The following is a 144,179-nucleotide window of genomic DNA, read 5'->3' as shown; positions in this document are numbered from 1 at the left end:
GCTGGGAATCAAGGGAGTACAGATGGAAGTCTAAAAATCCTGCTGTGGTTGTATACCTCAGGATCCCTGGGAACAGATTTTTAATTATCGAATATATTTATTAATAACAATTTTCTTGTGCCTAACTTAAACATCGCTGATAAAAGCCACAATTGTTGAAAAACCTTTAGAAAAAATATGTTGTTTTACATTGATACTCAAGTACCTTCAACAAAACTGCTTTTTGAAAAGCCATCCTGCATGACTGATTTCTGAAATTAACATTTGAAATCAATTCTTCACTGATTATAAATGCATTTAAAGGTATTGTTTATCAAAATGATGATGGATAACTCTATTGTAGCACCTTATTGGGAGCACTGCCTTTATCAAAAGTGATAAATGCTTGACAGCAAATTCACTTTGACATTCTGAGTACCCACCAAACAGCCCTGAGGTAAATGCTTTTAAAAATGCAATGATTTTAATAGTTAATGAATAGATTTTTCTATAAATTGTTAACAATGCCATTTAGAGACTGCAGTATGTCCTTTTGAGTTGTCTTTCAATGTAGAGTTACTCACTTTGGACAGCCTATTGGCTTGGAAGTGGCTTGCAGACAATATGACCCCTCAGGACACTGGAGGCAATCTTCAATTCTGCTGTTTCCTAGTCTTGTGCTGTATGTACCAGGAGGACATGGGAACTGGAAGCTCAGCTGTGTGCCTTTCACAGGGATATAAGTATAAATTTGGTGTTAGTTCAATCATAAATATCCCCATTAATATTTTCTAAGCACTCTCACAGAATCATAGAATCCCTACAGTGCAGATAGAGACCATTCATCCCATCGAGTCTGCATCAAGTCTTTGAAGAGCATCTCCCTCATACCCAGCCCCCTACCCTATCCTGGTAACCTTGCATTTACCATGACTAGCCTTCACATCCTTGACCCTATGGGTAATTTAGCATGGCCAATCTACCTAACCTGCTCATTTTTGGACTGTGGGAGGAAACTGGAGCAGCCAGTGCAAGCCCACATAGACATGAGGAGAATGTGTAAACTCCATACAGACAGTCGCTCAAGGCTAGAATCAAATCCAGGTCCCTAGTGCTTTGAGGTAGCAATGCTAATAATTGTGCTGTAGATCTCACAAAGATACACAATTGTTTTATAGCTGCCTGATTGTAGATTGCTATAAATTGACTTGCCCAAATATGAACTATTTACATATGACCTTGAATTCCTTAACCATGGAGGAGCATCTAAAATCAAGCTGAAGTGTGTTTATATCCATACCCACACCTGTAATGTCCTAGTGGGAGTTGGGGAAGCCATCAGCTCTGGAAAGAGCAAATGCTTTTTTTTTCATTTTACTGGCTCCAAGGATAACCTGTATGATCCAATGGTTACCCAAGGCATGATCAGGTCTTTAAAGTCAGTGATCAAGCTTTAGTCCTTTCCACTTTTCATGGCTTAACTCCATTTTCGGCAGGTGGTATTAGCTAAGCAAATGTAGGAACATGCGTTTTTCAACCAATATTCTGGACTGGGCTAAGGAAAGGTCTGCCTTTCCAACGTTCAATGCAAATTGGTGTGACTTTCCAGACAAGTGGTATTCTGTTAAGAACATTGAATGATATCGAAAGTTAAAATATCCAAGGATAATATTGAACATCTGCAACTAAAGGATGCCAGACACAATTAAAACGTTTATATTAAAGTGATTGTAGGTCTCTATATTGCAGTAGCAGCAGCAGCAGGATTTAGCTGTCAGAGAGCTCTGTGTAAATATTTCTATTGACTGTTGCATTGTAAATTCTAGGCTTACCGTTATTGATTTGTTGTTCACTTGCACTTCATTAATATTTTGTTCTCTCTTTGGGTACCTTGTACCCTAGTCTTTATGAGGATGATTTTCCCCTAAGTATCAGAGACTTTGTTTTTATTTATACTATTGTACATTCTACAGTCTAAGTACACCTCTCTCTAGCATACAGACTATTCAATTTCTCTTCCCAAACTCATGCTCACACTCACGCTTTTTCCACTACTGTACCCATTTTTCACCCAAGCTCAAGCTCTACTATTCTCACTATTGTGTGCAACAGCTTTCCTCACTTGCTCTCACCCATCCCAGTCCCACATGTGTGTTCCCTTTAATATTATTTACTGCTACACGGATCACTGAGGTCACCAATGCATTGGCATGCTGATTGGTATCTGTGCAACCACAGCGCAACTTCAAGTAAATGATGCCTACATACCCTCTGCACTACCTAGTGATTTGCTCAGGACACATCTCCATTCGCACCAAAACACACAGCTTATACCTACTAAATATCTACCCATGAAGAAAGGAGCTCACAACAGGCAGAGTAAAGTGGGTTGTGGGCTGCCTGACATTTGACTCCCCATCCCTTTAAAAGAGAAAGTTGACTTGCACCATCCTGTGGGACCAAATTACTATGTTTAAGTCCCTGGACTGGTATCAGAGTCTGCCTTGTTTTATTGTGCAGGGACCCATTGACTGTAGGCTAATTTCCTTGTCTTAACCAAATATAAAGAGCTTCCTGGCTTTGTTGTCTCCACTAAACAGCGAGAGAATGCAGTAGTGCACTGAGTATGGTTTCTCTGGCTGAGGGATGGGGTGCAAAAAGAGAAGGCATTCGGGTTTGCTCAAAGTGACTGAGTGTTAAGAGGCAAGCAAACAGCTTGGAGATGCAACCTGGTTCCCCGTGAGCTTGGTTCATGTCCCTTCATGTAAATTGTCCATTCTGAAGCATTGCAGTGATAGTTGCTGGTACAATCCAGGATGCAGCATTAAAGTACAGAAACATATCTTAATTGGATCAGAGATAAGCCATGATGGTTCTTAGAGACTGGCATATGCCAGATATCAGTATCTATGGATGGGGATGTAGATGGCTGTTGCCCATGCTCTGAGTTCCTGGTGCCTGGTATCCAGCAAGGAGGTTCTTTTGAAGTGTTTGATAAAACATGGCTGATCCTGGGTCCTTGTGCAGTGTTTGATTGCTTTTGCCTATGGATGGAATTAGTGACTCAAGTGACTGACTCCTGACTGATAGTGAGAACTTTCTACAGAATCTAGACATGTTGCTCCGAGCTATGATTACTTTTGAAAATTCTATAAAATGGTGTAAGTTTTAAGTTATGTGAATAAACTGAATTTGAACTAATTGTACAATACTTTGAGGTAAATAAGGCATGCAGGACTTATGGCCGAAATGTCGATTCTCCTGCTCTTTGGATGCTACCTGACCTGCTGCGCTTTTCCAGCAACACATTTTTCAGCTCACGCAATAACTTCAGCCAACCCTAATTGAGAGAAAGGAAGATTTGACCAATTGATTACATTTCCCCAGTTAGTACAAATATCTTTTCAACAATAATTGTGGAGATTAAAGTCAAACCAGCCAAAACAATTTTTGCAGAACATGGATTCAACAGCATTTAAATCCTCCAGCTGTACTTCACAGTTAGATTCCCTATCACCTCAAGTTCCCAGGGCATGTTTAACTATCATGACCAAGCCTGAACTTGTATCTTTCAATATGTATTGCTTCTCACTGTAAAGTTCAGAGGTCAAAGTTTCTTTCATTCACCTGGTGTAATCTTACAACATCCAGTGGACAGGTTCTGATATGCTAAAGAATGACTAACAAATGCCCCCTTACCTATTGGACAGTAAAATCCAGATTTGCATGTTCCTGTGGGGCTAGTAGCTCCTGTCATACAGTACATTCCTCCGGGGCAGGGGAAACACTCATCCGGAGATGTAAGATTAGTTTGGTTACTCCAAGAACCTGCTGGGCATTTATACTGTGTGGGATACTCTGTCCCAGCAGGGCAGTAATGACCCGGCGAGCATGGAAGTGGACGTCTGTAGCTTCTGCCAGTGCCTGAAGAGGAAATACATTCAATTATGTAAAGATATGAAGGACGTAAAGAGAGAAAGCTTGTAGTAATGTTTGGGTAAATTTATTCAGCCCATCGTAACAAATAAATATCACCACTTGCCCTCCTTGGTGTCAGCAATGGGTCAATAGCAAGCCTTACAAGTCATGAGTCAGAAATGATGAGTTCAGTTCCCTCTCCAGATACTTCATCACATAGTCAAAGCTGACTTTCCGGTGTAGTGCTATGGGGATGTTCCCGCTTAGCTGAGCATTAAACCAGGGCTATCAGGCAGGTAGAGGAGATCCCATTGCACTGATTTGAAGAAGGAGAAAGTGGAGATCTACAGATGGTGGAGATCAGAGTCTACAGTGTGATGCTGGAAAAGCACAGCAGGTGAAGCAGCATCCGAGGGGCAGGAAAATCGAATTTCGGGCATAAACCCTTCATCAGGAATGAAGGGCTTATGTCCAAAATGTCGATTCTCTTGCTCCTCGGATGCAGGCTGACCTGCTGTGCTTTTCCAACACCACACTCTCGACACTGATTTGAAGAAGCTCATTTTTAGTGGCCTGGCCAATATTTATCCCTTAATAAATATGAAAGAAACAAGTTATTTGATGATTCACACTTTGCTGTTAATTGGAACTTGCTGTGCACCAACTGTCTGCTGTGATTCTAACATTAAAACTGTGGCTACACATAAAATTGCATAGAAAACACTTTTGGCATCCAGAGTCATTAAAGATATGAGGTAAATAACAGTTTATTTTTTTCTTGAAGCTACATTGCCTTTCGCTAGTCACCTTCGCTCTCACATTCCCAAAGCAAAAGGACTTCTCCCACATTTCCAGCTGCACTGCCCTTTCAAGCTCTCTAGAAAATGTGAGTTGAAGTTGATTGTAGCTTGAAAATCTTAATGCCTTCTTTTCTCGGCAGTAGCACTGTACTGGATGGAGAAATTGGCAATGTACAGGATTGAAGTTCCTCCTTCATCCTCAAGTGTGTTAAGATACACTGTAACTCTGACATTCCCACACTCCACTCAGTCAGTAAGTTCTCCCAGCCCTCTCAGTGTAATAGCAGCTTGACTGATGGCTTGGTGAATGCCCTTATGTCATACTCTTCATAGTTACTACAAATTATCTCTCACCTTTTAGACAGGCCCTTCGTGGTGGGCAGATTTCACAGTATGCTTTGTCTGAGAGCTTTGGGAAATTACTGAAGGTTCCCGGTGGACAAGCATTCTTGGGATCCTGGGGATTTGAAGAACCAACTGGACAAACAAACCTGTTATTTTTCAAAAGCAGTACTTTAAACTGAAAGTAGTTTTTTCATTATAATCTTTAAACAAATTGATGGATGTTTGTTGTGCTATATATAAACTTGAACTTGATTGCATGTTTCCCCCACTTTCTCTTCAACATTTTCCTTTAGTTTCATTGAGCTTTGTAGGGTAGGATTCAGAAACAGAGTGTTGGATATGATTGGCGGTGCAGGAACTGAAAAGAGACTTTACGATGGGCTGTTATGAGAGTGGAGTGGAGTTATGCTGAATCATTTGGGTCAGATGAGAGTTACAATGGCAGGAAATCCGTCTCTCCCAAATAAGGACAAAACATTCACGATTGGTCACATGGACAGATAATTCCAATTAAGGTATACACTTCAAACAGAGAGTCCTCTATAAAATCAGCTGGGAAATCTCTGATTTCAGCAGTAACTTTGGAGACTAACACAAGCAAAGAAATATCTTACGTTAAGAGGCGTGGTGAAGTTACCAAGAACAGTTTCAGCCTGGCCAGCTGCCAACTCCTAGGTAATAATGTCTGGGTTTGGTTATAAAACCCAGGGCCCATAAAGTATTATGGTTGATTTATCTCTTGTAGTTAAAGGTATGTATCATTCAATTACGTACTTAATAAATTAATTGAGTTTTATAGAGCTCTAAATGTCTCCTCATTATCTTCATCTGTGTATATAGTGTTGTCTCTCAGAGATGGGGATAAAGAGCATGTGTCCTTTACTGTGAACATCACTGACCAATCAAAACCTGACTGTTTTTATCCTTGATAAGGAGGTGATTCTGACTGTGATCAAAACACTGTCAGAATCTACCTGGCCCCACTGAGGGGACTTTACCAGCCAATCTAGATGGAAAGTGGGATGTGAGGGTGGTGAGTTGCACTCTGCGTCTTTTGTCATATGATTTATGATGATTTTGAAGTGCTTGGATTCAAACAGACTGGTCAAGGAGAAGGCAAGATTAAATACTATCTTCACAATTAGACTTATTCAGAAATCTGTTTATTGGTTATTAATGCGAAATACTCTTATGTATGCTAATCTGAGATATACCAGGCTGTAATCTTACTGACACATTATTTGAGAGATGATCCTTTACATGGGCTTCTCTCTAGCTGTCTCATACAGAATGCTGCTAACTCCATCCACACTGTGCTATTTATGCCCAATGGGGAGCAGTTCTGTGACATCAGATCGCTTCAAGGTCCTAGCGGCCTGACATACATTATGAATAGTCATTTATGTTTTCTTTTTTCTCCTCTATGACCATCTCAAAACCAGCACGCACAACTGAACACAAGAATAAATGACTTATAACTTGAATATTTAGGCAATAACTTTTTTTTTTACCAGTAAAAGTATTGGGCCCTGAAGAACTGTGAAACAGGACTAAAGAAACAAGAACACGAGAATTAGTTCACACCTGCTCTCCGATATAAAAGAACTATGGCTGATTGGATTTTAGCCTCGACTTTACTTTTCTTACTTCCCACACCATGTGGCTCCCTTATCAATCGAAAGTACATCTAACCCAGCCTTGAATATGTTCAGTTACCCAATCTCCATTATTCTCTGGGCAAAAGGATTCCACAGACTAATGTCACTTTATATTGATCGTTGAATCACAGCATTATGCAACACGCTGTGTTTAAATTTTACCTTCCAAGAGTAAAATGGATTAAAAATCTTACAGACCCATCCATACATTCGACATCTGGTCTTTTCAGGGCTAATTGAGTGCAGGCATATCCAGCGATACAAGGCAGACAATCAGTCACATCAGCCTGGCCAGGATTTGGGTTGTACGTCCCCCTTTGGCAGGGAGTTGGGTTATTACTTCCTGAAGGACAATAGTGGCCAACTGGACACATGGTGCACATTTGAATTCCTAGGAAAGGCAGAAATGTAGGTTATAGATCAGTTAATATGTGCAATTAATAATGAATAAAGTCCTTGCACAAAATACATGTCTCTCACATTAATTAGCTCCAACTTGTATTTGTGAAAACAGTAATTGATGGAATCATTTGGTAATTGAAACCCAAGGGTAAAGGTAAAGTTGTCATTGTCCCAAGGGACCATAGGGTAGCTTTCTCATTAGCGAGAGAGACAACTGTGGGGAGTTATACCTAAGGACCGCCATGTATCATGAGAAGCTGGACATTTATGATAGCCTCAGCCAATGCAGGAATTAAACAGATATTGTTGGTATCACTCCACATCGCAAACCAACTGTCCAGCCAACTGAGCTAACCGACACCTGCAACCTGAGGGGCAACACTTCATCAGCCTCTCATTTTAAACTGAAAACATATCCATATAATAAAATCATATGATATGTGAATCTGTTCCTGACCCTTAAATGTCTTTGCTCAGATACACACTACACGCAGTGTCATAGGTTTGATCTGGAAGCCTGAGAATGCTACCCCATTTCAGAGTTTACTTGGAATGAGAATGTTGGTTAATATGGTTCACCATAGAAAGGTTATAGCATACAAAGAGACCATTCAGCCCATCTGTCTGCCTTGACTGAATAATGATGTGGAGATGACAGTGTTGGACTGGGGTGGACAAAATTAAAAATCACACTAGACCAGGTTGTAGTCCAACAGATTTATTTGGAAGTACAAGTTTCAGAGCACTGCTCCTTTATCAGATAACTAGTGGAGCAGGATCATAGCACATGGAATTTATAGCAAACGATCATAGTGTCATACAACTGATGCAATATATTGAACAAATATAGATTGCTGTTAAGTCTTTCATCTTTTAGAATGGTTTGCAGGTTTCAATTCATTAATATGTAAATCCCTGAACTTCTTTCAAGTCACATTCGAGGTAACTTAAGGTTTTATCACAAAAGGTGACATCTCAGCTCAGACAATGCATTAAAGGTGTGAGTTTAGAGTCTGTCTGTATTCTAATCTTGAGTCAGCTGGTTCTATTTCCAAAATAAGAATTCATAAAATGCCACATGGATTGACTGCCTACAGAAGTGGGCTTTTTGAACAAAATAGAATGGCCCAGTGAAGGAACAATGATTCCAAGTCTAAGTCAGATGATGTATATGTTTCCCTTGTCCTTCTGGATGGTACTGGCTGTGGATTTGGAAGGTGCTAACTTAGGAAATTTTTACAGTTCCTCTTGTAGATAATAGACATTGTTGTTACTGAACATCCGTATTCAAGGGAATAAATGTTTGTGAATGTGTTGCCAGTAAGTCAGGCTACTTTATCCTAGATGATGTCAAGCCTCTTGAATGCTGTTGGAACTGCACTCATCTAAGAAAGTCAGGCGTATTCCTGATTTGTGCCTTGTAGATGGTGGACGTGTTCAGGGAGTCAGGAGATGAATGACTTGCTAGAGAATCCCGAGCCACTAACCTGGTTTGAAAGCCATGATGTTTGTATGGCTAGTCCAATTCAGTTTCTGGTTATTGGTAATTGGAGGAGAAAGTGAGGTCTGCAGATGCTGGAGATCAGAGCTGAAAATGTGTTGCTGGAAAAGTGCAGCAGGTCAGGCAGCATCCAAGGAACAGGAAATTCGACATTTTGAGCGGCTTATGCCCGAAATGTCGAATTTCCTGTTCCTTGGATGCTGCCTGACCTGCTGCGCTTTTCCAGCAACACATTTTCAACGATTGGTAATTGTAATCAGGCTGTTGACTGTGAGGATTCAGTGATAGTGACACTGGAGATCTACCCAGAAGCACTTGTAACTCAGTGGGTGCAAATCTGGGTCAACATTTCTGAATATGCTTTATCTCTTTTGGAAATATCAAGACCTGGTTTTAGTTTCTGTTGAAGTTGATGCTTCAAGTAATTGCTAAATTAATCTCAGCTTAATGTTTTAATATTTCAATCCTCTATCTTGTGGGCATTTAAAAAAATTCTTCCTCTCACCAACATCCAATTCCTAATTAACTAGTGTGTGGTCACATTTTTAGCACTGGCTGCATCCTAGTTGATTCCAAATGCCACAAAGCATTATGTTTGGCACCAGTTTGGTTACAGGAATTGATATATTTAGTCATAAATCTCCTCTGGGCTGAATTCCAGATTTTATTAGCATTTACTCCATCAGCCTTCCCTTCTAGGTATTGGTGTTACTCACTAAAGTTGAAAGTTTGGCTCATGAGTGCTGCATCCACATGCTGGTGGGCCATGTCCTGGCGCCAAACCTCCTTAGAATTTCTCTGAAGCATTAACTGGGCTGTGAGGAACTCAGTTTCCTTGTGTCCCCATAAGAAGACATTGCTCAGGATTTGCTGACAGAGTAGCTGTGTGTACACAGGGAGCGATTAACATATTTGGTTCTGTTTTCATGTTGCTACTAATCAGTGGTGTGCCCTGAAAATGATGTGCAAGCTAACATATTAAAAGCACTAGTCTAACTCAATTTGAATATATTGAATTTCCCAGTCTTCACCTCTCATTCTCTTCACCTACACACTAAAAACATCACCCTGACCTGTTGGACATTTCTGTCTTTAGAAATTTCTTTCCAGTACTTCAGCGATATTTTTGCATCCCTAATTCCTTGCTGACTATTTAGTATTTACTGAAAGATGCAAGATGTTTGGAACACAGAGTGTCAGCTGTGGTTCAATCGCTACCATTATCATTCCCTGTTACAAGGTCTGGGTTCAAATTCCTCTCCAGGACTTGAATGCAGAAATGAAATCTGACATTGAAGAAGATCTGCACGGTTTGACGTGCTCTCATTCACAAGTGGTGTTAAACCAAGGTGCTATCTGCCTGATTGATGAATGGTAATGAAGCCTTGCTACAACTCGCTAGTGAGTTGGTGAGATCAGATTCAGAGCACCATGTACAGTTTTGGTGATGGTATTAAGGGGGGATATATTCACATTGAAATCTGTTCAGGGAAGGTATACAGGCTGATTCCTGGGATTAGGGGGTTGTTGTTTAATGAGGAACAGTTGAAGAGATTGGGTATTTCTCATTGTAGTTTTCAGAGAGAGGTGATCCTACTGAAATGCAATACATTCTGAGGAAATTTCATAGGCTAGATGCTGAGAAGGTAGGGAGTGGCAGTAGGGGAGGGGTGAGGGTGTGGATGTTTAGAACCAGGGAGCAAGATTTTAATTAATAAGGAGCCTCTCACTAAGACTGGAGATTAGGATTTCTTTCCTTTCTCAGAGCGTCATTAGATTTTGGAATTCTGTTCTACAGAGATCCATAGAGTCTGGGAAATTCAATATATTCAACCTGAGTTAGAGCAATGTTTGATCTCACAGGGAGTCAAAGGATATGAAAGTCAGGCAAGAAAGTATAACTAAACTCACAATCAGGACAGTCATGGTCAATTGAATGGTGGATTGGCTTCGCCTACTCCTATTTCTTACAATCTTATGACATAGATATCTTGTAGCAATACTTTGAAGAGCTCAGAGTTATTCCTGGTATTGCAGTCAATACTTATCACTCAATCAAAATGATAATGGCATCTGGTAATATAAACTTTAAAAAATTGAACAGGAGAAGACCATTTGGGTCTTTGAGGGTTTCCAACTTTTATTATGATCATGGCTGATCATCCAATTAAATAGCCTGTTCCTGCCTTTTCCCCACTGCTATATTTAACTTATTCTTGAAAATATTCAATGTTTTGGCCTGGACTGCTTTCAGTGGCAGTGAATTCTACAGACTAACCACTCTGTCATCACTGTCAGTCCCAAAATGGTTTACCCTTATCCTAAGATGATGACCCCTGGTCCTAGACTCCCCCACCCCCAGGAGCATCCTCCTGCATCTACCCTTTCTACGAGTGTTATGGCTTTATAGGGCTCTATGACATTCCCTCTTCTTCTGAATTCCAACAAACATAATCCTAACCGATTCAAACTCTCTTCATATGTCATTATCACATTACTATTGATGGGAGGGCAACTTCGTTGCCCTATTTCTTCCATTACAACAGTGACTATACTGTTTCAAAGAAAAGTACTTTGTTGGCTTTGGTGTGCTTTGAGGTATCTGTTACCTTGCATTCTTATTTTAGCTCTTGCACATGTAGGGGGAACCAAGTTACATTTGTACATGCCAATTGTTAAGATTTTGCTGCAAAGGTTAGGAACTGATGTACATCATGAACCAGAATTTATGTGAGAAGCACCACCAATTTTCAGATTACCACTAATATATCCTATTTTAACAATTTGATTTGAAACATTATTTTCTCTTGAAAATGTTCAAATTCTGGATATCTTTGGATGATGCTTATTAAGATGCTGATGGTGAAGGAGAAGGAGTACTTTACCTGATGCTCCTTGATGTTGTGTCACCATGCCCCTTGGACAGTCCAATTCTTTTGTTGTTCCTGCTGGACAATACTTTCCTTTGCTACATAACCTTCCACCATCTGCTGTGCCTGTAGAATTCAACATTATACCACTGAGCCTTCTCATAAACAGTTGTAATGAATTTATTTTTCACCCAAAATGAATGTCTTCCTGGGTAGTAAACAAAAAGTCACATTTATTTGAAAGCATTTGAACTCCAGTTAATAGCTGTTAATGATTATATTACAATAGCTATCAAAACATCTGATTATACATTTAAATGCGGCTAAACACAATTTGTTTGAGTATTTGGCTGTAGAACTTTGTGCCAGTTACAGTCTCTTTGAAAGCTGATGGAACAGTGAATGAAGTGTTTTTGAAGCCTTTTTAAGACAGTAAAATGTCCCAAAGTTCTTCACAACAATGGTCTCAAATATTGAGTCACATAAGGTGAATTATGGCCGATGCCTGAGACAGAAGTTTTACGAAAAGGCCTTAAAGAGGAAGAGAGAAATAGAGAAATGTGGGAAGGATATTCCAGAACTGAAAGTCAAGGTAGCTGAAGGCACAGCTATTAATAGCACCATGATGTAATGTGGGCATTAGAGTTGGAGGAACACTGAAGTTGCAGAATGAGCGAAAATGCATTGGTTGCCTTTACCCCCCCAATTCAATAATCAGAATCACTGTAGTCAATGGAATTGAACATCAACCAGACCATGTAACAGGCAATCCAACCAATAATGTTCTTTCTGTGATAATGCCCAGGCTGAATCCCTACCCCCCTTGTTGAGCAGTGTAGAATTTTTACTCGATACTTTGTTATGCTTTATCTGAAGTAAGAACATTTGCTGATGTGTGCAAAAAACAGAAAAATAAAAAAAATTCTGTCCTTCCCACTGTCTTTCATTAATTTGAAGAATTCAACAACTGCACTGAAAATATATGTTATAAATAGAAGTAGAATCTCATAGTTTCAAGAAGATCTCTGCCAATACAGAATAATAGACTGGGCTTTGAAACTTAAGACATAATTTTAACTTTGGCAGGAATGGGGTGTAGATTGGAAGTACGGAGCAAACACTGTGCCCAACCCAGATTGTAATGCCTATAAGGGATTATAATTAAAACATTTGTCCAAAGCAAGTGCCAATTATGCTGAATGAACCAGTGTCAAATTTGGTCAGAGGGGTTCCCAACACACACACATACACAATGATTAGGGCTAGGAAATGTCTAAGTCTGTGATGAGGAAACTGTGGTCAGTGGAAGCTACTCTTGACCTACAAGTAATCTTTAAAAATGATATTTTAAACTACCTACCTGGGATTGCCAGCTTCAAACCATCAGGACTCAATCCTTGATTTTTAATTAAGGCTCTGTTTTTTTATGGAGCTGCCCAGTGCACCTGACGATGGATAATTTAGTTGGTGCTGGAAGGTGTGTGATTGGATGCAGGAGGGTGATGGGTGGGGTTGGGGTTGGGGGTGCGCAAAACTTTGAAAGACATTCTAAATACATTGCTAACCACCCTGCCAATGTCCCCGCGCCAGCACCGCACACCCCTCCCCCCCCCACCTTTACCTTTTCTGGCGAGTGACTTTAAATTTTCCCTTTATTTCCACCATCAAGCTTTTCTCTTACCCTCAGCACAGATTCGACCCTCGGAGCACTGTTTGCAACCTTGTTGGGATTTCAGACCTGCCTCATCACTTGATGTTCCATGAGGACAAGGATTACTGTGAGCTTGGGAAGTTCCTTCCTTACAGTAATAACCACTTGGACAGAGGAGATCTGCACTTGGGTATCCAGCAGTACCTCCTGGACAATAAAAACCTGCAAAAAAGGACAAACAGTGATTTGTAAGCAAACAGCTATTTTGCATGAATTCATTTGTATAGCACGCCAATAAAAGCTCCGGATATTGGAAATCTAGAATAAAAACAGAACATGCTGGAGAAACTCAGCAGGTGTTCAGTATCTCAAGAGAGAGGGAAACAGAGTTTAGGCTTTCAGACTGATTTGAATCTTCTTCAGAACTGGGTCTGAAGAATAGTCATGTCAGGCTCAAATGTTAACATTGTTTCTGTCTTTCCATATATGCTGCCAATCTTGCTGAGTTTCTCTGGCAATCTCTGTTTTCTGGGTCATACAAATGTTTTTGAAGTATTTTTCAGTTTTGAAGGCTGTGCTTCATAATTTTTTCAGAAAATAAACCTTTGGCAAATGGCATATTTTTACACTTTAATTGCATCACACACTATTCTCCCTCAGTCCAAAGATATGAACGTTAGGTGTATTGACCATGCTAAATTGCCTATAGCATTCAGGGATATGTAGCCCTAGGTGCATTAGTCAAGCAAAATGTAGAGTAATAAGGTTGGGGAAGGGATCTGGGTAGGATACTCTTCAGAGGGTCAGCGTGGACTTGTTGGGCTGAATGGCCTGTTTCCATACTGTAGGGATTCTGTGATATTCTCCCGTGGCAACTGACTCTGAGTTATCTCTAACTAGCAACTGTCTCACAAGAACAGCTGTCGTCACTGTTTTACTTCACTATTGAGTTACTTAGGATTGAATTTTCCAAGCTCCTGAATGATGTAGACAAAAACAAGTCAGGTCGAAAAATATAGCAAAAGAGGAAAAAGAACACCGCTACAATGTATTCACCAAAAACGGATACCCCCGCAATTTCACCAACAGATGCCTAAGGGAAAGGCAACGGAATGAGGACATGCCACAGCCCAAAGGACTAGCCACGTTACCATACATCAGGAACATTTCTGAAATGACAGCCAGACTATTATGACCACTAGGACTCATAACAGCACACAAACCAGCAGCCACTCTCAGACAACAACTCACCAGGACAAAGGATCCAATACCCAGCATGAGCAAAACCAACATAGTGTACAAAATCCCATGCAAGGACTGCACAAAACGTTACATAGGACAAATAGGAAGACAGCTAACGATCCTTATCCATGAACACCAATTAGCCATGAAATGACACAACCAGCTATCCTTAGTAGCCACACACACAGATGACAAGCGACATGAGTTCAACTGGGACAACACTACTATTATAGGACAAGCCAAACAGAGAACAGCCAGGGAATTCCTAGAGGCATGGCACTCATGCACAGATTCTGTCAACAAACACCTCGACCTGGACGCAATATACCGACCACTGCAGCGGAGAGCTGGAACTGACAACCGGAAGTAGCAGAGTTAAACCACTATAAGTGCCGGAGGAAACAACACAGAAGCACTTCACAGGAGGCTCCCAAGCACTGAGGATGTCACCTAGACAGGGGATGAAACGTCTGCAACACAAATTCCCAGCTCAGCGAACAGAACCACAACAATATGGCAATATCAGAAAACCAAGATTCATGATGCCAAGAAAGAAAGGTCTAATGTTCCATCCGGGGCTTGAATGACTAGATGGGAGTCTTCTGAATGAATAGTGAGAAGTTAATTTGCATGCATTGATATTTCATTATTAGCTATTCACTCATAATTTAAATTTACATCTGCATAGAGAAAAACTAGATTGGGATAATTCCCCATCTGAAAGTGAGAGCCGGTCACTGATGACTCCAGTTTGCCACTTTCTTCTGTGAGCTTCCAACTTTCTGCAAACCCAAATACTTCAGGACGCGTTCCATGGGTAGTCACTGATCAGACACCACCACTCAATCCACAGAGATTGGTATTGGCCATGCACCAGCCTCACCAGAACATCTCTGAGTCACTTAGAGTCAAAACCTCCACTTCACTTGTACCTTACAGCCAGAAATGGTGAGTACTTCCACTGCTGGCCAGTGCAAGATTGCTGGAGATCTGTGCCATAGAGGCATGGTACATACATATTGAGGTGAAGTACATACATAATGATTTGAGCAGCAGATAATTGTGTGAAATAACCTGCTAGAGATAAATCCATTTGTAAACTTCCTGAAATTGATACTCAATTGGATTTTGGTAATATTTCATCACTAGTTCCTCATCCACTAAGCTTTCCATTTTGTTTCTGCACAATCATGCAATTAATTGCACTACATGGCTGCTTGGAGTCATAGAGATGTGCAGCACGGACAGCACGGAAACATACCCTTCAGTCCAACTCGTCCATGCCGGCTAGATATCCAAAGTAAATTGAGTCTCATTTGTCAGCATTTGACCCATATCGCTCTAAACTCATCCTATTCATATGCCCATCATATACAATTGCAGTATTGTAATTGTACAAGCCTCCATCACTTGCTCCGGCAGCTCATTCCATACATGCACCACCCTCTGCATGAAAAGGTTGCTCCTTACGTTCCCCTCTCACCTTAAACCTATTCCCCCTAGTTTTGGATTCCCCCATACCAGGGAAAAGATCTTGTCTATTTACCTCATCCATGCCCCTTATGATTATACAAACCTCTATAAGTTCACCCCTTAGTCTCTGATGCTCCAGGGATAATAGTCCCAGTCTATTCAGCCACTCCCTACAGCTCAAACCCTCCAACTCTGGCAACATCCTTGTAAATCTTTTCTCAACCTTTTCAAGTTTCACAATATCCTTCCTACAGCAAGGAGACCAGAATTGCATGTAGTATTCCAATAGTGGCCTAATCAATGTACTTCAACCTAGTCATGAAAATTCCCATCTTTGGGAATTGCAGACACAATATCATACTGCATTTATTGTAAAATTTCCAACTGTTGCAAGGTTTGTAGCTCAGGTTGAGATTTAGGGTGTAGGTTCGCTCGCTGAGCTGTAGGTTTGATATCCAGACATTTCATTACCTGGCTAGGTAACATCATCAGTGGCGACCTCCAAGTGAAGCAAAGCTGTTGTCTCCTGCTTTCTATTTATATGTTTGTCCTGGATGGGGTTCCTGGGGTTTGTGGTGATGTCATTTCCTGTTCGTTTTCTGAGAGGTTGATAGATGGCATCTAGATCTATGTGCTTGTTTATGGCGTTGTGGTTGGAGTGTCAGGCCTCTAGGAATTCTCTGGAACGCCTTATTTTCACTATGGACATCCAGTCCCTGTACACCTCCATCCCCCATCACGAAGGACTCAAAGCCCTCCGCTTCTTCCTTTCCCGCCGCACTAACCAGTACCCTTCCACTGACACCCTCCTTCGACTGACTGAACTGGTCCTCACCCTGAATAACTTCTCTTTTCAATCCTCCCACTTCCTCCAAACTAAAGGAGTTGCCATGGGCACCCGCATGGGCCCCAGCTATGCCTGCCTCTTCGTAGGATATGTGGAACAGTCCATCTTCCGCAACTACACTGGCACCACCCCCCACCTTTTCCTCCGCTACATCGATGACTGTATCGGCGCTGCCTCGTGCTCCCACGAGGAGGTTGAACAGTTCATCAACTTTACTAACACCTTCCATCCCGACCTGAAATTCACCTGGACTGTCTCAGACTCCTCCCTCCCCTTCCTAGACCTTTCCATTTCTATCTCGGGCGACCGACTCAACACAGACATCTATTATAAACCGACTGACTCCCACAGCTACCTGGACTACACCTCCTCCCACCCTGCCCCCTGTAAAAACGCCATCCCATATTCCCAATTCCTTCGTCTCCGCCGCATCTGCTCCCAGGAGGACCAATTCCAACACCGCACAACCCAGATGGCCTCCTTCTTCAAGGACCGCAGATTCCCCCCAGACGTGATCGACGATGCCCTCCACCGCATCTCCTCCATTTCCCGCTCCTCCGCCCTTGAGCCCCGCTCCTCCAACCGCCACCAAGACAGAACCCCACTGGTTCTCACCTACCACCCCACCAACCTGCGCATACAACGTATTATCCGCCGCCATTTCCGCCACCTCCAAACGGACCCCACCACCAAGGATATATTTCCCTCCCCTCCCCTATCAGCGTTCCGCAAGGACCACTCCCTTCGTGACTCCCTCGTCAGATCCACACCCCCCACCAACCCAACCTCCACCCCCGGCACCTTCCCCTGCAACCGCAGGAAATGTAAAACTTGCGCCCACACCTCCACACTCACTTCCCTCCAAGGCCCCAAGGGATCCTTCCATATCCGCCACAAGTTCACCTGTACCTCCACACACATCATCTATTGCATCCGCTGCACCCGATGTGGCCTCCTCTATATTGGTGAGACAGGCCGCTTACTTGCGGAACGCTTCAGAGAACACCTCTGGGCCGCCCGAACCAACCAACCCAATCACCCCGTGGCTCAACACTTTAACTCCCCCTCCCACTCCACCGAGGACATGCAGGTCCTTGGACTCCTCCACCGGCAGAACACAACTACACGACGGCTGGAGGAGGAGCGCCTCATCTTCCGCCTGGGAACCCTCCAACCACAAGGTATGAATTCAGATTTCTCCAGCTTCCTCATTTCCCCTCCCCCCACCTTGTCTCAGTCGGTTCCCTCAACTCAGCACCGCCCTCCTAACCTGCAATCCTCTTTCTGACCTCTCCGCCCCCACCCCACTCCGGCCTATCACCCTCACCTTGACCTCCTTCCACCTATCCCACCTCCATCGCCCCTCCCCCTAGTCCCTCCTCCCTACCTTTTATCTCAGCCGGCTTGGCTCTCTCTCTCTTATTCCTGATGAAGGGCTTATGCTCGAAACGTCGAATTCTCTATTCCTGAGATGCTGCCTAACCTGCTGTGCTTTGACCAGCAACACATTTGCAGCAGAGAATTTCTAGAGGCCTGGCACTCCAACCACAATGCCATAAACAAGCACATAGATCTAGATGCCATCTATCAACCCCTCAGAAAACGAACAGGAAATGACATCACCACAAACCCCAGGAACCCCATCCAGGAGAAAGATTTAAATAGAAAGCAGGAGACAACAGCTTTGTTTCACTTGGAGGTCGCCACTGATGTTACCTAGCCAGGTAATGAAACGTCTGGATATCAAACTTACAGCTCAGTGAGCAAACCTACACCCTATTTCCAAGTGTTTCTACAATTATGAAATGACATTCAACATCCTATGTGTTATGTGTCACCTTTACAACTACTCTTCATTTCCAATACTCTGGGAGTGGTGTGAGACACTAAACTGACTCAAAATGATAATCTCTAGCAATCATGTCTCACAAACTTGACTGAGGTTTTTAAAGAAGTAACAAAGAGGATTGATGAAGGCAGAGCGGTAGAAGGGATCTATATGGACTTCAGTAAGGCATTCGACAAGTTTCCCTGTGGGAGACTGGTAAGCAAAGTTAGATCTCATGGAATACCGGGAGAACTAGCCATTTGGATACAGAATTGGCTCAAAGGTAGAAGCCAGAGGGTGGTGGTGGAGGGTTGTTTTCAGACTGGAAGCCTGTGACCAATGGAGTGCCACAAAGATCAGTGCTGGGTCCACTACTTTTCATTATTTATATAAATGATTTAGATGTAAGCTTAAGACATATAGTTAATAAGTTTGCAGATGACACCAAAATTGGAGGTGTAGTGAGCAGCGAAGAAGGTTACTTCGGATTACAATGGGATCTTCATCAGATGAGCCAATGGGCTGAGGTGTGGCAGATGGAGTTTAATTTAAATAAATGCAAAGTGCTGCATTTTAGAAAAGCAAATCAGAACAGTATTTATACACTTAATGGTAAGATCCTAGAGAGTGTTGCTGAACAAAGAGACATTGGAGTGCAGGTTCATAGCTCCTTGAAAGTGGAATTGCAGGTGGATAGGATAGTGAAGAAGGTATTTGGTATGCTTTCCTTTATTGGTCAGATTACTGAATACAGGAGTTGGGAGGTCGTGTTGTGGCTGTACAGGACATTGGTTAGGCCACTTCTGAAATATTGTGTGGAATATTCTGGTCTCCTTCCTATCAAAAGGATGTTGTGAAACTTGAAAGGGTTCAGAAAAGATTTACAAGGATGTTGCCATGGTTGCAGGTTATAAGCTATAGAGAGATGTTGAATAGGCTAGGGCTGTTTTCTCTGGAGCGTCGAAGGCTGATGGATGACCTTACAGAGATTTATAAAATCATAAGGGGAATGGATAGGATAAATAGACAAAGTAGTTTCCCTGGAGTGGAGGAGTCCAGAACTAAGGGACATAGGTTTAGGGTGAGATGGGAAAGAGGAGAGGAATCAAGTGATCAGAGATGATACTTAGATTACTATTCAACTTTTGACTTCGCAACATTGTAGAATATGCTCCTCTTACCAATATTGTAGAAAATTCCATACTTCGTCCTGCATGCAATAAATAAATTTAAACAGGCTCCTCAAAACTAAGTTAACATAAACACTTGCTAAATAAGTACATTTATTTATTGGACTATACAGAAAATTAATAATGTAATAATTGTGAATGAGAACAATTAAAATTAACATTATAATAGATGAAAGTTTTTTTTAACGTTTTCATCAGTTTAATTAATCACATTAATCCTCATATTGGAATTGAACCATCACTGGAGAGATACACAAAAAGTATTAAACTCAGATTTCATGTACCTGCCGGACAGATAGAACACTCAGATGCCTGCTTTAATCCCCTGTGAGCCCCATAGGTACCAGGGCGACATTGTTTTGGAGTGATGCCATCATCACAATAGTAGCCTAGAGGGAAATAATAGCAATTTAATAATGTTCAACTTTTGGAAAAGTGTTATTCATTTGTTTTTTCAATTTCCCTCTACTCCCCATGATCAAACAAGGTCAAAAATCACATTACACCAGGTTATAGTCCAACACGTTTATTTGAAATTACAATCTTTCAAAGCCTCACTCCTTCACGCACTAACATCTGAAGGAGGAGCAAGGCTCCGAAAGCTCATGTTTTCAAATTAACCTGTTGATCTATAACCTGGCATTGTGTGATTTGTGACTTTGTCCAACCCAGTCTGATACCGGCATCTCTGCATCGCGATCAAACAAGTTTATTCAAACAATTCTTTGGCAGACTTGCGGTTTTTACAGTTTTCTAATTCTGGGCTTTGTGTGTAAGGTGACAAATTCCATCACATCCCACTGGTCCTACAAGTTATAACTTACCCTTCTACAAAACAGAAGCAGTCTAACAAAATTGCTTGGAGTTGTTGAACAAAACATAAATCTTGTTCAACCTTAACCAAAGCCATTGGATTTTTCCTGCTGTTGTCTATTACAACAATGTTTAAATTGCACATTTACACCAGTGTTTCCTTCTGGCTAGGATCCTTCCCATTGTTGAGCAAGATGCCATTAAGAAAGGGTGGAAGGGCTTGGAGTATACAATCAAAACTTTGATTTTCCAAATTGGTTTTGTTTATATTCCCTTATATCTCATTATTGCCTGTTCATTTCCAACAGTATGTTTGGAGCCAAAAGCTCATGATGTTGGAAAAGAGATTAAGAAAGAAGGAAAAGACTGAGAGAAGTCTGTCAGCTGCTATTCAACACAGTAACTCAATAATATCATTTAACATTTGTGCAATTTTGCCTCCTTGACCAAATCTAGTGTTTGAACATTTGACTTGTGCTGTGTAAATATGAATAACTATATAGCTCAATGTGTAGTTCCTAGCTGTATATTTAAAAAATGCAATATGAGGTCAAACAATCATCTTAAACTTAGATGTAGTTTATAAGCAAACACAAAAGATGTCGAGGAAAAAACATTTCAACTTTATCATGAAATTTAGCAGATTCAAACTATCTGCTTCAGCACCTAATGACTTAGCTTCCTTTTAGAACAATCTTTAGATTACTGAATGTCACAGCAAACTTATCACTGTTTGGCCCAAACTCCATTAAAGCTGAATGTATTCACACTGTCAAAGTTGGAAATAAAATGGAGTACTTTACAGAATTCCGAAACATCAAAATCAATGCAATAATCAATTAAAACTGAAAGAACTGTGGATGCTGTACATCAAAAGCAAGAACAGAAATTGCTGGAAAAGCTCAGCAGGTTTGGCAGCATCTCTGGAGAGAAATCAGAGATAACATTTGGGGTCCAGTAACATGAGGAAGACTTCTGAAGAAGGGCCACTGGACCCATGACATTAACTCTGATTGTTCTCCACAGATGCTGCCAGACCTGTTGAGTTTTTCCAGCAATTTCTGTTTTTGTAACAATCAATTAATTGGAAAGAAAGCATTTCGTCACCTAAAGTGGTATTATTTTTCACTATTATCTAAATCTCTGATTTGAAAGTGGTACCTGCTATGGAGATGACAGGGTTAATAAATTCCCATTCTGTACATCATGAGTGGAACCTGACCTTGCATTAACAACACAATTCACACTTGGACATTGTTCCCATAGGGAAAACAGGTAGATCAAATCCAGGAAACACTGGTTTTATTTGAATTCATTTATGTTTTCGTGTTGTCTGCTAGATAGTACGTGCAGATGGGGAAGGAGTGTCAATGGATGCAGGAGGAAAAACCTAAGGTTTTTCTGTATGTTCATATAATCAGTGTTAGTCATGTTACCCATAGAAAACCTACTAGAAAATAATGCTGTGCAACAAAAAATAGGAGTAATGCTTGCAACTGATTTGTTATATTTAAAGGAATAGTTGTAAAATTGGGTGGCACGTTGGCTCAGTGGTTAGCACTGCTGCCTCACAGCATCAGGGATCCTAGTTTGATCCCTGCCTCGGGTGACTGTCCGTTTGGAGTTTGCACATTCTTCCTGTTTCTATGTGGGTTTCCTCCGGATGCTCCAGTTTCCTCCCACAATCCAAAGAGGTACAGGTCAGGTGAACTGGGCCATGCTAAAATGCCCATAGTGTTAGGTGCATTAGGGTAAATATAGGGTAGGGGGATGGGTTATCCGCCAGAGAGTTGGTGTGGACTTGTTGGGCCAAAGGGCCTGTTTCCATGCAGTAGGAAATCTAATCTAAAAAGCTTTATATCACAGAAAGCAATTTACTCCTGTGACAGATTCTCATGAATAAGAAACTAGTCAGGAAATAAAATAACTCTCAGCTTCTTACATCTCTTCCACAGTATGCTTAATCCCTTTTGAGCTTTCACATTCAATCCAGGGTTTGTCCGAAGAAAAGTGACCAATCTTAGTCAAAGAAGATGAAAGGTCTGACCAGCAAACATACAGTTAAATATTGTTTTTAATTTTTTGTCCAGTGGGCAAAAACAAGTGGGAAAAGATGTTGCCTTAAACCAAGGGACTGTAGTAGATGATACTACAGTTTGCATAAAAAGCAAGTTACTGGAGCCCCTTGTGTGTTGTATTAACAATGCTGTTTTATTAAAGCTGTGAGGGAGGATGCTAGACACTTGTCCTGTGGATGTGTGCTTAGGGTAATCTTGCTCAATGACAGACTTTTGATTGCTTTTTCATCCAAGTGTGTGTTCAGGAGTGCTTGACATAGTAATAGTTTCTGGAATGGCTCCTATGCAAGTGTCTAAAGCTTTGTATTTGGGTAATACAGCAAGCGTGTGCAGGCCACGTTAGAAAAAGTTCCTAAAAAAATCTCTCTCGCTCTTCCTCCTGTGACTGTCGAGGTAAAGTAAAACTCTGAGCAGCTAACTGTACTGTCTGCAAATTCCCTTCTTAAAAAGAAAAGGTGGATAAAACCATCTTCAAAGACATCAGAAGGGGAACGTTTCAACCAATAACTGAAACTTTAAGGAACAGCATGTCTGCAACCTCAAGTCCTCAAATAATCAAAAAGAATCGAAAGGGAATTAAAGAAAAGCTTAACGTCAATACCTGATATCCAGACTAATGTCAGAAATGTGCTTCGATGAATTTATTGTTTCTCCACCAGACATAACATTTTGGGTCATCTTGTCTTTTTGTGCATTTGTTCATAATGCACATGGGAATTTAAGGAAAGGAATAGAGTTTAGCTTAGAATTGTTCAACCCAGTAATTCAACTTGTCTACTTTGCATCATTGATTAAGAACTGTCTTATTGCAATAAATATTTAAACACATTCTTGATAAAAACCTGAATTAGAGAGTTAGGTAAAATTAGGAAATTCAGTGATTTAATCAAATGTTCACATTTGTGATGACTGTGGGAATGGTGGGGCACCACTCCAGTGAGTCATGACAATGATGGGTAATGTTTTGTTTTCCTTAATTCTCTACTGTGGTATGTCTGTAATAGTTTTGAAGATGGTGAAACTAGGCAATTATTAAGTTGTGGTCAGGGTAAGCTTTGCTTACAGCTATCTTAGAAATGTTGGGCTCCTGGTAAATTCTTAAATATAATTTTAAGTAGATTTGGTGTGCCAATACTGTTTTCGGAGATATGAAATGTGAGTGCTGATAGTACAACTTGAGAAGTCAAGTTGTTTGCAATGCAGTTGTGAAATGACTTTGTTTTTCCATGCAATATAACCATGGACACTCTGTAGATTTCCATTATTAAAGTTTAAATTCCAAGTTTACACACCAAAAATATCTTATTTTGCAACTCATGGACGACATCATTGCTCCAAATGTTTGATTATTCCTGGCATATATCATTAGAGTTCTGCTTGTTAATTTATTTGCAGAGTTCCTCTGTCCAACAAGATGCTTTAAATAAACCTTACCTAATGGGCATTGCTGGTTCCCAGGTGTAGAACTGTTGCTAGCTTCCGGACAGATATATCCAGGTGCACACGAAAAGCAAGATGATGATCCATGATGGCTGTAAGAGCCAGCTGGACAAGGCTCTGGGGGTTGGTTCGCCCAGGGGCAGTAAAACCCAGCAGGACAAAGTTTACAAGAAACCTCTCCCCCTGCATAACAATTACACAGTCCAAAATCAAATATCACAAACATTTTATAATTTCTGTTCAACACAGAAACAACAGCTGTTGCCTTTAATGATACTTGATTATTTTGCATATATTGTTTATATACTAACTGCAGTTAGGACGATACATGCATCATGTTACTGATTACTTTCAGCTTACCTAAGCTTTGAACTTCACAATGAACTTATTCTCTCATCACTCAAGATACAAAAGACAAATTATAGTCAGCAGAAGGACCTTGATGCTAATGTGAATCAATGATTTGAGGGCAATCAAATATTGCTATTCTTCAATTTGCAGAATTAACTTTAGAGTACAAAGGGTTAATTGTACTTATCAATATCTGGCCTTTTGCTTTATAGAGTCACAGAGATATTCAGCACGGAAACAGACCCTTTGGTTCAATTCGTCCATGCTGACTAGATATACCAACTCAATCATGTCCCACCAGCTAGCACTCGCCCCATATCCCTTCAAACCTTTCCTGTTCATATACCCATCCAGATGCCTTTTAAATGTTGCAGCCTCCACCACTTCTGCTGGCAGCTCATCCCATGCATGTACCACCCCCTGCATGAAAAGGTTGCCCTTAGGTCTTTCATATATCTTTTCCCTCTCACCCTAAACCTATGCCCTTTAGTTCTGGACTCCCCTACATCAGAGAAAATACTTTGTCTATTTATCGTATCCATGCCCTTCATGATTTTATAAACCTCTAAAAGGTCAGCCCTCAGCCTCTGACATGCCAGGAAAAACAGCCCCAGCCTATTCAACCTCTCCAAATCCTTCAACCCTGGCAACATCATTGTGAATTTTGTCTGAACCCTTTCAAGTTTTACAACATCCTTCCTATAGGAAGGAGACCAGAATTGCACACAATATTCCAAAAGTGACCTAACCATTGTCCTGCACGCTGCAACATGACCTCTAACTCCTGTACTCATTACTCTGACCAATAAAGTAAAGCATACCAAATCCTTCTTCACTATCCTATCTACCTGTGATTCTACTTTCAAGGAGCTTTGAGCCTGTACTCCAAGGTCTCTTTGTTCAACAACACTCCCCAGGATCTTACCATTAAGTGTATAAGTACTGCTCTGATTTACTTTTCCAAAATGCAGCATCTCATATTTATCTAGGCAATCAGTTGCAGTTACATGAACTTACCCAGACTGTAATAGCCAGGTAGGCAGTTTTCACCAGTCATGTTGGTAAATGCACACTGCTGACCAGCTGGGCATTGAACACATTGCTTGAATAAAAACAGAAGAAGGTATGTATACTTCAATCTGATCAGGACACAGTAAGTCAGAAATAATTTAAATAACAAGTTGAAGTTAATGACTTTTAAACAAGTTATTGGAACTCATTATGTCTTGTACCTACAACTATAGATATATTATGTTGCCTTATTCGAACAGTGGAGGGTGATGTTAGATGCCATGTCTCTTTAGAGGTGTGTTCAGAGCAGCTTTGCTCAGTGACAGACTTTTGATTGCCTTTTCATTCAGGACCAATTATATGTGTTCAGTGCATTGGTACCACTGCAATGATGCACAAAATGTTGGACCACTACAAATCTGCAGCACAAAATGCCGAAATGTTGATTTCAAATCCAAGCTGCTTTGTTTTTCAGTGATACTGCACGGCAATGTAACGGGAAGAGTTAGGTCCCTCCAAATGCAAGAGAACAAAAGATTCGACCATGACATCTCCCCATTCTCACACAACATGCCCACTTAATGGCAATCTGGCTAGGGTCATGTTCTTTCCTCAACCAGCAAGTGTCTGGTTTTCAGTGTGTGGACAACTGAACAAAAAAACCAAGAGAATTAGAAGATAAATTTGAGGCTTTCTCAAAAGGACAATATATACTTTAAAGAAAGAAGGTACATGAAGAAAACAAAATTTAACGAAAGGATAGTCTTTCATGTTAAATATTACATTGTAACCTCCATATAATCCTAAACTGTTACCACAACTTTAAAAGACAGCAGAAAACATGTGAATAAATGGCAGCCTTGTTAATGACAACATTTACTGAGATAGTGATTCATTCCTCATGCAGGAAAATTACTTACCTAAGCATTCATTCAGAAAAGCGTTAATGTTACTGTTTTATATTTTTTAGCCAGCGTTGCAGTAGATTCACTATTGCAATATTGAATAAAATCATATTAAAGATAAAGAATGCCTTCTGGATATATTCAAAATCTAATTCCCTTTTCAGTGTGGAAAACTATTTTTCAACATGTACACAAGGGTAGTGCAGTTTTCATGATTCTACTCCTTGTGATAATATTAGCAGAAATCTAGTTTAGTATTGCACATAACCAGGTTTCTATTCACCTCAGGAGTTTTGTGCTATGTGATTGACAACAATCCAGCATTGAAAAGTAAAAGTAGCCTTGGTGTGCACACTCTATAATAGCAACTCAGCAAAAAATATATTTGAACAAACATCCCCTGATATTTTATTGAATAAAACACTTCATTTGCAATAATAAGCCATTCAGTCTACAAGCTGCACTGAGTTAACTAATCTCAGACACTGTAGTTATCGGGAAGCCATAATTACTCTTTGGGTTCTTCTCCTCACTGCTAAACCATAGTTTACTGTCATGTGTGGATGTTGGCTAAGGCCATGACTATACTTGACTGTGTTGTCCTACAAAATCAAGTAACGTTCTGTCATTTTCTGTCCATGTTTCACAGTAAATGCTCGGATGGAACACCTGAGGATTGCTAACAGTTATGGCAAAAAAGAGAATGTCTTTGGAATATGAAAAATTGGAACAAAAGGCCAGTGTGAATTTTGAAGAGATGAGTTGTCATGCCAATTAGAATGCAGTCAGAAATACTGGGTAATGTCAAAATTACTTTGCTCATTTGGTTAATTTTTCACTTCTTTCCTACCTAATTGTCCAAATGTTTAGGCACAATACCCATATACCAATCTAACTTGTTACAAACAAAACTCTCAGTTTTTGTTTTGGATCTTTTTAATGCATTCACAAAGGACATAACAAACATTTCTGAGAGTATAACAAAGGCAGGAGAATCATCTCAGCCAAACATGTCAATGCCTCTTCAGACTCACTGTATATCCAGCATTGGCAAAGGTTCCTGGCAGGCAGGCAATTTGAAGAGCCTCAAAGCGTGAAGGACAAGCATAGCCAGGCTGACATTGTGTGCATGTCACAGCTCCACCTGAACTGTAAAATCCCATTGAGCAAGGCTTCACAATGGACTCTGTGATTGAGGGGCACTCATATCCAGGTGGGCACACTGTACATTCCTAATCAGACAAAGCATCAGATCATTGATATACATGACAACAATTCTCATATTTCACATTCTGTTGTCTTTATATGTTATGTTACATTTAAGAAATTTAATTTAAGTCAGATCCATACAGATACAGAATCATTTATCCTTGCCTATTATGTCCCAACTTGTCATCTTCTTTGACTGAGTTAGACATGCTGACATTGGATCAGTAAAAATAATTTAAAATAAAGAATGACGAGACAATTATGCATGAAAGTATTTCATTGATAAGAAAATGCTGAGCTACATTTGGCCAAGCATGAGTTACATTGAGTTTTTTGGATGATTTCTTGCTACGAGATTTCTCATTGTATCTCACCAAACTCATTAACCACTTATTTCACCTCATTGGCACCTCATAATCTGATCCCATCTCCATTTTATCAGGCAGAACACCCTTAAATACAAGAACCTGTTCATTGCTAATGTAAAAATGGTTTATTGGAAAAAATATTAACCTGTTGAAGAGTAATCTTTGTTCAATAATTTATAGCTGTGTATTGTTAAAAGATCATTTCATTTCCAAATGTTACTTCATCAGTAATTAATCTGATCCAGTAGTTTCACACATAGGTGGCATATTGTTATCTACTTTTGGAGGTAATCAGAAAGGTGATGGTCATTCATTAAACCTTTGGCTTCAGTTAGGGCCTAGTGATTAAATTGGGCATTCTTTCCATAAAGACAGATGGATAAAATACAGATTTATTTCCACAAAGAATGCGGTCCAGCTAAAGAGTCACAGTTTGGATAGAAAAAAAAACTAGTAGCATACCAAAACTGTTCCAAATAACCATCGTACTATAGATACTTGCCAATTAATTAAACTCTTGAAACAAACTACGATTAAATTCCAAAGTACCGCACAAAGGAAGCATTCTTTAAAACTTTCTTTTCTGCTGTATTTCAAAACTTGGTGTCATGGAAACCCCAAAGGAGTATAATGGAGCTCTGACAAATTTGAGTGGAGCAAGACATTAGTGCAATGTCTGTACAATGGGGTAATATGATGCAGACTAGCAGCCACATTTTTCCTGCGTTGACCTTTCACTTCCTGGCCAATGTTGAGAGCTCTGTACGCTGAGAAGGGCATTATGAGAGGGTAAAATTGGAGTCAATTTAATGTGTTCACATTACGGATCAGCAAGCCACAAATTGGAACAATGTTAGTTAAAGTTTGTGAACAGGCTACTAATAATCTTTGTCACCAGAGCATGTCCATTGTTATAATTTGCAGCTTGCTGATCAATAACACAAACACACATTAAATTGACCTCCAATTTTAACCTCCTGCAGCTTGTGAGGCCCTTCTCAATAGTCCGTGTTTTGGTGGACTGACATTACAGGAGCTATTCACTGAAATATTTCAGTAGAGAAAATGTTTTATGACAAAAAAAGTTGTTATTAAATGTTGCCTTACAGCTTGCTGTCCCACAGAGTAACTCCCAGGCTGGCAAGGAATGGTGTTATTGGTGTTGGTAGTAGGACAGGCCTTTCCAGCAGGACACAATGTGCAAGCCTTTTGAAGTCCAGTGGAGAAGGTGCCCTGGAATGAAAAACAGAACAAAGAGCTTTTATTATTACATGTTGTTTGTTAGGGCTTTGCTCAGTGACAATCTAGATGGAGACTCACTGGGACAGAACTAGGAATAAGCACAGTCCAGGGAATTCCAACTTTAGATTCTGTAATCTTTTATTGGGTCACTCTATCATTCTAAGATGTATTGGTTACATTATAGCCTCCTGATAGCTTCAATGCAGGTAAGGAGCAATCCTCACCAAAACCTCAGCTACCTTCTTACTGTTGACCACTATCTCTTGGTTACATAAAATATCCTTCAAACTCATATTGTTGACTTCATCTGAACCTTGGGTTACCCTGCTCTGAAATGGCTGTTCTCCATTTCCAATGATGAACCCAAATGAATACCTTGCCAACTCTGAATACTTTACTGACACTTTCCCCAGCTGGTAGCAGGATGCCAACGTGGGAGACAAATGCCCACCATCTCACCACACCTTTGCCATCCTGAACAGGCTTGCTTGAGTTTCTAACTTCTAATCTTTATCAATCAAGAGAAACCTTATGAAAAGGTCACAGTTTTCTCAGGTTCCCTGTAAGGGAGCAGCACCCTAGATGGTTAATGTCATCAGGCATACCTTAGGACATTGGGTATTTTGGCTTCCATCTTTCTGAGGACATTGCCACCCAGCAGGGCAAGCTCTACAAGTTGCAAATCCAGTGTAGGCATAGTGTCCAGGGAGACATGCAATCTTGATGTCCAGTTTGGTGTCTGGGCAGTAATATCCAGCGGGACATACTGTACAGTAAGACTGACCTCCCACAGAGTATGAACCTGTAATTAAAAATCTAATGATAGAAGCGAGTTCAGAGACAGAAACAAATATTCCTTTGATCCTTATATTGCCTTGCATTCGATAGCACTGATCACTCCCATAAACATCCCCTTGTCTGAGGATCAGATATATGCCTATACTGTTCAATGTCTAATAAATTGATAGCATTACTGAGAACATCACAATGTAATCCCTGTTAATGTCAACTTTAATGAATATCATTCACATTTGCCTTATGCACTGATTTGGGACAGCAAACTGATCATACTTCAGTGCGGTAAATACAGATCAACTGCACCCTATCTTCAAGTCTTCTATTTTGAAATAAGGTTTCTGTTGAAATAACTAATTGCTGAGAATTATAACAGAAATGAAATGTTACACCATTATTTCCCACTGTCTAACAATATACTTGAAATTTTATTATTTTTATCTAAACGTACCCGTTAGCATCAAGGCATAAAAGCAAAAATGCTTTGCATAAATACCTGGCAAGCACTGAACATCTTCGGCTTTTGTGGTATTGGAACAGGCGTAGCCAGGCCGACACATTGTACAATTCTGTTGTCCACTGGTAGAGTAGGAACCAACAATACAGGGCACAGGAATTGACTAAGATTTTAAAAGAAAAGAATGACATATTTATTTCATCTGTTCACTTAAACAGGCAATATCAAATTACAGTGAAAGTGTTTTTGTTTCCTCTAATTCATTTTTGAAAAAAAATGTTTGATGTGGACAGTGTTTAGGGGGCACATTTCTGTATTTTCTTGTTTGGAGGAGGAAGTAGGGCCTTGCAACATTAACCGAAGGACTGTTATTTTATTTAATAGAGTGGAAGCTGATAGCATTGACTGACCATGAGGTTGGAGGGAGAGTAGAGCACTCTGTTGAAATAGCAGTTAGAGATTCTGTTGTGTTGATATTAAATTCAACAGGAGCACCGAAGAAAAGTACCAGCATGAGCTGGACACATTGTAGGACTAGGCACACTTTCATCATTGTTTCAACTCACGATTATTAATAGGTCACATTACCTTGTAGTTTCATCTTCTGAAAATTATGTAATTGGATGTGAGCATAAGAGTTACAGTTAGTAAATTTGCAGATGACACCAAAATTGGAGTTGGAGTGGACAGCAAAGAAGGTTACCTCAGATTACTATGGGATCTTGATCAGATGGGCCAATGGGCTGAGGAGTGGCAGATGGAGTTTAATTTCGATAAATGTGAGGTGCTGCATTTTGGGAAAACAAATCTTAGCAGGACTTATACACTTAATGGTAAGGTCCTAGGGAGTGTTGCTGAACAAAGAGACCTTGGAGCGCAGATTCATAGCTTTTTGAAAGTGGAGTCGCAGGTCGATAGGATAGTGAAGAAGGCGTTCAGTATGCTTTCTTTTGTTGGTCAGAGTATTGAGTACAGAAGTTGGGAGGTCATGTTACAGCTGTACAGGACTTGGTTAGGTCACTTTTGGAATATTGCATCAATTCTGGTCTCCTTCCTATTGGAAGGTTGTATTGAAACTTGAAAGGATTTACAAGGATGTTGCCAGGAATGGAGGATTTGAGCTATAGGGAGAGGTTGAACAGGTTGGGGCTGTTTTTCCTGGAGCATTGGAGGCTGAGGGGTGATCTTTTAGAGGTTTATAAAATCATGAGGGTCATGGATAGGATAAATGGACAGAATTTCTTCCCTGGGTCCAGAAATAGAGGGCATAGGTTTAGGGTAAGAGAGAAAAATATATAAATGAGACCTAAGAGGCAACTTTTTCACACAGAGAGTGGTGCGTGTATGGAATGAGCTGCCAGAGGAAGTGGTGGATGCTAGTGAGATTGCAACACTTAAAAGACATCTGGATGGGTATATAAATAGGAAGAATTTGGAGGGATGTTGAGCGGGTGCTGCCTGGTGGGACTAGATTGGGTTGGGATATCTGGTCGGCATGGACAGGTTGGACTGATGGGTCTGTGTCCATGTTATACATCTCTGTGACTCTATAATTCTATGTAATTGGAGACTTCCATTAAGAAAAATAGCAACATAATCTAAAATCATTTTGGGCAACAAAATAATAGTTAATCAAAAGTGAAAATGAGGATATTTAATCTTGTCTTCATAAAATACGAATCATTTCCATTTCTAAGTTAATTAAAAAGTCGGCCAAAAAATGTCATTTCACTCCATTAGCAATATCTCTGCTTCCTTCAAGTTCAAAGACAAGCTTAATCTTAAATTTAGTATTGAGAAAATAACAATGATGGAGTGGTGAAAATTATACTTCTTACTAGTTTGAGGAAATAAATTCAAGGGATTTGGATATGACTTGCTGGGCCAGTATCTATTAACCATCCTTCATTATCCTGGAGATGATGGCAATGAGCTGCCATCTTGAACCACAATATTCCTTGGGGTGTAAGGGCAGCTCTTGTGCTGTTAGGGAGGGAGTTCCAGGATATTAACAGAGTTACAGTGAAGGATCAGTGATATTGTTACAAATTAGGATGGTGTGTGGCTTGAAAGAAAACTTGCAGGTGGTATCTTTATTCAATATAGAGTGAGGAGGAATTTCCAATCACAGAGGTGGGGAAACTCAGCCGACAAGAATTTTTTTTTGAAACTGCTTGATTTATGGATCTTGCAGGGTGAACCGAAACGTAATTGATGGTTTTCGTTCAGTTGACTATGCTGCACAAGGTGAGTGAATGGATGATCATGTGAGCGGGTTGGATTGGTAGCAAGACGAAATTAAAACAAAAGGCTTTCACAGATCCATAGTAAAGATGTTGGGATGTGGGGAATTATATTCACTTGGATATAGTTGAAGCTATTTGTCATTTACAGTCAACAAACAGCAATGTGTATTGAATTAGTGCTAAGAGTTTCCTGATAGTCTCTCGGTGCTGCACACATTGAGCAGCTGAGGCCTGTGTCAGAATGTTGAACAAAGAGGCACTTCATAAATGTTCAGCAATTTTTGTGTGCCATGAAAATATATTGACAAATTGGTCTAGAGTACTTAGAGATGAGATGCTATGATAATGTAATATCTACTAAAATATTCAGACAACAAAATTGAAACCAGCCTTATGACTTATACTTTCAATATGTTTATAAAATTATAATTATTGGAACTATATAGCTAGCTGTTGGCATTTTATTTTGTTGTGTGTGTTGTGTGGGATAAATAAATCTAAATGCTGTCTAATTTGGAATTACTTTAGGTGGAAAAGTGACAAAAACAAGTACTGAATGATGATTTACTTACTGATGCATATGGGCAGGCACTTCCAGCAGGGCACAGGCTACACAAGGTGGATCCTTCCAAGCTGTATGTACCAATTGGACATTTTTTTGGTAAAATTCTAAAACAAAATACACACAAGCAGGAAAATTATCCCACTTTCCCTTGAAATACTTCAGAGAATGTTGTATTCCTCATAAATTTGAATAATCTATGCAATGCATTGGGATTTTTCTGTTTTCCATACTGAAGCTTAAACTTTCCACTCTTGGTGCACCATGATTCAGAAAATCTCAATGAGTGATAGGTGGTTCTTGGAACAATTGGCAACATCAACCAAATTAACAAAACATCGTGACCTCCTGGCATAAAGATTGCCAACTATTGGGAACTTAGAGGGTGGAAACTCAATGGGCTCATCTTTTTGAATTACCTAAAAGAAAGGGCTGAGCAAAATGGCATAAAGGCAAATGAGAAAACAGAGTTGCAAATGTAAATATTTTGCACAGCAGCGCTCATGCGGATGCATGGCTCTCTTAATTGTGGATAGCAGTTTTATGTTGGTCCTGTTCTGAATGTACTTGACCATCAATGAGATAGTAATGAGACCAATTAGGATTATGGTTTCCCATCATCTCACTGCCTCCTTCGAATAGGATTATGTGTTTTCGAATCGTTGCAACTACCTGCTGTTAGAAATGAGAGCAGAAAAACAGTTGGGAATGAAATTGGGGATTAATATTTATATATTAATTGAGTATTTACTTGTGTTCAGGTATTGGGCTTTAAATTGACATTCATTTGTACCCCAATTAACTGAAGCTGCTGCGGCCCCCTGCACCTAATCTTTGGCTAACTGGTGACAAGGACTCAGGTAAACCAGAGGACCTCCTTGTTGGACTGCTCATGGGCCCAGCCATTAACATGTCCAGGCAGTAGGCAATTCAGTTTGGTCTGACTGTCCACCTGGAAAAAGTGAGGACTGCTGATGCTGTAGATCAGAGCTGAAAATGTGTTGCTGGAAAAGCGCAGCAGGTCAGGCAGCATCCACGGAGCAGGAGAGTTGACGTTTCGGGCATGAGCACTACTTCAGGAATGAGGAAAGTGTGTCCAGCAGGCTAAGATAACAGGTAGGGAGGAGGGACTTGGGGGAGGGGCATTGGAAATGCGATAAGTGGAAGGTGATCAGGGTGAGGGTGATAGGCCGGAGTGGGGGTGGGCGCGGAGAGGTCAGGAAGAAGATTGCAGGTTAGGAAGGCGGTGCTGAGTTTGAGGGATTTGACTGAGACAAGGTGGGGGGGGAGGGGAAATGAGGAAACTGGAGAAATCTGAGTTCATCCCTTATGGTTGGAGGGTTCCTAGGCGGATGATGAGGCACTCTTCCTCCAGCCGTCATGTTGCTATGGTCTGGCGATGGAGGAGTCCAAGGATGTCCTTGGTGGAGTGGGAGGGGGAGTTGAAATGTTGAGCCATGGGGTGGTTAGGTTGGTTGGTCCGGTACTCTGGCACCAACCCCCACCTTTTCCTCCGCTACATCGATGACTGTATCTGCGCTGCCTCGTGATGAGGCATTCTTCCTCTAGCCGTCGTGTTGCTATGGTCTGGCGATGGAGGAGTCCAAGGACCTGCATGTCCTTGGTGGTGTGGGAGGGGGAGTTGAAGTGTTGAGCCACGGGGTGGTTGGGTTGGTTGGTCCGGGTGTCCCAGAGGTGTTCCCTGAAACGTTCCGCAAGTAGGCGGCCTGTCTCCCCAATATAGAGGAGGCCACATTGGGTGCAGCGGATGCAGTAAACGATGTGTGTGGAGGTGCAGGTGAATTTGTGGTGGATATGGAAGGATCCCTTGGGGCCTTGGAGGGAAGTAAGGGGAGAGGTGTGGGCGCAAATTTTGCATTTCTTGCGGTTGCAGGGGAAGGTGCCAGGAGTGGAGGTTGGGTTGGTGGGGGTGTGGACCTGATGAGGGAGTCACAGAGGGGGTGGTCTTTTCAGAACGCTGATAGGGTGAGGAGGTGAGGAAAATAAATCTCTGGTGGTGGGCTCCATTTGGAGTGGGGGGAAATAACGATGGATGATACGATGTATATGGCGGTTGGTGGGATGGTAGGTGAGGACCAGTGGGGTTCTGTCCTGGTGGCGATTGGAGGGGCAGGACTCAAGGGCAGAGGAGATGTGGTGGAGGGCATCGTTGATCACGCCTGTGGGGAAATTGCGATCTTTGAAGAAGGAGATCATCTGGGTTGTATGGTATTGGAACTGATCCTTCTTGGAGCAGATGCGGCGGAGACGAAGGAATTGGGAATATGGGATGGCGTTTTTACAGGGGGCAGGGTGGGAGGAGGTGTAGTCTAGGTAGCTGTGGGTGTTGGTTGGTTTATAGTAAATGTCCGTGTTGGTTCGGTTGCCTGAGATAGAAATGGAAAGGTCTAGGAAGGGGAGGGAAGAGTCTGAGATGGTCCATGTAAATTTGAGGTCAGGATGGAAGGTGTTGGTAAAGTGGATGAACCATTCAACCTCCTCGTGGGAGCACGAGGCAGCGCAGATACAGTCATCGATGTACCTATGAACATAGGGCATGGTTGGGAATATGGGATTGCGTTATCATGAATATTACAGAAACCTGGTTCAGGGCTGTTCAGGACTGGCAGCTTAATGCTCTGGGGTATAGATGCTATCGTGTGGATAGAAAGGGAGGCAAGAGAAGAGGAGGAGTGTCATTTTTCGTTGGAGACCGCTTAAGTTGTGTTTCCGAAGGATATTCCTGGGAGATTGTCCAGTGAGGTTATTTGAGTGGAACTGAGAAATAAGAAAAGGAAGATCACCTTGTTGGAATTGTATTACAGTTCTCCCAGTAGTCAGCAGGTAATTGAGAAGCAAATATATAAGGAAATGTCAGATATCTTTAAGAATAATAGGGTTGTAATGGTATGGGACTTTAGCTGTTAAAAAATTGCCTGGAATGGTCATTGCTTTGAGGGCTTGGATGGGGAGGAATTTGTTAAGTATGTACAAGATAGCTTCTTTATTCAATATGTGGATGTATCCACTAGAGAAGTACCCATGGTAGACCCTCTATTGGGAAATAATGCAGTGTCAGTGGAAGAGCACTTTGGGGCAAGTGATCATCATTCTATTAGTTTTAAAATATTTATGGAAAGGGATCGAACTAATCAAAATGTTAAAGCTTTAAGGAGTAAGGCCAATTTTGAAGGTATGAGGTAGGAACTTTCAAAGGTTGATTGAGGGGGTGCTACTCACAGATAAAGCAATGATTGAGAAGTGGGATGTCTTTAAAAATGAGATAACGAGATCTCGGAAAAAGTATGTTCGTGTTAGTGTAAAGGGCAAGGCTGTTAAATATAGGAAATGCTGGATGATTAGAGAAATTGAGGCTATGGTCAAGAAAAAAAAGGAAGCATATGTTATGCATAGATGGCTGAATGAATCCTGAGAGGAGTTTCAGGGCAATAGAAGTATACTTAAGAGGGAAATCAGCAAAGCAAAAAGGAGACATGAGATAACTTTGAAAATAGAGTTAGGGAGAATTTAAAGTCTGGTTGAAGATTTGTAGCTCGGGTATCCGTTGTTGTGGTTCTGTTCGCCGAGCTGGAAGTTTTTGCTGCAAACGTTTCGTTCCCTGGCTAGGGAACATCATCAGTGCTATTGGAGCCTCCTGTGAAGCGCTGCTTTGATGGTTCTTCCGGTATTTATAGTGGTTTGTTCTTGCCGCTTCCGGGTGTCAGTTTCAGCTGTAGTAGTTTGTATGTGGGGTCCAGGTCGATGTGTCTGTTGATGGATGTTCTTGCCGCTTCCGGGTGTCAGTTTCAGCTGTAGTGGTTTGTATATGGGGTCCAGGTCCATGTGTCTGTTAATGGAGTTTGTGGATGAATGCCATGCCTCTAGGAATTCCCTGGCTGTTCTCTGTCTGGCTTGTCCTATGATGGTAGTGTTTTCCCAGTCAACTCCCATTCCTAGACGTGTTAGTAGAGAGAACACCCAACGGAGAATTCACCACAAGGGTACACAGGAAACCAACACACACAGACCAAGTCCTAAACTATGAAAGTAACCACCCCAACACACACAAACGAAGCTGCATCAGGACACTATTCAAAAGAGCCACAACACACTGCAGTACACCAGAACTGCGAAAAGAGGAAGAGGAACACCTATACAAGGTATTCGCCAAAAACGGATACCCACGCAACTTTATCACCAGATGCCTAAGAGATAGACCACGGAATGAGGACATGCCACAACCAAAAGGACTAGCCACACTACCATACGTCAGGAGTGTCTCAGAACTGACAGCCAGACTACTGCGACCCTTAGGACTCATAACAGCACACAAGCCAACTTCCACACTCAGACAACAACTCACTAGAACAAAGGACCCAATAGCCAGCACAAGCCAAACTAACGTAGTTTACAAAATACCATGCAAGGACTGCACAAAACACTATATAGGACAAACAGGAAGACAGCTAACAATCCGCATCCATGAACATCAGCTAGCCACAAAACGACACGACCAGCTATCCCTAGTAGCCATACACTCAGACAACCAGGAACATGAATTTGACTGGGAAAACACTACCATCATAGGACAAGCCAGACAGAGAATAGCCAGAGAATTCCTAGAGGCATGGCATTCATCCACAAACTCCATTAACAGACACATGGACCTGGACCCCATATACAAACCACTACAGCTGAAACTGACACCCGGAAGCGGCAAGAACATCCATCAACAGACACATCGACCTGGACCCCACATACAAACTACTACAGCTGAAACTGACACCCGGAAGCGGCAAGAACAAACCACTATAAATACCGGAAGAAACATCAAAGCAGCGCTTCACAGGAGGCTCCAATAGCACTGATGATGTTCCCGAGCCAGGGAACAAAACGTTTGCAGCAAAAACTTCCAGCTCGGCGAACAGAACCACAACAGAGTTAGGGAGAATCCAAAGAGATTCTAAAAGCACTGTAAGGGGAAAGGAGTACAACAACAAGAGATGGGTGAGATACTAAATTAATATTTTGTGTCAGTACTTACTATAGAGAAGGATATGGAACCTACAGTACTTGGGGGAATAACAGTGATGAAAATGTGTTGCTGGTTAAAGCGCAGCAGGTCAGGCAGCATCCAAGGAACAGGAAATTCGACGTTTCGGGCATAAGCCCTTCATCAGGATGAAGGGCTTATGCCCGAAACGTTGAATTTCCTGTTCCTTGGATGCTGCCTGACTTGTTGTGCTTTAACCAGCAACACATTTTCAGCTCTGATCTCCATCATCTGCAGACCTCACTTTTTCCTCGAAGGGAATAATAGTGATGTCTTGAAGACAGTCCATTACAGAACAGCAGGTGCTGGAGGTCTTAAAACATGTAAAAATTAATAAATTCCCTGAATTTGATCAGATGTTTCCCAAACTTTGTGGAAGGCTCTGGAAGAGATTGTTGGTTCCCTTGCCGACAAACCTGTACATCGACAGCCAGAGGACCAATGCCAGAAGACTGGACATACACTAATGTGGTGCCACTATTTAAGTAAGGCTGTAAAGAAAAGGCAGGAAACTCTAGACCAGTGAGCCTTACGTCAGTTGTGGGTAAATTGTTGGAAGGAATTCTGAGGGACAGGATTCACATGCTTTTGGAAAGGCAAGGACCGATTAGGGGTACTCAACATGGCTTTGTGTGTGGATAATGTCTCAGTAACTTGATTGACATTTTGAAGAGGTGACAATGAAGATTGAAGATGGCAGAGCAATAGACATTGTGTACCTGGACTTCAGCAAAGTGGTTGACAAGGTTCCACATGGTGGAATGGTTAGTAAGGTTACATCACGTGGGATCTAGTGGGAGCTAGCCAGCTGGATCAAGATTGGCTTGAGGGTAGGACACATTGGTGGTAGAAGGTGCTTTTCGGACTAGAGGCTTCTGACCAATGGTGTGCCACAAGGATTGCGTCCACTACTTTTTGTCATTTGTATAAATGATTTGGCTGTGAATATAAGAGGTATTGTTCATACATTTACAAGTGACACCAAAATAGGTGATGTTGCAGACAGTGAAAAGGATTATCTCATAGTACTACGGGATCTTGATCAGATGGACGAATGGGTCGAGGAGTGGCAGATGGAGTTTAATTTAGATAATGTGAGGAATTGCATTCTGGTAAGAAAAACTAGGCAGGACTGACAGAGCTAATGATAGGGCATAGAATATACAATATAAAACAGGGAACATTACAGCACAATATAGGGTCTTTGGCCCTCGATATTTTGCTGACCATTTATCTTACTCTAAGTTTAAACTAATCTACATACCTTAAATTTTACTATCATCCATGTGCCTATCCAAGAGTCACTTTAATGTCCTTAATGTGTATCTGACTCTACTACTACTGCTGGCATTGCATTTCATGCACTCACCACTTTTGTGTAAAGAACCTACCTCTAGCATTTTCCTGCAACCTTCCTCCAATCACCTTAAAATTATGCCCCCTTGTGATCGCCATTTCTGCCTTGGGGAAAAAGACTCAGGCTATCCACTCTATCTATGCCTCTCATCATCTTGTACACCTCTATCAAGTCACCTCCCATCCTTCTTTGCTCCAATGAGAAAAACCCTAGCTCCCTCAACCTTATTTCATAAGACATCTCTTCCAGTCCAGGCAGCATCCTGGTAAATATCCCTTGCACTCTCTCTAAAGCTTCTACATCCTTCCTATAATGAGCCGACCAGAACTGAACATAATACTCCAAGTGTGGTCTAACCAGGGCTCTATAGAGCTGCAGCATGACCTTGCAGCTCTTTAACTCAATCCCCTGCTAATGAAAGCCAACACACCATGCGCCTTCTTAATAATCCTATCAACTTGGATGGCAACTTTTAGGGATCTATGGACATAGAACCCAAGATCCCTCTGTTGCTACACATTGCCAAGAATCCTGCATTTAATCCTGTATTCTGTATTGAAATTCAACCTCCCAAAATGAATCATTTCACACTTTTCCAGGTTGAACTCCATCTACGACTTATCAGCATAGTTCTGCATCATATCAATGTCCCGTTGCAACCTGCAACTGCCTTCCACACTATTCACCACTCCACCAACCTTTGTGTCATCAGCAAACTTACCAACCACCCTTCTGCTTCCTCATTCAAGTCATTTATAAAAATCACAAAGAGCAGAGGTCCCAGAACAGATCCCTGCAGAACTCCACTGGTCACTGAATAGGCTGAATACTTTCCATCTACTATCACCCTGTCTTCTCTGAGTCAATCAATTCTGTATCCAGGCAGCCAAATTTCCCTGTATCCCATGCCTCCCTAATTTCTGAATGAGCCTACCATGGAGAACCTTATCAAATGCTTTGCTAAAATCCATGTACACCACATCGACTGTTCTACATTCATCAATGTGTTTTGTCACATCCTCAAAGAATTCAATGAGGTTTGTGAGGCATGACATTGGATACATTGAAAAATATCAGAGCTTTTTATCCTTATACTGACCAAACTTTAAAAGATAAGATACTGCATATTGCTTTAAAAATGTTTTTCAGTCATTATCAAATGCAAAAAAAAATTAAGCACATCTGGAGTTGACACAGTGTTGTACGTATTAAATAGGAAACGGTTGTGTTAATGAGAAAAGAAGTGAAATAATTTCCATTTGGCTCTCTCTAGAGATTGTCAGATATGAAGTTCTAAAGTTTATCTCAACCTGCTGCCCAGTCACAAGTTAGAAAAAAATATTTCTTTGCCTTCCTATCTGAAGTTCCCTGAAACAGTGAGAAATACTGAAATACTTACTGTGGGCTTTCACAGGCAAATCCTGCAGGGCATGGAGTACATTCAGTCATCCCCTCTTTCCCAAATGTTGTTTGGCCTGGTGGACATGAAGCTGGGGATTGGTGTCTGTATTTGCAGGCATACCCAGGTGGACACTTCAAACAAACCTGTTGGCCTTCCAAACTATAGGACCCAAGGGAGCAGATGATTGGAGAATCATTAGAAGTGGAACATTCCATCCCGGCTGGACAACTCTTGAACTTTTGTTCAACCTCCAAATAAATAAAGCAGTTCATTAAGTTGATTAGCCATGTACAGCTATCCTGAATTACAGATTCATTTACTTTGTCTTGTGCTGGTGGAAAATTCCTCGACATTTATCAACATTAAATCTAAATGCAAGAAAATGAAGCTTTAAATGTTATTTGTCCAGATGGTGGAATCTCATTAATCTTCCCGCAGTCTAATTAGTTGTTTGAAAATTGACAAATACCACAAAATCATTACACATAAGATGTCCACTTTCAGAAGTGACATCATTTTTCTCATATAAGTTTATTTTAAGGTTAACTCAAATAACTAGATATGAAACACAGCAGTGTATATCTACTACTGTTTCCTTGTATTTCTAGATATATTACACATATTATATAAATCTACTATCAACTATTATATATCAGAAAATTTGCAGGAAGATATTTTGGCAAAAGACCAATCGCAGTATAGACATCAGATTGAAAGAGAGTCAAAAGAGTGCAAAAATGATTGTGATGGATGACTAACAGGTTTTCATGTTGGCTAGTTGAATACTACAATCATGACTTCACAATCTTTCATTTTTTGACTTGCACAGTATACAGTTGCCAATAGAAATATCTGTAATCTCATGTTATGTTCATGTCCTGGTCTACACGTTACCTCTTAATGCAATAAATCATTATGGCATAAATTCTTTCACACCTAACACAAAAATCAATATTTTTGAGAGTGGGGTCTGCTTATAATGTTTGCTATAGATGGTTTACTTTTTTAATAAAGCATTTGTAGTAGTGTACAAAGGTGAATACTACTAATGATGCACATTTATCTGACTTGTATTAAATGGCGAATAATTATAGACAATTGCATTATTATGCAACAATAGTTGCAGCTTGGACACATGGTGCTAACTGATTAAGCAGTAAGATACTTTATGTTACTTCTAATCACATATCAATGCAGCAAAGTGAATAGATGTGACCATGGGGTGAACTCTATCAGAAATAAGTGGTGTCAATTTTACCAGATTTCAGAGAGAGTATCTTTCCTCAAGTCCTAGCAAGATTGCTCACACTATTCTTCAAAACTTGTGCCATTACTAATGCCCCTCTTCCTGCTTTCCCTCTGACCAGAAGTGGAAGTACTCATGATTGCCAGGAAAATCCTGGAGATCCTGCCACCATGTTTAAAGCCCAGCTGGGCATTTGGTTAAGCACAGAGTTGTTTTTCACAATGCAGTCATTGGAGTGGTACCAAAATAACATGCCTCTCAGTGCAAATACATGACATGGCTGACATTTCATTGCAAACATAAGTGCATATTCATGAATGTATTGTTATTTAAAAAAAAACAGCTACAATGGTTTACATCAACACATCTTACAACCCTGTGTTAGGAACAATTACAACATTTACAAGGCATCTGGATGGGTATATGAATAGCAAGGGTCTGGAGTGATATGGGCCAAATGCTGGCAAATGAGAGTAGGTTAATTTAGGATATCTGGTTGGCATGAACGAGTTAGTCCAAAGTGTCTGTTTACGTGCTGTACATTCTTATCACTCTAAATGTTACTCCCCAATGTAGCCTCTTTGTTTTTTCAATGTGGGATTGTTTAGCAGCAAGTCTCAATTATAACATTAGATTTGTCAAGTCTGCCTGGCTCAAGTCAAGTTAGCTGTCAAATTTTGGAGCCAAGGGATACTTACAAAGTCTAAGACAGTACTTACCTTCTCATCTAGATTGGAAGCTACTGGTGAAAATGGTTCTGGCTGTTTTGCAGGATCTGGACATAAGTGATGTGATGGACATTTCCTGCACTCTGACCAGCCAATGTCAGAATAGGTGCCTAAGGTAATAAAAGTTTCAATTAATTTCCACCTTGCAGATCTAATCTGCCAATGTTCTGAAATTACCAATTGCTTGTTTTACAAAATCTGCCTAGTTTACTTGGAGCTAGTTTCTAATGGATCTTTACTGATTTCATTCAGTTCAACTGGCATCAGATCCCTCTTAAATGCAAGAGGTACCTATCTGTAGCTAGAAATTAACCCTGTCAGTACCAGCAGCTGCTAATGTCCAATCGGTTCTGTACAACATTTTAAAATACAGGTTAAAATTGCAATAATCCATTCTGTATGGCTATTTAATGTATGGATTATTAACCTTTAATCAACTAAATTAGAATCCTTGGACTTTAATTTAAGAGAAAACAATTAAAATTGAGCTGGGACACTGTAAGATGGCTGTAAAAGTCACCTGACCAGGAAGCAGCCAAGCTCAAAGGAATGCTGAAATAACATGAAGAGACATCTTTTGTTATATACAAACTTTAAGCTGGCCATTGCCTTGAAACTGACTACCATATCATGAAAAGTCTGCTTGAGGATAATCACCAGGAAATTGAAGTTATTCATCTGGAATGTACACTTTATAATGAGACCTTGACAAATATCTCTGGGGATGAGAATTGACAACAAGTGTTGCTGCAACAAAGAGTATCCTCCAAAATGTGTAATGCAATGTTTGATACACTATCTGTATCAAAGGATAACTGGGAAATTCTGTCAACGGACCATTGAGCCTCCTTCTTAAAAATGGATTGTCCTCAATGAGGGGCAGCAGCCAGTATTCACACATAGAAAACATCTTTCTGTGAAAATCCATGATTATAAGCTTTTGTTTTACTACAGAAAGAACTTCATCAAGAATGTTCATTATTCTTCAGATTCTAAAACAGTTCATATCCAAACACAGCAAGACATGGACAATGTTCAAGTTTGGGCTTACAGATGGTAAGTGATATTCACGCCACTCAAGTATAAGGCAATGACCACCTCCCACAAATGAGATTAGAATTATTGCCCAAAAAATACTGAATCCTGCATCATCAATATCCTTAGTGTTACCTTTGACTAGAAACTGAACTGAACTAATCAAATGAATACTGTGTGTATAAGAGCAGGTCAGATGCTCAGACTCCTGCAGTGAATAAATCACCTCCTGACTCCTCAAAGCCTGACAATCATCTACAAGGCACAGGTCAGGGTATACACCCCATTTGCCTGGATAAATGCAGCTCCAAAAACACTCAGGAAGTTTGACACTATCCAACAATTCCAAACTCGTAGCCACGATCATCTAGAAGGACAAGAGCAGTGAGAACACCTGCAAGTTTCCCACTTGTCATTGATCATCTGAATTGGAAATATATTGCTATTCCTTCAGTGTTACTGAGCCAAAGTCTTGACACTCCCTTTCTAATGGCATTATGGGTCTGCAGATTTGTCTTGTACCTTTACAAGAACAGCTAGGGACTGGAAATGATTATTGGCCTAACCAACAACTGTGTGTGTGTGTGTGTGTGTGTGTGTGTCTGTCTCCAATGTTGAGATAGTTGTTAATAATGCTGTTTTTTTTTACTGAGTGAGTTTACAATAAAACCAAGCCCTTCATTTTAGTTCATTCAGGACATTTGACTGCCTTGATCATTTACAAGACTATGAAGAAGCAAGTATATATTGGCTGAGATTTTCCACTTTAATGTTAAAATACAATGGCAGGTATTTTAGATGGTGTCAATTCTGCCGTGGCCTATAGCCTTACAGTGGCTATACATGCTTCAGCTTATTTCATATACAAAGGTGTTTATTAAATGGCCAATTGTATGCTGATGGTGGATGAAGTTCTCACCCTTGCCTGCACCTTCTTGGCTGAATATCTGACCGAAAGACCATCCATACATCCCTTTAGTCCATGCCAGTTGAATAGCCCAGTGTTGTTGCTCCCACAAGCTCCTCCATGCTTCCTGGAGACGTCTGGAAGAAGCTGAAAGGTATTTCACATATTCCTCACTGAACACCTTATTCCAGGTCATCCGAGATGGAATGGTGATCGTCTTCCCCATGGATGAGCAAAAGAATCCCCTCCACCCACCCCACAATCCTGGGTGACCTGTGCTGAGGTCACATGGAATATGTTTTCCTCAAGCAGGATTCCATGCAGCAGGATACAGTGGAGGGAAAGACTAAATAATCTCCTGTGCTCCACGAGGATAAATGTCATTATCTTCTCACAGGAGACATCACTCAATTGAACTCTGCCACTTTTCAGCCATTTCAAATAGACACACTGAATAGCCTTTTTTTTCTTCTGCACAGCCTCTGAGGATATCTGGAACTAGAAGTCAGCGCTATTATCTGTGTCAGAGTGGTAGAACACATGCCTGGCTGAGAGGGAACATTGATAATGATGTACCATCACTTGCATGATGTTCACTGGAAGTCTTATATCCACCTTATACTTCCAATGTATTAGCATCTCCAAGAGACTGGGCTTCTTACTCACTCACTGGGTAGGGGTCACTATCTGGCCAGGCTAAGCACAATCATCTAACACTCATATATACATTCCACTTGTACTCAACTGTTTTGTCTCATTCCAGGACAGAATTTGCTCAGTCCTCCACATTTGTAACCAATGTTGTAACAATTACGATTCCTAGAACGCTCATTACCTGAAGCACAAGGCTGGCAGGAACCCTGAAGACTGTAAGTCCCAGCTGGACAGCTCGTTGGTCGTTTTCCCTCTCGACATTCCTGTCCGGGGGGACAAACCCGGCAGGTTTCCCACCCGACGTCACTATACAGCCCCAAGGGACATCCCTGTGAACCAATCAAAACAATAGCTCATCATTATTATAACACCACTTCGAATGGCCAGTTTGGCAGCAACATACTTCAACATGAATTTAGTGATATCCCTATCAAAAAGGTTTTGAGAAGGAAAAATCCAGTAAAGAATTCTGGGTGGTCAGGGTAATCACAAGACTGGGGCAAGGCAGTGAGGTAATGGTAATGTCACTGAATTAGCAACCCAGAACACCAGGCCAATGGGACATGAATTTGAACCCCACCATGGCAGAAGGTTATAATGAGAAAACAATGAAAATCAAGAAGGAAGGAGCGAAGAAAGGAAGGAATAGATAGTTAGATAGATAAATAAATACATAAATGAATGAATAAATAAATAACTTTTCCCTGGGTGGGGGAGTCCAAAACTAGAGGGCATATGTTTAAGGTGAGAGGGGAAAGATTTAAAAGAGACCTAAAGGGTAACTTTTTCATGCAGAGTGTGTTGTGTATCTGGAATGAGCTACTAGAGGATGTGGTGGAGGTTGGTACAATTACAACATTTAAAGGGCATTTGAATGGGTATATGAATGAGAGAGGTTTCGAGGGAATGGTTGAATACCTGATTTAAAGACCACCCATATACCTCGCTATTCCATGCCAGTTGAATAGCCCCGTGTTGTTGCTCCCACAAGCTCCTCCAAACCACTTGGAGACATCCGTAAGAAGCCATAAGGTGTTTCACATATTCTTTATTGAATGCTCTGTTCCAGGTCATCTGAGATGGAATGAGAGTTGTCTTCCCTTGGATGGGCAAAATAACCCCTTCCTTCAACACAGGATGATCTCTGTTGATGTTGTATCACAGAATCCCTACCGTGCAGAAACAAGTCATTTGGCCCAACAAGTACGGTGGCACAGTGGTTAGCACTGCTGCCCCACAGCACCAGAGACCCGGGTTCAATTCCCACCTCAGGCGACTGACTGTGTGGAGTTTGCACATTCTCCCCGTGTCTGCGTGGGTTTCCTCCGGGTGCTCCGGTTTCCTCCCACAGTCCAAAAATGTGCAAGTTAGGTGAATTGGCCATGCTAAATTGCCTGTAGTGTTAGGCGAAGGGGTAAATGTAGGGAAATGGGTGTGGGTGGATTCCGCTTCGGCGGGTCGGTGTGGACTTGTTGGGCCAAAGGGCTTATTTCCACACTGTAAGTAATCTAATCTAAAGTCCACACTGACTCTCCAAAGATTAATCCACCCAGACCCATTCCCTTGCCCTATTACTCTATATCTCACATGACTAATGCATCTGACCTACATATCCCTGAACACTATGGGCAATTTAGCATGACCAATTCACCTAACCTGCACATTTTTAAACTGTGGGAAGGAAAATGGAGCAGACACGAGGAGAATGTGCAAACTTCACACAGACAGTCCCAAGGTTGGAAATGAAACCGGGTCCCTGGCATTGTGAGGCAGCAGCCGTGCTGCCCAATACATATGTTTCTGTACTGTACATCTCTGTGACTCTATGACTCTATAACCGGCTTAAAGGCAGTTACTTAATCATTGTTGATTGTTATAAATAAAACATTTTGTTCACTATTGCCCTTTAGGGAAGGAAATTTGCTGTCCTTACCTGGTTTGACCTACATATGACTCCAGAATCACAACAACATGTTGACTCTTAACTGCCCTCTGGCAAATGGGGATGGGCAATAAGTGCTGGTCTAGCCAGTGATGATCACATCCCATGAATGAATATTTTAAAATGTACACAGATTTAAAATAAGCAAATGAAACTCATGCTCTCAAACAACTCTTAAGTTCTCACACTAAATCCCATCGGGAGATGATGAGTGACCATCCAACCATCTCCCTACTGGCCTTTTCTCACTGCCTTGTACCAGATCAGGACAGCTCTGACAGACTTTCTAACTTTACAGTTTCAAGGACTAAGTGATGGAGCGAATAGAAATAAAAAGTAATAATTAGAGTCAAATGCACAATCAAAAATATATAATTCAGGCTTACTTTCACTCATCATTGTTAAACATTTTAGTTAACCTTATCATGAGATGTTAACTCTTAATATGTATAACTTGGAGGTGGCAGTGTTGGACTGGGCTGTACAAAGTTAAAAATCACACAATACCCAGGGTTACAATCCAACAGGTTTATTTGGAAGCACTAGCTATCGGAGCACTGCTCCTTCAACAACCACCTAGTGAGGGAGCAGCACTCCGAACGCTCATGCTTCTAAGTAAACCTGTTGCACTACAACCTGGTGTTGTGTGATTTTTAATTTAATATATGTATTTTGTTGGTCAACATCACAACATTAGCAAAGGAAAGGGCAGAAAGATGAGAATGATGGAAGAAATAAACAATGTTACTCACTATCTTGCTTTCATTATTTGGTAATTAACTTACCAAACATCTGTCTTCACCTGCAGGACTGTAAAATCCTTCTGCACAGAGCTCTGGAAAGCTATTTCTTTCCAGGCAGCTAAACCCTGGAGGACAGACTTTGCAATTGGCCTTCCCATAAAGTTCCTGATAGCTGCCAGGTGGACAAGCTTGAGGTCCAGTCAGTGGAGATGGACATTGAAAACCAGAGGGGCATGGGAGGCAGTTTGTACCATTAGTAGTGGACCCAACCTGCAAACAGAATCATATTGGTTCAAAAAGCTTTAACATCTAGAGACTCTAACAATGAGGTCCACATTTGTTCGTTTCTCGCTTTATTGAAGGGTGCAAAGGTGAAATGCAATACCCATGGTTTCAGTCTGGAACCCTATGAATCATGTGAAAATGTGCTACACAGAGTCTTCATCAATTCCTATTGGGTTGAATGCTTCAACCTGAATTAGATTGCCAAACATGCTGGCCATATATAATCTATGTAAAACCATATCATGTAACATGGAACAACCACACTCCTGCAGTTGCAGTGTATCTCTAATGTACAGTCTGGCCATTGTTGAAACATTTGACCACATTTTCAAAGATATGCTGAAACAGTTTGAATTTATTTCTGATTTTAAACAGAAGTGGCCCCACTCTCTGTAGAGGAGAGTCAACCTCTGCCAGCCTGGGAAGCACAGTTTTTATTTATTTTTTTCCCTTCTCTCTTTTTTAAAAAATCTTTTTCTTTATTAACCCCCACACTACCGCCTAACTGCAGTAGTGTTTATTTTTCCCCAGCACCCGTGGTGTGTGTGTGCAGGTGTGAGACACAGTGAGAGACACAAAGTGCATGAATCTTTAGTCAATTTCCACCACCAGGAATATAGGAAAAACACCCGGTGGCCAGTGACAAGGGCAATGCTGTGTGATCAAACAGTGAAGGGGAGGGCAGGGACTAAATCAAAATAGAGTTGGAGGGGGAAATAATGCAGTCCACTCCCTGCGGCGCCCACCTCTCCCTGAAAAGCACAGTTTTTATGCTGTGAACTCATTAATTGACTCAGAGCAAGACTCCACCTGGGAGAATGCAGGGCTGCTCACTAGCCCCAACATCACCATCAGGATATGTGGCTAATGCTGGTACTATAGGCTGTCCCCATATTATAGAGCCCTGGAATTGGACAAAAGAGTGAGTGGAGGATTTCACTTGGGTCCATCCACTATATCCCAAACAAAGGTGTGGGAGATAAAGGTATCTGCTTTTATGCCCCTTTACACTTACTCACTCCCAGTGGGGCATGAAGTTCTAGGTCATTATTCCAATCCTGCAAAGGGAACAAAGGACCTTGTTATTTGCCCTTTTATTATTCAGCATTATATTTTCAACTGAAAATTGCCAGATTGATGAACACCTATTTTAGAAGTGTCAATGAATAAGATTTTATAGACTTGAATTTAATTGGCAACCATCGTTTAGAATTGGGGTAATGGGATGGCAGTGGACAGGCTTAGTCTGCCTCATGGATGTTAAATCTGGGCTATTTGAATTTTTGAGACATGTACAAATTCTAATCTTATATGTGAACAGTAACAAGGCTCATTGAACATAACTGTATGCAGAGAATGGTCAGAGAGGACAACTTATTGACATATTTCCTTTTGTACATGTTCAGTTATTAAATCCAGAATAAAGACACAATATCTTTTATTCAATGCCCAGTCTCCAAGTCCTGATTAAACTGAGCAAGAATGCATGTAGACTGAAGACTGGCAAAAGGAATTTGCATAACATACCCATTTCCAGAACCCCCAAAACCTTCTTGCGTGTGTATTTATCAGAGAGAACAGGGAAGCAATGGAGTATTCATTCTGCTTTTCCTGGCAGAGGGGGAAACCATTTAAAATTGTATTTGTCTGTGATTCTTCTGACTCTGGATCCTTCATTCAAGCATTTCAGCACCAACCATGAAAAATCAGTCTGCTTGATCTGTACTCCATCAGTCAACTGACAATTACCTCTTTCCACCACTGGTCCACCATGGCAGAAGTGTGTACCACACACTGCCTGCACTGCAGTGCTGAACTGAGCTTCCTTTGACAGTGCCTGCTATGCTCACTACTCTATCACACAGAAAAAAAAAGATAGAATGGGAGCACCACTGCCTATAAGTTCCCTCCAAGAACCACCCATCCTGACGCGGAACCACATTGCTGTTCATTGAGTGTCATAAGGTCAAAAACCTATAACTCTCTAAGGAGCAGCATTGACAGTGTAGATAAACCAGATGGATTGCAGCAGTTTGAGAGTGCACTATCTTCCTCAGGGAAGTTTCGGATAAAGAATAAATGCTGGCCCAGCCGATGATGTCCAAAATCCATGAAAGGATAAATAATATTCAAAGTTTGTGAGAAGATTTGTAGCTCGGGTGCTCGTTGTTGTGGTTCTGTTCGCTGAGCTGGGAGTTCTAGGAATTCCCTGGCTGTTCTCTGTTTGGCCTGCCCTATAATCACTAAGAAACAACAAGACCATAATCATACTACCAGCAGACAAAGACAGAATGACTGTTATAAGTCAGATTACATTCACAAGGCTGAACAGCTACTTGCAGACACTAACACCTACCAAAAGAGGGAGTTTGACCCCACTCCACAGCTCACCAATAGGATAAACAACACACCGAGGAACCTACAAAAAAACGGACAGATAACCAGGTCTGACTTACAAAGAATGAAACCGGAAAGCAACAACACCCCCAGATTCTATGGACTACCTAAACTACACAAACCAGGCATCCCACTCAGACCCATAGTATCACTTCCAGGAACACCATCACACAAACTGGCTAAAGAACTACAACAGAAACTGAAACACCTGATCAGCGGATCGAGACACTCTATACAGTCAACACAAGAATTTTTGGACATCTTTAGAAATATACACAGAGACAAGGAAGAAACCATGGTCTCATTTGATGTAATGGCACTGTTCACTTCTATTGACAAAACCCTAGCCAGAGAAACAATATCCAACCTGCTGGACATACATAACAGACAACAGGACGCTGAACCGATCAACAAAGACGGCATACTTAAACTACTGGACCTGTGCCTCACAACACACTTCACATTCAACAACCAGATATATGAACAAATCAACGGAACACCCATGGGCTCACCGATCTCCGGACACATAGCAGAAGCAGTAATGCAAAGGCTAGAAAAAACAGTTTTAACACAATTACAACCCAAATTATGGGTCAGATACGTGGATGACACCTTTGTAATCATTAAAAACACAGAAATAGAGAACACACACCGGATCATCAATGCCACACTCACAGGAATCCGATTCACGAGAGAGGAAGAAAAGGACAACCAGCTCCCATGCCTGGACGTGATGGTACAAAGAACACCAAACGGAGAATTCACCACGAAGGTATACAGAAAAGCCACACACACAGACCAAGTCCTGAACTATGAAAGCAACCACCCCAACACACACAAACGAAGTTGCATCAGGACATTATTCAAAAGAGCCACACTGCAGCACACCTGAACTACAAAAAGAGGAAGAAGAACACCTATACAAGGTATTCAACAAAAACGGATACACGCGCAACTTCATCAACAGATGCCGCCGGGAAAGACAACGAAATGAGGACATGCCACAACCCAAAGGACTGGCCACACTCCCATACATCAGGAGCATTTCTGAACTGACAGCCAGACTGCTGCAACCACTAGGACTCATAACAGCACACAAAACAACAGCCACCCTCAGACAACAACTCACCAGGACAAAGGACCCGATATCCAGCATCAGCAAAACCAGTGTAGTGTACAAAATCCCATGCAAGGACTGCACAAAACACTACATAGGACAAACAGGAAGACAGCTAACAACCCGCATCCACGAACATCAACTAGCCACGAAACGACACGACCAGCTATCCCTAGTAGCCATACACTCAGATGACAAACAACATGAATTCAATTAGGACAACACCACTATTATAGGGCAGGCCAAACAGAGAACAGCCAGGGAATTCCTAGAAGCATGGCACTCATCCATGAATTCTATCAACAGACACATCGACCTAGACCCTATATACCGGCCACTGCAACGGACAGCAACTGACAACCGGAAGCGGCAGATTCAAACCAGTATAAATGCCGGAGGAATCAGCACAGAAGAGCTTCACAGGAGGCTCCCGAGCACTGAAGATGTCACCTAGAAAGGGGACGAAATATTTGCAAGAAAAACTCCCAGCTCGGCGAACAGAACCACAACAAGGATCAATAATATTCTGTACCAACTTCCACAAATATAATCATTGCTGCGTGCCAATATTGAGGATTGTATTTAAATCAATTTTCTGTCTGAACACAGCAAACCCTAATTTTCAGGTCTCATTATTGCCCTGGCCTGTGTGGGATGAGGTCCTTCGATACTGTCAGAACATGCTGAAATGGCCACTAGCATGCTTGTGGCATAACATATTTGGTGTAACACAGAACTGCTATTTTAAACTACTACAGAACCTGTTCTCACTAAAATAAGGGCTGAAATACCTGTAGGCAATTCAACTGAGAAATGAGGCGGTATTTCAATTCTTGATATGACCAAATAATTTGAATTTCTCTGATATTTCAACTTAGGCATTGACCAAACACTGTCTCAGTAGAAACTAAGTAATGTCACACATATTCAGTTTTCAAATGCTAATCTCACAAACAGTCATTGTCGAATAATATTTTTACAACTTTCCATTTTCAGTTCTCAAAGCACAGCTAAAGTAATTGTTATAGAACCTTTCACTGAAATATTCCTGTGAACTGTTATATGTAATGATTACTTCCTTTAGGCTACATTTTCCATTGATATGATTTGAGTGACTTCTCTCTGGTTTATAAGTAATTTGCAAGCTATTCTCATATAATTTTAATAATTTGTCATGTTAATTATCTTTACTTGTACCTCATACTGATCTTCTTAGAGAGACTATAAAGAATCCTTAGGTTAAGTGGTGAATCTACAGGTCTGAAGCTGGGTTTCTCAGTTGCTACACCAATTGACTGTAATATCCAAAACTGCATATCAAGAACAGTTCCTCAGGGGAGTGTCCTAGGCCTGTACATTTTCAGCTGCTTCATTAGTGACCTTCTCTCCAACATAAGGTCAGAGATGGGCGTATTAGCTGGTGAATGTGTAATGTTTAGTACTATTCATGACTCCTCCGATACTGAAGCAGACTATGTCCAAATGCAACCAGAGATAGACGATATCCAGGTTTGGACTGACAAGTAGCAAGTGAAAGTTGTGCCACTCAAGTCTCAGGCAATGACCATCATTTACATGAGAGAATCTAGCCATCCACCATTGATATTCAACATCATTACCTTCATTGGATCCTCCACAATCAATATCTTGGGGATTATCTTTGACCAGAAATTGAACTGGAATAGCCATAAAAATACTGTGGCTATAAAGCATCACAAAGTCGAGTCTGACCCTCTACGTTAGGTAACTCACCTCCTGACTCCCTAAAGCCTGTGCACTAATTACAAGGCACAAGTCAGGAGTGTGTTGGAATTCTCCCCACTTGCCTGGATGAATGCAGCTCCAACAATACTCTAGAGTTAACATCATCCAGAATAAAGCAGGCTATTTGATTGACACCATATTTTTGCAAACATTCACTCAACCACTGAAGCACATTGGCAGCAAGTCTCCTTGGATAGCAACTATCAAACCTGCAGCCAGCATCATATAGAAGGACAAGAGCAGCAGATACATAGCAATACGATGATGAGCAATTTCCTCTCCAAGTCACTTATCATTCTGATTTGAAAACATACTATTGTTCCTTCGCTGTCGCTTGATCCAAATCCTGGAGGTCCCTCCCTAATGGCATTGTGGATGGATATACACCAAACGGATTGTAAAAATTCAAGAAGGGAGCTCACCAACATATTCACAACAACTGCTAGGAATGGGCAACATATGATGACCCAACCAAAGATGCATACATCCCACAAGTGAATTAATAAAAGAGGCCTCAAAACTGGTCTGAACAAAAAGCCATGGGAAAAATTAAGTGGTTTGCAAGCCTGAGAGTCAGTGTTGACTGTTCAACTAAATGCTTCCACGCCCTTCAATAACTTCATTGTCTTGTCAGAAGTGTGTCAAGTATGATACCAATATTAGGGATGGAAATGTGACTGAAATGCATTCATGTGATGCAACAAAGTCTTAATTATCCTGAAGGATCTTAAGTTTAGTTTCTCATGCTGCTCATGCCCAATCACTTCCAAAACCTTAAGATTTGGCTTTGGCCTTTCTTTCCTCTTTTATATGCTAACTTTTAAAGACATGTCCACAAGCAGGATTGAATTGTCATGCGCAGGTTCATGACTCCTGCTTCTATTTTCCACCAGCATACATGACTCCATGATTATTATTCTATTCTTCATACCAGTCATCTGAGAACAGGTTCCCAAATGGGCTACAACTTTCACCACTTGAACACGATAAAAGTCTAGTCTTACTTCATTCTGCAAAAATAATCCCACACAGTATCAATTACTTCACACATTTTTGAAATGCTTTAATTAAGTGGTGCACATCATTGATATCTTCCCTGATGCAATGTCTGCTGTTGAGCTTCAACTCAATTCACACACTTTCATTGAGTGTGCATTGCCACCTTTGAAAAGTTGCCTGCCTCATATTCTATGAATCTTCAATCTGAAGTCATGGTTTATTTTGTCTCAGGTCTTGCCCTCAGGAATATCATTCTCCCACCACACACCTCAACCTGCCCATTCTTTCACCACTTCAATATTCGCCACTGACTTCATTTTCAGTAACCTTCACTGCCATCTGAGATCTGTCACCCTCCCACTCTGGCTTCCCATGCATTCCTTTCCTCCAAGGTGGCGCATTTGTTTAGATTTCTCAGTTGCCCAGCTCTGGTAATCTGTAACTTAAAACCTCTTCATGTGTTGTGTTTTCCTGTCCTGCCAATAAAATCCTTCTCAAAATGTTTATGGCCATGGTTTCGTTCAACTCCCCAACACTGACTCTCAGGCTTGCAAACCACTTAATTTTTCCTTAAAATGTTATTTTGGAACAGTTTAAATGTTAAATATTTCATAGAAATATCAGATGTTTTTACTGTGATTTGAGTGAGTGTGTTTTAGAGCTTCCCACCAAATATTAATGTCTACCCTGTGCAAATAATCACTTAGATCACAAACCTCCCCTGTTTACTGACAGGTTGCATTCTATGGGTTACCTGGCATTGGAATGGGTCAATGGCAGGATCTGAACAGGCTGCTCCAAGAGGACATGGGAAACATTGGCTGGATCCTTCCATGGAATACTGCAAGTAAAGGCAGAAAAATCTAACTAAATTCCCAACAGCAACAATTCCAATTGAGCAGTAATGACAGAAATGAGTCTTTATTGTCTGAAGGAACAGAGAGAATGCACAGCAAAATGAAGACTACACAGACCATGTACTTTTATCATATTGTGGAGTTTTCCCTGTGTCAACGTGGGTTTCCTTTGGGTGCTCCAGTTTCCTTCCACAGTCCAAAGACATGCAGGTTGGATGGAATAGCCATGTTAAATTCCCTATAGTGCCCAGTGTTGTGCAGGCTCCGTGGATTAGCAATGAGAAATGAAGGTTTACAGGGATAGTATAGAGGGGTGATGGTCTGCCTGGCTCTTTGGAGAGTAAGTATGGACTCGATTGGCCAAATAGCCTGCTTTTACACTGTAGGGAGTTTATGATTCTATGATGTGGAGATCATCAATTCACTGGTACAACATGGGCTGAATTGATTATTATTCTCTTTTCAAAGTTTCTGCTTAAGTACACTTAAATATAATAGATGAGTTTCCGTGGAGGGCTTTATTCATTAGGGTGCACTTTACTCCAAGATAACAAGAATATTGCATTTGTATATTGCCTTTACTGTAATAGAACATCACATGATAACTCCACAGGAGTACTAAGAAACAAAATTTGACATCAATCATACTTAAGTAAAATTCGGCCAGATGTCAAAATATTTGATCAAAGAGATAGGTTTTAAGGAAGTTCTTAAAGGAGGAAAAGGAATGGAGAGTTTTAGGGAGGGAATTCCAGAGTTTTGGGTTTTGGCAAGTAATGGTGGAGGAATTCAAATGGGAACAATCAAGAGAACAGAGTTAGAGAATCACAGATATCCCAGAGGGTTGTGAGGCTGGAGGAGATCACAGAGTAAGAAAGGGGTGAGGGGTAGGAACATAGAAAATACAGCAGGAGTATATCAGTCAGCCCTTCCAGCCTGCCATATTATTTGATTTGATCATGGCTGACCATTCAACTCAGTACCGTACTCTTGCTTTCTCCCCATAACGTTTGGATTCTTTATCCTTAAGAACTAAATCAACCTCTTTCTTGAAAACATTCAATATTTTGGCCTCAACCACTTTCTGTGGCAGAGAATTTCAGTCTCACCACTCTCTGGATGAAGATATTTCTCTTCATCTCAGGTGTATACTTAGACTGTGACACCTGGATTCCCTGGTCACGAGGAACATCCTTTCTGCATTTAGCTTGTCCAGTCAAGTTAGAATTTTACAGGTTTCTATGGGATCCCCTCTCATTTTTTTGAAACTTCAGTGAATATAGTTCTATCTGATCCAAGAATCAGGAATCAGTCAGGTAAAGCCTGATCAGTAAGTTTGCAGTTGATACAAAAGTTGATGGGATGGTGAATGGTGAGAATGACAGCCTTACATTACAGGAGAATATAGATGGGCTGGTTAGATGGGCTGATCAGTGGAAAGTAGAATTCAGTCCAAATAAATGACAGGTGATGCTCTTGGACAAGACCAACAAGGCAAAGGAATGAATGACGAATGGTAGGACCTTGCACAATGTTGAGGATCAGAGGGACTGTGATGTCCCTTAAGGTATCAGGACAGTTTGATGAAGTGGTTAAGAAGGCACATGAAATACTTGCCTTTATTAGCTGAGACTTAGAGTTTAATATCAGGGAGGTTATGGAGCTGTGTAAAACATTGGTTAGGTTACAGCTCGAGTACTGTGCACAATTCACATTATAGGAGGGGACAAAGGAGATTTGCCAGGTTATTTTCTAGGCTGGAGAGTTTGGATTAAGAAGACAAATTGGACAGACTGGGGTGTGTTTTCCTCAGAGCAGAGGAGATTAACAGTGGACATGGTTAAGGTTTTTAAGGTTTTTAAAGTTATAAAGGGCATTGATGTGATAGACAGAAAGAAATCTTTCCCTTTGATGGAGAGATGAGTCACCAATGATTTAAGATAAGGGGAAGGTGGTATAGAGAAGATGTGAGGGGAAACCTTTTTATCCAAAGGATGGTGGGAATGTGGCACTCACTGCCTGTAAGGGTGGTAGAGGCAGAAATTCCTCTTAACACTTACAAAATATTAGGATGTGCACTTGTAATGCCAAGGCATAAAATGCTGCAGGGGACCTGCTGTAAAATGGCATTAGATGGTTGGGTGGTTGTTTCTCACTGGCATGGCTTCTTTTGCTTGTGCTGTAGTTCCCAATGACTCTCTGTGACTAAACTGGTGGAACAATTTAAAATCAAGGATGAGCATTTTAAATTTTAACCAATAATTTATCCAATTTTAAGATGAAATTTGCATTTATTGACCTACATATTCAATCTTTGTTTGCCAATATTACAATATTACAACAAAGTTCTTACCTGCCCAGGATTGCAGGAGATGGGGAGTTGACTGTTTACTGGACATCTAAAACCTTTGGCGCACTTTGTACAAGATACAGAACCAAATGATATTGTGTAGTGACCAGCCGGACACTAAATAAAACAGTAAATGTTTGAGGTCAGCATAATTGTACTCAATATAACATGAAATACATTGTATCACTTCCAGCATTGAGAAACTCTTGTGATTTTCTGAGGAGAGTCATTACTGTGGGTAAGGTTGCTATAGAACTGATCTCTCATCATAGAGAGATAACCGGTGTTGATTTAACCTGCGTGTCACCATGCCTCAGGTGAGTAAAAAGGTTAAGACGAGAGCCTTTCATGATAACTTCAAATAATACAGGAGTTGAACCCATGATAGTGGCATCACAAACCAGCCATCCAGCCAACTGAGCTAACTACACATCAAAAATGGCACCATGAATGTTGTCAGCAAACCTTGTTTGCAATATCACTACATGGAGCAACCTGGACAATTCTTTTCCTGTCCCTATTTATTATCACCTAGCAGTATCTAATGGTATCTAACATTCATCTGTAAATTGTACAAACTAAGTTCCTGCATGTCCATTAGTCTTTCTGTTAGGGATATTCAAACTGAACTCATGGGCCATATATGCACCCACATCCTGATGAAGACCAAATAATTTGGTCCCATTGTCTCCTGATTTCTGGTTTGCTGATTCAATTGTTTGTGTTTTGTGTTAAATTCTGTGGGCCTGCAGATTTGGAAAAAGCTATCACTAGCACAGATACTTTAGTGACAAATTAATCCTCTGTCACAGTATCTAGACAGGCTGGCATCAGCAGATTGAGATACAATAAATTGATGGCCACATGGATTTAAAATTGACATATAGGCTCCAACACATCACAAAAATTATTTAGACATTCCTGCCTAATAATGATAACTTTGATAAAATCAAAATCTACCAACTTCTGGATTTCACTATTGTCCTAGAGAAGAGAAAATACTGACTATGTAGAAACTAAATAATTAGAAAACAACACATATTGAAGTAATTAGCTTCCTATTCTCTTTAATACTAAGGATACAAACGTTTTTGTAGTTTCAAAAATACAATCCCTAAAACAGGGCAGCATGGTGGCTGAGTGGTTAGCACTGCAGCCCACAGTGCTTTGGACATGAGTTTGATTCCAACCTCAGTCAACTGTCTGTGTGGAGTTTGCACATTCTTCCTGTGTTTGCATGGGTTTGCTCTGGTTTCCTCCTACAATCCAAAGATGTGCAGGTCAGGTGGATTGGCCATGCTAAATGGTCCATAGTGTTAGGTGCATTATCAGAGGGTGATGGTCTGAGTAGCTTGCTCTTCGGAGGGTCAGAGTGAAGCTGTTGGGCTGAAGGGCCCGTTTCCACACTGTAGGAATCTAATCTAATCAAACTGCTTAATTTCATTAAAACAATTAAAGGCATGCGTTAAGTAAAGAGGGCACTCAATACAACTATCAAACTGGGTTAGCTCAATGTTATCATTATTTACTCAGCAATACAACCAGTGGGAACTTAGGAACATGTCTGACATTGCTGACTATTATACTTGCAAGAAGTGGGTCCAGCTGCAGCTCTGGAGCTGCGGATGGACTCACTGTGGAGCATCCGCAATGCTGAGGAGGTCGTGGATTAGTGAATTGGTCACACTGCAGGTTCGGATTGCTGAGGGAGACAGTGAATGGGTGACCAAAAGACAGAAAAAGAGTAGGAAGTCAGTGCAGGTGTTCCCTGCGGTCATCTCCCTCCAAAACAGGTATACCGTTTTGGATACTGTTGGGGGAGATGACTCATCAGGGGAGGGCAGCAGTTGTCAGGATCATGGCACCGTGGTGGGCACTGCTGTTCAGAAGGGCGGGAAAAAGACTCGTAGGGCCATAGTCATATCGTTTTAAAACTATCATTCACATTATAAAATGTATAAAAATTCATATCGTTTTAAATAAAATGTCAATTGTCACCTAACGTTAGTGGATATCTCAAAAAGTCCAGGAATCACATTTTTACCCGGAATATCCCTACCACCCTTCTTGTACAGGGGGACAACATGAGCAACCTTCCAGTCCTCCAGCACCTCACCTGTATCTGTTTTAGATAGATTTCATTAAACCAAGTTTCATTCAATTCTGTCCATTAGATTTTGATCTTAACCATTTACAGTCAAACAGATCAGCAAGCTAACACATAGCAGTGATAATGTTATTTCAGCCCATGTTCAGTGGCAGAGGTTACCAGTGAAGCGAATGTTATTTATCAATGAAGGCTTTTCCCTCATCAACAAAAGTCAAGTATTAAAGAACTTATATAACTTTTGATTAACTTTCCTCACATTAATCCTGTTTTGATCAAACCATGGGGGTTTCTGGGAATATGCCATCGATAGACAGCGCGATTGAGGACGTCTCAGTAAAACAGCTTTGATGTCTACATTTTTTGAAGATTTTATTTTTGGGACATAGCCATTGTTGGTGAGGCCTGCATTTATTGCTAATGTCGAGATACCCTTGAACAACTGTCTTCTTGAAGTACTGTAGTTTGTGTGATGGAAGTCCTGCCATAATACTGTCAGCAATAAATTCCAGGATTTTTCACCCCATGAAAATGAAAGAAGAATGATGTGGTACTTGGATGGGGTAGAGTTCTCCTATTTACAGGTAATAAAAAAAACAATGGTCATATCTTACCAACAAGTAGAAATAGAAGTTACAAATATATCTGCCTCATAATATTTAGCAGCTTTCGTCAGAGAAACCAATGTATTCCTGAGTGCTCCAACTTAATGTGACATGGCATGGAATGTATCTATAAAAGTTTCTCGAAAATGTGGAAAACAACAGTAAGGATCACTAATCTAATACAGAGCCAGAAAATCAATATTACACCTGTCTAGTTCTATGTCCATCTGAGGAAACCTGCTAGCTCAAGTAAATTAAATGCAATCAATTGAAAATTGGTGAATGGCGAAGACCATAAAAATTATTGGGTAGGGGAAGACAGAATGCAAATGTCCTATTGAAATGAGATGCCAACATCTCACAGCAGTGGAAAATTAAAAAAACTAACACCTAACCGGCGCTGTTATAACAATCAGCCCATGTATAAAGTCACAGCATAAGAGGTAAACATTGGAAGTGCAACTAAATATACTCACTGGTGTACACGCTTCAGATCCTGACTCTTTTGAGTAAAGACCAGGTTCACAGGGCTCAGGAGGTAAAGTCCTGTCAGGACACTGACTGCCTGCAATGTTTAATTATATCAGAAATGAAGAAACTTTTTTTGATTACAGATTAAACATGTGAGCTTTTGTAATATATCAATAAATCTGCAATTTTGTATAGGCAACTACACTTCTTTTTTATCACTTCAGACATCTAGAAACAAATACTAAGATATTTCATGTTAAATTTGACAAACAAGTCTATAATCTTTTAAGTATTTATCATCATCATGTGTGCACTGCTTGAAGACAGGTCCTTGCCTCATTGTCTGCTGATATTGTTTCTGAGCTGTTTCACTTGCATTTTTTTTATCAGTAGTGGTTGCAATTACCTTATAGCCTCAGGGAGAGGCCAAGAGGCAGCTCCTAAGTCTGCCTCAGACAGAATAGGAACAAAACCCATGGTTGCAAATGTGTTGCTGGTCAAAGCACAGCAGGCCAGGCAGCATCTCAGGAATAGAGAATTCGACGTTTCGAGCATAAGCCCTTCATTCCGAACTACATTCCAACCAACAAAACACAGCCACATCTCCTTCCTCAGCACCTGTCTACGGAACCGACTGATCCCACACGGACTCCGAACTACATTCCAACCAACAAAACACAGCCACATCTCCTTCCTCAGCACCTGTCTACGGAACCGACTGATCCCACACGGACTCCGAACTACATTCCAACCAACAAAACACAACCACAAAACCCATGGTGTTAGCATTGTTCTGAACCAAAACACCCAACCATCGGAGTTAACTAGCCCAACCTCCCCCACTCTTACCCAATCTTAAATATTAGTGCATTTCATAGAAAAAAGTTAAGTCCATATCAATATGTGCTAGCTAAACTTCGAGAGCACAAAATACACCTAAATGATTTAGAAAGGATTTATCCATTTGTAACATAATCAGCTGTCTATTTGCAGCTTCAGCCTGTCAATCCTTGCTAACCTCTGCTCCTTATACTTCATTATTGAAAGCCAAACCTTCTTCTCTGGGATTCTCAAATAAAATGGACCAGTTTCACCTTCTTATGCTCAGCAGTTTCTTCTATTTCCATTCCTGTGATGCACCCACTGACATTCATTAACTTGACAGGGCATATACCAAAATAAGTTGTTATTAATTTTGGCCATGAGTTTAGCACACTATTAGAAGGGACAGTCAGCATTCCACTATTCTGTTAAGTCTTACATACCTGGAGGGCACTGGATGCATTCTGACTGGCTTGGCTTTTCCTGATACCATCCAGCTGGGCAAATAATGGGTTTTGAAAGACCATCTCTTGGGCAATAAAATCCCTTGGGACATGGAGTACAGTTTCTGCTATTTGCAGCAGAAAATGTCCCTTTGTGACAGAGTTGTGGGGGTAAGCTCTTGACTGTGCATCTGCATAATAAAAGTTAAAAGTGATTGCTAGATTTGGAATACATTCACGAAGGCTTAATGTGCTTCCTAGCAAATTGTCAAGAGCTCACTGCAATGATTTACCTATGGCAGCAAGTATCCAGGTAAAATAAATGGGATAGAGTGTAATGCATTGAATGATTGGACAGATATGTCAAGAGAACTCAAAAAATTAATCAATCAACAAACATGATGTTCAAAATGAGGCAATTCATGTCATACATCTCCTGGAGGTAGTGGCTCACGATTAAATTCTGCTATTTAGGCACTGAAGGAACAGAAAGATTCATAGCTTTCATTTTTTGAATTTAAGTGCAATTGAGCTTGGAGCCTCCCACAGATAAAAAAGGTATCTTAATGCAGCCTTGTGGCTGGTGAAATATCGCATGCATAGAAGTGCCCTGGAATATTTTAATATGTCAACATTGCTATAATAATGCATATTATTTTACTAGCAGCATAAAATTGAATATTAGAACATAGAGCATAGAACAGTACAGCAGAGCACAGGCCCTTCGGCCCTTGATGTGCCCACATCTTATCCTACTCTAAGATCAAACTAATCTAAGTACTCTTCATTTTACTATCATCTATGTACCTATCCAAGAATCGCTTAAATGTCCCTAATATATCTGACTCTATTGCCACTGCTGGTAGTGCAATCCATGCACCCACCACTCTATGTGGTAAGAACTGACCTCTGACATCTCCCCTAAACCTTCCCCTGATCACCTTAAAATGATGCCCCCTTGGGATAGCCATTTTTGTCCTGGGAAAAAGTCTCTGACTCGTCACTCTATCTATGCCTCCCATAATCTTGTACACCTCTATCAAGTCGTCTCTCATCCTTCTTCACTCCAATGAGAAAAGCCTTAGATCCCTCAAACTTTGTGTTATAAATTTCATTATTCTTATGCTGAATGAAAACCACTTGCATGACTGATTAGTATTTGTACACCATTTTCACCCATTAACTTTAATGATAAACAATAAGCCTGTGTTTGTAGGTCTTTTTGTAGGAGATGAGTAGCTGGTGACATGGATGAGTCCTATCAATTTTATAATACTTAGAGAAGGCCACTATTATGTCCATTTCCCACAAACAATTACGTACTTTTAATGAGCCAGCATATTCAGTAATCTTTTATACAGCCTACTTTGAGAGACCGGGGACCATGCAACATTGCCAAAAACATTCTATAACTGGCTACACACTGGGATGAACAGATAATCGTAATCATTTTAATCATTAGTGGGCAGCACGGTGGCACACTGCTGCCTCACAGTGCCAGAGAGCCGGGTTCAATTCCCGACTCAGGCGACAGACTGTGTGGAGTTTGCACATTCTCCCTGTGTCTGCGTGGGTTTCCTCCGGGTGCTCCAGTTTCCTCCCACAGTCCAAAGATGTACAGGTCAGGTGAATTGGCCATGCTAAATTGCCCGTAGTGTTAGATAAAGGATAAATATATGAATGGGTTGCGCTTCGGCGGGTCGGTGTGGGACTTGTTGGGCTGAAGGGCCTGTTTCCACACTGTAACTAATCTAATCATTTTGCATGGGAGTCATATCTAATCACCTATCACCTTGCCACTGACTGCAGATAATGTCTGGTTGAAGATTTGTAGCTCGGGTGTCCGTTATTGTGGTTCTGTTCGCCGAGCTGGAAGTTTTTGCTGCAAACGTTTCGTTCCCTGGCTAGGGAACATCATCAGTGCTATTGGAGCCTCCTGTGAAGCGCTGCTTTGATGTTTCTTCCGGTATTTATAGTGGTTTGTTCTTGCCGCTTCCGGGTGTCAGTTTCAGCTGTAGTAGTTTGTATGTGGGGTCCAGGTCGAACTGGACCTGGACCCCACATACAAACTACTACAGCTGAAACTGACACCCGGAAGCGGCAAGAACAAACCACTATAAATACCGGAAGAAACATCAAAGCAGCGCTTCACAGGAGGCTCCAATAGCACTGATGATGTTCCCTAGCCAGGGAACGAAATGTTTGCAGCAAAAACTTACAGCTCGGCGAACAGAACCACAACAACTGCAGATAATGATATCAGTGGGTTCAGAATGTGACCAAGCGTAACTTTGAAAGGAGTTAGAATGACAATATATTGCACTGCTTTATTGATCATAGTTCTTCTGAACAATCAACATCACCTTTATGAGACTGCAAGCCATCAGGCTACATATCCTCAGCTGATGTATGCTTGGTTTCCTTGTTGTCATTCCTTACATTTTGGATTGATATTTTTTTTAACAATGTTATATCTGCTGTGAGAAGCTCATTTCACATCAAGAAAGCTTTCCTGCAGCTTTTTTCTCTGACTCCAATATTTGCAGAGAAGTGGGAATGTCTCAAGGAGTCAAGATCAACATGGAGGTGAGTGCTGCCAAATACAGGTCTAATATCCAGGCTATATAAACCCCTTGTAAAGGTCTTGCAGCGTGATGGGTCATGACCCTGTCTCTGAACCTGATACTCTGTATTCAATATATCTCCAGGAATTGATGGCCAATGAAAGTCTATTCATAATGCAGACAAAGAGATTGAGTATCCATCTCCACATTCTTCCAACACATGCTAATGGCAGGTGGTAATAATGAGAGAGAGTCCAGGCCAACCATATAATTGATAGATTTTGGAGTCAGTACTATGCCCAGCTCCAGCTGTGGACTGTAACATGCAGGTAAAAGTACACTTTGCCACAGCGACATGGGAAGAGGAGTTTGGATTGGCGTCATTGTCTAATGGGTAGTATGGATCAGACTGATATGAACAGAAGTGGGTATGATCCCCATTGCAGTAGTGTTGGATTTGGGATCTGGCCCTATGCTCTACCTGTGTTGGAGAGCATGGTAGTTATGTGTTGGACCTGCATTCAGAGAACACAAGAACAAGAAATGCATTGAGGTCTGTTTATAAGAAAAGAAAACACAATAAGTAATGCAAGTAATGCAGTCTAATCCTTTACTGCTGCTGTATTATTAAATTTGCATATGGGAAAACTTACACATGGGATTTTTTACTGTATTGATGTAACACAGGCATTTTTTGATTGCTTGACAATCAACCTGCTTAATGATATTGTGACTCATCTTCTATGACCATCAAGTCCTGAGGTCTGAGTTTCTAACCCAGAAATAGGATCATTATTGACTACATTACAAGACCTCATCAGAAATGTGAGTTTTAAACAGTATTAAAAACTGAAAGGTTTCAAATAAATTTCAATGCACACAATTCATCATCTCTCTACTCATTCACAGACTGCACAATTTTCTTGACCTGTTCAAATAATAGAAGTCAGTACTTTGTGGAAAATATCAGAATCAAACATACAGCTGGAGTCTATATTTTAAAGCAAGTTCTTTTTGGCTTCCTGGTTCTGATATTATTTCATTAATTTTGCTGCGTTTTGGGTTCCAGTAAAGATTTACTCTCCTTTGAAGCTACACCTTTAGTTTTGCTGTACCCTTGAAATCCTACATCTAATAACCCTCCAGGAGCACAGTCAACAAGGTCCCAATGACAGGTGGATGTAGGAACGGGGACTTACTGCTTTTGTGTGGCCAGTCTGATAGATGTTGAACCTTTATACCTGACTCACTATATCTCTTAACTAGGAGCATAGCATTTCTCTCAATATTGTCTTCACAAAAGAATCTTGGAAGTTCTGCAGAGTGGCATTATGATCCATAAGTATACAATTTAACGACAGGCATTTAACCTTACCTAAAACATGTCTATTGAAAATTTGAATTCTTAGATAAGTTGCAAACTTACCTGAACCCTTCTGGGCAGGCTGTGCAATTCTGAGAGCCTGGCAATGAAAAGAATCCTTCCTGACATGGAACTGGGTGTTCAGAAGGATCTGGACATTTGCAACCAGCCAGACATTCCTTGCATGACTTAGATCCCATCATACTAAAGAAACCTGGTGCACATCTTTGAAAGAAAAAGCACACTCTGTCAGATTGCATTTATTTTTCAACAATGAGCTGCAATTCAGTTCTGCATAATGATCAAGCGAGTAACCTATTAAATATTGTATTCTGATTAATTGTGGACAATTTAAGACAATAATATTACTCTGCATGTCTTAACCTGTCTTTGGATGCTGTCAAAGGTGAGATGGACTGTGTGGTCTAGGATAACAGTGCTGGAAGAAATCCATTTTTGTGGCTTGCTTGATCACAGGATAACAAATGTGAAAATACTTGAAATGTAGCAGCTTTAGTTTGAAGCTACACAGCTTTATATTATAATTGGCTTAGCTTTTAACTTTGTTTCTATAAGAGAAATTGCCATTTTCTTTCATTATATATTAGAGCGTTTCTTTTTTATTTGCCTTTATTTTGGATTGTTGGTCAACATGAGGAAATGAATGTTGTCATCCTAGAACTGCGGAACGAGTTGCTCCACTTATAAAAACAAATTATTGGGACACATTGTGAGTTGGGTTTATGCTATTATTTTGTTTAAGACATAAATGGTGGATATTTATAACACAATGGTACTACTAAAACAGTAATTCATAGAAATGAACACTATAGTTATACTGGATCAGGCAAAGTCACCATAATATCAATCTCTCATTAAAAAGAGATGACTGGTGGAGAGCTTAAACTGAGGCTTACCCATGCCTGAGGTGAGAGGCTAGGTTGAGAAGGCACGATCTTCATGGTAACCTCAGCCATTATAGGAATTGAACCCACATTGCTTGTGTCACTTTAAATTGCAAATCAGTCAAATAAACTTACCAACCCCCAAAGCATATGGCACCTGGTATTCCCAGATGGTATCCCATCCAAGTACTAACTTAGATCTGCTTAGTTTTCAAAATCAAATGACATTCAGACCAGAATAGCCAAAGGCACTGGCTCATTAGAGTGAAACAACTGGCGGCAAGTTTAACCTGAGGGTTACTGTGTCTTAGTTGAGGGGTGATATTGTAAAGGCAGGACCTTCACTACCTCAGCCAGTGCAGGAACTGGATCTGAGTTATTAACATCACTCTGCATCAAAAACCATCCATACAGTCAACTCAGCAAAAGAGCACTGTTTGGGGATACACGGAACAAGTTACTGATCGTTCTTTCTGGATGTGTGCAGAGCAAGCTTCATCCAGAGGCAGATTGCTGATTGGGGATTTGCACAACTGGAGTCAGTTGTGGAGACTAGTAGTCATCAACATGGCAACAGCACTCTGACTAGCTCATGGGCAAGTGAACAGAAATTTATGAATAATATAGGGGCAGAAATCTCCAGACTGTAACAAAGAAAGGCTGTCGCATACACACACACACACACACACACACACACGCGCAGGGGAGTCTATTTAGTATCTATTTACTCTATCCATGCCCCTCATGACCTCTGTAAGATGTCCCCTCAGCCTTGGATGCTCCAGGCAAAATAGCCACAGCCTATTCATCCTCTCCCTATAACTCTAACCCTGGCAACATCCTTGTCAATCATTTCTGAAGCTTCTCAAGTTTCACAACATCCTTCCTATAGCAGGGGGACTAGAATTGCACATAGTACTCTAAAAGTAACCTGTTCAGCCATAATGTGACATCCCAACTCCTATGTTCAATGTACTGATCAATAAATGCAGATCCTGTCTACTTTTTTTCATCACTATTTTAAAACTAATGGAATTATGGTCGCTGGCTCAAAGTGTTCCTCCACTGATACCTCAGTCACCTGCCCTGCCTTATTTCCCAAGAGTAGGTCAAGATTTGCACCTTCTCTAGCAAGTACATATTGAATCAGAAGATTTCCTTGTACACACTTAACAAATTCCTCTCCATCCAAGCTCTTAACACTATGACAGTCCCAGGCTATGCTTGGAAAGTTAAAATCTCTTACTATAACCACCCTATTATTCTTAAAGATAACTGAGAACTCCTTACAAATTTGTTTCTCAATTTCCTGCTGTCTATTGCAGGGGTTGGGTGGGAAGGGTCTCTTGTATAATCCCAATAAGGTGACCTTCCCTGGACATATTCCCAGGTATATCGTCCCTAATTACAGCTGTAATGTTAACTCTCCCCCTCCTCTCATGCCCCCCTTTCTATCCTTCCTATAGCATTTAGACCCTGGAACATTAGGCTGCCAGTCCTGTCCATCCCTGAGCCATGTTTCTGCAATTTCTATGAGGTCTCAGTGCCATGTTCCTAACCATGTCCAGAGTTCATCTGCTTTATCTGTTGGGTTTCTTGCATTGAAATAAACACAGATTAATTTCTCAGTCCTACATCGTTATCTGGTTTGTTCCTGTCTGTTTGACTTACTCCTTTTCTGAAGTGTAGCAGTCCCAGACTGATGTCTTTCCTCACTAACTTCCTGGGTCCCAACTACCGCAATGCCCCCCCACACACCCCCCACGCCCCCCAACTAGTTTAAATCCTCCCGAGCAGCTCTAGCAATTCTCCCTGCTAGTATATTAGCTGCCTTCCAATCAGGTGCAATCCGTCCTTCTTCTAAAGGTCACTTCTACCCCAGAAGAGATTCCAATGATCCAAAAATGTGAATCCTTTTCCCCTGCACCAAATCCTCACTCATGTGAGAAGAAATTGCCATTTGACATAATCGCAAAATACCGATCTGGAGTCACGTTCTCATCTGAATGTAAAAGAAAGTGGAAAGATCTTCTCTTGTGGAGGCTGTTGTATGTGTATCTTGTCATTCTGTGTGTTCACCTTTAGGGGCACCAAATGCTACGATTCTCCCTGGTGGATAGTCTACTATGAAATTGTAAGCTGCATGCACATTATAGAAATCAATTGGTTTGATGTAATGTTTACTTTGTAAATTAGGGTACGTTTTATTGTTTTAAGTAAACTGACCCATAGAGGTAATCAATTCCTGATGAGCAATTTATTATTAGATAATTATAATTAATATGAGATGGTGAACACTGATGAAAAAGATTGTCTTGGTGGGGCCTTTTATTCTTGAATAGTCAGAAAACAGGCTTATCTAAGGGAAGTTATTTGGCAGTCTTAAATTATGTTAACTTGCATCAGACAACTCATTATATCTTTGTTCACTACAACATGAGAGAGCTTTAAAAATGCAGCTTTTGGTAAGTAGACAAAACCTTACCGAAAGGCCAGTATAATGCCCTTGAGAAGGGCAAGTGTCAGGTCGTGCAACAGATCAGTAGCAAGCACGTGAAATTCAAGGCATATATTCCAACTATCCATCAAATTCCCAAGTTTAAATTGGGATACAGAAAACCTAATTACAGAATTTAAAATGACTAAACAATATTTAGAGCTAAGGCTTTTAGGTTTAAGAGAAAATCAAGCCAATAAGATTTGTTTAGCTATTGGATGAAGATCTATAACATCATCTGTTAGAAATGTAGGTTTGTTTGAGAAACAAATGTAACATGGACTAATAAATTAAACTGCATTTATTTCAATGGGTAGGACACAAATAGATATGAAATAGATTTAAAGATAAAGATTCATATCGGTGTTAACCATGAAAAGTTCTATTGCAGGTAGCTGAAAAAGAGAATATCTAAGCGGGAACCAGAAGACAACACAGATATGCTATTAACTAAATTAGTAGTTAGCACAAATGACAAAAAGACATATATCCAATAATCGAATCACTAACAAGGAGGCTTGGAAATGCAATGGCAAGATCACACTGGGAATGAAAGTAAAATATTAATTTCAGAGAAAATACTGGAACAATCCAGCTGTTATGAATGTCAAAGATCTATATCAAATGAATGCTGTTGGAAACCTGAAGAAGAAAACTCATAAAGACAGAGAAATGAAACACCTTTACTGATAAATGTTTCCCACAGGATTCTTTTAATATTGAAAGAATAATAGTGACGAAAGGCATATTCAGATATCTTTAATGATAAACCTTTAATAAAAGATTCTCTCAAGATTAAAATAATAAGGGACAGATAAAAGGAGTAAAGAATCCCACAAATAAACTGTCAAGATAAAAACTCAACTTCATGAAGGAATCTTCACTGAATCAATAAGTAGTGTTTAAAGATAAAGCATCACGTAAAACTGGGAGGAACTTAGATAGAGGGCTGACACCCTTAGATAGAGGGCAGAGACAGTGCAAAATATAGAAAAAAGTTCAAAACTTTTAGGAACCCTCTGATTATACTTTTCAAAATATGTTTTCTCCCATTAGTGAAAATATCTTACTCACCTGGGGTTTTAAGGTAAAACCATACTTTAAATGTCGATGGTTATTTAACTGCAAAAACATTGTCTTGAAGTCAAAGCAATTATGGAGAAAATGGCAGGCATGAGAAAAAAGCTGGAGATGCAGAACACATACAAGGAACTGTAAATATCTCATGTTTTAAGAAATAAATAGCAGTGAAAATGTCCGAGCAACATAGAGAAAATCAATCATTAAAGCAACAAGTGAAAGAGGTTGACGTTTCAAAGAAAACAAAAAGGAAGAAAATATTCAAGAGGCTGGATAATGCAGGCTAAGAAGAAAAACATGTGAGACCAACAGAAGTCTGACACTTAAATGTGATCAGGAGAATCCAAGGAATAAAACCTTTCAGCCTGAAAACGAGCTGTCTTATGTGATAGAACAATAAATAGCAAGAAGATTTGAACCATTAGAAATAATTTCAGGAACAAGTGACTAATTTGAAATAAAGTTCAGCTGTCAGTTTTACCAGGATAAGCAAATACTTGGACAGCAACTGCCTGAAAAGATACTTGACAACACTCACAGGAATGGCAGACTCACATCTGATCACTGATCATTGTCGCAATCAATGCTGCATCTAGACAAAGCCACCATCATGAGACATGGACATATCAGCAAATTACCTATATATTATCGAGACTCGGAGACTCCCATGATTGTAAATAGTTAATTCTTTAAGAAAGGGTGTTGTATATGTACTTCGCCTTTAAGAGAGTTAACCTTTAAGCACTCCATTGGTGTATCTTCTGTGCATTTTTAAGCTGCCTATGCACCTAAGAAATCTGTTTGTTTGCTGTATTATCTGCTTCATAACTTATTATGTGTTTTACCATTTTAAATAAACTTACCCATAGAGTTATTCATTCACTCGTCAGTGATTGATTACTGATGAGTGATTGATTATTAGACTATTATCATTAACATGGTGGAAAGTATCTCATGTTGTTTCAGTTTGATACCACATTGAGTATAATTTCCTTGCTGCATCAAATCAGGAGGTGACTTTGACTTTTGCTGTCTGACAGAGTTCAGGTGGATATGTAGTTACAAAGACCTAAGACACTGAACCTGTTGGAAAGTCACCAAGATTCCATGGTTTTAAGTAGCTGTATGAAAATTGTCAGAATTCTTTCCTACCAGGCCAAATTGAGAGAGCAGAGCAGCCTAGAAAGGGTGAAAAATCATGTTTTCCATTTTTACTTTCAAGGTGATGAGCCATCTGCTTAAATTACTGCAGTCCATGTGGTTGAGCATACTTACAATGCTGTTAGGGATTTTGATGCTTGAGTAACTGTAGTGCTTAAATCAACTCCAGACTCCCCCATTTGTCCTGTCTCCTTGTGCAAACAAAAAGCGTTTATAAGTCACCTAGGATCATAACCCCATCACCTCCCCCACATTAACAGGCAGGCTCTGGGCCATGTGAGATTGTGCAAAAGGCACAAAGGGTTGGACTGTTCATTTTAAAGGAGGGCTCATTCTATAAGAGGTGACAGAAAATGTTTCAAGTTTGATTGGAGTTGAAAAGCAGAAATGGGTTCAATAAGAGTGTCCCTGATTTTCTGGGCATCCACTAAATAAAACTTTTATAATGATTTAGGACTATGGAGCTGAGTGGATGCATATAAAAATGTTGGCAGAAAGCTCATTCTTCTCCGAGTATTGGATTACGATGCAAGTACCAATAAATTTAGAGCCAAGTTTGTAGCTAGCACTCTTAGAATGCCCAGCTGTGATGTGAATCATTTTTTTTCCGGTTATTCTACAACCTCCTTTGGAGTTATCATACCTTTCCTTGAAATGTTACTTATCCCTGCTGGTTATCATATTCATGTTAGAACCATGTTCCACCCCTCATTAGGTAGCAACAACAGGAGCTTCTCCAAGGTCACTGACACCAGTACTCCCCACTTTCTGCTAGACGATGAATGGAGTGCAAATTGGCTCATGTTCTAGTTTATGTGCCATTGCTATCAAGACAGTGAAAAAATTGCCTCGATTGTGCTCTGGTTCTCACCTCAAGTAACTGTCTATGGGAAGATGCTGAAAAAGGTTAGAGTGCGCCCCAGGAGGGGGAAGATCACGACAAACCACTGTTATTCTTCTGGGTGTCTTACAGAAACCTGTACAGACTGATTAAGGATAAAATAAAACCAACTTTACATGCTTATTAAAAACAAAATCAGAGAAGTTTACTTTCAATGAAGTGTTTAGCTTGAAAACTGTTTGCACGGTTGTTAAATATGAGGAAAGTGCATGCAGCCATTATCCAAGATATTTACTAATTACACACTGCTTATTATTACTATAATATTACAATAACTTGCAATGTATATTCTGGTCACCCCGGTCCAGGAAGGATGTTATTAAACTAGAAAGTGCACAGAAAAGATTTACAAGGATATTACCGAGACTGGGGGATTTGATATATAAGGAGAGGCTGGATAGAAAATAGAACGTAGAACATGGAACATTACAGCCTTCAGATCTTGATTTTACACCGAGCTATGGAACCAATCTGAAGCCTATCTATTCTACATTATTCCATTTTCATCCACATATTTATCCAATGATCATTTAAATGTCCTTAAAGTTGGCAAATTTACTATTGCTCCAAGCAGTGCGTTCCACGCCCCTACTACTCTCTGAGTAAAGACATTACCTCTGACATCGGTCCTATATCTATCACCCCTCAATTTAAAACTATGTCCCTTTGTGCTAGCCATTACCATCCAAGGAAAAAGGTTCTCATTGCCCATCCGATACGCGTCTGATTATCTTATATGTCTCAATTAAGTCTCCTCTCAACTTTCTTCTCTCGAACAAAAACAGCCTCAAGTCCGTCAGTCTTTACGCATATAATCCCCACTCCATACCAGGCAACATCCTAGTAAATCTCCTCTGTACCCTTTCCAAAGCTACCATATCCTTTCTATAATGCAGTAACCAGAACTGTACCCAATACTCCAAGTGCAGTCACACGAGAGTATGGTCCAGCTGCAGCATGACCTTGTGGCTCTGAAACTCACTCCCTCTACCAATAAAAGCTAACACACTGTATGCCTTCTTAACAGCCCTATCAACCGGGGTGGCAACTTTCAGGGATCTATGTACATGGTCACTGAGATTTCCCTGCTCACCTTCACTACTGAGAATCTTACCATTAGCCCAGTACTCTTTATCCCAGATAGGCTGGGACGTTTTCCCCTGGAGCGAATGAAGCTGAAGGAAGACTTTATAGACGTTTGTATAATCATAAGGGGCATAGATTAAGTGAATACCCAAAGTATTTTTTCCCCCAGAGTAGGGGAGTCCATAACTAGATGGCATAGGCTTAAGCTGAGAGGGGTAAGATTTAAAATGGTCCTGAGGGACAACTTTTTCACATAGAGGGTGATGCATATATGGAACAAACTACCAAAGGAAGGTGAGTACAATTATAACATTTAAAAGACATTTGGACAGGTATATGGATGGGAAAGGTTTAGAGGGATATGGGTCAAATGGGGCTACTTCAGCATAGGAAACCGGGTTAGCATGGATGAGTTGAGTCTAAGGGTCTGTTGCTGTGCTTTATGATGCTAAATGCATATATAAATTTCAAACAAAATAAAATGTGGAACAAAGAACAAGAGATAGGGAAGGAGTTGATCAATAGATTGAGCTCAGTGTTTCCTGGTCTCATCAGCTCTCAATTTCTCCTTTAAACTGGTTGGAAAGTTAAATCCAGGCTGGCAGAACACCAGTGAAAATATTTGGTGTCTGGTGGGTGGTATAATTGTTGTTATCAGAATAGTAATCCGCAGACCGCTTGTATCTAGAGATACAAAGTTGGATTTTCACTGGAGGGACTAGGTTGGGGTGGAGGTATGTACCACTGAAAAGCTGAATACAGATGGACAAGTCAGCTATGAGTCAATGAGACAAAATAAAATTGAGTTAAAAGGCAAAAGGTTGACCAGAGCTGAAAGAGCTTTGCTTTTTGAAGCTAAAGCTGCAGTAGCCCATCAAACTATCAAACATATCTGAGCAGGTTGATGGGCAATAACTAGAATAAACAATTTGGGTATCTCTTTAAATCCTCCATCTGCCAGCAATCAGTGATGTTCTCGAATATAAATGAATAAATGACATTCACTGTATGGCCTTGCACTTAGTCTGATATTCTGGGTGGCTTTAGTGCCTGTGGAACTTGTTCTCACTAATACCAGATTCTTAAAATGGAGGAACTGGAAGAACTATTTGTTCAAAATAATTGAAGTTTTAGTGGTTTTGTCTTTATCAGATAGTATTTAATATGTCACAAATAAAAATCATTATTCTATACGACTAAAAATTCTTAGTTATCTTTGAAACTACTTAGATATTGTGAGGTATGATTGGACCATAGATTCAAATAAACTTCAGCCTGATCATTCTAAATATCTACACTGAGTGGAATTAAACTGAGGGTGCATTTTTTCATGTTAATAGTAAGTCTGATAATCAGTTATACATTAGGGATTGCTTAACTTATGCCTTATTTTATTTCAAACTTATTTGAAGACACATTAAAACTTATGGAACAGACATTACAGTAGAACAATTGGTTTATATTAGTCAGACTGAGTCATTGACAGAGTCTTAACATTGAATGTACACAACACCTGGAGTCCTTAAAGGTGAAATCCCTAAAAAACAGTCATATAATCTTTCCAAAAGGAACTTGATGAACTGTCTGTAAGAACTGATGAGCCTCTAAATCTCTAAAATGTATAGATATTTTCCTGATATATTATGATCTTGTGATGGTGATTTCATTTGGAGATGTCATGAATTTAAGTTATCTGTGATGCACTCTGTCATTCCTGTTAGGCTTGTCACCACTTTTTCATTCTTTCTGTCTTTTTGGAAGCCAGAAGTTCTTCCACTTGCTGCTTCAGTGGTTGTTTGCTTTCCATGACAATTCACCAATCTTTCTGGAAAGCATCCATGAGATGTACGTGATCGCCAACTCAATAATTCTGATTGCTAGTTCCCCATCTGATAAATTGTAGAATGAAACATTTTCTCTGCTCACAAAATTGTCTGTGGATTCTAGCAGCTTCAGTCTAAATGACATGCTTGAGTCAATTGACAGTGAAGTGTAATCAGACCTTGAATTTGTCTTCTAGTGTAATCATCACATCTTTTGGAGATCTTTTAGTTCCTTGGCTGTCAATCCTGATATGCTAAGCCTGTATATACCATGGTTTCTAGTTGCCAGTTGCTTGTTTTTTTTCTTAATTTGTAACATCCAAATCTCAGAACCATTGCTCTGAACACTGTCTGAACATTTTGAATGATTGGGTAATTTGCTGTGTCCCAGTTTAAATTGGGAATTTTGAGGACATTCTGACAATATGGTTTTGATTTTCCCTGACTGGCGCTTAAAACAGGACAGATATCAATGTTTCCTGATGTTAAAAATCACACAACACCAGGTTGTAGTTCAACAGGTTTAGTTGGAAATACAAGCTTTTGGAATGCTGTTCCTTCATCAAGTAGCTAGTGGAGTAGGATCATAGGACACAGACTTATAGCAAAGTTCATGGTGTCATATGCTGATGCGATCCATTGAACAAACCTAGAATGCTGTCAAGTCTTTCATCATTTAGAATGGGTTATAGGTTTTGATTCATTAATACATAAATCCCAGAACTTTTTTCAAGTTGCATTCCCAAGATAAATTAAGGTTTTATATAAAAAAAATGACATCTCAGCTTAAACAGTGCATTAAATGTGTGAGCTTAGAGTCTATATGTATTCCAATCTTGAGTCAGACTGTTTCTATTTCCTGGGATTTACAAAATGTTGCATGGATTATAAAAAATATTGCATGCCTATAGATTGTGTGCTTTTTGAACAAAACAGAATGTACCCACAAATACAAATTCACCCCATAGAGAGTTTTGAGAAGATTTTGAGAAGCTGCTAAAACAGCAGCTTTGAACTCGAAAGGCACGAGGCAGACAACAAGTAAAACTAACGCCATTTACAAAATATCTTGCAGGAACTGTAACAAACACTACATTGGACAAACGGGCAGAAAACTAGCCACCAGGATAGATGAACATCAACTAGGACAAAGAGACATGACCCATTCCCACTAGTGTCCTTACATACAGATGAGGAAGGACACCACTTCGACCGGGACAACACACTCATCCAAACTCAAGCCAAACAGAGACAATCACAAGAATTCCTGGAAGCATGGCATTCCAACCAGAACTCTATCAACAAACACATTGACTTGGATCCCATTTACCACTCCCTGAGAGGTAGGAAGTAGGAAATGACATCACCACAGGAAATAGCGTCACCACAGGAAATGACATCACCAAACCAAGGAAATCTGAATACATAAACAGAAAGCGGGCCATACCACCAGTGCGTCTTCTGGAGGCTCACTGATATTATTTAGTATGGTGACGAAGTGCTAGAAAATGAATCTTCCAACTCAGCGAGCAAATCTACATCCATCACCCCATAGACCTATATGGGGCATACATGTGAGGGACAGACAGAGTGAGAGAGTGTGTGCGTGTGTGTGTATATATGCTTGATAGAGTGTGTGTGTGTGTGAGATGGAGTATATACCTGTGAGAGGGTGTGCGCATAGGTGTGAGTGTGACGGGTGTTTTGTGTGTGCCTGTTTTGTGCATGCGTCTCAGCTAAGGCCACCCTCATGGGTATCAAACTTGGATATCAGCCTCTGCTTGGCCACTCTGTGTTGTTGCGTATCCCAAAGTCCAGCTTGGAGGATGGTCACCTGAAGATCCAAGGCCAAATATCCCTGACCACTGAAGTGTTCCCCGAATGGGAGGGAACATCCCTGTTTGGTGATTGTTGTGCAGTGTCCATTCATCCATTGTCCTAGTGTTTGCGTGGTCTCACCAATGTACCATGTTTCGGGGCATCCCGCCTGCAGCGTATGAGATAGACAACATTAGTCGACTCAAATGAATATCTGCATGTAAATGGCAGGTGATGTCCTCACGTATAATGGTAATATCCATGGTGAAATCTGACACATCTTGCAGTGGTTGCCATGTCAGGGTTGTACGGTGTTGTGGTCGATATTGTCCTGAAGGCTGGGTAGTTTGCAGATGTTGTATCTTTCTTATTGTAACTGCAATGGTACCTGTCTGTGTTTCTTTAAACCCCCTCTGCCTATTCTGACCACCCCTAGTCCTCCCTAGCTTTTTAATGTGCTATATTGCCCTGGTCTGTCTATTTTTCTGAGGTTTTAGGGCAGCATTCTTCCCACTCCAATTCTGCTCTCCTCCCAGCAGGCTGTGCTGTATTCTACTTTTAGTTTAATGTTTTTCTCCCCCCGGAAGTGTCTGCCTTCTGAAAAGTATATTCTAGAAGAGTTGTGCTTGCTTTCTGCAGAAGTTTTTTTGTTTGTCTGGTCTGACTCTTCAAATCTTTAAACAACAATGTTCATTACTGGCACCATGTCACATTAATGCTAATTGTCTAGTAATCAACTGATCATTATGGATTGATTATCTCTGTGGGTTAGTTTAGCTTAAACAGCAAAACACATTACAAGTTGCAGAATAGACATTGCAGAAGACCAGCTGGTTTTCTGGGCTTGCATACACCTGCCAGACTGATTAGGAGGCAGAGTGACAGCTTTGTCTATACACTCGAGTCTTCAAAGATGAAGTCTCTGAAGGACAAGTGACACATACATTAAGATTGAGATTCCTGAAACAAATACAACACGAGTTTAAATATCTGTTTCATTTCTCAATATCTTCTGTCAATTGAATTCACCTGTGACTGTGACAGTAGCTTTACATGAATTTTTTGAATGTCTATTACCAATGGAATGGATAGTGATCTCTTGACAAAGCTTTGAGTGGATTGATAGGAATGAAGAAATGGAAACTCACTTAAGGATTCAGCCCTTTGAGTTTGTTCTGCAAGTCTTAAAAATCATTTTTTATCCTCTATCTGAATGTCATATTCATGTTTTTTTTTTGGTCCAGACACCTTAATGCCTTTAAATCTTAACAAAATCTGCCTCTTTCTTGAATATATACAGTGACTTGCCCTCCCAGCCTTCTGTGATAGAGAATTCAACAGGTTCACTATCCTTTCAGTCAAGAAAGGCTTCCTAATCTCCATCTTAAATGGTCTATCCTGTAGATTGAGACTGTCTGCTAGTACCAGACTCCACAACTAGAGAAAACATTCTTCTTGTATCCAGTCTGTCTAGCCTTGTTAGAATTTTATATGTTTTGATTATATCGCCTCTCATCCTTCTAATTCTAGTGAATACAGGCCCAGTCACACCAATGTCTCCTCATAAGACAGCCCTGCCATCCTTGGTATCAGAATGGTGAACCTCTGCTGCATTCTCACTATGGTGAATATATCCTTTCTTAGGTAGAGAAAGCAAACATATGAGGAGTTTGTAAGTAAAGGAGATGAACATCTAGGAGCGAACTGGACAATTGATGGCAACAGTTTGGAAGACAGGGGGAATGAGTGGGGGAGCCACTGTCTGCAACACATTTGGGAGGTTGACGAACTTGAAACATCTCCTTTAAGAAAAATGTGTGTGCTTGGTTTCCAATCAAGATCATTTACTCTGCCAGTCAGAGCTTCCTTTCATACGCTTGGATTCTTAACCATAGGTTTATAACTTTTATCAAGTTATCATATGATCCTTATAAGAAATGTTTCCCGATCTGTTTTACTCACCTGATCTGACCAGTGCTTCCTTTTTGTGGACAGTAGAAGCCACGATCACATAATTGGCACGAGTGGAGGCCAACAGTGGAAAAGGTTCCAAATGGGCAGGTCTCAGGTACTGAGGCAGTTGAGGAACACTTGTAACCAGCTGGACAGGGAATACAGGAGGTGGCATTACCCAAGGAATACTGCCCGGGCTTACATGGCACTGGGTCTGAAAGGGGAATGGTTATTAGTAGTGTTTTAAAAAAGAAAATTAAATCACTCATGCATGTAATGTAGGCATTATTGTTTTACAGCAAACCATTTGGTTATTTTAACAACTGTATCGGTTAATGTAAACTGATATAATTCAGCAATAAGCACTTATGTCCTTTAATCTTAGGTTGGGATACGGTAATACAATGTCATGATAAGTTCAATTTGAAGCATTTTGAATGAGAGCAGTGCAAGGTCTAATTTTCACCAGTGGATGGAGCTATTGCTGTAACTGCTGTAGCCTCATGAATCTTTTCAAATAAGACTTCAGTTTTGCAGACACCTTGTTGAAAGATGACCAAAAATCTTTAGTTGATTCCAGGGGATAGACCCCCTGTTTTCAGAGGACAATTTGAGTTTCAGCATCAGTAGAAAGGTCAAGCAACAGGGGAGGCTGATGAAGCAATCAGTTTGAAGAATCCTCTCGGGGGGTGAAAAATCAGGAAATTTAAATTATTAGATAGAGAGTGAAATAAAAATTGAGATACGTTCAGGAAGAAACTTAAGTGGAAACAAAAACTTCTAGATAAGGTACATTTTATTTTAAATCAGCATTATCTATATTTTATGAATGGGTTATGTGAAGCTGTCTGGTATAGTTACATACTCTGATCACTAGAAGGCTTTGTGACTTGTTTCTGGCATCTATGATTATAAGGAACTGGAGCAAGAGTCAGCCATTTGACCTCTTGAGTCTTCTACACCATTTAACAAAATCACCTGAATGTCCCTTTAGCTCCTCTTTCCTGCCTGTCCTCCTTTACCTTTATCTCCTGAATTGATCAAAAACCTTTCTCACTCAGCCCTGAATATATTCAATGACCCAACCTTTGCTGCTCTCCACAGAAGAGAATTCCAAAGTTCAAAGTCCCTTTAAATGAAAAAAAATCCTTCTCATTTTTGTCTTAAGTGGCAGCATATTTATTTTTAAACCTTGACCGTTAAGGTCGGGATTCCCTGCAAGACTCAGCATTCATCCTGTCAAGTTCTCTCAGAATCTTACATTTTTCAATAAGCTTGGACTTAATCTGCACAACCTTTCCTCAAAGGCATCCCTTATATCCTAGAAAACAGCTAAAAGAACCTTCACTGGACTGCTTCCAGTGAATTTATCTCCATCCTTAAGTAATGAGAGCAAAACTGTGAAAGGTACTCCCGATGAAATCCCAATAATAATAAGTCTGTATTTTCATACGTTTATCCTCCTTGCAATAAAGGCCAACATTATTCCATTTGCTTTCTCAATTATTTGCACTTTTTGTGATTTAAGTACCAGGGCATCCAAATCTCTGTACTACTGAGTAGTGCAATCTCTCTCTATTTAATCAATAATATTTTCCAATTTGCTAGCTAATAAAAACAAATTTACATCAATTGGTAGTAGCAATGACATGGTCAAGGTAATAATGATATGGGCACTTTTATGATTAATACCTTTATTCATTTCCAATACTTAGCTATGTGTATCATAATCATTAGTTTTATTTATACCTCAATTATTTCCATTGTTGCCTTCATAACTGACATCAATGCCAATCAGAATCAGGCATTTTCGGAGGGGACAGATAGTGGGCAACCTTTCAATTTTAGTTGCATTTTTGAATGCAGTCCAGAAAACCAGATTTTCTTTTTCTTCCTTGTCAATTCACTTTCCTCACCACCTCTTTAGGACATATTGTGCTCTGGTTCCCATGGCTGTATAGAGATTCTTGCAACTTTTGCATGGTTGACTGTGAGTGTTGCCAAATTTACTTTTGAGCTGCATCATGTACACACTCACAGTGGTATAGTGGTAATGTCATTGGATCAGTGATTAAAAATGCTTAGGAACGGGCAAAAAAAAAATGGTGGCCTTGCCAGTATTACCTAATTCTCACCAGTAACAAAAACACAAACACACATGAGATCATGGGCTGATAAAGTAGGAGCTAGAAGTCTGTATGATTTCCCTTCTTGTATACTTAGAGATCTTAATGCCAATTGCAGTGTCTCAGCAATGGCACAATGCATGCCTATCAAATCACCACAGTTTCACAGGGATCTACCTGGTCTTTATTGTTCAGTCATGCATTTGATAAACTCATTTGTCATGCAAAACAAGAAGTGCTTGTACCTTTGGAAACTGCCAATTCTAAGATCTATACTTCATATCTCTATGCATCTATTTATAACATTTCACTTTTATATTCCAATTGTTTGCTAAGTCTTACATTGTACAGCAAACTTTGTTTTAATTGGCACCTTATGAACTGAAAATGTGTTGCTGGAAAAGTGCAGCAGGTCAGGCAGCATCCAAGGAGCAGGAGAATCGACGTTTCAGGCATGGGAATTGGCAGTTTCAATAAACTGGCAAAAGCTATATACCTCAAATACTTGAAGTTTACTATATTTTCATGGTCTCTGTGAATTTCAAGTAGAGGAAAGGCTCTGTGCCAGTAAATTTTATTTAAGACAAAGTTGCATTATTATTTATGTGATTTATGCTATAAACGAAGTATTACAGTGATGTGTATACCCCTGCATTATGTTTCTATTAATTAGTGCGTGATTTTACATTGATTATATTTGATCAACCATGCACTCCTGGTCTGAGAGGTGCCAGTTAATGAAACATTATTATTAATAAAAAAAGTTTGCCATAAATACATTTTGTTAAGAAGAAAATAAATTTTTTAAACTGTACAGGATTTCACAGTTGAAATCTTATTTTCTCAAAACAGACTAACCATCCTTTGGATCTGAACAGGCATAACCAGCAGGACAGAGGACACATCTCTCTGTGAAGGAGTCTTTGCTGTAAGTACCCAATGGACAAGAGGTACAGAATACAGATCCAAGGGAACTACATAAAACAGAGAGAACGGGGGATAAAATTACACACCAGTACATACCTTTGCTTATTTACAGCTACAGCCACAAACTCCTGTTATAGAGGGTGGAACTTTCCCTCCAAGGCTAGAAAAAATAACTTGGGTTGTTATTGGGTCCCCAAGAAAACCATCACTCAACTTGGATTTTCTTTCCACAACTCATTTCAATGTTAAAAATTGATTAATTGGCCACATCACAGCTAATGGGTGTGGGGAACTCTTTATAGGGCAACCTGTGGCTAGTCCAGGGAGCTAGGCAGGTAAGAAAGGCCTCCAGACTAGCCAAGAGCACCAGAGCTCCATCCAATCTCCCAGATTACCACACCCACAAATTGTGATCTGCTCACAATTCCTGTCACCCAAACTACAGCACTCTCCTCCCTCCCAAACAAAGGGAACCTGAATGCATTAGATCATTCCTTTCAGGCTACCTAAGTGTGGCACTTTTTGAGCCTGATTGTCGATTGGCAGTGGGTGTTTGAGGAATGGTGAGGTAAATCTGCTGGCCTCCAGTCCCATTTTGATAAAAATATCCTGGAGGTGGGGAACTGGCACGCTGGTGCAGCTATTTTTAACTTATGCCCATTTCCATTCCTAGTTACAGAAGGGGCCAGATATCAAGTAGTTGTCAGCAGGATATTCACCCAGTGAATGATCTAATTATGCTGAGAGAACCCTGACCTATGATACGAGCCATAGATAGTCGACCCATCATTCTGAATCGGGTTCAAACCTACATCGAATAGGTCGAAGGCCAGTGTGATAAATCTAAATAACAACTATTCCCTTAAACCAGGTTACGTTACAATCATGTCCCAGGAGAAACATTTGTTACTTCGATTTTTTGTATAGAACAGAATTATCCATCACTTTAAAGGGATCTGCTGAAAGACAGTAAAGTGGAGAATGGAAGAGAACAGGTCAGACATAAGAAAGTAAGGGAATGAGCTTCCACTACAAAAGTATTTACTATGATTTCAGAATGTCCTAAAAACACTTCACAGTCAATGACATACTTTTCAAAATGTAGTCACTGTTGCGATGTAGAAAATACAGCTAATTTGCATATTGCAAACTGAATCAAAACACAATGTGATATAAAGACCACAAATCACTAACCTGAATGATCCTTTGGTGCAAATCCTAGGGTCTAAAGCAGGGTCACTGCAAAAGAAACCTGCTGGGCAGATGCTGCACATGGTCCCTCCAGTTTGATTTGAGTATGTGCCAGATGGGCAAGGTTGGCAATAGATTTCACCCACTGCACTGTAGCTTCCTCTTTTACAGAGCTCAGGGGACAAGCTTGGGTCAATACAACTATAACCTGAAAAACAGTGAATCCAGAACCAATCCGTTTGATTGTTACAATCAGAGTTGACTTCATAACTTATCGGTAGTAATGGTCCAGTGGATTATTGATGGGCTGTTAATCCAGAGACCCAGGTAATGTTCCCGGTCTTGAATCCAGATGGTAGAATTTGAATGCAATAAAAATCTGGAATTAAGAGTTAATGTTGACCATGAATCCATTGTTGATTGTTGGAAAAACTCATTTGGTTCACTTATGTCCTTTAGGGAAATAAAATACCATCCATACCTGGCCTGGCCTATATTTGATTCCAGACACACAACAATGTGGTTGACTCTTTACTGTCCTCTGGACAGTTAGGAATAGGCAATATATGCTGGCAAAGCCAACGAGGTCTTCACCCCATGAATTAATAATGTAAGTAAGAAGGTCATCTGTATATATTGGTTTCTGCTGGGTGATGGAGGATCATTTGAGGAAAATCTTAGCCATTTATCAACTAACACTCAATCCTTAGCCTCCTGAATGATGTTTAATTCCAGACTGTTGAAAATATGTTGGCTAACTTTAATCTAATTGAGCAACAAAATGAGGAGTCTTAACATTGAGATCAAGCTTTACCTATTTAGATTTAATTTCTTTCAGTGGGCGTATTGGATTGACATCAATTAAATTACTAAAGCAATGGAATGTATTCAATTATGAGACTAGATCCTGCTGCCTGAGCTTGGTAGACCTGAGGTAAATGACCAGTTCTGCCTTTTCCTTAGGTTGGGAAAATGGGAGTTTTAGGCATGTCTGTTACAGGTTACATTTTATTGTTAAGCAAATATCTCTGGAAGGAGGGTTTGTGTATCACTGGGTGGTAACCCTGCCTCTGAACATGGAATTCTGGGTTTGCTCCACACTGTAGGACTTGATGGCCATGGAAAGTACATTTATAATGTGACCTGCAACTCCTTCCAATTCGCCAAAGTCAGTCAGTAAGAGCTGGACAATCTTCAAATCAGCCATGCTTAATGTGGAGTAGCTCTCTGGAAGCTGTTGACAACAGGCTAGTAACCTGGTCCAGGAGAAACTATCTACAGAAATGGACAAAACCTTGTGCATTGCCTATGTCATTAGATCTGGCAAATTTCAAAGCCAATAGGTCATTAATGGGTGAAAACTATTTCACGCTGCAAGAAATTTTTAAAAAATTAGTTTTGCACCAGTTGCTGCCAAATTTTTACAAACCAGTATCTTGAGGTTTCACTTCCACTCAGCAAAATCAGAATCAGGTGGATTATACATGAACGGCAGCATTGCTGTGTGCATTAAACTGAATCTGATCTTATTTGACATAAACTACTCAGTTGAAATCACTCAGAGAATAGCTTCAACTCCTAATATGAGGACACTTGTTTCAAGTCAATTTTGCTATTAATTCCAATTTCTATTCTTAATATTACTGAGATACAACTGCTCAGAAACCCAGACTCTATGGCTAGCTGTTGCAAAGGATAAACCGAAGTCAAAAAGCTAAGACATTGTGGTAGATTTTCAGTTTGTTGCTCAAGGCTGAAAACTAGGTTGTCCATTATAGAAACTTGTGGAATAAATGGTTAATTATCAATTTATGCTAAGAGTAGCTATGGAGCGTGCACATGAGGCTCAATGCCAGGATTCCAGAATATATCCTGTCTTATCATATTCTGGATGTATTAGTGCTTAATAAAGCTTGTTAAGGTTCTCACTCACAAGAGTATAGACTTCATCTCACTACACAAACCAGTTGGTCTCAACAGAAGGCAGTTAATTCACTAATGCCAATTTCACACACAGACAGAAAGTTGAAAATCTGACCCATTTGTCTTTTATATTATTATTGTGTAGCAAATCAAGTTTATTTTAGGAAGCTTAGATATTTTATGATGTGATACTAAAATTGCTGATGGCCCCAGATTTGATTTGGATATGTACCGCACCATTGCAGGAAAGGACCATTGCTTGCAGGTATCATAAATTATACATGTCATAGTTTGTGTATCCTACAAAATAAAATGATTTATTAAACATTCATGGTGTTTATTACAGGCGCTCTATACACTTTAAAGTGCTTGCACTCACATTGCCAACATAATATATTTAGATCATCTGCTTTCAGTCATACTGTACAGCTGAATAATAGAGTAGCACTCATTTTTTATTCAGCATCTAAATTCTAAAACACCTAATGTGAATTGCTCGTCCATTTTTGGCAAAGCTTTTTCATAGTAAAATATGCATTAAATTCTCCCAAGAAAGGGTCCTAAGTCTGAATGGCATTTCTTTGTGATAGCCTCACACAAATTGTCAGATTATTTTGTCCATATAAATATCCCACTACATAGAGTGATACATAATCCAATGCAAACATTACCTAAACTAATGTTTGAAATACAACATAAATACACATTTCATTCCTCAGCCACAATAAAATAAATTAAAATGCAAAGATTCTAAATATATTGGAGCATTGCAATAAAAAACCCAGATGAAGAAGTTGCACTTCAGTTCTGATTAGGTAACAATTTATTCCATCGATATTCAAGCTGTGGGATGTGCAGGATAATTAGGCAAAAAGCACAACATCTCAAGAGTTCTGTATCTTTGCTGCATTTTGTTCTGTATATTTTAATTCATTGGCAGAATTGAGCAAATACAACATTCTTTCCCTCAATTTCTTTGCAATGCTTGATTCAGACAGAGATTTCCTGGGAGTATATCAATTTGCACAGACAACTTTAATGCGTTGAAAGGTGACAGGATTTTTTTGAAGATTAAGGTGTTTAGCCTAAACTTAAAATTTTAACATGATTATTAAGTCACATCTCGAATGATTTATCTCGATAAAATGCCCTTTATAATTTGCACTCCATTTTGTGCAATGCAATACAGGTCAATCAAAGCATACTTAAAGTGAAGACATGAAATCACATTCAAGAGATAAACTACATATCACTTGGGTTTCACATCCACTGCAATAAAATTGCAGCCACTGCAAGCCAAGGCTAAACAGTTCCCTGGTGGTTCATAGAACACAGCTTAATGTTAACTGAGAACTGATAGTCCTGTCACCTGTCAGCTTTTGTGACAAAAGGGAAGAATGTACTTTTATGTAATGTGTCTCAGACTCTTGGGATGTTCTGAAGCACTTCACAGCCAATAAAGTATCTTTGATGTTCAGTTCCTATTCAGTGTGCAGTCACAACTGCAGCCAGTATGAGCTCAGAAAGATTCCAGAAACAATGAATCTACAACAAGAGCAAGTTAGCGGCTAGCAATTTTGCAGTGTGTAACTCGGCTTCTAACTTTGAAAGCCTGCCCACCATCTAGATGGCACAAGTCAGGAGTGTGATGGAATAGCGTCCATTTGTATGGATAAGTGCAACTCCAAAAACACTCTAGAAGCTTGACAAAGTCCAGGACAAAGTTTGACTGGTGCCCTATCCACAAGCATCCACTACCTTCACCAGCAAATCATCACAGTAATAGTGTGTACCATGTATGCACAAAATGCACAGCAAAAATTTACTAAGCCTTCTTAGCCAACACTTTCCAAGCCTATGAGCACTTGCATCTAGAAGGACAAGGATAGAAGATATATGGGTACACCATCACCTGTGAGTTCCTCTCCAAGCCGCTCACCATCCAGACTTGGAAATACATTACCGTTCCTTCACTATTGCTGAGCCAAAATCCTGAATTCTCTCTTTAACAGAATGGTGGATCTATCTATACCAGATGGATTGCAGCAGTGGCTTACAACCGCACTCTCTGGGGTAGGTAGGGATGGACAAGAAATATTGGTTCAGCCAATGAAGCTCAAATCCCCTGAATGAATTAGTGACCAACTGAGCTGATTTAAAGTCATTGACAGACATGAGGAGAACTTGTCTGATCTTCTTGATGAGAAAGATTACTTTCAACTTTACAATGTTGCTGGTCTCTGCCTCTCCTGCAGTCATGCTTAACTTCTATCACTGAAATTTATTAATATTTCTGTCATTTCAGCACTGAAATATTCCGTGGTTTTCTTAGACGGTCTTCCCTTACTTGTCCTCTCTAAACTTAAACTTATTTCAAATATATATACCTATATAGTGGTCTACACTGATTAACACATTCATGCTGTCATGCCAAGAATACATGAAGAAATGGAAGATAAATTGTTTTAACAGCTGCATCTGCTTGAAGTGTAATGTGCTGGACTAAACCATCACTGCTTCTGATTATATAACACCAATTTATCACAATTTCTGGAAGGATTTGAATCTTTACCAGAATATTGGAACAGAATTCAAACACTATCCACCTGGAATATTGTGCTGTTGCTTTGTGGACCTTGTAGTCATAAAAGGACCAGCCAAACATAAAAAGACTAGTTGATAAAATGACTTCTCCAGCCACTTTTGACTGAAAGGGCTATTGAAACAGATTATATCTGAAGTGGTACTGTTAGCCCACCATACATACATACAAAGAATGGGGTGATCAGAGCATAGAACTCTAATGTACTTGAGGAGGTACGAGTAGTTATGTTTATCTACTAAGGACCTCTGGAAAAAGAGACAGAAACCAATTTTTGAATTGAAACAGACTATTCAATTGGCAAGTCACATGACCAAAACCCACTCTGACCAATGTAAATCTTATCTCAGGATACCATTGCTTTGATCTGGTCAGGATTTGGTTACTGTTAACATTGGTCTGCTAAGATCTAAGATCTGTTAACATAACATCAGACTTCAGGCTGAACTAAGCCAGTCTCAAATTTCGATCTCTTCAAAACTTGGTTATTGGCAGAAATTTACCTTCATCTGAAAAGAGAACCAACTCCATGTTGTTCTGTCTGTGACAACCATGGAAAGGAATTCTTCCATAAACTCCTGCCTCCAGTCAATGGTACTCACCTGCATCCACTTTCCTGTAGAAAACTAGATCCACTGGACAAAGGTCACATGTGTTAATTCCCAAATCTTTGTTTCTTAACCTATTCTTAATTACAACCTGTTCCTTATCTTTCTTTCTCCCTTGTTTATGGATCTGTTGTGACAATCATCCCCTGAGTTTGAATGCATGTGTGAAACATTCTTTTGTTTTAATCCTAAAAGGTTTCCTGTAATCAATTTTAAATTAGACTTTGCAAACCGTGCATTCATGGGTGGGGGTGGGGATAAACACCACAGCCAATGTCAAAAGTTGCAGAAGAAAATATAAAACATCTGCTTATGGATAGAAGAGTATAAAAATAACATAATTTAATTGACCTCTTCCTTTTGTCCATGACAACACCAACCTGCATTTTCTCCATGATCCATATTCCGTCTATAGTCTTTATATTGTTGCACCATCCTCCAGCCTTATATTCTGGCCATTTAATCCTCTAGGAGAAAGTGAGGACTGCAGATGCTGGAGATCAGAGCTGAAAATGTGTTGCTGGAAAAGCGCAGCAGGTCAGGCAGCATCCAAGGAGCAGGAGAGTCCACGTTTCGGGCATGAGTCCTTCTTCAGGAATGAGGAAAGTGTGCCCAGCAGGCAAAGATAAAAGGTAGGGAGGAGGGACTTGGGGGAGGGGCGTTGGAAATGCGATTGGTGGAAGGAAGTCATGGTAAGGGTGATAGGCCAGAGTGGGGGTGGGGGCAGAGAGGTCAGGAAGAAGATTGCAGGTTAGGAAGGTGGTGCTGAGTTCGAGGGATTTGACTGAGACAAGGTGGGGAGAGGGGAAATTAGGAAACTGGAGAAATCTAGGTTCATCCCTTGTGGTTGGAGGGTTCCTAGGTGGAAGATGAGGCGCTCTTCCTCCAGCCGTCGTGTTGCTTTGGTCTGGCGATGGAGGATTCCAAGGACCTGCATGTCCTTGGTGGAGTGGGAGGGGGAGTTGAAGTGTTGAGCCATGGGGTGGTTGGGTTGGTTGGTCAGACCAACCAACCAGACCATAGCAACACGATGGCTGGAGGAAGAGTGCCTCATCGTCCGCCTAGGAACCCTCCAACCACAAGGGATGAACCTAGATTTCTCCAGTTTCCCAATTTCCCCTCTCCCCGCCTTGTCTCAGTCAAATCCCTCGAACTCAACACCGCCTTCCTAACCTGCAATCTTCTTCCTGACCTCTCCGTCCCCACCCCCACTCTGGCCTATCACCCTCACCTTGACCTCCTTCCACCTATCGCATTTCCAACGCCCCTCCCCCAAATACCTCCTCCCTACCTTTTATCTTAGCCTGCTGGACATACTTTCCTCATTCCTGAAGAAGGGCTTATGCCAGTAACGTCGACTCTCCTGCTCCTTGGATGCTGCCTAACCTGCTGCACTTTTCTAGCAACACATTTTCAGATTTAATCCTCTAATTCTGCCTTCCTGTGCATTCCTTTCTTTGTCTAATCAAACATTTTGGAACTCCCAGCCTAAAACTCCGCCTCTTGATTAACTTCCTCTTCTTTTAAAGATAAAGAATTTATATTTTCCAACATTTCATTTTGATATGACATTCTATGAGCTCTCCCGGCCCTACCTCACCTATTTCAGTGTCTGTTGCACCTGGTAAAATCACTTGGAATGTTTTGTACATTAAAATTGCTACAGAGGTACACTGAACCTTGCTTTGAGCATGTTTAGAGTATTGTGTATGCTTGTAGTCTCCATGTCACAAAATAGGGCTTGGAAAAAGTGGAAACTCAATTTGCAAGAAATGATGCCAAATCTTTGTAGCTACAACTATCAGGGAAAACTGAACAGATGGAACTCCTTTCTCTGGAAGAGGAAGACCTAGGATAATTATGAAATGTTTGATAGGATAAACAAACAGAAGGTATTTCTAGCTGTGGGGAATTCCACAATTGGATCCGTAAGTAGATAATAGTCACCACTAAATTCAGTAAAAAAAAAAGGTAGGAGCTGCTTCTTTACTCAGATTGTGAGATTGTGGAATACACTATGTTATTATCCCAACTAATGGTAATACGAGACCAGTCAGATCCCTGAGTGAAACCTGAATTGATAACTTTCTCGTGATACTTCTTTACCTTGATGGACAGTTATTAAACATATTCACAAAAGGCAACCAATTCACTTTTAACAAAATAAATTACAAGGCCATTGCATAAAAGAATAAAAAGAATGTTACGTTATAAAGAATTATCTGAAAATACCTTAATGCAAGTATCAGAAATAAAGATTTAGCTCTTTCACCTTTAATGACTTTGCAGATACTGAAAGTTCAGTGGACGATCATCTTATTTTCATTTTAAACTGACTTGTTCCTTGGATATAGCTGTAATTGCTTTATTTTTAGCAAACCTCTGCATTAACTTGGTTTTATTTCTTCTGTAAATATCTATTACGAAGACCCCGAAACCAATTGTCAATACAGCTCACTTATGCCTTAACATTAATTCCCTTTGCACAGGCTTCTGTCTCTGGAACTTTTCTCTCACTAAGATTAAGCCTCTCAGGGCTTCTTTTATTTTGCCTTGACTGATTTGGAGCCTGCTAAACTGCATTGTTGCTTTATTACCCTTTCTCTTTTTGAATTATCTACTTCTTGTTCTGAAAGAAACACGCACTCTCTCTGTCTTTTTGAACTGTTTCATCTTTTGAAAAAAACTTGTTTCTGTCTTTGTCTTCCTAGGTTATAGGACACCTTGTTACTATGCAATTCTTCTTAAAAACAGCTTCTACCTCTTTTCTAAAGCACTGAACCATTCATCTCCAGAATTTTGAAATCCTAATTTAAATGCATGCAAACAAATTTACAGCCAACACAGTTTTACTCCCAGAAATCAAAAATGAAATGAAAATGATATCTTCCTTTCTTATAACATTTAGGGATACAAATCAAATGTAATTTAGTACCTGGTTCTGTTGACTGTAAACTCAGGTTTCTAAATAACGCTCATTATATATTATGAACCTTCATCATAGTTACCTTATTGAATCATGTAGTTGAATAGTGTTGATGCATTTAAGGGGAAGCTAGTAAAGTACATGAGGAAGAAAGAATAGAAAGATATGTTGGTAGGATTAGATGAAGAGGAACATAGGATCAATAGGCCATTTAACCACTTCAGCCTCTTTCACCATTAAATAAGTTCATGATTGGTAGGTGGTTTAAGCTGAAATATCCACCTCATCTCCATATCCTTTACCCCCTTTAGTTACAAGAATCTATCACTCACAGATTTAAAATTAATATCAGACTTAGCAACAATTGTTATTTGTCGATGAGATTCCAAATTTCTGGCACCCTTTGTGTGTGGAAAGGCAAGATATGTCTCATGTGGAGTCAAAGCGTTGGCACATATATTTTGGACTAAATGGCCTGTTTCCTGTGTTGTAAAATGCTATGTGATCCTATATAATAAAATAAGCAGAATAGCTTCACAAGAATATTAAAGATCATCACAAGTCAGGCAGCCATGGTGGAATGGTCGAAAATAGATTGCCAGAGAATTGAAGTTAGAGCAGCCAATCACATGTTTACATGGATGTGAATCGACACTGCTCCTAATTGATGAAAGCTAATAATAAATGATGCAGATTTTACAAGATGCTTTTACAAACCTGCTGGACATAAAGCACACTGTGTATTGCCTTCTGTATCTGCATATGTTCCAAAAGGACAGGTCTGAGGAGCTGTGAGCCCTGAGGTCACACAATGTTTCCCCACTGGGCAAAGCACTGGGTCACTTGCAGGATTCTTGCAATACTCTCCACGGTTGCATTTCTTGCATTCTGCTTGCCCATGGTTGTTGGCATAGTAACCAGGAGCACAAGGGATGGGCTGGATGTTGGCCTCATAAGGGCAGTAATGTCCTGAGAAATAAAACATAGTCTGAGAGCTGGCATTTTACCAGAGGCTGCAATCAGATCAGAAATCAAGCTGAATGTTTCTATTCGCAATTAAGACAATTCACATTTGAAAAGCTGAGTGCAGAAGACCTTCCTTTATCTGTACAACACCACGTGACAGCAAAAAATAAACAAAAATACAAAGCCATGAGCTTTTCAGAGCCAGCGACTGTCAACATGAATCAGGAAAGCTGTGAAAATTCATTGCCACGTTTTCAAATCCATCCCTTAGACTGATGTCAAGCAGTCAGATGTTTAATAACATGGACCTTCATGTTATTGAAAGGGCTATGAATGCAAATAGACATTTACAGGTTATGTTTATTTTGGATTTCAATTTGAAAGCTGGCATTCGTGAATAAAACAGCGACCAGGACAAATTACAAAAGCAAAAAATTGCACAGATGCAGATGCATTGGAGCACAAATCAGAATTTATGGAATGGTTTCATATTAAGTCTACCTGAATTGACCACATTAGTCTGGCTTAACAGTGAATACTACAGGGGCTGCAGTGGTCCTAAAAGAAAGCTCACCTCAAGTTCCTTTAGGATAATAAGAATGGGTAATAACTGCCATTCTTGTTAATAGTGGCCACAGTCTGAGTATAAATGAGTAAGCAGATCACAATTTTACCTAAGCAAGAGCTGGTGAGGTTTGTAAGGATTTTATTATATCCATCACTACATTAAAATATGCAAACACGATTAGATTTAATGGGCTCTATTTTCAATTCTGATCTCTTTCTTATCTGAAGGATGCTGTGAAATTTGAAAGGGTTCAGAAAAGATTTCCAAGGATGTTGCCAGGGCTGGAGGATTTGAGCTGTAGGGAGAGGCTGAACAGACTGGGGCTGTTTTCCCTGGAGCGTCAAACTGAAGGGTGACATTTTCGAGTTTTATAAAATCATGAGGTGCATGAATACAATAAATAGACAAGGATTTTTTTTCTGGGATGGGGGAGACCAGAACTAGAGGGCATAGGTTTAGGGTGAGAGGGGAAAAATATAAAAGAGATCTAAGGGGCAAACTTTTCATGCAGAGGGTGGTGTGTGTATGGAATGAGCTGCCAGAGGAAGTGGTGGAAGCTGGTACAATTACAACATTTAAAAGACATCTAAATGGATATATGAATAGGAAAGGTGTAGAGAGATATAGGCCAAATGCTGGCAAATGGGACTAGATTAGGTTAGGATATATGGTCGGTATGGACCAAATAGTCTGTTTTCATGCTGTACCTGTCTATGATTTTATAAGTGGAGCTCAGTGCAAAGATTTTCCCTGGGGCATGGGGTTAGTGTGTATGAGATAGGATCCCTGACCTTGACAGTCATGCAATATGTCTTCCAGTGTGTATGTAGAAATATCAAGCAAGAATTGAGGAATCATTATGTGGCTGCTCCCACTGTTGAATTGTATGTGACTTTCCTGTTGAGCCTCATACATGAAAATGGCAATGATCATGAGGTGCACACTAACTCACTGCCTCAGAAAAAGGTAGGATTTTCACAACTAAAATGACTCCAGAGACCTGAACCCAGAAATACAGGCTTTCGTGAGGAATGTGTCAGATTCCAGATTACATATCCCGGACTTCTGGAGGCAGTTGACCATAAATAATAGTGGCTCCCACCAATCATATCTACTTTTGTCAGTTAAGAGTAAGAAACATGATATCTACAGATCAGACATGGTAGGAACAAGCCTAAACTAAAAAAATGCAGTCAGAGCCAAAAATCACATCACGAGTTATAGTCTAACAGAATTATTTAAGCTTTTCGCACCCCGCTCCTTCCTCAGACAGCTCAGCAACTGGACTATAACCAGTGTCATGTGACTTTTGACTTTGTCCACCCCATTCCAACACCTGCACCTCCACACCATTAAGAAAATGCTGGTTACCCTTTTTGGATATAGTCTATTGACACATTTAAGGGAGGCCCAGGTGTTGTTTCAGGGACAAATCCTGCCTTTTTGGATTGTTTGTAGTGGACAAGATTGTGTGTAAAAATGCATAAATACTTTTGAAACTGAAATTCATTGGAACACTAAAAAAGTCATCAAATGGAACAATCAAGTCATTTAAAACTCTTCCCTTCCAAATGTTTGGAAGAAACAGCTTTATCGTGTTTAACAGAACCAGAGATTCCTGTGTTCCCGTTGACATAAGCCTCAGGATATAGCTACTGGATTAATGTTGCATGACTGACTTCACAACCTTCTGTTATCTTAGTAGGGTGCCTTTTAGTCAGGGATTGATTGAGAGCTCCAAGTCATTCTAAATATTTCAAAATAGCACTTACAAAATCCAATCCTTATCTTATAACGGCTTAAACGAGTTAAATTTAGTGAATGGTTGTTGTAAACGAAAAGGATTGGGGATAGGAAGTAGTTTACCATGAGTTGATGCTAAATAATCAAGGATTTTGGTGGAGGGCATGAGGTGACATGCACTTTCTTTTAATTTGTTCATGGAATATAAGCCAGCATCCTTTGCTAATCCCTAATTGCCCTGGAAAAAGTAGTGGTGAATTGCCTTCTTAAATCACTGCAGTTCTTGGGGTATAGGGATACCAACAGTGCTGTTAGCCATGATGAGCCAAGATTTTGACTTAGCAATAGTGAAGGATTGGTAATACACTTCCAAGTCAGGATGATGTGAGGTGAAGAGGGGAAAATTGCAGATGATGGCGAATCTATACATTTGCTGCCCTTTTCCTTTGAGGTGGAAGATAATATGGATTTGCTTCCAGAACCCTTGGTGAATTATTGCAACACATTCGGAGATAATACACACTACAGCCACTGAGTGTCAGTGGTGAAGAGAGTGAATTTTGAAGTGGCGGATGTGATACCAATCAAATGGGTTGTTATGTCCTGACAAAGGGAGAGCATTGCACACTCCTAACTTGTGTCTTGTAGGTGGAGGAGAAGCAATGGGGAAACTGGAGATGAGTTACTTGCCACAGAATTCCTAGCCTCTGACCTGCTCTTGTAGATATAGTATTTATGTGGCTTGTCCAATATAATATTATGTGACTTGTCCAATACAGTCCATTACAGTACAGCTCAGCACAGGAACAGGCCTTCTGGCCCACCAAGCCTGAACTGATTCCTGATCCTTATTTAGACCTGCTAACTTACTGCTCATCCAGGTCCCCATATGGATAAAAACTGCTTGAATATCTCAACTACTGTGAATTGTGCTGAACACTGTGCTATCCTCAGTGAACATCCTCACTTCAGACATTATGATGGAGGGAAGGTCAGTGATGAAGCTGTTGAAGATGGTTGGGAATGAAACAGCTGCAGAAGATTGATCCTTGGATACTGCTGTAAAGAACACCAGGAGTGATGTCCTGGGGGCTAAAATGGTTGACCTCTACAAATCACAATTTTCCTTCTTTGTGCCTGATATGACTCCAACCTTTATCTCCCTGAATCCAATTGACTCCAGTTTTGTGAGAGCTTCTCGATGTTATAATTGGTTAAATACAATTTTACAGGCAATCATTCTTACCTCATCTCTTGAGTTCAGTTCTTTTGTTCATGTTTAGACCAAGTCTATAAAGAAGTCAGGGACCAAGTGGCCATGGCATAATCTAAATTAAGTACCAGTGAGTAGATTATTTATTTGCAAGAGCTTATTGATAACATGGTTGAAAATCCCTTCCATTATTTTCCTCATGATTGATAGTAGATTGATGAAGCAATAATTGACTGACAAGACATACCTAGAATCATACAGCATGGAAAAAAAGGTCCTTCATCCAACAAGTCCATGCTGACCATAATCCCAAACTAAACTGTCCTACCTGCCTGCACCTGGTTCTATATCCCTCCAGACATTTCTTATTCATGTATTTATCCAAACATGTTGTAACGATATACACATCCACCACTTCCTCTGGAATTTCAATCCAGACACAAAACACTCTCCATGTAAAAAAAAAGTTGCCCCACGTCTTTTTAAAATCTTCCTCCTCTCAAGTTAAAAATATGCCCCCAGTCTTGAAATCCCCCACCCTAGGGAAAAGACGTGTCCATTCACCTTATCTATACCAGTCATGATTTTATAAACCTTGGGTAGATTTTTATATTGTATCTGTACTGGATTAGCTTCCATAGGGAGGCAACTAGTTCTGGAGCACAAGTCTCCAGTTCTATTGCTGAAATGTCTTCAGGGCCCCTAGCCTTTACAGTATCCAGTGTCTTCAGATATTTCTGGAAATGGCATTAAAATAGTTGAATGCAGGCATGCAATGCTGAGATCTGAGGTGAAGGCCAAGATGGATCATTCACTCAGCAATGGGGGCTAAAGGGCAATGCAAATATTCAGATGTGTCTTTTACACTGACGTGCTAGGCTTCTTCATGATTGAGGATGAAAATATTTATGGAGCCTCTACCTCCATTGACTTGATTAATTGTTCGCAACCATACACGAATACATGTGACAGAACTGCAGAAGTGGATTTGATCCACTGGTTGTGAATTCAGTCATTAAACTGGAAATATCATTAAATAGGTTGATATAGATTTATTTAGGAATGTTGTGTGGAAATAAGGAGTTACAGAGTTGAATTAGGGAATGCAATAGCAATTCAGAGAAGGTCTAACATGGAAAATGACTGAAAATTCATTTGTGTCCTAGATAATTGCATCTTATTTGTTTCCTAAGTGATTAGTTCCCTGCATTCATCCAATATTACAATGTATACAACTAGATTCTGTGAAGTGGAAAAACTGATGAAGAAAATGCAGACAGGAATTATTCAAGAAATACTCCGAGGGAAAAGTACTTAATAAGAAACCATCAATTAATTATCCACGGGAAAACTTCCAAATGGTTTTCAGTAGAATCAAATGTCACCTTCCTTTCCACATGTTGAACCCCCATGGGAAGTGAAACCTTGAACACGAGCACGGAGTATACATAAAATGATTTAAAGCAAATGAGGAAGTTGGATCTTTTGAGCTGTACTGGAGTACATCAGGAGAGGTTCATTTGATCAGATTAGGGTGTCAGTTTACTTGCTGGTCTGGGAAGACAGAAGTAGAGAATTCACTGTCCTTGTGGTCTCACAGTATTTTTTTTCTACCATTGCTTGACATTCCTGGTTCATTGTAAACATGAAAGCACTGCAGTAAAACTCTCAGCATAATTGTGGTCATCACCATGCTATTAGCTCTGCTGTGATTCGTAACCTATTCATCATAACTAATTATGCTATAAATTAGTTGCCTCGATTAAATTTCAAGAGAAAATACAACTTGAATGAGGGAAGCATTGCCAGCAAGGCTAAAGGTTAAGAAAGTATTACTAATTAATTACCAAGTTTTGAATTACAGGAATGAGACTCCACTTGGCTTGAATAAATACCCTACAGGGACAGATTCTAAGGCTCCAGGATCATATTGTTTCCTCTTTCTGTATCACCGGTCTATTGTAGAAGTGAAAGACAGCCACTTTCTTTCAATGTTACAGCCACTGATGAGAAATTAATGATGCTCAATATCTGTTTACATGGCAGAAGTTCCAGATAACAGGGATTAGCAATGCTTCTGAAAGACAAGCTGCTGCCATCTGACAGTCAGCAATCCCCACTGTACTTCACCACGAAAGGAAGAAGCATCAGCTTTGTTTGATGAGGGGTCCCTTCCAGTATTCCTAGGCAGGTCAGTTTGACAGTGGCCTTAGCGCTACTTGGGTACATTCCTGAAGGTTTTATGGCATGATGTTCAACCACCTACTTTTCTGTATACCTCCAATATTTTCTTTAAATAATAACTGAAGAAAAATGCAATTATAGTTTTTTCCATATGTTTTGTCTCCTCATTTGCAGACAGCAATGTAAAGCAAATGAACATTTAACTCTTGAAGAATATACCATCTTAAATAATTGATTGCATGAAAAGACTTTGATTGTGGCTCTGGGGTAATACGCACTGAAGATATGTGCCCTGGCCAGTGAATTGGATACATAATTAAAATGATACAGCAAAGTACTTTATCAGCATTGCCATGGTGGGGTGATTGGCCTCCCTGTAATACAGTAAGTTTATATGATTTGTTACTTAATGACATTAGCAAACTGAAAAGTCAGAATCACCTTACATGTAGTTGGACTTATGGGGACTAAGACTATCCTGATACAATAAATTACCTACCTATCCTCAAATGGACAGATAATAACTACAGAAGTTCTCCTACCTCTTGGACAATCCTCACAGCTTTTGGTTCCATTTAAAGCATACTTTCCAAGTCCACAAGGTTTTGGATGGTGGTGCTTCTCACAGTTGAAGCCACCGGGGCAAGGTAGACAGCTGGTCATGCCACTCTCACTGTAATACCCAGGCTCACACCTAACAGCTTCAGTGGGAGAACAGAAAGATCCAGAAGGACAATTGATGCAGATGAAGGCACCTGGCTTGTCATTGTAAAACCCTTTAAAAAGAAAGGAACATCTTAACATACATATGCACATACAATGAATATGTAGGTGGCAGATGAAATTTAATTTTGATAAATGTGAGGTGCTACATTTTGGGAAAACAAATCTTAGCAAGACTTATTTATACACTTAATGGTAAGGTCCTAGGGAGTGTTGCTGAACAAAGACCTTGGAGTGCAGTTTCATAACTCCTTGAAAGTGGAGTCGTAAATAGATAGGATAGTGAAGAAGGCAAAGTATTGAATACAGGAGTTGGAAGGTTGTGTTGCAGATGTACAGGATATTGGTTTGGCCACTTTTGGAATCTTGTGTGCAATTCTCGTCTCCTTCCTATCAGAAAGATGTTGTGAAACTTGAAAGGGTTCAGCAAAGACTTACAAGGATGTTGCCAGGGTTGGAGGATTTGAGCTATAGGGAGAGGTTGAATATACTGGGGCTGTTTTTTCTGGAGTGTCGGAGGCTGAGGGGTGACCTTATAGAGGTTTATAAAATCAAGAGAAGCATAGATAGGTTAATTAGACAAGGTTTTTTCCCGGGGTGGGGGAGTCCAGAACTAGAGGGCATAGGTTTAGAGTGAGAGGGGAAAGATATAAAAGAGACCTAAGGAGCAACTTTTCATGCAGAGGGTGGTACATGAATAGAATGAGCTGCCAGAGGATGTGATAGAAGCTCGCACAATTGTAACATTTAAAAGGCATTTGGATGGGGACATGAATAGGAAGGGTGTGGAGAGATTTGGGCCAGGTGCTGATAGGTGGGGCTAGATTGGGTTGGGATATCTGGTCGGCATGGACAAGTTTGACCAAAGGCTCTGTTTCCGTATTGTATATCTCAATGACTTGTAACTACAACTGGAAACAAACAGCAACAGGGAGAAAGAAAATTCTTTCAGAGTATGCAAAGCAGGAGCTTTATGTTATCAGCGTACCTGAAGCACAAGGTAAACATCTTGTTCCTCCTTTAATATTGTAGGTTCCAGCAGGACAGAGAACAGCTCTTGAAGGGTCTGTACAATCTCTCCCAGCAGGACAAGTTAAACAGCGTGTTTGGCCAGGCTTTGGTTGATAGGTCCCCGCAGAGCATAACATTGGTGAAGTTAACCCTACTACTGGGCATAGATAGCCTGCAACAAGCAACAGTTCAAGAATGTTGAATGAACTTCTGCAATCATTGTATCTGCCACTATCTTATTTATGGAAACCAACTCCACTGTTAGCTTTAAATTAATTCCTAGATTTTAAAAGTTTCATCCCTGTCTTCAAATCCCTCAAATGCTTTCCTAACTCAATAACTTCCTACAACCTAACAACCTTGTAACAACTCAACATTTCCTCATGACTGGTCTCTTGGACATCCCTTGCTTCTTTCACTGACCAATGTTGGCTGTGAAATGAATTATCCAGCCCCTGAATTCTTGGGATTGCGCAACTAACCTCTTCATCCTCCTTCCTTCTTACAAACATAATGCTTGGCCAAAAATCTAAGCGGCAGTCCTGACACTTCTACCTTTGTTTTTTTGAGTGTGTGATTTTGGCTTTGTGAAGCTTTTAGAACATTTTTGCTATATGATGTGGGCAGCATGGTGGCTCAGTGGTTAGCATTGCTGTCTCACAGTGCCAGGGATCCAGGTTCAATTCTAACCTCAGGTGACTGTCTGTGTGGAGTTTGCATGTTCTCACAGTGTATGTGTAGGCTTCCCCAGGTGCTCTGGTTTCCTCCCACAGTCCAAAGATGTGCAAGTTAGGTGGATTGGTCATGCTAAATTACCCAGTGTTCAGGGATGGGTATGTTAGGTACATTTGCCCTGGGAAATGTGAGGTTACAGGGATAGGTTAGGAAGATGGATAAGTTTGGGTGGGATGCTCTTAGGAGGATTTATGTGAACGTGTTGGACAAAATGGCCTGTTTCCACACTGTAAGGATTCTATGATGTCAATAAGATTTTTTGTTTAAAATGAAGAGCAATAGATGCATTTTCTGCTCTAGTGCATATGCAGTGTTATCTACTATTAATGACAATATCTATTACATGTTCTAGACTTTAATGCTTTTGCACCATGTCAACAGCATTGCTGATATGTGAACGTCTACTTCACTGACCCCCATGAATTTTTTTTGCTGAGGCTTGCATGCACTGTGAATTGAAGATGAGGCTTGCAAGACTAGGACAAGATTTATACACTGGTACATACTTGATCTGGTGACCTGAATCTGCCAAAGTCATTGGAGAGCTATGGTAATTGCTGGGAGGCTGATTTGAATCATCCATCATATCTGCCTATGGTAATAGATTGGAATGTCATTTTAACCACACTTAATTGTAACTGATATGCTTCAGGGAAGGAATTCTGTTTTCCTCATCTGGCCTCTGCCAATGTGCTTGACGTTGCCTTTGAAATGGCCAATAATCTATTACATCTAAAATCTACCAGTGTTTCAGGAAGGTGGCTTATCAACATCTCCTCAGGGAAACTGGAAATGGGCAATAAATATCAAAATCTCCAGCACTACCCATGTCCTGAGAATGAAGAACAAAAAAATGCTTGGAAATTGAAGTAGCCAATTATTCGAAGTGTACTGTTATTTTAAACATAATTTGCAGTTTTTATTTTACAGAAGTACACTTTAGAGGTAACAACTAAAATTTATCCCCTATTTCTCTAAAAACATTAATACCACAAACTCCCTTCTCAATCAACAACTGTGAGGTGTGATGACCAGTAAAGCAAAGCTCATTTTGTGGAGCGTGTTCAGATATTTCACGTGAATATTTGAGCAGAAAGTTTGAGAGCTTTAACTGTTATTTTCAAAAAGAACATATGACAATGTGAGTCACATTTGTGACAAGTGAGACTAATAAATACCTGCTCTGCTGGCTGCACATAAAGCAACAAAATATTCCTGCTCTTTCTTGGTAAAAACAATGACTGCAGATGCTGGAAACCAGATTCTGGAGTGGAGTGGTGCTGGAAAAGCGCAGCAGTTCAGGCAGCATCCGGGGGGTAGTAAAATAGACGTTTTGGGCAAAAGCCCTTCATCAGGAATACAGCCTCCTGCTCTTTCTTGCCAACCGGAATGCACCTTGGGCAGCACTTTACAGAGAGTCAATTTCCAAATGTAATCAGTAAAGCAAAGAATGGAAAGAGAACTAGATTATGCAAACATTTTACCAAAGAACTACAAGCTCCAAGGGTAATGGAAAGTGAAAGTAGACACCTGACATTTTGTGTGAACAGAAGCAATGGCATGAGGAAAGTTGGTGGAGCAGGCTCGAGGGACCATGTGGAATAGTCCTGCGACTAATTTGTGTGCTACACACATACAAATGCTCTTAGCTTCACATAAGTGACATTCTTCAATGGCTGCAAGTGGCTGTATGTTACCTGCAGGGCACTGACTGCATTTCAAGTCACTTTCTCTGGAGAAGTACCCTCTCCCGCAGTTCACACAACTAGTATGGTCAGAGTTAGGCTCCATTCCTGGAGGACATTTCTGCAAAACATCACTTCAAATTATAAATCATGTGAAAAGTTACAAGGCTAAAATGTTCAATCAGATATCATTGCGTTAACTTAGGAGCAATTTTCCGTCTCCCCAGAATGAATGTATTTTCCATATAGCACCATTATTGAATTTAAATGTGAAAAACAATCTCAAATGAAGTGTTTTTTTTAAATGTACTACAGTACTGTTACATTTTTAAACTGCATTTCTGGTTGTCAGTTCATTGCTGTCTCCTTGTCATGCACTAATCTGTCAATGCTTCAGGAAGTCATGGTCTACTGAATCCAGAACTCAAAATTCTAATTCACAAGTGCTGGTTGACAAAGAGGTTAAATTTTGTCACAGAAGTGGAGGACGGTTCGGGGGCAGGCAATCCAGTAATTTTGTGTAGTGGTATGCCACGTCACTTGTGCAATGTCTTTCTGTTTCTACATGCTGCTTTTCCTGTGGAGGAATATTAGCAATGTGGGTTGGCCCACTTGGAAGTGAGAGGCAGGCAAAAAAAGTTTGTCAAGCTGCTGACTGAGGGGGATTTTGCTACACTATGTAACATTTAGTCAATGTCGTATGAGCCTGACCCCTTTCCCCAAGAGGCTGCGTCGGGAGTCCTGAAATGGATTGAAAGTGGCTTTGAAATGGAAGCCCTGATCTGAAACTCAAGTGAAAGTTTAACTTTATTTAACTAATAGGGCATTTAGCACCAGACAACAGACATGCCCTCGGAATTACTTCATGGAAGCTCATGTCTTTGTTAGTAATTGTCCCAATGCAAAGGCAACACCTTCCCTCTGACTGAAGGTGCCTCAGTAACAGCACTCTGTTCCTGCTGGTGCCCAAGAATCACCTACACTGTGAAAGCAGTTGTAGGCACTACTCATACCTGTTAATGCTAGTATCTAGTTGCCATCCTTAATTGGTTATCAGAGGTGGACATTCATCCATATGCAAACGAATAGGGGAGACTCGTCTCTATCTTCACTTAATAACACTGACAAAAATCAAAGGGACATTTTGGAACCGGGAGAAAAGCTTTATTCCTCTGAAGCAGAATGGTGTCAGGAAACTTTAAGATATCAGCGAATGTTAATAGGAACCAAATTGTAAAATTACTTCCTGAAATACATGTTTCATTACAAACCCTTGAAAAACAATTTTGAAAGTTACAGAAGTCTGATCAGTGATCCGTTTATAGTTCAGATATTAATCACCTACCAATGTGGTGTTCCCATTTGGACAGATATACGCTTTCATGCAAGGAAGACAACTGAGTGCTCCTTCTGGAGAATAATGACCAGGTCCACAAGAAACATATGTGCCGTCCTTCGGATCACAAGAAAATCCTGCTGGACATGGTTTACACCTAATACTTGCAACTGTGCTGATGTAGCCATCCGGGCAAGGCTAGGAAATACAAAACATCCAAAACATTGTGATGGAATATTTCATTGTGATAGATAGTGTTCCAACTTTAAAAATCAATTAAAAGATCAGTCCAGTAGAAAAAGATTACTGATTAGAAATATGCTCAAGATATATAGCATCGATATTCTACTGGGATTCAAAACTTTAGACAAGATACCATCTGGATGGTCTATTTCTAGTCTAGTTGTCCTTCACTGCTGTAGGACACTGAGCAATATTTATTTATATTTCTGCTTGAGCGATCAAGCTGTGAGGTGGCTTATTACTGTCTGTATTGTTTTCTGAAACTGACAAATCAGTAGTTTGTAGTCATTTAGTTTTAGTTATTGGTTTTGAATCCTAGTATTTGCAGTTTGCAAAGTACAAGGAAGATTTGCAAAAGTGGGTCATTCTATTTTCAAAAGTATAATATTGTCAAGAGAATTTTCACATTGCTTTTCACTAATGACCCTTCATTCACAAATAGATCAAAGAAAAAATAATATTTAAAGTCTCTTTCAAAATGTATTGTTAAATAAGATTTACAAACTCACTTCAGCAGAGAGGAGCCCTATTGAATTTTGATTATCCAATGTTTCCAGTAAGTTATTCAGAGGTTTAACTTCTAATTGTTTTTTTAAATCAACATCAGATTAGGCAGAAATAATGTATTAAAAAGATTTATAAAAGATTTAATCATGTCATTTTCTTTAAGAGTAAGTCACAGAAATTTTTACCTGACAGTCTGTAATATTACTTTTCCCAGTAGATTTGTTGACAGTACCAGGTTGACATGTCCTTGGGCTTGCTGTTCCCCCTGGGCAGCTAATAAAGGTGAACAAAAAAAAGTCTCAGTAGAACACAGCCAAATTAAAAGAATGCTGTCTACTTCAAAGTGACACCAAAGGGAGGATTGATCAAGTCGAAGATTTATAGGTTATGAGAAACATGTAAAAGCAAGAAAACAGGTCACATTGTCTACATCCCAGTCTACCAGCTTGTTTGATTTACTCACAGACTAATCTTCGGAGGGAAAATTTCCCTGACCCAAAAAATAATCAACCCGAGCCGCATAAAATCAAACAACTTTGCTCTCATCTTTATGTTGCTACACATACTCCGGTTTTTGATTTTAAAACTGAAGACATCATTCCTTGATTCCGGTTTACGTAGTTTTCAGCAATAGTTTTACCTCTGGTTATAATATAATGTGTTGTGTAACTTCAATATATCCATAAAGCAAATAGATTCTTCTGAATCCCCTTGCTTAATGTCAGGTTTACTTCTCCACCTGCCCGTTTCTGTCTGCACACATTGGCTGCTGCAGTTCATACATTAAGTCAGCTACAGTACTAGACTTCAAAAGAACTTAAATGGCTGTAATTTCTTTCAGGATATCTTAAGGTTTAAAAGGTTGTATAAATGCATGATGCTCTGTCCTTTCTCAAAATTGCAGTTCAATGATATCAGAAGCCTTTGACATTTTTCAATGCTTTTTCGTCATTTTTCGCATAATTTGCTTGCAACAATTTTCCTTAGCTCTTAAATACAATCATGCAGGCATCATTTGATCTCATTTTTGCTGAAATGCAATCTTGTAGTTATCATTTGGTATCAGCTGCACTGAACAACAATCACATAGCTATAATTTGATATCCCAAAAGATTATCACATGGAATCATTGTTATTGAATTTAATATCCATCAGTCCAGCATTTGTGATTTGCAACATTTGATTTCCCTTCACTGCAAACATGTGAACCTCCTTTTTTTCATTTTTCTGGTTCTCTGGATATGTTAGTTGCATATACTTGTACACTATAAATCTTAAACTCTTAATGATTTAACTGTCTTCACTTCCTGGAGGAAGACCAGTGATTACAGTTCTGAAGATGGTTCATCCCAGATTTAAAAGGTTAACTCTGTTTTTCTCTCTGCTAGACCTGCTGATTCTGTCCAACAGTCTCACTGTTTATCCTTGTGATACAATTCTCACTGTCCCCTAAATTTGGTCAACTCATTGTGGGAAGGGTGACTCTGACATCTAAACATTTGGTGTGTGGAGGGGGTTGGGGTAAGAGTATGGGAACTACCAGAGTTTCTAAAGTGGAGGGCATTGCCTCCCAGAATTAGTTGTAACCTCGGTCTTCTTCTCTCACTATATTGCCAGCTCAGACACCCAAAATCTCTCTCATCCATGATCTTTCTCTCACTGATCTCATTCCCCTCCCATCACTCTCCCTACCCATTGATCCATTGCCCTCAACCACTTTTCAAAATCTCTCTATCTCTCCTTGATGATTGCTCACCCATGGCCCTCTCTCTCCCACTGCTACCTCTCTCTCTCTCACTCTCAATTTTGCAGGCCTTCTGCAATACTCCTACAATCTAATTTCTCCCTCTGCCCAATTCCTATCCCCTGCTTCTGAGTTCTCTCTCCTCATTGATTGTTTGCTATTACATCCCCAATTGCTCTGCACCCCATTCTGACTTTATTTTCTCTGGACTTATCACACTCCAGCAACTCTTCCATGTTTTCTGACACATTATGGGCTCTATATTGGGCCTGGCTCAGGATCTGGAAGCCATGACATAGGTTTACAGTTTGAGTGCACAATTTGTAATGAAGGAAATATAGTTTTTAGGAGTTAAAGAAAGAGTGACATTGGGAACAGTGAATGAGCAAAATAGAATTGGGGAAAGATCTATTGAGAGAAAAACACAGTTTCTACAGCCTCTTGCCCCAGAGTTCCAATGTACACATTTGCCTTACCCCTTGTGATGTTTACGGTACTCTGGTGCAAGGGGCAACCATATGGAGTCAGCAGCTAAAAAGTGCTAGATTGAAAAGGTGCAGCTCTCACAGCAGAGGATATTGCGGCAGTGACAAATTAGAAGGAAGCAAAAGGATGAGGGGCGGGAAGATATTGAAGTGATGAAGGCATGGGAGAGGTCAAAGAGCTGAGTTGACCAAATGAATACATATCATCTTTGCAAGTTTCATGAGGCAGAGCCACATAAAAGACGAAGTCCCAACAATGAATCAATCAGTGTTCAATTGCCGTCGATCCACAAACACAAGATGGCCACCTGAGCATGATTAGAATCAAGTAATGGTAGGCATGTAGCTAATTATGAACTAACAGGGTGATGGGTTCAGTGTTTTACATGTTTGTCTTCATTTTTATAATCTTCATCATTCAAATGGTGATGAATTATTTTGTAGTTTATCGTATTTTCCATTTTTATATTGTTTTATAGTTTTTATATTTACTGCTTTTGCACATTTTATAGCTTTTATGCTGTGTAGTGAGGTTTTGCACTGGATGTAAGGAGTAATAAATTCAGATCTTACTTACCATTAACCTCCGTACTGCACTTTTTATTGCTTTTTTTCAATGCATGGGATGTTGATTGCATTTCATGGCATTTGATGTCAATTGATGCCCTTGAGAGTTCCTTTGAAGGCTCTCCTGATAGCTTCACTTCAATAGCCTTGAGAGCTTTTGATGCCTTAATTGAAAACTTCTGGATATTTTTGACAGCTTCAATGCTTTGATGCCAATGAGAACTTATTTGATGCCCAAGACACCTCACAAACAATTTGATATCTTCAAATGCTATAATTTATTCCAAGCACTATTTGGTAGCTGTGTTATTTTGAACAACACTGAAAGCCAAAAAAAATTGTGATCTATCTTCTTTTGAATAGTACATTCAAGATGAAACTTGTGTGTTTCATTGCAAGACTCTTTTAAAAGTCCAATTACAAAGTCCCACAGAATGTTGGGATGTGAAACTTGGCTAATTTCTGACAAGTACCCATGATAAATAATCTTTTTCTCCAATACCTTTATTCTGACTTGAAACATCAATTCCCTTTAAATTGAATGTGATTGTGCTGAAGAACTGACTATACTGAAACGTATAGGATCCTCAAGTGGCTTGACTGGGTAAATGCTGAGAGGATGTTTTCATTCATGGGAGAATTCTGGACAGAGGACACAGTCTCAGAATGAAAGGGTGCCAATTTAAGACTAAGATAAAAAGGAAATTCTTCTCTGAGAGGGTTGTGAACCTTTGGAAGTCCTTGCCATGGGGAGTAGCATCTAAGGCCGAGATAGATTCTTAATCAGTACAGGATTCAAAGGATTTGGGAAAAACACTGTAAATTGGATGTGAGGAATGTTGGATCAGTTATGACCCACCCTGGTGTATTGCTGCATTGGAGATGGCCACTTTTTCTGCATAACTGACAAGTCATAATCATCCATAGATATTCCGCAGTGAGAAACATTGCCAGACCATTCAATGGCATTGTAGTCAGAGTAAACACCCATGTTTACTTTTTGTGTGGCTCACACAGGATAGCAAAAGGGACAGGTTTTCTTTCCTTTCCAGTCATTAGCCCTCAATAGTTTAGTTACCGACAGTAAATTCATTGATTTAATTATCTAAACAACTGTTGATTGTGTGAGTTGTTATAAACTCGTTACAGACTGATAGTTTTGAAAAACAAGTCAATTTTCAAAGCAACCACCAGAAACAACCAAATGGCTTGTTACGGAACTATCAATGGTCATTCATTTACATAGTTAAACAAAGCGATAAACAAGAGAAAGTAATAATAAAAGAAATTTATTTGATAATAAGATCTTGATTTCTATACTGCAAGATGATGGCTTAAACTGCAAAATTTGAGAGAATGAAAAATATTTGCACCATGCTTATTAAATGAAGATTTATTCTTCAATTCACTCTTTCAGTTTATGCTTAATACTTTTTTAAAAAAATGATATACATTTTTTGTAAGAGATTAAAGGTTTAAGAGCACAATCAGATTCATTTCACAAGTAATCTTCTCACAATCTTCTTGAAGAAATCTTAAAGACCAATCTGCAGGCACATTGTTTTGCCTTTGGGAAAATGTTGGAAAGATTCACAAGGCTGAGCAGAATATTGAATTTGTCATAAACACTTCTCTCATAGCAAACACAATCCTAGCAGGAACTTGAAACTAGTGCTACTGGCATAGAGGCAGGGATGCTACCACTGTGCTACTAGTCTTCCAGATTACAAGCAGTGCATCCCTGCAACAGAAGTAAACAAATCAGATATTCTCCAATGGATTCTAGTCCTGATATACTGATCTTTAGAGAATTTCCAAATCCATGCAGTTGGGCTGTTTATTTTACATAGTCTTACTTATTAAAACCAGTAGCTTAAATTCCCAGGTGAAAATTAAAGCTTCATAAAAGTATTCACTGTACTTGTTCTTTGAGCAAATAAACTTCTGTTTAATGGATGGATTGGAAATAATTTCAGCTATAGTTGAAATACAGTTCAATTTCCTTTCTGATATTTCTGTTCTGTTATTAATTGTCAGATTGTTTATCATTTCTTAACTCATTTTTCTTGTTCTTCTCACATGTCTTGGATTTCTATGTCTGTGCCTACAAGGCTATCAAGACTTGATACTGTTATAGATCAGACCAGAACATATTCTGCTCCCCCCCAAAAATTATTGCAAGATGATAGCTTAGACCCTAACATTTTTATTTATTTTAAGACAAGTTTAAAATGCTGTGCCAAATGTGATTCAATTGGTCTACCACAGGGTTTTAATCAAACACACTTTATTCTTACATAAAGTGAAAATATGAGAAGAGAGGAGCTGTGAAATAACTGCACAAGACCAATATCCTACCCTGTCATATCTACTTGTGCACAATACACTGGCTGTGGCCAACCAGCTTGGAATCAATTGCCTGAACTGAGGCAATTTTAATCTCCTGGTTATACTGGTCAGTCAGGGCTTTCCTGATTGATTGGGGTTATTAACCTGGACCAATGACCTTGTAATCAACAAGGTCCACCTGGTTCCAATAGTCCAGGGATGTCAGCCTGATCTTTCTCTTGTAGATTTTCGTCCGACATTATCGCTCCCAGGTCTGGCTCCTCTGATTCAGACTCTGACATGTGCAATGTGTACTAGACTGTAGCCTGCCTCCTGCATCTGGAGCATCTTGGGAGAGTTTCCTCCTCTTCTTCTGGAAGTAACGGTATCCAGGCTGCATTCATCTTGGATTCTGAGATTTGCGCGACATGAGACAGAGGGGGAGAGCTTATGCTTTCTGAAAGGCCTTCTGGCTGTTCTGTGGGGTCAGGTATGTTTTGCTCCTGCCCCATTTGTGAAGTAACAGCTTTCAGGTGATCCACGTATTTGATCATGGTCCAAACTTTGTAAGTCATGGAACCTGACCTTGCGTCAACCTTGCCTTGTATCCCTACAGGGACATTCCCATGGTTCCAGCACCAAACCTCTTGTCCTGAATTAAATTGTCTCTCTTGTGCAAAGGTGGCATGTTGCTGGTTTTAGAGTTCCCGTTGCTGTTTTATCCTCCGCTCCCAGGTCTGGGCCAATCACGTTTAACCTGGTGCAGAGTCTTCTCCCCATCAGCAACTCTGCTGGAGCTACCCCTGTTGTTGTGTGTGGGGTGGTCCTATAATTGAACAGGATCTGGGAGAGTTTGGTCTCAATAGATGCTGTGGACTGCTTCTTTAAGCCTGTCTTCAATGTTTGGACCACTCTTTCCACTAGAACATTGGACGATGGATAGTATGGTTTTGTCTTTGTGTGCCGAATGTTGTTTAAATTTAGAAAATATTCAAAATCCCTGCTGCTAAGTGACAAACTATTGTTCGTGACTAATACTTCTGGGAGACCATATATTACAACTAAAGTTCATAACTCCTCAATCACCATTCCTGAATTTGCTGAACAAACTTTATGCATATCCAACCACTTTGAATTGGCATCCATAATGACATTGAGCCCGTGAAAGGACCAGTATAGTCAACATGTAACTGAGTCCAGGGTTTTCCCAGCCATTCCTATGAATGTGGAGGCACCGCTTGTGGCAATGTTTGTTCTTGTTGGCACTCTGGTTACTGCCCCATCAATGCAGCTATGTCGGCATCCAACCCCAGTTACTAGAGACAATTTGTTGCTAGCATGTCCATCTCGGAAACCCCTGGATGACCCTGGTGGAGTTTAGCCCATGTCTGGCAGTGACCATTACTCGGGACAGTCACCCTTGTTCCCAACAGTAATATGCCATCTTTCACAATGATCTGGTCTCACCAGGTTTCAATTCTTTTTGTGATGGCCCTTCTGTTCCCCATTACTGTCAGCTGTTTTAGTTGCACTAGGACACGATCTTTGTGTCCCCAATCAAGTGTTTTCAGTGATGACTAGAAGGGTGTCCAGGCAGTTCAAAACCAAAATGAGTTCTTCCAGGGGAGGTAGTACCAAGGAAATATCTGCCAGTGGGAGGCGGTTCAAGGCATCTGCATTGGCCACTTGGCTTCCTGGACCGTGTTCTCACTTGTACATGCTGAGACTAAGAGCCGAATGCTGCATTCTGCCAGAAGTTATGGGCAGCCCTGGTGTGTTTTTCTTCAGTAGCCCTAGCAGGGCTCTACAATCTATTACTATGACAAATTTCTTTCTGTAAAGGTATAAGTGGAATTTCCTCATGAAAATGACTGTCAAACCTTCCTTCTCTATCTGACCATATTTCCATTTGGCATCAACCAAAGTCTAAGAACCATGTGCTATTGGCATTCCTCTCCGTTGGGCCACCGGTGAGCCAACAATAACCTGATATCATACGGGGAGGCATCGCATATCAATGCTACTTCTCACTTTGGATCATAGTGGGCCAACATCGTAGATGACAAGAGCTGTTTTTTCATCTCCCTAAAGGTTGCTTCTTGGCAATGCAACCATTTTGAAGGCTGACCCTTTCTCAATAGCAGGTGTAAGGGTGCCAAGATGCATATGAATTTTCCATAATAATTCACTAACCCCTGGAAAGGCCTGAGCTCGGATGCAGACGTGAGAGCTGGCACTCCTTTGATCGCCCTCACTTTCTCTTCCAATGGGTGTAATCTGGTTTTATCGGCTCCATAGCTCACGTCGGTCACTCAGGGCTCCTGCAACATACATTTTTCCCTTCTAAAGCGTACGCCCACTTGGAAGAAATGTTTAAGCACAATGTCCAAGTTGTCCAAATGTTCTTTATTGTCTCTTCTTCTATTAGCACCTCACCCAGGTAAATGGCAGCCTAGGGTAGCCCTTATGAAATGTTCTCCATGGTCCGCTGGAAAAGGGCACAGGCCGATGATACCCCAAATGGCAGTCTTGTATATTGGTATTGTAAATATATGGCTTACTTGTAGAATAGATTCTAGACTGCGAGTGGGCGTGTCCTCGGCATTTGGAAGTCATGTGACGCTCTGATGCGTGCGCAGAGGATGATCACGTGATGCTCCAAGGCATGGGCGCGGTCACGTGGTCTCCCTGTTTCGCTCTCCGGAAGAGTGCCGGGAGGTCACGTAGTCTGCTGTTTCGCGCCCAAAAGGAAGGTCACGTGGGATCGGACATCCAGGAATGCAAGGAGGCGGAGGATGGAGTCAGATCGACAGCCAATCAGAAGACAATCCCACCTCAGTGATTGCATGACATTTTGTATTGTAGTAAAAAATGAGGTCTGCAGATGCTGGAGATCACAGCTGCAAATGTGTTGCTGGTCAAAGCACAGCAGGTTAGGCAGCATCTCAGGAATAGAGAATTCGACGTTTCGAGCATAAGCCCTTCATCAGGAATATTTGTATTGTATAAAAGACTAGGTCAGGGGTAGGAATACATCTCTGTTCTTTGTGAACTGACTTACTTAGTAGTTTGTCAGGGACAGAAAGGTTTAGACCCAGAGCTCTGTATACTTTATCCATTTATTGCTAGAATAAAACTAAAAGTGTAAGATTGAATATCTTCTCCTATTGCTTTATTTAAAGAGCACGCAGGACTGGGCTCACACATAGAAGAAAGTAAGTTGGTAGATTGAGCCCAAAGTCCAACAGTATAAACCCTTATGGGTTTTAATTGTAGCGTACTTTTGGGTCTCCTTACCCAGTCGCTATTGTAGGTAGGTGTGGTTCATGTCCAGCTTTATAAAGGACTGCGCCCCCCCCACCACCACCACCAACTTTATGTACAAGTCCGCTATTTGAGGGATCAGATGTTTATCCAGCTACGAGAAGAGATTCACTGTTTGCTTAAAATCACCACAATAGTGAACTGAGCCATCAGGCTTCACAATCTATACAACTGGTGCAGCCCATTCTGCGAACTGCATGGGGTTGATGATTGCTTCACTCTCCAGCCTCCTGATTTCTGCTTCTACTTGTGTCCATCAGGCAACTAGCACCAGGTAGGCCTTGCAAAACCTCAACCTTGCTTCCTGGTCAACATGTAAAGTGGCTTTGGCGACTTCGATAATCCCAAGCCCTCCCTTCATACTCCTGGGTACTTCACTATGACTTCACTGAGGCAGCCATACTCTAATCAAAAAATGTTGATCCAATTCTGTCCCAATAGGCTTGGGCCCAAGCCTTTTACTACCACCGTGGTAACTGTACCAACTGCTTCTCATTGTAGAGCGGACTGAGGTCAGACCACTAATCTGCAATTGTTCCCCAGAGTATGTACTCAGTCTGGCTGAGGACATGTGCAAACTCACGGGCTGGAGTCCCAAGGGAATCTTGTTAAGGACAACTTTTACAACCACAGGTACAGCTGCTCTGGAATCAACCTCCATAGGAACTGGGTGACCATTTAACCAAACATTAATTTTAATCGGTTTCGATTTGGATGTCACTAAGCAATTTAATTGTTCCAACCCACAAGTAGGGGGACTTTCCATGGAGTACATAGCAGAGTCATTAGGGACATTTAAGCAACTGCTGAACATGCACATGGATAACAGTGAGTTGAGGGGTGCATAGGTTAAGTTATTTTGTTTTACATTAGGATTAACCGTCAGCACAACATCATGGGCCAAAGGGCCTGTTCTGTGCTGTACTTTTCTGTGTTCTATGTTCTATGCACTCTCCTAATATGGGTTTTCTTACTCAAGTCAGGCCTTCTAGGACTCCTTTGCTGTCTTGAGTTCACGTACCAGCAGCAACTACAATATCTTGCCTGCCTACATTCTGAAGAATGTTTTAGCCACTTGGCCGAGGCTGGGCATTGTTGTGGGCTGGCCGAGGATCCCTCTGCTCAGGATATGCTCTTTGTGAGGCTCTGCAATTGTCCACACTCAAGTGGTGTTCCTCAAGCTCAGTCAGAGAGGTGAGGGAGTCCACTTTCATTGGGATGCCCTGTAGTTCCCATGCTCCACTTGCAGCATTTTCTAGTGACAAAATCAGTTGTAGTGCCTGTTTGAAGTCCATTTGGGCTTCTGTTAGTAGATGCTTTTGATTACATCATTAATCCCACATACCAAGTGATCTCTCAGCATCTCATTCAGTGTGCTTCTGCCAATCGTCTCAAACTCATCAAAACTCTCGATATGGATTTCCCCAGTTCTGTAACAGCCAAATAATACTGGTAGTGGCTCAGAATCAGAGGAAGTTTGGGATGTTAAAGTTTCTTAACAGGTCTGTCATATCTTGGAATGTTTTAGTGTATGGTGGCTCTGGGAATGTTAAGCCACTTATAACTGAAAATGCCATGGGTCCGCAAACCATCAGAAGCATTATGTACTGCTTTTCATCTGACCCACTGTAAGTTGTCTGAAAAAAAAATTCTTTCCACATTGTAGGCCCTGTCTTTGACAGCAGAATCAAATGAGTCAAGCTTCCAAAATAAAGGTAGAAATGCTTACCCCATCACCAAGATGATTGCAGCAAGTAAATATTCTTAGGCATGTCCTGTTTTCTCTCATTGTCACTGAAATAACTGCACAGAGGCTGGATTCCTATCACCAAGTCACCCTTTATTTACATGTGCACAGTAAACTCGGAGTCCGTCACCTAAATTGAGGAGATTCTAATCACCTGGTTATATTTTTCTTGTCAGTTCAAGAGCCAGACCCCCACAAACTAAGACAAAACCCCACAATAACACTGAGTGTGACCAGCCAATTTAAGAGCCAGTTCTCCACAAACAAATAAAATGAAAAACAAAACCCCATAGTAACACTGGCTATGACCAACCAGCTCAGATTCCTACACCTGGACTGAGGAGATTCTCATATCCTGGTTATATATTTTTTCTTTCTCTGAGGGATTCTAATCTCCTGGTTATATCGCTCAGCTAGGGCTTTCCTGACTGGCCTAGGTGAACAACTCAAAACAACAACCTCATAGCTAACTTGGTTCTAATCATGACAACTTGGCATAAATTTAACTCTATTGAAATATTTCATGAGATAATGTAATATTTCACCACTAATCAACAACTCTTCCAATGTAGGCAGCATCCTGTAAACACATCCTTTGGCCAAAATGCAAATGAGCAAAACAGTTATGATTCTCATGTGCTGTCTCTCTCCAGTCCAGAAGAAATTTTCCCCTTTTGATTTTTAACAGGAAGCCTCACTGTCCAAGCTTTCGTGCTAGCATCCGACATTTTAGCTCAGGAACCAGTTGAAACCTTATCAACTAACTGAAAGCAAAACCAAAAAGCCTTCCTGGGGTCGGTGTGAACCCTGACCCTGCCCACTAATGATTCATTTATCTTAACAGGGAGAACTCAAAAATTGTTGACCAACAGCCTGCCTGAAAGACATTTCTGCACCATTGTGCCCAATGCGCCTCTGTAAGAGGAATAACACAGAGTACTTCCCTTGAGGGCACAGTCTCATCATAATAACTCTTCAAGATTATTGCTAATTAAAAGATGAAACATTTTCATGTCCAAAGTCCCATAAAACATGTTGTGGTTCTGCTCGCCGAGCTGGAAGTTTTTGCTGCAAACGTTTCGTTCCCTGGCTAGGGAACATCATCAGTGCTGTTGGAGCCTCGTGTGAAGCGCTGCTTTGATGTTTCTTCCGGTATTTATATTGGTTTGTTCTTGCCGCTTCCGGGTGTCAGTTTCAGCTGCAGTGATTTGTATGTGGGGTCCAGGTCGATGTGTCTGTTGATGGATGTTCTTGCCATTTCCGGGTGTCAGTTTCAGCTGTAGTGGTTTGTATATGGTGTCCAGGTCAATGTGTCTGTTAATGGAGTTACACTCAGACAACCAGCAACATGAATTTGACTGGGAAAACACCACTATCATAGGACAAGCCAGACAGAGAACAGCCAGAGAATTCCTAGAAGCATGGCATTCATCCCCAAACTCCATCAACAGACACATTGACCTGGACACCATATACAAACCACTACAGCTGAAACTGACACCTGGAAATGGCAAGAACATCCATCAACAGACACATCGACCTGGACCCCACATACAAATCACTGCAGCTGAAACTGACACCCGGAAGCGGCAAGAACAAACCAATATAAATACTGGAAGAAACATCAAAGCAGCGCTTCAACAAGGCTCCAACAGCACTGATGATGTTCCCTAGCCAGGGAACGAAACATTTGCAGCAAAAACTTCCAGCTCGGCGAGCAGAATCACAACAACGGATACCCGAGCTACAAATCTTCAATCAGATTTTTTCCCATAAAACATGTTGAGTACTCCACAGTTTGCATGTCATCTGATGAAGCTAAATTCCAGTTGGTCTTGCTGGCTACTATCTCAATTAGAAAGATTAATCTTTCAGAGTGAAGATTAGTTTGTTGAATTTATACAGTGGTGAAAACTAATTATTCTGCTAATACCACATTTATAAGTGACAAAATCTTAAAGAAAACATTTCCAGGATAAAATAACTGACTATGTTGTACACTTGCATGTTGTACACTTTGCCCTTTTTGATGCACATATCTCTGTAGTTATGTTAATGTCTAATTCATCCATACCAGTTACAATATCCGGTTTATAGTAAGTTCACACACACAACGCTGTATTACCTTCTTTTGCTTATTTAGAGTCATAGAGATGTACAGCATGGAAACAGATCCTTTGGTCCAACCAGTCCAGGCAGACCAGATGTCCCAACCCAATCTAGTCCGACCTGCCAGCACCCAGCCCACGTCCCTCCAAACCCTTCCTATTCATATACTCATCCAAATGCCTCTTAAATGTTGCATTGTACCAGCCTCCACCACATCTTCTGGCAGCACATTCCATACATATACCACCCTCTGCATGAAAAAGTTGCCCCTTAGGTCTCTTTTATATCTTTCCCCTCTCACCCTAAACCTATGTCCTCTAGTTCTGGACTCCCTGACTGCAGGGAAAAGACTTTGTCTATTTATCCTATCCATGCCCCTCATAATTTTGTAAACCTCTATAAGGTCACCCCTCAGCCTCTGATGCTCCAGGGAAAACAGCCCCAGCCTGTTCAGCCTCTCCCTATAACTCAAATCCTCCAACCCTGGCAACATCTTTGTGAATCTTTTCTGAACCATTTCAAGTTTCACAACATCTTTCCGATAGGAAGGAGACCAGAATTGCATGCAATATTCCAACAGTGGCCTAACCAATGTCCTGTACAGCCACAACATGACCTCTCAACTCCTGTACTCAATACTCTGACCAATAAAGGAAAGCATACCAAACACCTTCTTCACCATCTTATCTACCTGCAACTCCACTTTCAAGGAGCTATGAACCTGCACTCCAAGGTCTCTTTGTTCAGCAATACTCCCTGGGACCTTACCATTAAGTCCTGCTAGGATTTGCTTTCCCAAAATGCAGCACCTTGCATTTATCTGAATTAAACTCCATCTGCCACTTCTCAGCCCATTGATTCATCTGGTCCAGATCCTGTTGTAATCTGAAGTAACCTTTTTCACTGTCCACTACACCTCCAATGTTGGTGTCATCTGCAAACTTACTAACTGTACCTCTTATGCTCACATCCAAATCATTTATGTAAATGACAAAAAGTAGAGTGCCCAGCACTGATCCTTGTGGCACTCCACTGGTCACAGGCCTCCAGTCTGAAAAACAACCCTCCACCACCACCCTCTGTCTTCTACCTTTGAGCCAGCTCTGTATCCAAATGGCTAGTTCTCCCTGTATTCCATGAGATCTAACTTTGCTAATCAGTCTCCCATGGGGAACCTTGTCGAACACCTTACTGAAGTCCATATAGATCATATCTACTGCTCTGCCCTCATCAATCTTCTTTGTTACTTCTTCAAAAAAACTCAATCAAGTTTGTGAGACATGATTTCTCACACATAAAGCCATGTTGACTATCCCTAATCAGTCCTTGCCTTTCCAAATACATGTACATCCTGTCCCTCAGGATTCCCTCCAACAGCTTGCCCACCACTGAGGTCAGGTTCACCGGTCTATAGTTCTCTGGCTTGTCTTTACCGTCCTTCTTAAACAGTGGCACCATGTTTGCCAATCTCCAGTCTTCTGGCACCTCACCTGTGACTATCAATGATATAAATATCTCAGCAAGAGGCCCAGCAATCACTTCTCTAGCTTCCCACAGAGTTCTCGGGTACACCTGATGAGGTCCTGGGGATTTATCCACTTTTAACCATTTCAAGACATCCAGCACTTCCTCCTCTGGAATCTGGACAGTTTGAAAGGTGTCACCATCTATTTCCCTACAGTCTATATCTTCCATATCCTTTTCCGCAGTAAATACTGATGCAAAATATTCATTTAGTATCTCCCCCATTTTCTGTGGCTCCACACGAAGGCTGCCTTGCTGATCTTTGAGGGGCCTTATTCTCTCCCTAGTTACCATTTTGTCCTTAATATATTTGTAAAAACCCTTTGGATTCTCCTTAATTCTATTTGCGAAAGCTACCTCATGTCCCCGTTTTGCCGTCCTGATTTCCCTCTTAAATATACTTTCTTTATACTCTTCTAAGGATTCACTCGATCTATCCTGTCTATACCTGACATATGCTTCCTTCTTTTTCTTAACCAAACCCTCAATTTCTTTAGTCATCCAGCATTCCCTATACTTACCAGCCTTTCCTTTCACCCTGACAGGAATATACTTTCTCTGGATTCTTGTTATCTCATTTCTGAGGGCTTCCCATTTTCCAGCCATCCCTTTACTTGCGAACATCTGCTTCCAATCAGCTTTCAAAAGTTCTTGCCTAATACCGCCAAAATTGTCCTTTCTTCAATTTAGATCTGGTCTATCCTTTTCCATCACTATTTTAAAATGAATAGAATTATGGTCGCTGGCCCCAAAGTGCTCCCCTGCTGACACCTCAGTCACCTGCCCTGCCTTATTTCCCAAGAGTAGGTCAAGTTTTGCACCTCCTCTCGTAGGTACATCCACATACTGAATCAGAAAATTGTCTTGTACACACTTAAGAAATTCCTCTCCATCTAAACCTTTAACACTATGACGGTCCCAGTCAATGTTTGGAAAGTTAAAATTCCCTAACATAACTACCCTATTATTCTTACAGATAGCTGAGATTTCCTTACAAGTTTGTTTCTCAATTTCCCTCTGACTATTGGGGGGGGGGTCTATAATACAATCCCAATAAGGTGATCATCCCTTTCTTATTTCTCAGTTCCACCCAAATAACGTCCATGGATGTATTTCCGGGAATATCCTCCCTCAGCACAATTGTAATGCTGACCCTTATCAAAAATGCCACTCCCCCTCCCCTCTTGCCTCCCTTTCCATCCTTCCTGTAGCATTTGTATCCTGGAACATTAAGCTGCCAGTCCTGCCCATCCCTGAGCCATGTTTCCGTAATTGCTATGATATCCCAGTCACATGTTCCTAACTGTGCCCTGAGTTCATCTGCCTTCCCTGTTAGGCCCCTTGCATTGAAATAAATGCAGTTTAATTTATTAGTCCTACCTTGTCCCTGCCTGCCCTGACTGTTTGACTCACTTCTGTTCTCAGCAGTACCCGTCCCAGATCGATCTCTTTCCTCACTATCTCCCTGGGCAGACCCCCACCACCCCCCAACCACTCCCCCCCACCACCATACTAGTTTAAATCCTCCCAAGCAGTTCCAGCAAATTTCCCTGCCAGTATATTAGTTCCCTTCCAATTTAGGTGCAATCCGTCCTTTTTGTACAGATCACTTCCACCCCAAAAGAGATTTCAATGGTCCAAAAATGTGAATTCTTCTCCCATACACCAGCTCTTCAGCCATGCATTCATCTGCTCTATCCTCCTATTCCTGTCCTCACTAGCTCGTAGCACTGGGAGTAATCCAGATATTCTTACCCTTGAGGACCTCCTTTTTAAATTTCTGCCTAACTCTCTCTGTAATCTCCCTTCAGAGTCTCAACCTTTTCCCTTCCAATTTCGTTGGTTCCAATGTGGACAATGACCTCCTGCTGGGCCCTCTACCCCGTGAGAACATTCTGCACCCTCTCTGAGACATCCTTGATCCTGGCACCAGGGAAACAACATACCATTCTGTTTTTTTTCTCTGCTGGCCACAGAAATGTCTGTCTGTACCTCTGACTATAGAATTCCCTAACACAATTGGTCTCTTGGAATCCGACGTACCCCTTATTGCATTCGAGCCAGTCTCAATACCAGAAACTTGGCTGTTCGTGCTACATTCCCCTGAGAATCCATCACCCCCTACCTTTTCCAAAACAGCATACCTGTTTGAAATGGGTATATCCACAAAAAACTCCTTCTTCACAGGATGTTGTCAGTATTTATTGCCTTATCCCTAATCCCTTGAGAAGGTGGTAATGAGCTGCTTTATTCATCTGATGAAGTCCGTGTGTTATCGATATGCCTACAATGCTGTTAAAAAAGGAATTTCCAGGAATTTGAAACAGTAACAGTGAAGGAGTGACAATACAGTTCCAAGGTAGGATAATGTGCGGCTGAGACGAGATCTTGCAAGTGGTGGCGTTCCATATATCAGGTGTCTTTGTCGTTCGAGGTAAATGGTGATAGGCAGTTCTGAGTTTTTTCCATTCTCTTTGCTGAATGTCCTCATGGTTTGTAGCTAACTGCATAACAGCCAGCAATGTACAGCAACCTATTTATGGTTTTTGTCTGTCTTTACTTCCACCTTTTTAATCATGTTACGATTGATTCATTAGTGAATGCAAAAAAGACAATTTCCAAAATGCTCTGAACTTTGGTCCAATTTGTATCAAGTTTCCAAGTGATGCCCTGCCCCTTATTGGGCGGCACGATGGCACAGCAGTTAGCACTGCTGCCTCACAGCGCCAGAGACCCAGGTTCAATTCCCGACTCAGGCGACTGACTGTGTGGAGTTTGCACATTCTCCCCGTGTCTGCATGGGTTTCCTCTGGGTGCTCCGGTTTCCTCCCACAGTCCAAAGATGTGCGGGTCAGGTGAATTGGCTATGCTAAATTGCCCATAGTGTTAGGTAAGGGGTAAATGTAGGGGTATGGGTGGGTTTCGCTTCGGCGGGTCAGTGTGGACTTGTTGGGCAGAAGGGCCTGTTTCCACCCTGTAAGTAATCTAATCTAATCTTATCTGGCACAAAGTCAGAAGTGGGGATGCTTGCTCATGACTGCACCATTTATAATTCCTCAGGTACTGAAACAACTTGTATGCACAAGCAACAGAGCTGAGCAACAAAGGTATTTGTATGCAAAGTTTGTGGTAACACCACAGCAGAATACAACTTCAGACCAGTGGGGTTATTGAAACCTGGGGTAATCTTGGAAATCAGACTATATCGGATCGCCTTTCGTTTTGTGACTTTTTTTCAAAACAAATGAAAATTAAGAACTTTAGACATAAAGTCTGATATCACTCATTATCATTCAAAGACAAACTACCCAAAATATGTTTACAAATGGAAATATAATCAGCTGTTTTACTCACTAGAATCCAGCTGGACATTCAATGCAGTTGCCGAAGCTGTAGTAGAGACCTTTTACGCAGTTGATTTGACATTCTGTATCACATTTTGTCACACAATCATTCGCAGCAACCAAATCTGCTGCAAGACCTGTGTGAAATAAATGTCAAAACAAATATTACAATTGATACTTTTGAGCTACTTCATCAAGAATTAATTATCTTGAAGTATCTCAAAGAATTTTTATCTCAAATTTCTAAACAAACACATTAGATCAAAACATGTAGCATCAAATGATGCAACAAAATAACAGAGAAAAAAATAACTGTGTCTCCGTGGAGCCAGAGCAATAGACATGATCCCTCGTGAAGTATGAGAAAGCGTTGCAAAACAAACTAGATAGTTTGGTTCCATTGCAATATTATTGTATCGAAAGCAAATTTTAGGGACATAGGATGAGACATAGGCTATTCAGCCACTTAACCCTGTTGTTATATGCAGTTAGGTCATAGTTATAAAGTTTTACAAAGTATGTACAGTAATGACTGAAAGGTGATCTTATAGAAAATTTCCTTGGGATGGGGGATTTCAAGACTAGGGGGTACATTCTTAGGATGAGAGGAGAGAGATTTAAAAATGACATGGGGCAAGTTCTTTACACAGAGGGTGGTTTGCATGTGGAATGAACGTACTGAAGAAGTGTGAATGTGAGCACAATTATAATATTTAAAAGACATTTGGATAGATACGTGAATAGGAAAGGTTTGGAAGGATATAGGTCAGAAACAGGCAGGTGGGACTAGTTTAATTTGGGATTATGTTTGGCATGGACTGGTTGGACCAAAGGGCCTGTTTCCATGCTCTCTGAGTCAGAAACTAGTCATTTGGCCAAACAAGTTCATTCTGGTATGTATGTATGTATGTTGTGCATTGGCTTCCTCCTCTGTAATATTTCATAATTAGCTTTTGTATAGCTACCCACTGGATAAAAGCAAGTTGCCTTAGCTCTTCAAATTACAGGAACTTCTGGTTGGGTCATTTCCTGAGACTAGCACTGAAAATATGTTGCTGGAAAAGCGCAGCAGGTCAGGCAGCATCCAAGGAACAGGAGAATTGACGTTTCAGGCATAAGCCCTTCCTCCATTCCTGAAGAAGGGCTTATGCCCGAAACGTCGATTCTCCTGTTCCTTGGATGCTGCCTGACCTGCTGCGCTTTTCCAGCAACACATTTTCAGCTCTGATCTCCAGCATCTGCAGTCCTCATTTTCTCCTCATTTCCTGAGACTACACAATTTTGTGGTCAGTAGGCCTCTACCATGCATGTTATATATTTTCTATTGACTCTTAATCATTGACACCTTTGTCAGACAAGAGGGAGTAAACCTCATGCACTTAATCCAAATGCTTACTGTGTAGTAATAAGAGCAATTTTGGAAGTTAACTTTAACTGGTGTGTCACCAGTCTAAAAGATATAAAGAAATATTCTACCCGAGCGTCCTCAAATGTAGGAATTAAATCAGCAAACTCAATTACTTCCACCCTCATATCTCAAACAGTACACTTAATGGGACACTGCAGGGTATCCTCAGTTCAATCTGTCTTAATTCCAACTCCTCTCTCCTTACTCTTTTCTTTCTTTCATGCCTCTCTCCCTGTTCCTTCTTTTTGTCCTGAAATTTGCAATTCCACTATTCCAATTTTACTTTAAATACATTACTCTCTCCATTTCATCATGAAAGCTATTGGCCAATCCTTTAAATCTTTCTGCTTTTCTGGTTTTCAGGCAAAAATCAAAGCCTAAGCACTTTGCTATATCTCTTAACTGCTTGAAGGACAGAATGATTAAATCCTCAAACGTAACCTCCCCTCATTCTACTGGGAATACTGCACTTCTATACTGTAGCAATACAAATTTGAGAAAGCCTTTTTCAATTGTTTTTCTTTAAAATTCAATTCAAGGTAACAATTTACTGGCTCAAATTGCTTTGGTTAAATTGTGGGTTCAAATTGCAAGAAGAATTCTCAATTTATTCTGACCAGACCCCAGGAAAAGTTCTTGTATTTGTTTTGGTTTCAGACAGGAGACCCCAAATCATTTAGCTCCTGAGTTAGGAGGGACGAATTACCACCACATCTTCCTTTATTCATCCACTCCTTCAATTGGTTGCAGCATGGTGAGTATATTTAAAAAATCCCTCCCTTGTGGATACATGTCTTCCACACCGAAATGAGCTAATTGTTTTTAAAGGAGTCAATTTAACAAAACTTTCTTGAATTAACAAGATAGTTTTTATTTATTGCTAAAGACAACACAGATGCACAAAATTTAGAGGTGAGTCCAAAAAGATGTAAGTTAAAAAATAAACAGATATATGGATAAATATCTGAATTGTTAGCCAACTGGGCATAATTCAACAGTGTGGAGATTATCGGTAGTGTTGATAATTGAGATGTTAGGTTTTATTTTGCAAATTGGATAAGGTTCTCTACCTCTGATTCTATTTGATAGTGATTAAATGCCACCATTTAAGGTGAGAAAAGATTATATTGTCCGATATTGTTTTTAAAGTGATTTGCAACACTCAAAGTGTTGACTCCTTTAAAAACAATTAGCTAATTTCGGTGTGGAAGAAATGTGTCCACAAGGGAGGGATTTTTTTTATACTCACCATGCTGCAACCAATTGAGGGAGTGGATGAATAAAAGAAGATGGGGTAGTAATTTGTTCCTCCTAACTCAGGAGTTAAATGATTTGGGGTCTCCTGTAAACAGGGAATATTTCTTCGACGTAACAATCACAGCTTGCTAATGCTTGAAACTGGGTTGGTACACATGACAGCATTCAGTCCCACTAGTACACTTCAGGAGAATTGAAACTTGCTTGGTAGAACTTGTCCTTGTATATTCTTGAAAGGGAAAAAAGCAATAAAAGTATCTGTAGTTTTGGACGTAAACCTACAGCAGGTGACAGCCTTTCATTATCTTTGTAGTCACAAAAGATTACATTCCAGTCTGTTTGTAACATAATTGACAGCTGCATAATTAATTTGCATAGCCATTTTTGGCTTTCTAAACCCTCATTTAAAAAAGATGTTTTAGAATTACAAGTTCCAAATGTCTGCTTACATCAGGGTTCTGACCCATCATTATAGGGCGGCACGGTGGCACAGTGGTTAGCACCTGGGTTCAATTCCCAACTCAGGTGACAGACTGTGTGGAGTTTGCACGTTCTCCCCGTGTCTGCGTGGGTTTCCTCCGGGTACTCCGGTATCCTCCCACAGTCCAAAGATGTGCGGGTCAGGTGAATTGGCCACGCTAAATTGCCCGTAGTGTTAGGTAAGGGGTAAATGTAGGGGTATGGGTGGGTTGGGCTTCGGTGGGTCGATGTGGACTTGTTGGGCCGAAGGGCCTGTTTCCACACTGTAAGTAATCTAATTTAATCTAATCTAAATCTAATCTAATTATCACATCATTAGCCCCTCAGATTTGTCTCTTGTAGAGCAAAACACACCCACCCGTTCATTCTTTATTGATGCATATTGCCTCTCATATCTGGTATTATCTCAGTAAATCTTCTTTGTATATGCTCCAGTGTTTTTATATCAACTTTTAGAATACAGAGACCAGAAATATTCACAGTACTGCCAAGCTTGATGTGTTTAAGATAACTTCTCTTGTTTTCAATCCTATTCATTCAGAAGTGGCCCCGAGAGCATGTTTGTTTTTCTGAGGGCTTTTTTAATCTGTGCCACTAACAAGCTGTGGATTTGTATGACTATAGATCATAACCCCAGATCAGCTATGGATAGATTGAGCTTTAAACTGCACCATGCACTTCTTTCAAAAAAGGAAGACATATAACCAAACCATGTTTACAGATGATATTCAGTGGACTTCTAAAGAGATACTCTGGAAATGTCACCTTTACACAGAGCCAGGGTTACCTTCAAGCCCAAAGCCTTAAAAGATTGTCTGCCCAACCCTATCTCAGCAGGAGACCATCTCCCACAGACATGTTTGTGTTCTACCCCTCTAGGGATATACAAACAAATGGGGTTTAAACAAAAACTTCAATTCTGGTCTTTATGTAATAGTGGTCTGATGTTTTAGTGTAGTGTTGAAAGTTACAGTTTGAGAACAGCCATTAAACACAGGTAAAGGAAGAGATAATTCTCACACGCTGTATGTTGCTAGCCTGCCACGACAGGAAGTAAACAGGACAAAATAATTTAAGACATCACGGAAAGCCAAGAATCTCAAAATCAGCATCAATGCTCTGAGAAACATCCACAGTAATGGCCTCAATATTCTACTAGCTATTCATCATGAATGACTCAGAAACTGTTTCATATATCATTTTTAAAAAGAACTTGTGGGAATTCTCTGGACTCACCTTTTATTCCTGATGTGTGATTGTTTCTTGCAATTACTAACAAATAGACTCATTCTTTTGTTAGCTTGAGAAAGCCTGGTTAAATTGGCCCTTTTTGAAATTTAAATTCCTTTTGCTGGGAGAATAGTTTCCACAAGGGAGGGGATAATAGACAATAGACAATAGGCAATAGGCAATAGGTGTAGGAGTAGGCCATTCTGCCCTTCGAGCCTGCACCACCATTCAATATGATCATGGCTAATCATCCTTAATCAGTATCCTGTTCCTGCCTTATCTCCATAACCCTTGATTCCACAATCCTTGAGAGCTCTATCCAACTCTTTCTTAAATGAATCCAGAGACTGGGCCTCCACTACCCTCTGGGGCAGAGCATTTCACACAGCCACCACTCTCTGGGTGAAGAAGTTTCTCTTAATCTCTGTCCTAAATGGTCTACCCCGTATATTTAAGCCGTGTCCTCTGGTTCAGCATTCACCCATCAGCAGAAACATATTTCCTGCCTCCAGAGTGTCCAATCCTTTAATAATCTTATATGTCTCAATCAGATCCCCTCTCAGTCTTCTAAACTCAAGGGTATACAAGCCCAGTCACTCCAGTCTTTCAGTGTAAGGTAATCCCGCCATTCCAGGAATTGACCTTGTGAACCTACGCTGCACTCCCTCAATAGCCAGAATGTCTTTCCTCAAATTTGGAGACCAGAACTGCTCACAGTACTCCAGGTTTGGTCTCATCAGGGCCCTGTACAGCTGCAGAAGAAACTCTTTGCTTCTATACTCAATCCCTCTTGTTATGAAGGCCAGCATGCTATTAGCCTTCTTCACTACCTGCTGTACCTGCATGCTTACCTTCATTGACTGGTGTACAAGAACACTCAGATCACTCTGTACTGCCCCATTAACTAAATTGATTCCAATTAGGTAGTAATCTGCCTTCCTGTTCTTGCCACCAAAGTGGATAACCATACATTTATCCACATTAAACTGCATCTGCCATGCATCTGACCACTCACCTAACTTCTCCAGGTCACCCTATAATTTCCTAACATCTTCATCACATTTCACCCTGCCACCCAGCTTAGTATCATCAGCAAATTTGCTAATGTTATTACTAGTACCATCTTCTATATCATTAATATATATTGTAAAAAGCTGCATTCCTAGTCCTGATCCCTGCAGTACCCCACTGGTCACTGCCTGCCATTCCGAAATGGAGCCGTTTATCACTGCTCCTTGTTTTCTATCAGCCAACCAACTTTCAATCCAAGTTAGTACCTTGCCCCCAATACCATGCGCCCTAATTTTGCTCACTAAGCTCCTATATGGGACTTTATCAAAAGCCTTCTGAAAGTCCAGGTGCACTACATCTACTGGATCTCCCTTGTCCATCTTCAGAGTTACATCTTCAAAAAATTCCAGAAGATTAGTTAAGCATGATTTCTCCTTCGTAAATCCATGCTGACTCTGACTTATCCTGTTACTACTATCCAGATGTGTCACAATTTCATCTTTTATAATAGACTCCCAGCATCTTTCCCACCACTGAGGTCAGACTAACTGGTCTTAATTTCCTGCTTTTTTCTTTCCCACCTTTCTTAAAAAGGTGGTACAACATTAACCACCCTCCAATCCGCAGGAACTGATCCCAAATCTATCGAACTCTGGAAAATAATCACCAACGCATCCACGATTTCTCGAGCCACCTCCTTCAGTACCCTGGGATGTAGACCATCAGGCCCCAGGGACTTATCAACCTTCAGACCTAACAGTCTCTCCAACACCAATTCCTGGCAAATATAAATTCTCTTAAGTTCAGGTCCTTTAGCCACTGTTACCTCAGGGAGACTGCTTGTGTCTTTCCCAGTGAACACAGATCTGAAGTACCAATTCAATTCTTCTGCCATTTCTTTGTTCCCCGTAACATATTCCCCTGTTTCTGTCTTCAAGGGCCCAATTTTAGTCTTAACCATTTTTTTGCCTTACACATAACTAAAAAAGCTTTATCCTACTTTATATTATTGGCCAGTTTACCTTCGTACATCATTTTTTCTCTGTGTACTTCCTTCTTAGTAATCCTCTGTTGTTCTTTAAAAGCTTCCCAGTCCTCCGTTTTCCCACTTATCTTTGCTATGTTATATTTTTCCTCTTTTAACTTTATATGTTTCTTAACTTCCCTCGACAGCCATGGAGACCCATGCTTCCTCCTAGGATCTTTCTTCCTTTTTGGAATGAATTGATCCTGCAACTTCTGCATTATACACAGAAATATCCACCATTGTTCCTCCACTGTCATGCCTGCTAAGGTATTGCACCACTGAACATTGACCAGCTCCTCCCTCATAGCTCCATAGTTCCCTTTATTCAACAGAAATATTGTCACTTATGATTGTACCCTCTCCCTCTCAAATTGCAGATAGAAGCTTATTGTACTATGGTCACTACTTCCCAATGGCTCCTCCACTTTGAGGTCCCTGACCAATTCTGGTTCGTTGCACAATACCAAATCCAGAATTGCCTTCTCCCTGGTTGGCTCCAGCACCAGCTTTGAGGCACTCCACAAAGTCTCTTTCTTGAGGTCCAATACTATCCTGATTCTCCCAGTCTACCTGCATGTTGAAATCCCCCATAACAACTGTAGTAACATCTTTGCGACAGGCCAATTTCAGCTCCTGATTTAACTTACATCCGACGTCCAGACTGTTTGGGGGCCTGTAGATGACTCCCAAGAGGGACTTTTTATCCTTAGTATTTCTCAGCTCTATCTACACTGACTCTACATCCCCTGATTCTAGGTCCCCCAGTGCAAGGGACTGAATATCATCCCTTACCAACATGGCCACCCCATCCCCTCTGCCTGTCAGTCTGTCCTTATGATAGCACATGTAGCCTTGAATTAACTTTTGCATTAACCTTGTTGCAATCAACTGAAGAGGTACTTAATAACCAATGAGAGCCAGTTTATCTCTCCTCATGCAGGAGCTTAGCGATTTGGAGTAACCTGCCTGGAACCACAGCAAACTGTGGAACCTCTCCCAGGAACTGGGCAACAAAGGATCTGTAAACTTCTGTTGCTCTTCTCGTTTACAATGATTTGCCAGGAGTATACTGTCTTTTTATCCTTCTTGCCAAAACATACCACCTCACACTTTTCAATATTGAAGTTAATTTCCAAATTATGCAATCAGCTGCAACTTCCTTAATATTGCTCTGTACTGTATATTGCTTCTTCTTTGAGTTACCTTGCCCCATAACTTGATGTAATTGAGACATTTTCAAGTTGCACTACTAATCCCTGAGTGTAGATAGTTAATAAAAATGATCTGCATCTTATTCCATCATGATTCCATTGCTGTAATATACCCTTCCCTGCCAAATCTCAGTTCAAACTTTTTCAGTTGATCTAGCCTCAACAGATATTTTTAGGATGACAGTTTAGATTTCCATGACTCTTTTTGTGAAAGATTGCTTCCAGACAACACCCCAGGAATATTTCCTCTTTACCAGATTTAAAGGTAGCTGGATTGGGGTGTACAAAGTTAAAAATCACACAACATCAGGTTACAGTCCAACAGGTCTGTTTGGAAGCACTAGCTTTCAGAGTGCCTCTCCTTCACCAGATGGTGGTCCTTTCAACTGACAGAGTAACTTGTAAAACATTTTGATAGGTTTGACAACAAAGGCATGCACAATATGAAACTAATTTTCTGGCAGTTTTCATAAAAGAATAAGCTTGCAGAAAAAGCAACTCCCAGGGTGCAAAGTGATCAGTTGGCACTCTAGCAGATGCAGTTTTGTATACTGGAAGTAGGCTGTTCCTAGAGTCAGCAGGTAAAGCTTTAAGATGTACAGGCCAATAGGCAAAGCCAACAGTTCAGAAAGAAGGCATGTAGTACAGGAAGGGACAATGCATTCTGCCCAGACTCAGCCAAGTAACTTGACTTGGCTTCGGTTCTTGTCTTAGAAGGTAGAAATCCAATAACAATAGAAACTTGAGTAGCACTGTCAATGTATGATATTTTCCTAAAGAGCTTCACAGGAACATTACTAATAAGATCCCTCTCCAGGATATCAATTGTCTAGGAAGAAACGTTTGTAGTGTGGCCAAACAGGTTGAGTATCAACTTGTAAATTCTTCTAACATTTGCCAATGACATATGGTAAGTGTGGGAGAGACAGATTGCTGGTCAGCCATATATTGGAAAAAAAAGTGAAGCCTCCACCATTATTATCTACAGCTCTTGACTACAATATATTGGACTGTAACATACATGTAAAATTGCATAATGACACTGTAACCCTTAATCCTTGTGTGATTGGTTGGTTCAATTGACTGGATGGCTCTTTGGATCAAACTGATGGCACCCACTTGGGCTTTGATACTGAACTTGGGTTTTGCCCCCTTCCCATACCCTGTAGTTAAAGTTCTGGTGCTGCCAGTCTGACTTGCTGGTGGGTGAAGACCACTAGACAAAGATCTGAAATTGGATCAGGAACATTTCAACCAGCTACAAGCCTTCAAAGCCAATTAATACAGTTTTCATGAGTAAATGAGAAGAATAGCTATGTTCAAATGTGATAAGGGTTTACTGTGGTACACTGCTCAGTTAAGCAACCTATTGATACTTAGTGTTTAGGTTCACCCATGTTGAAATGGCAACTTGGTACTGTAGGAAAACTCAGAGCAATAGAATTGTATTCTCCATACTGTTAAAGGGGAAGAGGGTGATGTAGTTTGGGACAATCAAAAAATTTGGAAAAAAAACACAAATTCAACCATTCCCTTTAAAATTACTAAAATATCAGTTCTTCTCCACATCAAAAAATTAAGTAGGGAAATAAAAATGAAAGATTCATAGGTTTTCAGCTCATGTTCAAATAAAAAAAAAGATTCTTCACAAAATTCTTAAGGTGAGTTAAGTAAAAGCAGAAACATCAAAATTAAAGCATTCACATCTAAAAATAAAAAGACAGGAAGGAAAATGGAAAAAATATTCGTCATGTACTCACCAAGAATAAATGAAAGATGAAAGCTTGCAAAGATGTAAATGTTCTGATAAGAAAAGGCAGTAGTCATCATTGATGTATAAATTTGTATCATTTTCATACCATACAATTTCCACAATGATGTCTTGATCAAATGAACAGGTTCAGAATGGCATAGATCACGCAGTGTCTTGAAACCTTTAACTGTGTCTGGATTTCAATAAGTTATTTGAGACTGGATTCAAACAATCAGAGAGATAAGTATACCAGGAAATGGATACTAGCCTGATTCTGAACACTAGTTGTCTATTCTGAAAAGGAAAAGCTAGCTTACAATAGAAAAATAAAACGTGACAAAAAAATGTAACCTGGACTCAATATTAGGTACAATACATTGAAGAAAACAAGGTGGTATGCTATAATCTCTCTAATTCGATTGCAAAGAGGTAACACTCAGCAAGCTGCCAAATTTTCAATGTTTTATGCATGCTATCTTGATGATAATTAGACGATAAATTGAATTTCTAAAGAGCAACTTGAAAGTAGGAGAGTGGAAGAACAGTTAAATGTCAGCAAATGATGGCTGACATGTGGAAAAGGACTGCCATGGTGTGCAGTGATGATGAGTTATGTCAGCAGATTTGAGAAAAGATTGTGAAGCTATTTGAGGAAGGTCTGGTAGAGGTGCATATGATGTGGAAGGTATATGATTTTTCTTACCTACAATGACCAGGTGGATGGAAGTAGCCTTTTCATAGATTCATGGAGATGTACAGCATGGAAACAGACCCTTTGGTCCAACCTGTCCATACTGACCAGATTTTCTAAATTAATTGAGTCCCATTTGCCAGCACATGCCCCATATCTCTCTAAACTCTTCCTATTCATATACCCATCCAGATGTCTTTTAAAAGCAATAACTTTACCAGCCTCCATCACTTTCTCTGGCAGCTCATTCCGTACATGCACCACCTTCTGCATGAAAATGTTGCCGCTTCCTGATCTTATGCATTTTTATTTTCCCATATAATTCATTCCCGCTGACGTAGTTCACTGGCTGGACTTATGGTGATACCTGTCGTGCTGAACTTGGCAAATTCTGTAAAAATCCATCTAATTTACAAATGGCTTTGAATTTTATCCTTACCAGTATTTTGAGGCTATCTGAAAGTATTTGATTTCATGATATGTTTGTCTTCACTTTAGGAAAGATGATCGTAAACAATCAACTTCCTAGCTGTCAGCCATGGCAAAGTAATGTATGTGAGATAAGTCTAGTCACTGAGAAGTGAAGGTTTTACCATTGTGCCTAAGTGACTTGAATATTTGACAAGTTATCTGAAGCGTTTACATTAACACTTGGGTGGGCCCACAAAGTCAGTAGCATTAAGATCAAATCCCACATCAGACAACACTGCACCATGTATAGATATAGGCTTACTCAACAGAATTTCAAAGATTTGCATTAAATTTAATTTATTCATTTTGGTCCTCACTTCTGTTTTCAAGGATTAACTGTCAGCATTTAAAATTCCTTTGTTGACTGATGATGTTCATACAAAAGGATAAGTGCTTGTGACATGGTTACAAGCATATCACTGGTTGCCAGCACTTCAGTGTCTGGAATATATCTGCAATAAATTTTGCTGTTGTGATCAGCAGATGCTATTTATATATTCTTTCCAAAACAAGCAGATAATTAAAAAAAAAGCAACATCAGCTTAAATTGTCATGTAAAGCCCAAACTATTAAAGTGACTAATCCTACTGGAACCAGGCAGGGTGTACATTGCAAATGAAAACATTCCAGACAGCATACTGTGGTATTTTCCCAAATGATAATTCCCGGTGTCTTATGGGATTTTCTACTCCTGCCGCTTTGTGGTACTGAGCAAGTGTTGTGTCACCAATCCTTCTTAGTCTATACTTAGTTTTAGCCCTATTTAGTGTTTGGTGGTGAGCAATAAACCACCTTTGTATACCTACAGAAAAGGCCCCTTTCTTAGGTAACAAGAAGATTTGCATGGTAGTAATGGGTGTTGAGAGTGTGGTGCTGAAAAAGCACAGCAGGTCAGGTAGCATCCGTGGAGCAGAAGAATCAATGTTTTGGGCATAAGCCCTTCATCATTTTTGACTCTGGTCTCCAGCATCTGCAGTCCTCACTTTCTCCTCCATGTTAATAATAATCACAGTTAATAATATTAAAGCCTTAGGGATCTGCTCCCACCTTTAAAACTAGAGCAGAACACATTGTCTCCATCCACAGACTGTGTATCACATCAGTAGAATAGGCAATGTTACATGAAAATAAACTGCTTCAGAATAAATACTTTCTCCTGTACTTTATTTCCAAGAACATGCTTCTGAACGATGAATAATTGTAATTCTATCAAAACATTCCATAATTTTTCTATTGAATTCAAAGAGCTGATAAAAAACTTTTATCTTACCATGAAGAAAAGTGAAATCTCACATTTAGCCTTTATAATCATCACTAACACTTAATAATTCAGACAAGATGTTATCATATGTTATTTTGCACATCCATTGCGATGTAAGAGAAAGCTTATAGTTCTACTATCTTATACTCTGGTGACACATAAATTGATGACACATGATTTAATTTGTATTTTATCTGAATACATCCAAAAACACACTTTATCTACACTTGATATTTTCTGTATTTCATGAGAACATACTGTTGTGTGATAACCATTTTCTATTTTAGAAATCTAAGGAGCAATTTTTCAAACTTGCTGCCAAAGTCTCGGAGCGTGTGCTGGAAATTTCAGCACTTTCTGCACATGATTCTTCACTCAAAATGAATGGGTGCAAATTTTGTAAATGGTTTGTTGAAAAGAAGATCAGATTCAGAATTATTTCCCTGGTTCAGCATTGTGTACTCACGGATAAGCTAAAGTTCTCCCTGTTGTGACAAAAATGTCTATTGAATCCAACTTAAAAAAAAATCCCTGAAGGACTGTTTGTTTCCAACTTCAATAGCTGCTGTCTGAAGTAGAGAGTGTGATCTAGAGCAAGCTCGGTATTGGAAGCGAATGAAACTGTCAGAAAGAAAAGAGAAGTGCTAATGAATTAAAGATACAATAAATAGTATTGGCTCAAGATGAGTTGTGCTCAAAAATTCTTGGATTTGGATAGGGTGTGACCATAAGGGAATAAAGAAAACAGTTAGTTGAAGCTGAGGTTGTGTTGTAAGACTGCATCAAAGATGAGTGAAGGTTGTTGGGCAACAAACACTTCAAGGGAATTTGGAGATCCATGTGTGTAATCCACAGATTTGTGGGCATTTCCCTGGACACTTTATCAATTTATAAGTCTTGGTTGAAGCTTTTGCTCCTCAATTCTTGTCTGTCGGTACTGCTTTCAGTCAAATTCTAACCTTTGTTCTGTATTTCTGTAAATGACATAGGATAGCCACTCAGTAAAATTCACCCATACAGAGGCACAGAGATAATGTTGCTGAGAGAGGGAACAGATAAATAGTAAGATCCACACAGCTTGACTCCTAAAGATCACAGACACTGACTCCCTAATGTCAGTAGTGTATGCTGGCATGGTATACTTTTGTTCGACAGTAAAAATAAAAATTAAAATTGAATAATTTAACATTAGAGGAACCTGAGAATTAAAAGTCACAACTGAATGTGGACTCAGTCTGGATATATACCACCTGCCACAGTAAATCAATATTCTCAGTAGGCATCCAGAATGCGTGCTTGAAGTTGGAAGAGTCTAATTCACACATAAATCAGCGGCTGCTTTGCAAATCTAGCCTTTTTTTAACCACATGCGACATATTTACTAATTTAGAAAAATAGCCAGAAACTACTTTGTGAAGGTGGGTTTAAAATGTTTTACTTACACAAATGTCCAGATAGAAAATCATAGTCCAAAGCTCATTGCAGCAGTGAAGGTGACCATTGAGTTTTTTGAGTGCATGTCACAGGAGTGTTCCCATTGACCCTATATTAAAACAATGGGCTGCTGCTGGTCACCACTCACCATCTATCTGTCTCCCATCATCTCAATTGCCAAACCTATTTCTCAGTGAACTGTCTCTGAAGCCATAGTTGGTACCCGCAGCACATCAGTACAATGCTAAATAGAGCAATATGCCATGGTCCTGTCCCTTGCCTCATCAGGCTCATGTATTTTGCACTGAGATCATACTCTGATTCTAGCATGATCTAATTTTGAGGCCATTAATTATTAGGCTAAATTTTAAAAATGTCTCACTGAAATAAAAGATTGAATTAAAAAAAAGCCAAAGCTTTTTTTAAGATTGCATATTACTCAAAAATTCACAGCTCAAAGACACGGCTGGTTAATTTTAATCGAAGAATCATGATTGTTTCCAATTAAATTTCAAAATATCTATTATTCAGATAGAACAAGAATAATGAATTTCAAAATATCTATCAGTAAGGCAAGGAACATAATTAGGGTTACAACCAATCACTTCTAACAAATATACACGATACAAATCTGTCTTAATTTACTAAATCATGACTTTGTATGAAACCAATCTCAAATAATTAGATCTTAATGATCAATATACAAGCTGTGACTCTAAGTAATGTCACATCTAGAGACTAGAACTCTCATTCCTCTTGCAAGGATCTGCTATAGTCTCTGTAGTGATTGTGACAAGGTTGGGCAGGTGGACCTCATAGAGTACGAGTTTCCTGATTGGGGCTTTTAATCTGGTACAATAAAAAAGCTCTGGCTGACAGATATAAACAGGAGTATCAAGGGTTCTGTTCATTCTGAAAGCTGGCTCTGAGGAAGCTGGGTCAATGTCAAAGACTCTCCATGAGTAAATAAAGGGTGACTTGGTGACAGGATCCTGGCCTCTGTGGAGTTATTTCAGTCTCCTTCAGGCAATTCAGTCAATTTTTGTGCAGTCAAACACCTGAACAGTCCCAGGGTATTTTGGAGTATTTATATTTTAATTTATTTAGAGCATGTTTAAAAAAGTTTCTTTAATAAATCTGCATCATTATTAAGCACACTGCTGTATGAGGCTTGTTAGCAAAATATCAACATATGCTGTGTTCTGTATATCAGCTGAAAGCATTTTGCTTATTTCACTAATAGAGGAACAAAATATATATCCATGAAACACAGTAAAATAGAACTTAGTGTAGCATCAGATATAATAAATGAGGGTTTGTTCAAACATTTCTGAGTATTGGATAATTTCCAAGGTGGTATGACCTCTAGTTTAACTAAAGAGAACTGTGGTTAGGAGAAATGTATTAATGTGCATACAACACTATTCAACCCACTATACAGAAAAATATCAAAGTGATAAGGTTAGGGTTAGTTGTGCTGTGACTGCCTCCTGTCAGACCCTCATCCGATGAGAAACAGCCTTTTAGGAATCCAAAGATTCTGCAAGCAGTAGCTAGAAAACTTAAAACCTGAATAGTCTTAATCTTGGATAATAGCTTAGCATCCTGTCCCATGCATAAATGTATTGAAAGTACAAATGTCAAGCAGAAAATAACATTCTATCTAATGTGGTAAAATTCCATTGTAAGAGGGAGAGAAAGGCGAAGAAAGAGAAAGTGCACACTTCTAACGAGGATGTGGCAGTATCAAATTGAATTGCCTCATTTATTTTTAATATTGTTAATTGACCTGAAATAGCTTGGGAGATATTGTAATACAGCTCCTGCAATAGTCAAAGGGCAAGTACAAAGGAAGATAGAGGTGGAATATTTTTCAAATTGCTCAAAATGAAAGTCTACAGTTAGAATGTTTTTGATGATGCCCCTGTAACTAAATGTAAATGTTTGAGCTCAATTCATAACTTCTTCAATAAAGAAGGAACTGCCGACAGCAGAAGCTGAATATCATTCAAGTTTGTGCTGACAAATGGCAGATACTATTAATGCCATGTTAGTGTCAGACAATGACCATCTCCAATGAAAGAAGGTTCAATTATACCTGATTTTCAATGGCACCAATAGCACCACTGTCTTAGTATTCAATATTAAAATTCAACTGAATGGCATCCATTGTGTCAGCAACAAAAGTCGGAAGGAGAACCAAGGCTGGGTGTTCTGTAATAAATGATTCACATCCCAAGCTCCCCACCCCACATTCTTCAATTGGGAATGCAGGGGAACACTCAACACTCAAATGTTGAAGAGTACAATGACAGTCAGGGAGCCTGATTCCAATTTGATGGACATACTTGCTGCTGAATGGATGAACAGTGGAAAATAATTAGGATCATTTTACTATCATCGCTATGCCTATCCAAGAGTCACTTAAATGTTCCTAACGTATCTGACTCTACTACCACTGCTGACTCATTTCACTCATCCACCACTCTCTGTGTAAAGAACCTACTTCTGACATCACCCTGAAACCTTTCTCCACTCACTTAAAATTATGCCCCTTCACGATAGCCATTTCTGCCCTGGGAAAAAAAGTTTCTGGCTATCCACTCTATCTATACCTTTTATCATTTTGAACACCTCTATTAAGTCACCACTCACCCTTCTTCGCTCCACTGAGAAAAGCCCTAGCTCCCTCAACATTTCTTCATAAGACATGCCCTCTAGTCCAGGCAGCATCCTGGTAAATCTCTTCTGCACCCTCTCTAAAGCTTCTACATCCTTCCTATAATGAGGTGACCAATAGTGAATGCAATATTCCAAGTGTGTTCTAATCAGGGCTTTATAGAGCTGCAGTACAACCTCGTAGCTCTTAAACTCAATCCCCTTGCTAATGAAAACCATCTCACCATACACTTTCTTAACAAGCCTGTCAACTTGAGTGGCAACTTTGAAGGATCTATGGACATGGACACCAAGATCCCTCTGTTCCTCCGCACTGTTAAGAATCGTGCCCTGAATGTTGTAATCTGCATTCAAATTCAACCTTCCAAAATGAATCACTTCACACTTTTCCAGATTGAACTCCATCTGCCACTTATCAGCCCAGCTCAGCATCCTGTCAATGTCCAGTTGCAACCTCCAACAGCCCTTTACACTATCCACAACTCCACCAACCTTTGTGTCATTGATAAACTTACTAACCCACCCTTCTACTTCCTCATCTTAGTCAATTATAAAAATCACAAACAGCAGAGGTCCCAGAACAGATCCCTGTGGAACACTATGAGTCACCACCATGTAGAACCACCCCCTGTCTTCAATGGACCAGCCAATTCTTTATCCAGGCAGCCAAATTTTCCTGTATCCCATGCCTCCTTGCTTTCTGAATGAGCCTACCATAGAGAACCTTATCAAACCTTTGCTAAAGTCCATATACACCAGATTCATTGCTCTACCTTCATCAATGTGCTTTGTCACATCCTCAAAGAACTCAATAAGATTTGTGAGGCATGACCTGCCCCTCACAAAGCCATGCTGACTATCTCTAATCAAACTATGCTTTTCCAAATAATCATATTTGTTTCTCAGAATCCTCTCCAATAATTTGCCCACCACAGACGTAAGACTAACTGGTCTGTAATTCCCAGGGTTATTCCTATTCCCTTTCTTGAATAAGGGAATAACATTTGCCACCCTTCAATCATCTGGCACTACTCTAGTGGACAGTGAGAATGCAAGTATCATCACCAAAAGCTCAGCAATCTCTTCTCTCGCTTCCTGTAATAACCTTGGGTATCTCTCATCTAGCCCAGGGGACTTATCTATTCCCATATTTTTTCAAAACTTTCAAAACATCTCCCTTCTTAACATCACTTGTTCAAGCATATCAGCCCCTGCTTCACACTGACCTCACAAATGACAAAGTCACTCTCACTAGTGAATTTTTAAGCAAAATATTCATTAAGGATCTCCCCTACCTCCTCTGACTCCAGGCACAAGTTCTCCCCATTATCCCAGATCAGACTTACCCTCACTCTGGCCATCCTCTTGTTCCTCACATCAGTGTAGAATGCCTTCAGGATTTCCTTAATCCTACCTGCCAAGACATTTTCATGCCCTCTTTTAGCTCTCCTCAGTCCATTCTTCAGTTCCTTTCTGGCTACCTTGTAACCCCCGAGAACTCTGTCTGATCCTTGTTTCCTCAATCTTAAGTAAGCTTTCTTTTTCTTCTTGACTAGATGTTCCATATCTCTTGTCATCCAAGGTTCCTTCACCCTACCATCTCTTCCTTGCCTCAGTGGGACAAACCTATCCAACACTCGCAGCAATTGCTCCTTAATCAACCTCCATATTTCTGTCATGCATTTCCCTGATAATATCTGTTCCCAATTTATGTCCCACAGTTCCTGCCTAATAGCATTGTAATTCCCCCTCTCCGAATTAAATACTTACCCTACCACCTGCTCCTATCCCTCTCTGTGGCTAAAGTAAAAGTCAGGGAGTTGTGATCACTATCACCAAAATGCTCTCCCACTGAGAGATCTGACACCTGACCTGGTCATTGCCAAACACCAAATCCAATATGGCCTCCCCTCTAGTTGGGCTATCTACATACTGAGGCAGAAATCCTTCCTGGACACACCTCTAACAAAATCAGCTCCATCCAAACTATTTGCGCTAAGGAGGTTCCAATAAATATAGGGAAGTTGAAGTCATCTATTACAACAACCTTGTTACTTCAGCACTTTTCCAAAATCCATTTCACAATCTGCTCATCTGTGTCTCTGTTGCTATTTGTGGGTCGATAGTAAACCTCCAGTAAAGTGACTGCTCCTATCTGACTTCTGAGTCCCATCCATACTGATTATGTAGACCAGCCCTCCCCGATGACATCTCTTTCTGCAGCTGTGATACTATCCCTGATGAAGAATGCCACACTCCCACCTCTTTTACCTCACATCCATTCCTTTTGAAAAACCTAGAATATCCAATAACCATTCGTGCCCCTGTCATATCCAAATGGCCACACCATCATAGTTCCAATAACGCATCCATGCTCTAAGTTCATCACTCTTACTTCTAACATTTCTTGCATTAAAATAGACACACTTCACACTGACTGCAAGTTTGCCCTGTCAACTCTCTATCTTTCTTCAAAGACTCTGTGCATGCTATATCAGCTTGTTCACCAGCTCTCCACTCTCTGATCTGTAGTTTCGATTCCCATCCTGTTGGCAAACTAGTTTAAATCCTCTTGAAGAGAACCAGCAAACCTCCCACCCAGGATATTGGCACCCCTCCATTTCAGGTGCTACTCATCCTTCTTGTACAGATCCCATCTTCCCCTGAAGGTATCTCAATGATCAATCTATCTGAAGCCCTTCCTCCCACACCAGCTCTGCAGCCACATGTTCAGCTGCATTTGCTCTCTGTTCTTAACCTCACTGGCCCATGGCACTGGTAGCAATCCTGAGATTACTATTCTGTTTGTCCTGACTTTTAGCTTGCAACCTAATTCCCTATATTCAGTTTTCAGATCCTCGTCCCTTTTCCTAACTACGTGTTGCACTGCCCACGTATATTAGTTCACTTACCCAGCAGTCTCCGTGTCCATTTCTTTCCTGTTCAGCCTTCGCTCCACCGATACACGGGGTATTTTCTATTCAAATTTTCCCAGCTGCCCTCTGGCTTATGCTATCTCAACTCAAGCATGGTATGGTGACTGTCTAAGGTGCTGGATTCAGTATTCAGTCTCTTAGGAGACGAAGGTTCAAGTTCCACTGCTGGCACTTGTGTTGAGAGCTTGTTATGCTGAAACCTGGCTGTGCTGTCTTTATAAAGGGTGGCACAGTTGCTCAGTGGTTAGCACTGCTGCCTCATAGTGCCAGGGACCTGGGTTTGATTCCAGCCTCGGGTGAATGTCTGTGTGGAGTTTGCACATTCTCGCCGTGTCTGTGTGGGTTGTCTCTGGGTGCTCTGGTTTCCTCCCCCAGGCTAAAGCTGTGCTAGCCCATAGTATTCAGGGATGTGTAGGTTAGGTAAATGTAGAGTGATAGGGTGGATGGATTAGAGGATTGGTGCCGACTTTGTTGGGTTGAACGGCCTGTTTCCACACTGGAGGGATTCTATCACTCTCTGACTCTCGCTGCTGAAATGGAGCAACTGTATTCTATTCTTTTGACATGGCCACTAAACAATGGCCTGGTCATTTTTTGAAAGCTGTCCTTCTATAAAATATCTATAGTTTACTGACTCTGGGTCAGTTGAAAATTAGGTGTCCCAAGATTAACCTGAATGGACAGTCTGATGGGAAGTTTGCATTGCAGAGGGTGAGGACAAACTAAGATGGCAATGGCCTTTATTGTTCTTTTGGGTCCTGCTTCTCTTCTTGCTTATGCATTAGATCTTTATTTTAATGAGGTTTCTGTCTGATTTGGATGGACACCTTGTTATTTTGCTCCAAGGCTCCAAGAGAAATAGTGGTGAATTGACAAGTTCCACATTAACAGCATTATGACCCATGAGCAGTGCTCAGAGAGAGTTAGCATTGTTCTCATTAAGTTTGTTGCAGCTGAATTTATAGAAAGAAGGGCATCAGCATTATAAGTTAACATGACAAGTACAGTTTTGAACTGATCTATATTCTCTCCACCAAGTTGCTAATTGGTAGAGGTCAGTTAGTGGGGCAAAGGGATTTGATTTACATAAGAGATCAATTTGGAGAAAGACTGCAAGACAGCAGTTTACTCATTAGAAACAAGGTCGCTGTATTGCTCTTTCTCATTCAGTGAATCCCAAAAAAAAAATTCCTGAAGTGACTGAGGGGAAATTTCCTTTGAATGAAGTATACATTGACCTCATTAACGTCAACTCACACATCTTTCAAAAACTGTGTATTTCATCTTTTTAAAAAGCTGAAAGCCTTGAAGCTGTTAAATTGACTCCTTCCAAGGGAGCATCCGTTATTCTGCAGGTTATCATAAATCTGCATTATGTACATGAAAGATGGAAAGTCATAAAGATTGAATGAGAATGAGTTGAATATTAAAAATATAACTTGCCTCTGGTTTGTCTCCTGCTGGCTATATGTTACCTGAAGGTTTCACAGACTTTAAATCTACCCTTGCCCTTTTCACCTGCACTTTCACACATGTCTTTTATTGTATCCGTTGCTCCCAATGCGATTTCCTCTACATTGGGGAGACAGGATGCCTAGATGCACTTCAGAGAACACCTCTGGGACACCGCACCAACCAACCAACTCTCAGCTACCTTCCCCCCCAGTCCCACCCCCTCCCATTTATCTCTCCACCTCCTCGGCTGCCAGCCTCATTCCTGATAAGGGCTTTTGCCTGAAATGTTGATTTTCCTGCTCCTTGTAATATTTTCCCAGCCAAGTTAACTTGTATTTTAATGTGTGCAGCAAGTTGAATTTCCTGAAATTGATGTCAGTTTGGGAACTCTCCCTTCTGGCTTTTGTCGGGATTGGTTTTGAGCCTGGGTCCAACAGGAAAACAGGTGAGTCATAATGCTGAGCTTTCTCTTTCCCAACAGTACACATTGTATGTTATGTCTGAACGTAGCCAGAATCACTAGAGCATGGGCTTCTTCACTCTATAACATCCAGTTATTCAATGTCTGCATTAGCTAAAACACCATGTCCTATACTCATTTGCTCTTTAAATGGTCAAATTCATAGCAAATGAACAACATTGTTTAAGTTTGGCTTCATTGTCTGAATCACTGATAAAGAAAGAGAACTTTGGTTTTGTATAGACTAATTTGCATGGAATAATAAATTTTTGATTATGTGAATAATCAGTAGACCTGCCATTTCAGCTCGCTGAACCTTCATCAGAGGCAGGAAAAGTGAGAGATGTGATATGTTTTGTGCAATGGTTCTGTGGGACATGGATAAAGATTGGTCTGTGATAGGATAGTAGACAGGAGAGATTGAGTGTCAGAAGTATTAGTCTTCACTGGCAAAAAGGATTGGTGGTGGGACAGAAACAGAGAAATAAAAGACGTGACAAGAGCTGGTGCGTGGCTATATGAGAGCATAAACCAGAAAAAAATGAAACTAAAGAAACCAAAGACAATCAGAGTTTATGGTCCGAAGCTGTGGAACTTGGTGTTGATTGTGGAAGGATATTAAATGATAATAATAATGATTTTCTGATTTTACAAGCTAAATATGGATGTTAGGGATGTTCAATGATCGTTGTTTAGCCAGACTCCCACTAAGAAAGCATACACCAGATCATGAGCCAATCACCTTGCTAAATGTTGACTGGCGAGATTCTTGGTCTAATGTAGGGAACTTTGATAATGGAGTCCCACCTCACCAGAAGGTGCTAGCTAACCAACGACTGGCCTTCAGGACTTTGACCAAGGCCTAGTCTTTAGGAGTTCCACCGATTGGAGGGTAAGCGGTTTGCGCTTGCTTCAAATGTGGAGGGTTTCACTCAGAGAGAGGGACTGAGGAATCAGAAGTCACTCCCTTGACCCCGATCAGTGTCTCTAATTGGACCAAATGGATACCACACTTCAGTGGGCAGGCAGGTCACCCTTGTTAATGAGTTGTGAAGCCAGCCAGCTAGCCACATTTTCTGTCTGCTGAGAAAGCAAGTTTTTTGGACAGTGTTATGTTGAAGTCTTTAAGTGATCATTAATTAATCACTTAACAGACTTAATTGCTGGAAGAGTCCTCAGTGGACTTTCTCATGAAGCATTTAATTTGCAGGTATCCAGAGTCAATACACCATATCATTTCCCATTCTGGCCAGCTCTCTCATCACCTGCAAAGAGGGAAAATTCCACCCAGTGTGCTGCTCCTCAAGCATATGTTAAGCTTTATTACAGCTATTCTAGAGGCCAAGGACAGAGATGTGAGTGTGAAGACAAGGAAATATCACAAACCAACTGGGAGAAAACTTTCTAATA

Source organism: Hemiscyllium ocellatum, chromosome 29 (genome assembly GCF_020745735.1).
Source record: "Hemiscyllium ocellatum isolate sHemOce1 chromosome 29, sHemOce1.pat.X.cur, whole genome shotgun sequence".
Taxonomy (NCBI): domain Eukaryota; kingdom Metazoa; phylum Chordata; class Chondrichthyes; order Orectolobiformes; family Hemiscylliidae; genus Hemiscyllium; species Hemiscyllium ocellatum.
The sequence above is the reverse complement of the archived record's forward strand: the minus strand, read 5'-3'. Positions refer to the sequence as shown.